Genomic DNA, 144,179 nt, shown 5'->3' on the forward strand with positions numbered 1-144,179 from the left:
AAGCACGGCTGGGAACTTACAAGCAATGGTGCTTTTGAAAACCTTTGGGACACCCGAGTGGATCCACAACGAAAGGGTGAACAAAAATCATGAAATGCGGATTTATTGATTATAAATGCTTCGGAAATATTAATATAACTCTGTTGTACTTGACTATGTTAAGATGATGCAACGCCCGGTTGTACTGCGTTTCTGTCTAAATGTATAGTTTCTAGAGCCATGGCGTCATAATGATGGTATTAAGAGGTGGAATAATTCAGGTAGGACTGTGTAGGACATCACTGAAGGCCTAGGTGGGAAATGCACGCCACTGCTTTCAAGTGTGTTTCGGTGTCATGTCAACCTCCACTTGATCAGTACTACATTTAACGTGATGTGAATACGCTCCAAGGATCTTTATATTAAAGATTTATTCTCCTCGGCTGTCACTCTTTGTGTCTCATCTTTTTTTCAAACGTTGCCTCGGTGGATATTTGTCTTTATTGCGGATGCTTTTGATCCTGCTGTCCACCGTGTCTCTCCTTCTCGCTGTTATCAGCTCTGTGGATGACCTCCACACTAGCAGTGCTGTGCTGTGTTCTGCTGCGCTCAGTGATGAGTTGGGCTCTTTTTATGTACTCGGGGGTACAGCCGGCTACAACGAGCGGAGCAGCCTTGTCTTAATATACGGCCCTGCAACTCAACAATCCAACATGCTCAGCATTTTCAAACATATTCATCATTAAGCAAAAAACAGAAAGTACACACCCTGCATGTGTGTGTTTACATAAAGAGAGAGTTGTGCTTGTCTGAGCAGTGTAGTTGAACTTCTCCTGGGTTTATTGAAAGAAGATAATGTCTGCATAATAAAACACACAGCAGCAGACCTCTTTCCACTTCAAAGTCAACATGATATCGCTAATCTCGCAAAAAAGATATATTTCACTGAATGTGTCTGGAGTTATGCTGTCCCTGATACAGTGATACATATTTCATGTTCAAGTAAAACTTTTATTATTATTATTATTATTATTATTATTATAAATCCATTTTTTAAATAATAATAATAATACCTTATTATCCTATTTATTGTTTTACATATGAAATACCTTTTTATGTTATATGTTTTTGTAATGTATGAAATGTGCTATATAAATAAATAGATAAAATGATATAAGTTTATTTATGTCCCACTTAAAATGAGAAGAAAGAAAAGGGACTGATACAAAAACAAGAATAAAATTGTGCTGATAAACACACAGCAACAATGGACATTATATACCTATAAACATAAACACATACATACTATATACGCACACAGTTTGATTCTCAGATGCAAAAGTGTCTGAGTTCACGGCTGAGGATCCTGAGACTATCTATATGTTAAAAAGGGGAGAGTACAGACACAGGCTGGGGAACGCTTCTTCCTCCATGGCCCCCTTTTACCTGCAGGGTCCTTCAGGGCTCTGTTTTCTAGGGCCTCTTCTCTGCTCTCTATATAAGCTCCCACTGGGTCCCCACACGGCCCTGTCACACAGTTCCGTATGGCAGAAACATGCTGGCGTATATGAAAAGTAGCTCAAAATGTGTCAGAGTCCAAATACGTCCAACTTTTCCACAGCGGTGTTGTAGCTGACGTATACATAACGAACACATAACAAATTATTATACGTATGTCAAACATTGATAGCGTATCACTTACTTATTTAAAACGTATCAGAGCGTCTGGCCAACAAAGCTGGAACAGTGCCACCTGGTTCACGTCATGCTGATGCTGGAGAACGGCTAACATGTTGAACGCTAGCTGTACTGTAGAAACACGTTTAATAAGTTACTCCGTCGTCAGGCATAAGTTTAACATAGGGTAGGAATAGGTTATCCACTCGTTATTACATTACATTACAGTTCATTTAGCTGACGCTTTTGTCCAAAGCGACGTACAAAAAGTGCAAACAATCGTGAGGATACAACTCTGAACAGCAAGAATCTTGTAAGTACAATAGCTTCAAATAGGTACAATGGTATAAGTGAACACTGTCTTCAAATAAGTCAGTTTGAAGTGCAACACACAGAAACAATAGAATACAAATTCAACTATTAGCTATAAATAAGCCAAACCAATATAAGTGCAACATACAAAGAACAGTTAATTAGTTTTCTTCATTCGCCGAGGTGCAGTCGAAACAGGTGAGTTTTCAGTCTATGACAGAAGGTGTGAAGCCTGTCTGCTGTCCTCACATCAATGGGAAGGTCGTTACACCATTTTGGAGCCAGGATAGCAAACAGGCGGGTTTTGTTTGAGGGGAATCTGGGTCCCACTCGTAGTGAGGGAGTGGCGAGCCGATTGGTCGACGCAGAGTGAAGTGAACGCGCTGGGGTGTATGGTTCGACCATGGCCTGGAGGTAGGAAGGGGCTGATCCATTCACAGCCCGGTAGGCCAGCACCAGAGTCTTGAAGCAGATTCGGGCCGCCACTGGTAGGCAGTGAAGGGAGCGGACAAGCCGGGCTGCTGCATTCTGGATGAGCTGTAGAGGTCGAATGGCACATGCAGGCAGTCCAGCGAGGAGGGAGTTGCAGTAGTCAAGGTGTGAGATGACAAGAGCCTGAACAAGAACCTGCGTCGCCTTCTGAGTCAGTAGGGGACGTATCCTCCTGATGTTGTACAGAGTGCATCTGCAGGAGCGGGTTGTTGCAGCGATGTTGGGACCAAAGGACAGTTGGTTGTCCAGCGTCACACCCACTCAATAAATTGGCTGTAGGATTCACCGTCAGCCGACGTAGCCTATATCTAACGTACCTCTAACGTAGTCACGTAGGTATTTACGTAGGTAAGTATTTACCTACGTATTCCGTATTCACGTATGTCTAACAGTCACGTAACTTATGTGTAACGTCTGCATATCTTATGAAGCACACGTCGGGTACGTCCGGTAATTTTGAACATGCTCAAAACATCAGCGTTCAACAACGCACCCCAGCGTAACACAGTGAGCTCTTAACGAATACTACTTACACCTTACCTTATATCAACGTAAACCAGCATGTTTTGTACACGCCATATTGTTGTATACGTTATGCATTTGTTGTGTATCCGTCTGATAGGTTAGACTATTAAAAGTTGGACGTATTTGGACACGCTTCTGTCCTACGGATATGTGTGACAGGGCCTTTACTACGTTACTATAGTCTTTAAAGCACTCCGTGGATTGGCTCCCTGCACCACGTCAGAGCTGCACCACGTCAGAGCTGAGTCGTTCAAAGCACAGCTCAAGGCTTTCTTATTGTCTTTGGTTTTTGAATGCATGTAAATTGGCCTTACAGCCTTTTTATAATGCTTATTTATAAAAAAAGAATTCACTCATTGATTTGATCTTGATCTCTGCCTGGATATGCAATTGCATGTCTAAGTGGAGCATAATACATTATAATACTCATATATATGCAGACATAAATCACATAGATTGTTCAGATACATCTGTTCATGGCATGAAAAGGAGGGTAGGCCACCGTTGAAAAACTCCTCTGCTGATCCCAACAAATATAAAATACTGCCCTGCATTACTTTGTGTGTCGTTGTTATCCATTTCAGATCTGAACACATTCATCCTCGCTGTGTGCAGTCAGGAAGCTTCCAATAGGAAGGGGAACAAATACTATCAGTCTTGATGGACTGGAAGTCACGGTGACGTCTTTCTGCCGTCACCAGATTTTGATAAATCAATCCAGATCAGAACTTGATATAAAACACATTGTGCTGTTCAGTTAGACATCTGTTTCCAGGGACAGTGGATGTTTTAGTGGTTGATTTCCTCACTGCAACTTTCTCATTCTCTTTGATTCATTTTATGGCGTCAAGGGGTTTATTTATCTTTTTTTTATTATGAATGTATTATTTATGATTTAAATTCGGACTGTTCATTTTTCTTCTTCAGCTTTTTAATAATCCGTTTACATTAAAGGTCACACATCAATTAAAGCTTTTCATGGGCACCTCTATTCTGCTCAGAGCCCGCTTTAATCAATTCAGAATCATAAAACAGTTCCTCTTCCCCCATGAGGAGAAAAGCTTTTATTGCCCCCGTCTCCAACACCGCGTGAGAATTATGACTTTCATAGCCGTATGCTCTTTCAATTACTTATCAGCATTAGTGCTCATAAATGTGTCATTAAAGCAGACATACTGGCCTAATACAGTTGTCATTATAGAGGCTGTGTTGCTTTTGTCTCTGGAGTCTGAAACAAATTTGCAGGAGGGTGGAAGTGGTGATCTTTGGATATTATTTGAGATTTGTATGGCACCAGCACCTGTGGGAATGTGATCTACATCCATCATGATGAGCATATTACTCCCCGATTGTCATGGGAAGTATTTACAAAGGGGGCAGCTGGCTTTGGAAGCTTGGAAAGGTTAACGCCGTCTCATTTGCAGATTCAAACATTCCTCCCATAGTGTTTAATATTCCATGTTCTTCTTTATACTTCAGCCAAGAACCCAGGACAGCTGAGACATGTGACGGCAGTGAAGATGTCACATGAATGAGGAAGTATATGATTGAAAAATTAAAAAGTTTCAAAAGAAGTTGGCTGAATGAAGCCTGATAATGGTAAATGTTATGTTTGTCTGTTGTCGTGCTCAGAGAGAAGCTTCCCACGGGACAGCAGCTGATTTATCCGTAACAATAAGCAGAGATGAGTTTACATGAGACGTGGCTTTTAGGGAGAAACCACTGATCGATCCCCCAGCAGTCTGCAGCTCTTCTGTTTCTCCCACTTTATGTATCCTTGATGATGATTTGTTACCTTAATAATGACACTTTCAGGGACATGCATTTACTTCCCTAAAGCTCCATTCATATCTTTACCATACAGTGCTGTGTAAAAACTCATGACTGATATGTGAAAGTTTAGAGAACACAAACCTCTGACTGCACAATAATCTAAATGCGTTATGTTATGTAGAAGGACGTTTTGTTGCCACACTAGCAGCATGGGTTTGCATGACGAGGGTAAACCACTGCTGGTCAGACTGAAATATCTCAACAGTCATAAAAATGGATTGGCATGAAACTTTACACAGACATTAATGGTCCCCAGAGGATGAATTCAGCTGACTTTGGTTGATCTCCTGACTTTTCATCTAGCACCTTCATGAGGTTGACATATTGAAATATCTTGACATCTAAGGAAAGGATTACCGTAAAGTTTGCTACTAATATTCAACCCTAGAAGATACATTATTTGGTGATCAATTAGATGCTTCAACATTCTACATGAAACTAGATTGAAAAAGAAATCATTAGAGTGGAATGTGTGATAAAGAATTCATTCTTTACCGGGGAAACGGGAGTTTAACGTATAACGCAGGGCGCTATCTACCAAAGAACAAATACATTTTATGGAAATCTGTTCAATAGTTTAGTTGAGCTATCAAGGTAAGTATTAGCCAGATTCCAGACTTTTGAATCAATGCCCACATCTCAGACCATTAACATATTGCAACATGCTCTTGAATCTAACGCTGCCCTTTAAGTAACAAATCTTCTAATGAACGGCAGCCACTCTAATGGAAAGAATGTGGACAGTGTTTACGTTCTTCAGGGATAATGATGACTAATGAGAGCCTTCAAGTGTTCAATTACGGGACATCATCCGAAAGGGAGGAAATGCGCACGGTCGGGCTCGTTCATCTGATTAATCAGAGTCCTCTGAAACTCTATAGCAACCAAGCTCGATTCTTTAGACGCAACATGTAAACAGGAGCGATCAATGAGCCTCTCTAAAAGGCTAAAAGAGTGAAGCTTTGGATGAGGGTATAATTAGGAGCCAGCTATCTATCTCCAACCTGATGTGCTCAATAAACACTGCTTACAAGTCAGTGGCAAACGTGCATTGTTCAAAACAACAAGAGGTTTGTGTGAGATAAGATGTTGTTTTACTGAGTTTTCTTGCAAATAAAGAGTCTGAAACCAAGTTATGGGCTCAGAATAGTACTTTTTTAAATAATAAATATTGGAGTTTATTTGTATTATAAAATACATTGGTGGATACTGAATAAAGAAAACTCTAAATTATATATTTATTTGTTAAATCATATTTAAAAACAAAACAAAGAAAGGGCAAAAGGTTTGTGCACAGTGATAGACACATGATCAGTATCAGAATCAGAATCAGAAATCCTTTATTAGTCCCACAACGGGGAAATGTACCTTGTTACAGCAAAAGAACATATGAAGTAAAGTGCCAAGCACACAATAATTAAATAAAATAAAATCTAATATAAGTACCAAGCGGTTGGGTCTGTTAAGATGAATATTGCACATGGCAGTGATAATTGCACAACAGAATAGTCTGTTCAAATTTTTGGCAGATAAAGGCTTTAAAATTAAAAATCAACATCAGCCAGAAATGAACATTTCCTGCGTTATGACAGGAAGGTCAAATGAAGCGAATCATTGACAAAGTGGATGCAAAAAACAAATATGTCTATGTTGTGGAGATTTTTAAAGCGTCCGAAGCGGATAGCAAATTAATGATTGCTCAGCGTCAGTCATGAAGAGAAGCAAAGTCACTTTCCTTTAACACTACACATGTATTTACCCATCTGAAGAGCTGTCATCCTGAACACTATGTCACATTTGTATAGTACAAACAGGCACCAGCAGTACAATCCCAGAGTTGGTAAGAGACACAGATTACAGCAGCCCTGGATGACCCTATTGTGTTTATTTGCTTATTAGTTTATTAACTGGATCACCATTAGCTGACACCTTGGCAACCGCTAATCCTCCTGGAGTCCACCAAAAGGATATAATATAATAACGAGCCTAAAGCACACAGTACCGTCAGATACTTAAGATGTATATTATCAGCACAAATGATATACATTATATTTCAATCATTGCATTTTCAGGACTGTCTCGAACAGCATCATCCAAGCCTGTTAAAGTAGGATATCTTTTCAGTGTGGTTTAAACATGTTACATACAAATGACATGGTTTTACATCTAACTTAAGTTAAAGTAGTTTTTTTTTGCAGTGAATGTGTTCATTTTGAAAAGCATTGTATTTTATGTTTGCATTTGGGCCATCACGATAACAGTAGGCATAATATTTCCACTACAGGAGAGACTTGATGATCTCTCTAACTAGGTGCAATATGTGCATATATACTGTAGGTATATCTTTAGGTACTAGGTTTGTGTACTTAAAATGTCATACTTCAAAAGGTTCCAGGCCTTTAAAATTTTACAACTAATACAAATATTAGTCATTTGATAATAGCCCTTCTGCCCTCATTGTGCATATAGGTGTAGAGTTAAACACACGTCCTTTATAACGTCCTTTAATTTTATTCAGCAAATTTAATTTCAGTGTTAGGTGGGTTCCTTTTACAAGCTTTCAGCGTTTTTTCATCCTACCTTTTTTTTTTTTTTATATTATGGCATGCACAAATAAAGAACTAAAGAAAAAAAGTGGCTGGAGTGACTGAAAGGCATCACAGCTTCTCACCTCAACTACTGTAATGTGTTTATTCACTATAAAATGTGTCTGTATATGTTAATCTAAAATTTTATTTTTGAAGATTGTTCAAACCTTGTGTCTTTATTACGGGTTAGTGCGGACATTAAACATATTTAGTTTGTCTTTGTGTACCTGCTCGTCAGCTTTCTGTGTACGTCCTGACTCCTGACTAATCAGGACTAATGAGACAGGAACAAAAATACTTTTTTATTCTGAAGGGTTCCTCTCGGCCATCAGGGACAGACCTGCTGCTGCTGTCGGTCCTTGTGAAGATAACGCTGATCGTGTCTCTTTTTTAACGATGCTGTTGTTGTGAGCGCAGCTCCACTGTGGTTAGGGTTATGGTTTTGAGGACAGATAAGCCTACTGGTGATTCTGCACAGAGCTGTGTATAGACTCAACAATGCACAAAATAAAGAATATGAAAAATGTCAGTGTAGCTGAGAAAAGTGATTGTGATCGTATTATAGACTCTTAGTATTTAAATTGTAAACATAATAGACAGAATATTCAGAATTTATATAATCTGGTTGAAGTTCATTTACATTTGTTTCATTTGCTTGAAGATCCAATCACTAATGCGTATGTCATGCAACAGAGTCAACAAAAACATATGGAATGGTCAAAATTATCATGTTGACATTTAAGATGTTTTGATTGAGTCAATTTCCTATTTCATCTAACTCACAAAACTGACTGGCCTGTCTGTCAATGCCAACAATAATCTGGAAACCAGACGTAGTGATCTCTATGGTCTATCTCTTATTTCAGTTAACATTATGACCATCCTACCATTAATCCTCTCCACAACATCTGGGACAAATGTGCAAATATAAAAGCTGTTTTCAGCTGGACACTTCTCTCTGCTACACAATTAAATCAAACCTTCAGATGGCTCTGTGAGACCATTTGTAAAACGCTCCTCACATAACAACTAAACATCAAAAACCTACAGCAGTTTAACGCAAATTACAACTGAACAGACTCAAATGTACTTTGACTATTCAGCCCAAACTCTTCTTTGAGTTTATTCTAAGAAAAACCCTCTGCAGAACACAGACAGTGAGTAGAACATTCATTAATTGCCTTTAAATAGAAAAGAGTAATTGACAAACACATGGAAATGTCACTAAAGAGCTGCGCTTATATGGTTATTTATGTCACCTTTTGCTTATTTACAATTTGATATTACTTTTCGAATACTTTAAACCTGATGGAGACACATCTGTGAAATAATAGTAAATTACAGCCTCAACAGAAAGAAATACAGTAAATAACTAAACGCAACAAGGATGAAATGAGAAAATGCCAAATATTAAAGGAATTGCTTCACAGTAAAGACATTAAAGGACTTAATTAAGAACTTAAATTAAAAGTAAATCTGGGTTTATAGCAACATAAAATATTAAATGTTACATATTAGTGACTCCTGATGTATTATCATTCAATTCATCTTTCTCAAAATGTCTCATTCCAGAGGGGAGTGTGAAGGTTATCACTGTATCAATGAAATCTGTCAAAGAGCATCCATCTCTCAGTCTGCAGTCAGACGTCAGGCACATGTGAAGTCATGTTGCTGCTGAATAATGAGAGGCGGCTTATGCAAGTCCTGTTTTATTTTGGTATACTGACGTTTGTCTCTCATTTCAGATACTTCACTTCCTGTCCTTGTGTGTTTCCCGACTGTTTGATTGCCTGCCCCGCCCTGATTGTTTTCACCTGTCCCTCGTTATCACCCTCCTTTCATTGTGCATTTAGCGTAGAAATAAACTGAGAGTAGAATGAACATTGAACAGTTTGCCGTGGTCACTTGACCAGTTTAAAAGAAAATGGCGTTCAGCACTGTGCATCTGTTATGACCCCCAGAGATGCTCTGTACAAAAGACGTCCAACATAAATAAAAGAGTAGAGGAGAAGAAGAAAAGAACATTTAATCTATTTAATCAACACCGAACAAAGTCTGACCAACAGAAGACTAATGGGCCAGCCCAAAAGTAACAAAAAATGGGAAGACACCCAGATCAACCTACAATGGGTTATAGGATGTTGTGCTCATCACCTCTAACCCAACATTAAAACTAAACCTAACAGAAATAAACCGACAACAAAAAAATTAGGGCCCATCAGAAAACAAAGAACTAACAAAGTCATAACAAACACAGACTGCTGCTGAAACCAGAAGGTGAAGAAAATAAGCCCCCCCTCTTTATTGGTTTTCTTTTAATCAGGCCAGATAAGAAACACCTGGGAGAACACAAGACATCATTCCAGTCCGACCCCCACACCCTCCTTACCCACTTCCACTCCATTTGTGTGATCGTGTGGAAGGTCTGCCATATCAAGTGTCATCGATCTGCATTGATCCTGACTTACTGTAACCAGCTGCAACGGCGTTTTGTGTCCGTCATGAAACACCGTGTTTACAAATACATCCGTGCACACATTTACTCATAAACTGCGCAAACTAAGATAGACATTTAATACCGTCATACAGACGGTAACAATTTAAAGGTTACATTGTATTTCAAATCAAATATGTCACTATTTAATCTAGAAGACGGTGGATGTGTTCATTTGATTGTAAATTGTTGTTAACAGGGACTGTTTCAAAAACCAAGCAGCTCATACACATCAAAGTTAAAAACAAGAAGTTGTTAACAGAAGAAATATTTATTCCACCAAACAAGCTTTTCTTCTTCCTGATAGATGCTGATAAGAAACCAAGGTTACGAAAAGTTACGACAGTTTCTGCCAGAGTGAGGGTGGTTTGTCCCGAAGCTTGCTGCTGTATTTATACCCTAAACCCTAAGAGAAGGGAGCCTCATTCAGATGTGAGTGTGACTACAGACAGTTCACTCTGTCACGGAGTGGGAGGGTGCAGGGGCCCGGATTGGAATTGGGCCCATGAGTCAAAAGAAAATAGACAGCATTGGGGCCGGGGGCCATGTTTGACAGCATCATGTACCATAGAGATAGAATAAGTTAACAAATTCCTTGCAATAGAGTGCTTCAGGGATGACGTGTTTTTGTAGGCCAACCCTGAAGTTAGCACCGCACCAGTGTTCCTTTACTTTTTTCAGAATATGTTTGGGATCTTCCGACTATACGTTTATGTGAGATAATCCTCCCAAGAAGAACGGCAGCATCAGTCAGTTAGTGTCCCAACACAACATGTGTTTACATTCAAGTGTCAAGTGGCTGCAGGAATTATAACAGGAGCAAAGGTGACGTTATGATAGAATGAAGTCTGCTTACGGAGGAGGATGTGGAGGTGGTTGGATGTGCTGATAAAACAATACTCTTTGGCAGGATCGATCCCTGTTTGCTTCCCGTTTCCAACCGACACCCATGTTGTTTTTTCTTAACCATCGTCCCCGGACCTTATTACAACCATGACCCACCAAACCTTAGCCAGAGTGCTTTAACATCATAAAACCGTTTCCAACAGATTCCAATGATTCGAACAGTTTTGGAGGGAAAAAACAAATGATGGAAAATATTGTGTTGTTCTGAAGGGCGTGGACAAAGACATCTTTTGTCATTTTATTTGAAAGACTTGTGGGATTTTGTTTGTAAAGAATGAAACAATTATAAATAAAGTTGATAAAGTTCATCTCAGTGGCCACTTGTTGTTTCCAGGGGAGTCTAAAGTAGCAGTAGGTTTTCATCACCAGGGGACACCGACTCAAAAATGATCAAACATTAATTGTGTAGAGAGAAAAAAAAAAGGGAAATTCAAGAAAGTGATAATATCTTATTTTAGGATTATTTAATAGTATGTTTTCTCATCAAAGATAAATAATCCTAACACGCATCATATGCACTAGTGTTGAAGTGGATTGATACAAAGAGCATGAATCCGTAATATAGTCCTGTAAAGAAATTACTTTATTTTTTTGTATTTCAGTGAGCAACAGTGCTGCAGTGAAGAAGAAGATTAAGAGCGGCGATGAGGCTAAATCTATACTTAATGACTAAACCTGTCACACAACAACTGTTCCTCTTCACTGCTCACCCTCCCATGAAAGCAGTGATGAAGTCCTGAGGTGAGCAGTTGATACGGGACACATCTGTTCCATCAATTTCCGTTTCGGGTTCAGAGCCTCACAGCGTCTCCGTGGGCCGTCTGGAGAGATGCAGCTGCAAACAGCAGGTGTCTAGCAATGACCACAACACACACACACACACACACACACACACACACACACACACACACACACACACACACACACACACACACACACACACACACACACACACACACACACACACACACACACACACACACACACACACTGTACAGAGGAATGCTGGTTGAAAGCCAGGACCAATCCACAAAGGAACATATTTGGACAAACAGAGAAAAGGTCAGCAACAGAGGTCCAGGTCAAATGTCAAAGATGTCTGTAGACGGCACATCAGATGATTCTGTTTTACATATTGGCATTGGAGTGTGTATTGCAGACATGTGTCCTCAGAGAAAAGTAGGAAATACACCAAAAAAAAACAGAGGTCAAAAACTCCACAGGCTGACTTTAAAGGACACAAAGAGGAAAACAAATAAAAAGTGTATAATGAAGTTCACAATTGTAGTTTAATTTGTCCCAATTTATGGGAAATTCAACATATTACAAACCTGAGGACAAATCAATATAAAAACAATCAATACTAATCAATGTCTTCTTCTTCTTCTTCTTCTTCTTCTTCTTCTTCTTCTTCTTCTTCTTCTTCTTCTTCTTCTTCTTCTTCTTCTTCTTCTTCTTCTTCTTCTTCTTCTTCTTCTTCTTCTTCTTCTAGCACCTCAGTATAATATCATGAGTGTCAATTACTCAGATGATATAACATTGGATGGTAGAACACAGGAAATATGATACGGTTTGCGGTCTACAGCCCAAATTCACAGGTCCAAAGTGGAGTGATATTAAGAACTGTGCAAAAGTACCACCTCTTCAAGAAAATGTATTGTTTGTAGTGATTACATTGAGATAAACTTCAGCCAGAACACATATAAAACGTCACGGAATACCGGATCAGAAAGTATGAAATCACTGCATTAGCTATCTAGGATACATTTCCTTTCTACCATTTTATTTGAATGTGTTATGCTTTCTATAGTGCCCTCAAAGTAATGACAGTTCATTATAATTGCCCAAACCTAACAAAACCTTAACCATAGAGGTGGCAGATCAGAAAATACTCGTGAATCATTTTTGGATTTTCTTTTAAATTATATTGGCCATTTATTAAAACAAACAGCTTATTTTGTCATTTAGGTTTCAGGAATTGCTGCACTAAGAACAAATCTTATTCTTAAAATAAATGCCTTGGTCAGGCTTCAGACTGCAGCCTCACAATAATGAAGTGAGAACGTGAACATATAATATGTGGAGCCTAATCCCTGTATTAGAGCCACCCCTACTCTTCTCTCGGCTCACAGGAAATTCATTATTGGTGGTCTGGTGGAACAGCCAAAGAAACCGCCTGTCATTGATCGACCTCTGCAAGGTGCCACAATCACATGCGCACACACACACACACACACACACACACACACACACACACACACACACACACACACACACACACACACACATACTGCTTCTCTGCTGTCAACCTGCACTGTTTATGTTTATTCTAACTGTTTATACAAAGAGTCCTGAGTAATGAAACACAACTACAAGGGCATGGCTACTGTACCACAGGACACAAAACAAAACACAACACACACACACACACACACACACACACACACACACACACACACACACACACACACACACACACACACACACACACACACACACACACACATACAGTAAATAACATCTTATTTGTGTGATATACTGTAATGAGCCTGCAAAAGGCTAGATTGACTCGGCCACTGCAGCATTTACATTGCACAAAAGAAAATAGTGTGTTAACATTAGCCTCCATAAGCTGCTTGATCATACCAGGCAAGAAAACCAAGTATTTTATTGAACAAGGTTGTGTTTCATTGCTTATGAATTCAACTTCTCATTTGTGTAATGACAGTTGTATTATTTCTTCTTTCAAAAAAAGTTACATAGACTCACTTTAATCCCTGCAAAATTACTGTTTCAGTTTATTCTTAATGTTTTGTTTTACTGCTGGGTTTAGTTGTGGTCATGGATACGGACATTTTGTAAGAGAAATGTCCTACACGAGTTCTTGTATCAACTTGAAACCATTTAATTTGGAACTTTAGCGTGAACGTTCATTTTTGGGAAACAGAGTTTTACTTCATAGTGGTTCTGATGTCTGTTTTAGCCTCTGATACTTTGATGATAATGGTTTTCCAAATCAAAATCATTTCGCAAAGATGATATATCGTATCATTTGATATATATTATACAGAAAAATCTTTCATAAATCACATCAGATAAAATAATACTAAGTAGCAGGCCTATTCATGAGGTTAGTTTTATGGGCGCTGTCTGTGTGTAAAGATATTGACTCGCATCCTGTCCCCTCTCCTGTGTCAGCGCACAGCTGTGCGCCGCTGCAGCGTGTGTGCGCTCCGCTCCGTCTCTGCCTTTTCAGGGAGGAGCGCACCTTGTTTGGCACCAGTCAAGTCCCAGCTCTCCTCCGCACGTAATGCGGACTTTCTCCTGCACCGGACACCGGACAACATTCACGACTGGAAACTACCAACAAGCAGCAGCTCAGTTCATGGATTCTTGGACATTTTAAAGCGAAACCATTTCTTATTCACGAAGACTAATATCATCTTCAGGCGCATTATTACTCTTTTGCTCGTAGTTTTCAAAAGTGAACAAACCTGAAGAATGTTATTGCACAGTATGTGCATCTCTGGATGCTCGTGGTTGAAATGTATGGCCACATTGCTTCACATGGTTCTGTTCCTGCAGCTGGCGGTGTTGGAGACGGTGAGTCCACGCGCAACAGTCAGGCTACACTAACCTAATTGATCAGCAGGGTTGGCATGATGAGGTTTACGATCGCACTTACAGTATTAGTGTTCAGGTGGAGGTTTGCACGTGTACGAACATATCAGTTTGCTGTGATAAGACATCAAGGTGTAGAGCATCATTACATATGTTGTCCTGTTCAACCACCCAGAAATAACTGATCAGTTAACAAATACTAGGATAAATCAGAGTGAGCTTGTTAATTTGTAGTTAATTTACTTGTCATTTTCTTCTTTCATGTATTGCTTTGTTAATACTTTAAGTTTGTACAATTCTTACATGTTTTAATATGTCCATATTGAGTGATCATAGTGGAATACAAGGGTGAACAGTTCAGGTAGACATTTAATATCATAAGCAGTTTTTATATGATTTCTGTACTATTTTTTATCATTTAGATTGCTATGTGTTTGTGTTGCTGATTTATAACTTATTGCACATTTATGCCAAGATTTAAAAAAAGAATTCTCACAAACACAAACAGTCTAGATGAGAGGCTGCGTTCTGCAGAAATCCACCTGCTGCCCTCGTGCTGTCTGACGTGTCTGAATGGAATCACGATATCACGATAAACTGATGGATGATTAATTTGTCTTGAGTGGTGATTTAATGGTACATTTTCCACTTTAACCCCATTATTGGCTCTTCTGTGTAATGGTTGGATATTCCAGACCTTTGCCATATCAACTTGACTTTTGCTTAAGTCCTAATAAGGAAAGTCATAACATTTGATAAATTAAACAAACATCTCAGAGAATGTTTCATCTATCAACAGGAGCAACAAGTGATAAAAACACACCTCCAAGAAATATTCAATAAATGAAAACATCCGGTGGCGTCTCCTGTGTCTCCATTAACACTGGACACTCACTGGACTCTGCTGCCTTTGGATCCAGACGGACAGCAGCAAAGAGAAAGCATTCATATTTTTTTCTGCATATGCACCGGTTTGAAATTTAAATAATGCAGACAATTTAGGTTAAAGAATATTCTTATTTGAGTTCATTTGATCCTTATTTGAACTTGGATTTAATGCCATCATGGAGACATTTTTTCCTCCCCAATATTATTGTAAACGTAGCTTTTTCTATGCGCTTTGTCCTCACCCAAGCGAGGTGGAGTTTTAGGTCACTGAAAACGGAGCTTTTGTAGATTTTTAAGATTTTCAGAAACTCAGTTTTCAGTGTTGCCGTGTAGATGAGGAAAACTGAGTTTTTAGCTTGATGAGTGATCTCCGTTAACTCCTTTGTGATCTGTCATAAATGAGGTGACATGTTGTGTAACGATGGCATTATTAAATAATTATTTTGAGGAATCATTAATCAACAGGATGAAGAGTCTTCAGCCATGCCAGCAGCTCTGTGAGGATGTAGGTCTACTTAGGACCAGCGGTGCTTTGATCTAGTTGCTAATATTAGCATGCTAACATGCTTACAATGACAATGCTAACATGTTGATGTTTAGCAGGGATAATGTTTACCATATTCAACATCTTATTGTAGTGCGTAAGCATGCTAAAATGTAGGAAGCTTTACTATAGTAGGCGGGCCCTGTCGCACGTTGACTTTTCATACGCTCTTCTTGATCAGTGTTGTTAAGACCTTTGATGAGTGCTAGGCCCATAGGATGAACTTCTAATGGTTGAGTACAAGTTTCTCTTTGTTATGGAGTGGGATCAGAGATAGCAATTTAGCCTATTGTTACCTCTCGTATGTTGGAAAATGCGCACCTACTGTAATCTTTGTCTGTCATAACATTTGGTTGTTGAGTCCTGGGGCAGGCTGTTGAATTAGTGTTGATAATAAGGCCCTTTGGCTGCTGTCCGTGGTGCATCGAAGGCTGGTTTACGGTTGTGTGTGTTAGGGGCGAGGCCAAGATATAAATATTTGCGCTCGGGCCAATCCTTGTTTTACGCTGCTGGCTGAGGCTAATTAAAATGTCATTAGTTTTGTAGAAATTTGGTCATACAAGTTTTGAACAACCTGAAATGTTGACCTGAGGTTGGAGCGAGAGGAAAAATCTGAGGCCTTTAAAAATCATCCCAAGGGGAACATGAATGTCTGCATCACAGTTCATAGTAATCTATCCCACAGTGAGAGATATTTCATTCGAAACCACAAATGTCAACATCATGGTGGCGCTAAATTCAGGTTATCACCGAAGACATAAACATTCATCATTATTTGTACAAGATGCTGTGCCAACTTGTGTGAAAACCTGAAAGCGAAGAAAACTAATAAGCGTATTTCTCAAAATGTCAAACTATTCCTTTAATGTCTGTTTGGATTCAAAATACCTGTTTATCATCAGCGTAAAAATAAAAAGGTAATTTTCCAAATTACTTGACCTGGAGGTAAGATATAGATTGAAAACATTAAACGGCCAATAAGACACAAACACACACACGCACATGCACACACTCTAATGACATCAGAGACCTGGTAATTACCTGTCCTTTCTATCACTGTGAAATTCTAAATTTAAATGATGGCGGCTTCGTAAAGGTTGCTGGAGGCAATCGGCGCCCTGCAATAATGACCCTGTTAAGACAGTGATTGAATTTAAATGACATTGCAGGCACGTAAACTGTTGCCATTTAGGATCGAGGGTTAACAATAATTAAAGTGCACGCTCAAATGGCACTCCAGCTCTCTCTCTCTCTCTCTCTCTCTCACACACACACACACACACACACACACACACACACACACACACACACACACACACACACACACACACACACACAGTTTCACCAGATTCTCTTCACATCATCAGAACTGTTAAATGACACATAGCGTTGCTTCATAAGACAGCAAGTCACTATCTTGCTTGTATAAAGGAGGTTTGTTCCATAAACCTGCAGGGCAGATATGGCTGCGCTGTCTTGTGTCACGGGGAGGCTGTGCTGCCAGATCAAGCTGTTCAGCTACATAGACTAATTTGTTTCTGCTGTAGGTATAAACTATTAAACATTTAGGGGGTTTATGGGCCACCCAGTTTTATTGAATTGTAGTAATATTTACCCTTTTCATAGTAAATTCTGCTCATGTAGAGTTTTGTGTTTAGGGGACACTGTGGATTTATTAGATAACCCTTCAAATAGAAAACGAGAGAATTCAGAGTTCTTATAAAATAAGGAGGATATTTGACAACAAGAGCCTCCGCCATCATTCATGTTGCTCTTACAGTCTCATCCAAGCACATTAAGTGTGCGTTATGTAAGGAACTGATGGTGTTATTTATCAGATACAAGCCTGGAGAGTCGTAACCTCCACAAGTGTTTGCAAGATAATTACCAGTGGAAACTAGACAAAACACAATACTGCTCCACAAAATGATCATGTCAGACCTTTCTCTAACTTCTGCTTACTTGCCCTTTTGTGTGTTACGGTTTAGTTTAATCTTGTATTGTTTTACCTCTTCGGGCCAATTAGTAGTCTAAACCTAACCACACCTGGGACACAGCAGAAGACCCACATTCTTCAGTGTGAAAGCCCTGCACTGTGCAACTTCTGTGAAATACAAGATTAAAAGAAACATCATAAATAATCCAGGCAGCAATTGTCTTTCCTCCAGGATATATTTTTCAAAAAACATTTACCGGTAGTCTAATTTTCAATGAATGAAAAATACATAAACACACTGTAGACACACCCAGATCAACATATAGACAACAATTTGACAGCTGTAGGGTAAAATGTCCTGCAACAGGACAGGAGGTGATTCTGTCCAATAGCAGAGAATGTCTCCTCTCATGTTAATCCTGGACACTGCAGGGCTGTGAGAGGATGATGTCCCGCTCACCTATAATGTCTCCATCTGTCCAAGTGGCTGGTGTTCTACCTGTGACGACTCACACATTTCAAATCAAATACATTAATCATAGAAATCAATAAAACAGGAATTATATAGACAGGGATTATGTCTCATTGACAACGTAATAGATCAATTTTGTGACATGATAGCACATTATTAATTTATCCACAGGGTGGAGATGCTGTTAGAATCCAATTTTTCTTGCCATATGTAAATGTATACCTTGTCTAAGATTATTATGGGCCTTTATGACTCTTTGTCGTCCTCCTTTTTCACGTTCTTCAGAAGGTGTGAAAGGAAGTGCAAGGCTGAGAAGTCTTGACAGGAGATGTCAGGACCTCTAGAGGAAGTTGTTGAACTCCCACGTTAGAGGTGTCAGGGGTGTTGATTATCTTACAGAGGTTCATCACTGGAGGGGAACCACAAAAATCCTCTTTAAGTTTTAAAGTGGGTCGAGAGGTAGAGTGACAATATGTATTAAACAAGGATTAGATCAAACTCACATGAGCAGAAAGAGGAAAGATAGGAAAATTGATACATAAGTAATCACAATGTCACTGCAGACATAAAAAGCACTTTCTGCATTTAAATAGCTTCATGTTTGTGCCAGTGAACAAACTCTGGTGAAAAACTAGGTGAGAAACACGTAACAGCCCACAAAGCAGGCTTTCTGTATGTTTGAATCACTGTTCTTCTTATAAACCAATATTATGCTGCATCAGATATAGATGCTTCTAGCTAAATGTGATAATCAGCTAGTGCAAAAGTTTAATTATGTGCCAGCTACCAGCGTAGTCCTACTGGATTAAATTTAATATTTTATTATTTATGTTGATTTAAATGTGAGGAGCTACAAACATGACTATCGGATGAATTTCATACTAACATTAGCACATAGCCCACATAGTTCAAAAAGGATGAATTTAATGTGGGAAATTAACATTTTAGATTTAGTAGTCAAAGTATTGGTGATGCCTATGAGATTCTCTTTGTTTAAATTGTAAGAAAGTCAGATGAGAGTTAACATTTAAGGCCATTGTACTGGGAAAAGCATACATTGACTGAGCCTTGTCATGAGGTCAGCATTGTTTAACTGATCATATTTAAGGCAAGACACTGAAAGTCCTTCAGAAAACAGTCATATGGGTCATCTCTCCATGCTGCTTGAAGTGCAGAGATTTGATTCACCACACAAATCTGTAATTCTTAAGAGAACTAGCAACTCTCAGTATTCAACATCTCAATTCCATTGTTGAAACTGAATGAATTTATAAAGTTTAGCTTTTGGTAGCTCTGAAACATATATTGCCTATTTTATACAAATTAAAAAGTATTTATGGACGTTTACATTATATTTGTATTATTATGTGGGATTTCTGTTAAAGACTGACCTATATCAATAATTATATTTCAAATTAATTACAGTCATTGCCATCATCAAATCAATAAATCAAATGTATTTATATAGCTCAATATCACAAATTACACATTTGTCTCAGTGTGCTTTACAGACTACAGGATACAACACCCTCTGTCATTAGACCCTCGCATCGCACAAGGAGAAACTTCCTAAAAGAAACCCCATAATTAAAGGGGGAAAAATGGAAGAAACCTCAGGGAGAGAAACTGAGGAGGGATCCCTCTCCCAGGACGGACAGACGTGCAATAGATGTCGTGTGTACAGGATAATCAACATAGTACAAATACAACATTTGACAGAAATTATGTTGTGATCAAAAAAGAGAAAGTTTGGATGAATCCAGGCTTCCCGGTGTCCAGCAGGACCAGGGCAGCCGGCACAGCCACAATTCATGATCCTGACGTAAACTTTAATAATGACAACCTGCCACATGAGAGACACAGAAACTGATGATGCCCCAGATGCTGAGTTAGTGACATAAATGTACATAAATGCATACAGATAGAGAGGGGGAAAGGGGAGAGGGAGGGGAGGAGAGAGGAAGAGAAGGAGGAGAGCAGGGAGGTGTCCCCCGGCAGTCTAAGCCTATAGCAGCATAACTAGGGGCTCTCGGAACTACAAGTAACCCTGCAGTCTGGGAGCGTAATGCTCTAGTTGGTTTATAAGGTACTAATAGATCTCTAAGATATGCTGGAGCCTGACCATTAATTGCTTTGTAAGTCAGGAGAAGGATTTTGAATTCTATTCTGTATTTTACCGGGAGCCAGTGGAGAGCAGCTAATACAGGAATAATATGATCCCGTTTCCTAGTTCTTGTCAATACATGTGCCGCTGCATTTTGGATCAACTGAAGAGTCTTAAGCAACTTTTTGGGACAACCTCATAACAATGAGTTGCAGTAATCCAGCCTTGAAGTAACAAATGCTTGGACTAGTTTTTCTGCATCATTTTGAGACAGGATGTGTCTTATTTTTGCAATGTTACTTAGATGAAAGAAGGCAGTCCTTGAAATTAGTTTTATGTGGGAGTTAAAAGATGACGCCAAGATTCCTGACAGTGGTGCTAGAGGCCAAATTAATGCCATCCAAAGCTTCTATGTCATTAGAAAATGTGTTTCGGAGGCATTTTTGGCCAAGTATAATAACTTCAGTTTTGTCTGTGTTTAACATCAAAAAGTCGCTAGACATCCAAGTTTTTATGTCCTTAAGGCATGCTTGAAATTTAGCCAATTGATTGGTTTCATCTGGTTTAATTGATAGATATAATTGGGTATCATCCGCATAACAATTAAAGTTTATAGAGTGGTTCCTTATAATATTGCCCAAAGGAAGCATATATTAGGTGAATAGAATAGGTCCAAGTACAGAACCCTGTGGAACTCCAAGACTAACTTTGGCTGTCATGGAGAATTTATCGTTAACACGTACAAATTGTGGGATCGCTCAGATAAATAGTACTTGAACCAGCTTAGTGCGGTTCCTCTGATGCCAATATTATGTTCCAGTCTCTGTAGTAGAATGTCATGATCAACAGTGTCGAAAGCAGCAAGACACAACAGGTCTAACAAGACACAAACAGAGACAAGTCCTTTGTCTGATGCCAATAGAAGGTCATTGGTAACTTTCACCAGTGCCGTCTCTGTGCTATGATGAACTCTAATCCAGATTGAAAACCTCAAATAAACTATTATTATGTAAAAAATTACACAACTGTTTTGCAACTGCTTTCTCAAGGATCTTAGCGAGAAAGGGAAGGTTAGATATCGGCCTATAGTTGGCTAAAACCTCTGGATCAAGACTAAGCTTTTTAAGAAGTGGTTTTATTACAGCTACTTTAAAGGATTATGGTACGTAGCCAGATAATAGAGACAGGTTGATCATATTTAATAACAAGGTGTTAATTAAGGGTAAAACTTCTTTACAGTTTAACAGTTTAGTTGGAGGGCAGGAGGTGATTAATTGTATCTCTAATAATTATAATTTTATGGTTAAAGAAACTCATGAAGTCGTCACTACTGAGAGATATAGGAATAGAAGGCTCTGTAGAGCTGTGGCTCTCTGTCAGCCTGGCTACAGTGCTGGAAAGAAACCTGGGGTTGTTCATATTTTCTTCTATTAAGGAAGAGCAATAAGCTGCTCTGGCATTACGAGAGCCTTCTTATACGTTTTAAGATTATCTAACCAGACTAAACGAGATTCTTCCAATTTAGTGGAACGCCATTTACTTTCAAGATTTCTCGACTTTTGTTTTAGTTTGCGGATTTGTAAATTAAGCCATGGAGCTTTCTTTTTCTGTTTTATGATCTTCTTATCATATCATCCTAAATAGTGTACTTTAGTAGTGGTAGTAGTAGTAGTAGTAGTAGTAGTAGTAGTAGTAGTAGTAGTAGTAGTATTTATTCAGTCATCGCACACAATAGAGTATAAATCATATATACAATATACAGTCTAGTATACAATAATACGGAAAAGGGAGAGGCAGAAACATACTGCTTATATATGCCTATCCTACATTCTTATCAATTTAAGCTACCCACCAGAAGATAATAAACTATAAATCATTAATACTTGTAATATATTACAGCTTTATAAACCATTATTTTTAAAACCAAAAGCTAGTTACACATTCTTTCATTTATTTTAGCATTGTTCTATAATGCCCCCCCGCCCCCTTCTACTTTTATACGGTAGATTTAAACAATCTACATCCTGATGATGTTTTCATGTGTACCTCAACTCTGGTGTTCTCTCTTCTTAGACTGAGGCCATCCATCCAGACTGCGCCCTGGTGGTTCAGCACATGAAGGCTCAGGAAGAATGCAACCACATTCTCAAAAAGGAGGCGAACAACCACTCCACCAGGACAGGTCAGTGTTTTAAAAATCCTGTTGCAGAAATAAAGATTTAAACACACATACATAGTGGGGACTCAGTGTCCCATGTGGGGACAAACATATGGTCCCCACAAGGTGTACTACTCTCTCTAGTCCTAACACTTGGTTTTATAGGTAAGATTAGAATCAAGCTTTGACTAAAGTTAGAGTGAGAGTTGGTTTTGGGTATTTAGTGGTTATGTTGAAGGTCAGGGTAACGCTCTAGAGAATTAATATTAGTCAATACACCATCTTTACAAAACCAAGAAACCAAGAAGGTGTGTTTTTGTAATGGTGAATCCCTTTGTAGGCTAATTAAATCTTTTTTTGGTGTCTTTTTATTTTTATATTGTAAATATCTTTGACTTGACGGACTGAAATAAGTATATTTTGTAATATTCTATAACATTTTTGCTTTACTCCGAAATATACCACAATATATACTGACTTTTTGTGAGGTTTTAAAATAATCCAACACAAGTCTTTGAATATATTTGTCAATTTCATCATTGTTTTCTTTTTTTTCTTGGGAAGGCCCCAAAGAAGTTTGGCTTGCATGATGACCGACATCAGTAATGGTATTCTAATTTCAATGTAAATTACTCTGCTATCCTCAAATCAAATCAAATCAAATTTATTTGTATAGCCCAATATCACAAATTATACATTTGTCTCAGTGTGCTTTACAGACTGTACAGGTTACAACATCCTCTGTCCTTAGACCCTCGCATCGCACAAGGAAAAACTTCCTAAAAGAAACCCCAAAATTAAAGGGGAAAAAATGGAAGAAACCTCAGGGAGAGCAACTGAGGAGGGATCCCTCTCCCAGGACGGACAGACGTGCAATAGATGTCGTGTGTACAGGATAAACAACATAGTACAAATACAACATTTGACAGAAATTATGTTGTGTTGGAAAAAAAAAAAGAAATAGAAAGTTTGGATGAATCCAGAAAGTTTGGAGTCCTCTGCTCGTTCTTTTTTCTGGATTTTTTCTGTTTTCAGACCAAAACCATTTCCCACCAAATATCAGCTGGTGTGTTGCTCCATCCTGACATTCGATCTCAGAAAACCGCTCTCTCTGTGGAGGAACTTTCATTTGAGGGCCATCAGAAGCAATTCTGAGTGGGTTGAGTTATGTCATGTTGTGAAATTACAGACATTCAGGACTGCATTTGACATGTTCTAAGGTTTGAGTTTGAAGGCAAATTACAGATTTTTCAGCATCGCACAAATTCAAATGTTCAACGTATCAAATCTAGTTTAGTTGCAGTCAGGAGATGCCGTTAAAATCTGACTAGATTTTCATGTTTAACTTATTATAATAGGCTGAAGATCACTTTTTCTATCCCCCTCCTCTTCCCCTACTTCAGAGGATGTTGAAGGGAGTGAAATGCGTTTGAGCTTCAACAGTAAATGTCAGGAGTTGAAGAAAAAATCAGTGAGCTCCCATGTTTATGCCAAGGGAATTGATTATAACTGTATGGAGGCACCTCATAAAAGCATAAACACCGCCTCCCTGGCAGTTTCCCTCTCAGAGAATCATACCATTGTGATTTCATCCAATATAAGAGAAACAGCTCTCAAAATCATATTTTTTGGTAGATAAAAAAACCTCCAAATTTCATAAAAAGATAATGTAATGACAAAGGATATTTGAACCTCAACACAGAGACTGTACTATGTGACATCAGTACTTAAAATGCATCATTTTACGAGTGTTAAGTCTAAAAACACTTAGAAATGTTTGGGTGGAATTAAAAGTACTGTTAGGTGGGGTTGTATGAGGTACTTATCCATAGTCACCTACAATAGATGGCGGTCGACATGCGCCCAGCTTGGAGAAACAGACAGGAGTACCAGCATGGGAGGCAATGTACTGCTGTCGATGGGGGCAGCAGTAGAATGTATTTAAGCCACCTAAAAGAAAAGCCCACCTAAGCCCCCTGTCAGACAGCCCTGTCCAAAGGGAAACTGAATCCGTTATCTATGCTAACTTCAAAGCCACCAGACTCCATTGACAAAAAGAATAACTTTACCTTGCAGAACACAGCAGTTCCTGGTCTACCGCTGCCTTTATCGGTTAGTTTGTTTGTGTTACTAGGTGACTTCAGTAAATCCAAACTAACCCTTTAAAACACCAAAGTCACACAATACACACAGCCTATATATGGCTTAGCTTCTGTGCCAGTATTTCTGTCTCCTTCTCCAAATTAGGTTCGTGCCGACCGTCATCAACTTTTAAAAAGTTCCCACTTGTTCACATGTCATACATGAACCAAATAAATAGAATACCCCACTATAGAAAATATTTAACTTATATTTAAAGAAAAAGGGGGCGGGCTTTGTCAAAGGCGTTTTAATTACAGTAGAGAAGCTATGGTAAATATAAATAAAAATACATTTTATTGTCAAATAGTTAATAGTTAAGTGCACACAGGAAAACTAAAACGGTAATTTCACTACTGGAATCATTATATGCAAATAAGAATGTGATATCAGCAAGCAACTGCAAAATGTAATTTACTACTTACTACTACTAGTTTAATTACATGTTCACTACTCCCCAACATTGATTTTAATACACTACAAGTACCACATACAACCCTGCTTCAAAACATTTGAACTATCGATTTAAGAAAGGTACAGAAGAGATTGATGGATTTACTATATATCTTCACTTTCTAATACCAGAAGCATTATTTTGCATTATTTGCTTAATGTCAGTGTCCTCTTCATTAGAGCATGGTGAACAATATTTTGTTTCTTACTGTAGGAAAGGAAACAACTTTTGGATGTGGAGACATTAAATCTTGTTTCAGACTTTTTTTTTCCTTTGGTGAGAAAAACATCAAGTTTTTATAATCCATTTATGCTGTAAATAATAGTCATGACTGTAACACAGAACAACTTGAGGTGATGAAGCAGTCGGTGCATCATCACACAGAACAAACCGGTATGTAAAGCTCACTGCAGCACACACAGCAGTCTAATTTATGCCTTCTTGTCGCTGGTGATTTTTTAATCCAAGGCATCAAGCGCATTTGCTTCCTGTTATCAAATTACCGTCCTTCCCTTGGCAGAGTAACCAAAACAATCAAGGGAACTAATCAGTTGAGGAGCTGCCTGGATAAAAGGTGGATTGGTCAACCTTGCCATGCCTCGTTTAATCTGTGCAGCTCAGGTAGGAGATGAGCCAACTGAATCAGAAGACATTCATCCTTTATCCTCCCTTCAATGCCTCAGAGAAAAAAAAACTGGAGCAACCACTGGAACAGCTTGTCCTTCAGATGGACCGTGCTTCATTTCCATCTGAGATGCTGCCTGAGAGCATGTTAGTTACACTCAAAATATGAATTGTCTTTGTTTGTAAGTGTTTTGAGTTATGCGACACGGTCATTCCAGTCAGGTAAGCTCCGCTCTCGCGTATCGACGTCTCTCCACTTTGAAAAGGTTGTTATGAAAGCTAGACACTCGGTGAGACAGTCATCTGCTCACCTGAGGTCTGTGCATGACACAGCTGGTGTCGCTTGGAATTAATTGCATAATTTGTCACCCTTTCCTGTTATCGTCCAAAGCAAAAACGTGATAATAAGCATTTGAAGCGGCAGGAACGATAGCCCTGACTGAACACTGACTGAAGAAAACTGATGCACCGGTTCACTTGTCCTGTCAAATCTTACAACGCTGTTCCCAACTTCTCCCATATGGTCTTCCAAGTGACCTAACCACCCCACCAAACACAAACACACACGCATTCAATCAGTCACTCAAACGTTATGTTATATACACATACATATTATATTATAATAGTAAGTTAGAGGCAGTGTAGGGTTAGATGGTTTGGATGGCTCTGTGGCAGCTTATGGTGTTGGCCTGAGCGTGTCCGCAGAGTGATCGGGAGAAGTGTCAGGTTATAGTGTCCGCGCTGTAAACCTGCATGAATAGGACTGGACGTTGATAGTAAGCAAGTGGCCAAGCAGCTGAAGAATAAGCTACTGATAGTGAAGCATGTAAAAAGAAGCCAATGCAAGTGCGACTTCACATCTCCGCCTCAATCAACTCACTTGATTGATTTTCATGCAGGTTATTGAAGTAAAAAGTGTTTAATAGGTGCTTGACAAACTAGTAGAGGCTGGAACATGCTTCTCTTTCTTAACATGTCTGTTTCAAAGTCACCTCCTGACAGGAAGTTGAAATAACTGTCTTGTTTGGATGGTAGAGATTTGTCAGGTGTGCACGTCGGCTCCTAAATAATAATAATTGTACAATTTGTACCGTATTAGCATTTTTGGAAGATTTAATGTTTACTCTGCTACATTTCAAAAGGAAATGTTCATTTTATTTTTAATATCAATATATAATATTTAAAATATATCTACATTTAGACTGAACAGCACAGGTGTAGCTAACGAGTCGACATTTCTTATGCCCAGCATGCACAATGCCTTGTCCCTGCAGTAGCACACCTGAACGGAATGAAGCCATGATTAATGTTGTTGCTTTTATTTGTCAACAGGATGACCATGAGAAAGTCCTGAACTCTCCAAAATGTAAAAATAACAGACATGTTTTAATGCATTTTAGATGTATCTAATGGTTTAAGAGAATTTACTTAATTTGATTTAATTAAAAAATATATACAACAGATCATAAACAAGGATAACGCAATAAAGATAACTTATTTCCTTTGTAATACGTAACCATCCTGGTTAGTTTAGTTTTTGGTGCTTTTCTTTGGTGTTTTTTTGTATTGCCTCAGTTTGGTTGTATTCCTGTTTTTGAACCCAGCTGTTAAAGCTAACTTTTTTATCAATTCAAAACATCTGCCTGCGGTTTGTTCTGGGTTAGGGTCCTAGGATGCTAACTATATGAAATGTCATTAACTGTCTGCACCTATGTTGTTTCCAGATCAGTGAAATGTCAGACGTGCTTATGCTTCATATAGATAGGGATGTTCTACTTAAATGGTATAATCAGCTAATCAATACACTCCGGCCGGTGCTGCCTATTATGGGCCCACTCACGAAAATCAAAAGACCCCCTACAGATTTATGTCTTCACCCGGGTCTTCCTACACACTTATGAAACAAATGACCTCTATGTTATACAGTAACCATAATTTAATTAATTGGCTTTAATTAACTTCCATCAAAAATGTATACTAATCAAGTAGATTTATTAAAGATGTGTGCTTGATCAAGCGAGTGTGTTATCCTTTTGAACAGTCGGGTGGTAAAAGGCTGACAAGACTGGCTATGTTTGCTCGCTGTCTAGTTGGGTCAGCTAATGAACGATGGCTAGTCGTGCTTCTGAAGCAGCTGTTGCCTGTTTCCTGGTGATATTTTACAAGGATCTAGTATTTACCTAAAGACTCATCTTGATAATGGAATTAAACAATTGAAAAAGAAGTTATTTTTGTGCACATAATTAACTATAATGTTTTCACATGAATTACATTAATAACTTGTGCACAGTAAAATCATTCAACATCTATGTCTAGCAGGAGGCTAGCAGCATAATGAGGTGCCTACAAAAACTTAATTTATTCCTCTATATTTTATATTTTATATTTTATATTTTAGCTTTTAACCATTGTTCTTGTTCCTTCCATTCTCTTGAAGCTGAACTTCAGTATTTAGTTGAGACTGGAGATCGTGGTTGTTTCTTGTCTCTTTGTGGTCATTTGATTGACTTTCCAACAAGAGATGATAACAGCAGCTGCATAAAGACATTCTTGTGCACATGCCATCCCCCTGGATCTGGCCCCACCCCTGTTTGTGCACATAAATTATCAATTTGAGCGCAAAAATAAGTAATTCATGCATTCAAATTAACTTTGTTTTCACCATCACACCTGCAAGAATCAAATTATAGACATGTTGAACTTGTATTAATTTTAGACAACCTGACTCACTATAACGAGGGAAAAGCAACACAAGACTATAGAAACTAAATTTGAGATGTGGATGTTGATTCATTGGTCTAATTCTACAAAGCTATTTCACCTGTTCTGTATGCAATGAAAATCAATTTAAAAAGGTTTATTTAACAAGCATAACTTTGTAAAAGGGCTACTTTGACTTTTGATAGCCGAGCACATTTTTGCTGCTGTTTTTCTAAATGCATGAAAAGATTGAGAAGTCGTTAGTTTGAATATGAGGTCAAACAGGTGCGCTCAGAAACACGATCCACCTGCAAATCCATTCAGAATAATTCATCAGGAAGAGTGGAAGAACCCATCAGATGTGACTAAATGAGGGACTAACAGATGGGTGGAATGAAGAGAGGCGATACGGATCATGAGTGATTGGGAAATAATGAGGCTTCATAATGTTACAAAACACTGCACAATTTATGGTTGTTAGTGCGGTGATATTTGCCTAAAATTGAGAAAAAGGACCAAAACAGGTAAAAACACACTCTCACATTTACTTTGTGCCCTTTCCTCTTTCTTGAGTTATCAACAACTGTCCGCTGGAGAGAGGGGGCAGATGTGTCGTCTACTTGAGGTTAATTACCTTCACACCTCCAGTCCCACAGGAAAAACCATCAGAGCAGAAACCCGGGAAGTCAGCGACAGAGAGGAAATGAGGAAGGAATGTTGGAGTAAACAGTGAGAGGGGATTAACAGTCTTGTCCACTTTCAAAGGACACTTCTAATTAGACACACAGTGAGCAACAGCCAGCCTCATGGATCTAAATGCGAGAAAGAAAGAGGTCACGTGGTCCACATGGCTTTCACACTGTTGACATTTCCACGGATCATTAAATAGCATAACTGTCCTTACCTCTCCGTCTCTTTGTGGTCACTCGCAATTGTCATTTTCTAACTAATTACACAGACCAAATACCGGAGGAGGATAGTAACAAAGAACATTTTGTTGCTGAAAGGATAGGTCTATAAACACAATCAGATAACTTGTCTGCATCTCACAGCACACACAGCACACACTAATTTTGTTTCCCGTAGTTACTTTGGTTGTTCTACTGTTCGCCATTTCTGCTCCTGGGGATAGTAAATGAAAACGCTACATTGATACTCTTTGGTATCTGCGATAGCTTCTGATAGCTACCGTGGAAAAAGTGCTCTCCCGTCCTCTTCCTGTTTGAGTTGCGCAATGGTTGACGCACTTCCTTTGTGCTGTAAATCAACCCTTAATTTTCCCGGTAGATCGTAAACCCGGTAATAGACAGAATTGCATAGTGAAAGCGAAGCTTACAGGAACAAATCTAAATGCAGGTGGTGACATTATTCTGTAGCCATTACATTGTGCAACATTTGGTTCATGCTGATAAGTTAAAGCAAAACAACTTGTCCACTTTAGGACCACTTTAAGATGATTCTCTATTGGATAGTGACAGAGAAACAGTGAGGAAACATGGTGTGATAAAGAAGAGCATGACAGCCAGAATAGTGTCTTAACCACCAGGATGATTTCATTCATTTGTTGATGTTATAAACTAAATATTTGATCAATTAATACAAAAACATCAATTGATAATACAAATAACAATTCACAGCCCTAGTGAATTTACTCCAACACTTAATATAATACCCTCCCTAACTGTGATGAAATAGGCAAGACTCTGAGGGCTATTATGTATTTTAAATGTGCTGGGAAAACAATGACTTTCATTACTAACATGAGGTCGCATTTGCAAGAAAGAAGTTGCTGTTCTCCGGAGAGGCGACTCGATGCATCACATATGATTTAAGCCAGGAAAAGTCTCTAAGAGATGATTCCAAATGTCCTGTCGTGAACATTGTCATTTGAGTTTAAATAATCTGCTGTATTTCAGGGGAAAATATAGTCACTATCACCGCACTCTGTCTCTGGGATTCAGTAACCAGTTGCACACAATTTGCTCAATAAATATCCCAAACAATGGATATTGTGTTTAGTCGTTTCACCCTATTAGATCAAGATTCAATATTCAGTTTTGCTTTGATTATCAGTGTCAGGTGGTAGTGGGGAACTTTGCAGTCTGTGTTTGCGAAGCAGGAAGTACATCAGAAGAGATTCTGGGAGTAGAGATGTCTGCTGTCTAAACAGAAGCTAAAACTAACTTTATGTTTCCATAACCTGTCAGTTAAACTACACAATCACCGTCCTGAATGTCACTTCTTCCCCCTCGTCTTGTCCGTTTCTCCGTCCACCTCTGCTTCTCCCTTATCACATAGCGTTCTTTATTAAAGGGCAGATACTGTCGTATAAATCCCAGTGGGGCCTTTGTAACAATATTACAGCAGCAGCAATGTACATGAAAAACACAAGACACATGTTTTATTGAACCATGAACAACACTGGAAAGCGAAGCGTGTGAAGGAGAGTTGTAGCCAGAGAAGAAATAAAATACTGAGATATGGCCATACAGTTGAAGAGGAAATACATGGCATCGGTTTGGATTGACGTGTGGTCAATCTAATTCTCGTTCTCGCATCATGCCTTCCCCTTGGAAATGAAAAAGCTTGCCTCATATCTTGTTCCTGATGTTTAATATAGCGTAGATCACATAAATGTCAGAGGGGTAAATCCTTATATAACTGCCACCAAACACATCGGCCAGGTTTGAGTTTGTCATTAAACAGACAATAATGCGTGTCTCTTACTAATCTCTACATGTTTTAGGGCCTCAGCACGATTTACTATCCTGTCTCCTAGAAATGTATTTATTTCTTTTTCTTTTTCTTTTTGCTAATTAGTTTTTTAAGGAAAACCTTAAATCTTCCTGGATTATATTCTTTGCCTAATGTTTTTATAGTGTAGGAAGTCCTACATCTATGTTATGTACCGCATGAAGTCACAGACTTGGGGATACAAAGTGCAGGACTTTGACACCGGAGAAAGATTGTTGTTTTAGCTAAATGTTAAGAAAGTACATGTCTCAGGCTTTAAGTCTTAAGTGTTTAGTATTAAACCAAGACCACAATCCTTCCTTATCGGTGCACCTATTTTGAGTGTTATCAGCCAATTAAATGGGCGTGGTTATCTAAACTGCACTTATTTGGTTGAAAAAAGTGAAACTTAAAAACAACAATTTGTAAAAGTGAAGGAGGCGTAACCCCTAACTCTAACTACTTGGTGAGGTTTTAGGAAAAGTTTGTTGTTTGGGTTAAAATAACTATTGAAGACTTCCGGTTATGGCGGCTCACTAGGTGGCGGCTCACTAGGAAGACGCGTCTATCAGTGCTCCGCCAATTTCTGTCTAAAATCCCAATTTTACCCACGTTTTATGTCAACCCATCGTTTCGATTCCACGGAAAAGACGGTTAAATGCCGGCTGCAGCAGGGAAATCAGCTAAAGGACAATCAAAACCACTTCAGTCTAAGCTAAAAAACTTCGGAGCATCCAAGCTACACGTGGAAGCTAAAAATAGTTATGCTAGCGCTAGCATTGCGCCAGCCATGACCTCTGTTGAGACGGGCGAGGCCGGGACGTGGGAAGCAGGCTCGGAGGATATCCTGATTGCCATAGGCTCTCTAAAGTCGGACTTTTCCACAAGACTTGATGGCATGCTAACAGCAATAGAGGGGATGAGAAAGGAGATACGGGAATGCTCAGAACAAATGGCAGAGGCTGAAGTAAGAATCTCATCTACCGAGGACGACGTGAGCTCAAAGCAAGCTAAAGTGAACACGCTTGAAGCTAAAAACACAAAGCTAGAGGATAAAGTTGAAGACTTGAAGGCAAGATCCAGGTTATCTAATTTGAGAGTGGTGGACTTGCCAGAAGATGCTGAAAGAGGGGATGCTTGTGCTTTCCTCGGAAAAATGGATCCCAGACGTGTTAGATTTGGCACCGCTAAATTCAAAGTGTATACTGGAGAGAGCTCACAGAATCAGCCAGAGGAGGGATGCAAATGCCCCACCAAGAACTTTGATCATGAAATTCCTAAACTACAGGGACAGGATGGTTGTAACGAAGGCAGCCAGGGCAAAAAAACAGATCCTATTTAAAGACCAGCAGGTGAGATTTTATCCAGACTTGGCTGCAGGAGTGCACAAGCGGCAGAAGATGTTCGATAATGTCCATCAGAAACTATGGATCCTGGGGATTCGGTATGGCATGCTTATGCCGGCTAGGCTCTTGGTGACCTACAAGGACAAGTAGCACACTTTTGAGAACCCGTCTGCTGTGGAGAACTTCATCGAGCGGATTGCAAGAGAGGAGGGACAGGCTGAGTAACGTAACCTGTGGCTGCGACCGGCTAAAGGGCTAATATGGGCTAACTGTGTGCAGGTATCATGACTTATTTTCTTTAAGTATTTGCGGTCGGGCATCTTGGATATGTCTGGACATATCGAACTGCTTGAACTGAATGACTGACACTGACCAAATGTTCTGTTTATATGTTCTGGAATCTGATACCACACATGGGACACGTAATTACGTTAGCCCTGACCTAGCACTTATTTCTGGGTTGTTTTTATTTTATTTTTTATGTTTACACCATACTTCTCAGTATCTCACCAATGTTGCATAGCGTATTTAAGTTACAAGCTTGAAAGCAATAGCTTTAAATGAGGTTGAGTTAATAAGTACTACTGAAGCCAGCTCTTAGGGGGATTGGTGATTTAAGTTACATTTCTCTCTGATAACTACTTTTATAATCTGGAATGTTACGGCATAACATATGTTGGCTCCTCCTGAGAGCACTGCCCATTAGTTAAGTATGGTGGAACTACTTTTGGTGGGACTTCTTATGATTACATGGTGGTTAGTAATGTAAAACAAAGGTTGGGAATAGAAGTATAGTCGAGCTGAAGCACGTGCTGTATGAGTACAGTGACTCTCAGCTATAAGAGGAAGTATCAACATGAGGAGGCGGGGGGCTGCCCATTAGGGTGGAGGCATTCGGGGAAGGGGTTACAGGTTCACAGGGTTGGATGTGGTTTGGAACATCCGTGTTATGTTTCTTAAATGTATTTTTTATTTTTATGTACATGTGGGTAACCTAATCTGTGTCAAAGGTCATGTTGCAGGGTGTGGAGGTTAAATTTTCTTCCTGGAATTGCAGAGGCCTGCAAAAACTTAAAAAATCAAACAGGTTATGAATAGAGTTAAAAGTCTGCAATCTAAAATAGTTTTTTTGCAAGAGACACATTTACTGCCAAAGGATGATATTAGAATTAGGAGGAGGTGGACTGGATGTGTGTATTCAGCAACATTTTATACTCAGGCTAGGGGTGTTATGACGTTAATTCACAAATCGGTACCATTTCGGGTAACAAATGTAATCAAGGACAAGGCTGGTAGATACTCAATTGTACAGGGTACTCTAGTAACAGAAAACCTGAATCTAGTTAACATATATGCCCCCAATAATGATGATCCAAAGTTTTTCAGGGACCTGTTTTATACGCTTACAACATTTACTAGTAATTACATCATAGCAGGGGATTTTAATTGTGTATTGGATCCAACAAAGGATCGGTCAGGAGGCATAGATAAATCACACACCAAAAGCAGGGAAATATTACTTAATATTATGAAAGATTTCAATTTGAAGGATATCTGGAGAGAATTAAAGCCTGATACATCGGAAACATCAGCATCTATAAGATGGGAAGCTTTTAAAGCATTGATTAGAGACCAAATTATTAACCACACAAGCTCCAAATCCAAAAAAGCTCGTCAGAAAATGACAATGTTGGAATCGAAAATAAAAACCCTGGAGAGTGAGGCCTTTCAGAAACCCTGCCCCAAAGTACAACAGTAACTGCTCGTACTAAGTTCACAGTATAATGAACTCAAATGAATATAATGAATCAGCTTCTAAAGCAGTGGCAAGTCTACTAAGACTCAAACAAACATTTTACGACCAAGGAGAGAAGCCTGGAAAGATATTAGCGTGGCTTATTAAACAATTACAAACTGAAAGATCCATTATGTTAATACAGAATAATAAGGGAGATAATGTAGTCGATCCTATAGAAATAAATGAGGCTTTTAAAAATGTCTATGAAAATGTATACGACTCTGACATAAATACAGATTTGACAAGTCAAAATAACTTCTTAGACACTCTCAATATACCTAGTATCCCAACAGAACTCAGACCTAGTCTGGAAGCTGAATTATCATTTCAAGAGATCTCTGATGCAATTGATAACATGAAATCTGGGAAGGCTGCAGGGCCAGATGGCCCACCTATAGATATCTACAAAAGGTTTAAATATAAAGTACAAACGCCCCTCTTAAATATGTTATTAGAATCTTTTAAAAATGAAATCCTTCCGCCATCACTGAGAGAAGCCTTGATGACATTGTTACCAAAACCAGGGAAACCCTGCAATAGATGTGAAACTCTAAGACCAATAAGCCTTCTCTTATTCTTCTTAGTAAGGGTTTATTAAGGGGCGCAAAGGGTTTCATAATGTCAGGAGGGTACTGAACATTTACATAGCCAAAAGGAAATGTCAGATACTGCTCTCTTATCGTTAGATGCCGAGAAGGCATTCGATAGGGTCGAATGGCCATATCTTTTTGATGTCCTCGAACGCTTTGAGTGTGGTAAAATTTTTTGTAGATGTATTAAATTGTTGTACACTGACCCTGTTGCAGAAATACTTACAAATAATACAAACTCGAAACAAATTAAGATCCACAATTGGTGCCGTCAGGGGTGTCCTCTATCACCACTTTTGTTTATAATGGCAATAGAACCGCTGGCCATAGCTGTTCGGTCTCATCCAAAGATCTCTGGTATAACTATAGGTCAATCAGACCACCGCTTAGCTTTATATGCTGATGACGTCATAGTGTTTCTCAGGGAGTTGGAGAGATCAATTCCAGTATTATTAGAAGTGATAGGAAAATTTGATGAATTTTCCGGTTACAAAATGAATCATTCCAAATCATTCCATAATGTTATTAAATTCCAAAGAGAGAAGTAGTCCGACTGCATCAGTCTCCCAGTTTGTTTGTTTGTTGTTGTAGATAATTTTACATATTTGGGTGTAAAAATAGTGAACATATACCCCAAGTTGCTGTATCTATTCCAAAACATCCCCCTGCCTCCTCCAAACTTATTTTCAAAGTTAAGGAAATTATTTAAAAAAAATGTGTGGAACAACAAACGAGCCCGCTTGCGCTTAACCCTCCTGTATATGCCCTATGATAGAGGGGGCCTTGCGTGTCCTAATCCTCTCTGGTACTACTGGGCAACTCAGTTAAGTACTACTATGTTTTATTTTGCAAACGACAACCTCCCTACCTGGAGAGAGATGGAGTCCCAATTTTAAGAGCTACCTCTTCCCATGTATTTGTACTCAACTAGTCTTAAGAAACAAAAAAACCCACTAACCCTGTTACTAGGAACATGATTAGAGTCTGGCATGAAGTGAGGAAGTACTTGAGCGAGCCCCTTTCTCTCTCATGTTTTAGTCCAATTTGGGGAAATGATGACTTCACTCCAGGCAGAACTGATAGTGGGTTTAAGGTTTGGTCAGATAAGGGTGTACAGAAAATTCAGGATCTATATAGGCTCAATGATGATAAACTGATGTCGTTTGAGGAGCTTACAAGTAAACACAACATTCCACAGAAACATTTTTTCAAATTTTTACAAATTAGAAGCTTTATTGGAGCAAACCAAAAACAATTATTATCTATACCTCCATACTTACCATTAGAGAAAATAATATTAAAGGACTGTAGGGGGAAAAACATAATTTCTGCACTTTATAACTTGCTTATATCTGCGTCCCCCGAGTCCTCCAAAGCGAAACTTAAAAATTGGAGGGAGGATTTGCAAGAAGACCTCACAAACAGTGAATACCCGTCTTAAGCTCTTACAATATAACTGGCTAATGCGTATTTGTATTTGTTATCATTGCAGTTAAGCATGGAGCCCAGGCTTTTTTTGTTAGGGTGTTACCCAAAAGAACACAACATAAGGTTTTTAAATCTATGTCTGCTACAGGCAAAACGCATGATAGCACTTTCAAGGAAAAATGTAAACAGTCCAAGTATTGGTAAATGGCTAAAAGAATTGTCTGCATGTTTCTCATTAGAGAAAATGACATATTCAATTAAAGAACTATTTTAAAAAGTATGGGGTCCGTTCCTTAACTATCTGGAACATGCAGATCTAGAGGGCACCCTGAGTCAGCAACTTGGAGATGATTAATGTTCCTATGCTGGGAGAAGGATTGAAGCCTTTCATATCTGCCTACATGTTTGTATATCTCCTTACATAGCCTACCCACATGTTTGTGTAGTTCATTTAATTGAATTATGTTATTTGTGCGACTGTTAATGTACTTAATTTTGTTATGTCTTGGATGTGGAAGTTTGTGTACTGTCTTATGTAGTGTCTACATATGTTAAAAAACAATAAAAAAAGGGTTAAAAAAATATTACTATTGAAAGTGAAGCTTAACGTTGTGAACACAAAGACAACAACATGTTGTTTCACACGGGACACTAACCATCAATCGCCCCCGGACCTCCACCCCGTCACCTGACTTCCTGTCACTTAGTATTGATTATATGTAAGACATGTGGGATGGCTGTGATGGGTCAGATGGTGAAGTTAACTACAGAACTTGTGTCAAAATGTTTGCAAAGCACGATTGTTGGCTGTTCCAATCAATGCGTCTATTTATAAAGGATCTAGCCTGCGTAGTTTGTCAATATCTTTTTAATTGGTATCCTCTCCATGCAACACAGTACAAATAACAAACTTAGCCTACATTTACATTTATATTGGGTAATCTTGGAATAACGTCATAACAACAGGACGCTTCCGTGTTCTTCCCATTCTGCCAACATGCTGTGAATACAGCATTATACTGCATCACAAATCACAATGTTTCTGTAGATGCATAAATGTTGACACAGCATAAACAGAGAAACCCAAAGATAGTTTCATTTTTCAGCTTGTCAGCTGCCACACTTTAAGGATTGATGTTTCCCACTTCCACATAGCACTTTGAACGCAGCGTAGTATTCACTTGGTGCTTGCTTGTATAAATCGACAGTGGCTGCAGCTGCACAGAGCCCTATAAATGTGCTCACACAGAACCTCTCTCTAAGTATAATAATGCTTGGTAATAACTGACATTAGGTTATTAGTATCACCTTGTCATGGAGTTAGTTAACATGTCATAACCTTTGTTTTCCTTTCTGTACCACCCTGTAAGAGTCTACGCTTTAATCCGCACCTAATGAAGGACATTACTGTTGCCACCTGCAGAGATCCTTTCACTTACTGCGATTCAAACTAGCGCACAACATCCTTTTTTTTAACATTTCACTCTGTATAAGCCTTGATTGCTCTCCAGGCTTTTCATTAGCTGGAGAGCCATTAGGGCGTTTACAATAATGGCCTGATAAGTGCCATTTTCAATTGATGCAGCAGAAGAAAAAATTCATCAGCAGCTCGGTGTTACTGTAAGCTACAAACAATAGCCAAAATGCAAGGGAAAGATTTCTTAAAAACAAGAGTTCAAAGTCACATTTATCCAGCAAGATGTTTGCTCATCACAGCTTTGGCAGGAAAACCTCCAGCAGTAGCCAAAAGCTATGTTTTATTATGAATGAGTGGTGGTGTGTCCCTGCACGCTGCTTTTTTAATTGACACAGCCAAGCAGCTTTGATGTGTGAGGCGTTGTGGTGGCAGAGAGAGACGGGCTCCTCATTACTGCTCTCTCTCTTCCCCCTCTCCACACCTCCCTCTTTCAGAGCGACGGAGGCTGCAGGGAGAGCTCATCTGCCATGTGAGGGGAACAGCAGAGATAAAGCGTGGGCAGAGAGGAGGGATGAGGATGTCAACAAATCAAACGCCCCTTCATTTTTTGCAGACAGGGGGAATCCCCTTGAAAAAATTCCATCAGACATTAGAGTTGCTATACAGATACAATTATTTTTAATTAGGTGTCTGAATCAGTAGTTGACATGAGCAAGTGCTGTAGCGTTAAGAGGTGTACAAGGTCAAACAAGTCACATGCTGACTGAATTTTAAGTATGCTGCATAAAGAGAGAGGGAAGGAAAGGTCAGCCTCACTGTCTATAGTCAAGATTATATCAGAAGCAAGAAAATATTCAGCAGAAATTGTCTTCTTATGTCATTTTGTCTGTAGTTGTTTTTTAATTAAAACTGTTTTTGACCAGTGCAGGAAGATCATTTCCACCCATTTTCCGATACAAATCAAGGTGTTTTAAGGTGGTTCTTGATTGTTTCGGCATCCTCCAGACTTATTCCTTTTGGTTTAAAGGTACTCACATATTCTGCATATTTAGAACATTTGATTGCTTCAATTCGAGAGACTATTTGAAGTAATCGTACTGCAACGGGACAAACAAGTGCGTATGCAGAATTCCAGGATTCATTAATATTTCCTTACCTGCATTTGTTCCTACTCTGCGAACACATGTAGAACTGCCTCAGACCGTGCCTACGCATTAAATCCGCATTAAGGAATAATTACATTACCTCCTCTCTTCTCAAAACCAATAACAGCTACTACCTTGCTCTATTTTGTGTTGTTGTTATATGCTCTGCAGATACAAATTAAATACAGTTTGTTCTCTTTAGCTACTCAGGCTGTCTGACCCAACTGTGAGCTCGTCAGTCAAACTCATAACTAACTGCTGAAGTGATAACTGCATGATGAATGTTGTCTTCTTGTCTCAGGTTGTCCGACAGAATGGGATGAGATTCGTTGCTGGTATTGTGCCGATGTGGGACAGGTGGTCAGCGTCTCGTGTGCCAATGTCTCCCAGCTGTTTGCTAATAACCAAGGTAAATCACTGCAACTCACCTTTCACATAGCTGGGTGACATTTGGAGAGCCACCCAGAGGCATAGGTGATTTAAGAAGCTGCTAACTACTTACTCTCCATGGGGCCCTCCAAATAAATTATTATTGTTGTCTTAATTCATGTGTTTAAATATTTTTTTTTCTGTTTGTGCATTCCCAAAAACAAAAACATCACATTTTGATTATAACAAAAATACAATTGGTTTTATATCAATTATTTTTTATTTTCTGGGCTCTTTGTATCTCTTTTCTATCATTATGTACTTTTATATGCCCCTTTACTGTTTATATTTTTGCTTAGTTCATTTTATGCTTTGAGGAACTCTAACAATTTTTTGTCCATTCACATCCATATTATTTTTGGGGCAGCAGAATCTTCATATGAGCCCTGTTTGAGGCAGTGCAGAGAAATGATTGATAATCCTGCCAACAGCCATGCTGAAATTATTGTTATCTTCCTTCTTGTGCCTCAGCTGTATTTCCTCTATCACTGTTGTCAGTCAATAATCTGTTTTAAGGCCATGTTGACTTTTGTTTTTAAACTGAAAACTGAAACTGGATATAAAAAAGTGTGATTTCTCAGTTGATTTTTAGGAACCAAAGAAAACAGAACAGATTAAAACTTTTCCAGCATGAAGGGTTTGTGCTCAGTTCATCCATCTTTCAGTTTACAGCTCAGCAAAGTGACCGGGTTATATTTAGATATATCTCTTAGGGCCGGTGTAATGTTTTCACTGAGTGGTTTATAGAGACTGGACGTTTTTCTTGGCAGATCACGTGGACTTATCTCCTGTCTCTGAACTTGACTGCAGATAGTGCCGCTCTCTTCACTGTTTAGACGACTTCCACCTCCTTCAGACCCCTGTCTCATTCAGCTGGATGGTCTAAAGATAACTAACACACAATCTCTCATGTATCATCCAATGGCTGACAGACAGATGCAACTGAGTTGATAGAAAAATGTGCTTTGGGACAGAAAAATCTGCAAGTTGTTACAAACAGACCCAGTGAAAATGTAGAGTGTAAAAAGAACCAGGAAAAGCTTAACATGATAAACAGCCTGCCGTATCGGGCAAGTCACAAAACTGATTCTGAACGTATCAGTAAAATGTTTACTGAGAACATATTTAATTAGTTTTAGGCCAAAATATACGATCTCACAATTTAATATCTTCTTGTAGAGACGACAACATTATAGAAGTTTTTATGGTTAGGTTAGGCGCTCAGTAATCTCTATAAACAAAGCTGCGTCCAGTAAGCGATTATTGGAAAAACTATTTAGTATTATATAAATTACATTTCTAGGAAACTGGGTTTATTATTGATATGTACAGATACCATTTCCATGTTGAAACACAGTGGTTGTAGTCCAGACTCTTCCAGTTTGTCAGTCAGTGTTGCTGAATTACTTTTCACACAAGAGTCAGCAGTGGCAGAGAGCATGTGCAGTATGTGGGATGCTGGATTTTAAAAATATGATGCACTTGCATTGATATCCAGCAGCAGTGAGAATGGAAGACAGCACAAAGCAGAAAAGAAAAAAAACACAGTGAAAGTTAAGCGTATACTTCAGGAGGATCAGGAGGCGGAGGTTGCTGTTGATGACCTCATAACTCAGTGCTAGTGGGTTCCTGGACCCCACTGGATTTCCTCCTCCACAGACACCCTGATAAGTCAAATCACGGTAGTGGTGCGGTTCGATATAGTCTATCCAAAGGGAGGCTGCATGCAGAGAAGATAATGAATTGGTAAATCAAAGAGTTAACTGTAAGAGCCAAGAGCATGAGGAAGGAATTGGCGCTGCTTGTTAAGCATGGCGGTTGGAGCACTAGCGCCCTCCCCGGAGCCCAAGCCTTCAACCTTCATTCACATCCAACCATTCACCCACCTAGGCTGCGGCTGCAGGCCTGCAGGCTCTACACACCGCGTTATACTGAGGCTAATACAGCTGGATATCTGTAAACCCACCCACGACTCAAACCCCCACACTCTGCTGTGCTGAAGAGCCGGACAGGCGTATTCACAGCAAGAAGCTGAAATCTGTTATTTGACTCTAAACTTTTCATCCTCCGTCTCGTAAACACGGATTCACACATAAAACCAGATGACCTTGTGTGCGTCATGGCCGCCGCTGAGCTCGGTGAGCTGAGTGAGCTCCGTCATTCTAACTTCAGGCCATGGTGTGAGAACATGGCAGCAAATGTGCCTCATTTATATTCATCATTTACCGCCTTCACCTGACCGGATTACTGTCAGTGCTACCGAGAGCTCTTAGGAAAGTGAAGAAAGTGAATATATCATGCTTTTGGTATACGTTTGTGTGAATCATAGGAATACAAAATATGTACTGATATCTACTCGACTCAGCATGCTACAATTTTAGCACAGCCGCTAGCTAACTAGCTTTCCATTCTAGGTTATTAGCCCAATTTAGCATTATAAAATCCTCTATATCTTATTTTTACACTGGTAACTTTGTTAAATTGTTCAAACTGATAATCTGGGGTAAAATGCAGGTAGTGTTATTGGCTGGACAAAAACTCCAGACGTGTAACTGCGGGTTGTTTCTTAATTAATTCAAGAGACTCAACACAATCAGCATCTTATTTTATTTTTCATATACAGTAACTTTCTATTACGTGAAGCTCAGTGATCCGTGTAGAAACTTTTGGGGACATAAATCTGGCAAAACATGTGTTTGGGTTCGTTCAAGTGTTGTGTTTCTTAACTATTTTTTTCTTAGGCAAAAATTCTCAAAAAATCAATACAAAAAAGCCACCTCTCTGTCATATCTGAATATCTGACTTTGTACAGTATGTCAACACAGACGATCACGATATACAGATTCTGTATTTGACCTAAACTGAGATTATAATAATAACTTGATTAAGGCTCTCCGGTACAGCAGACCAAACATCTATATTAAATCAGAGATCAGTGAATCAGAGAAAAGTTAGTTCATCTAAGTATTTTATTTTGTAGTTTTGCTTGTACAGTGTATTTTATTGTATTAAAACTAGGGCTGTCAAGCGATTAAAAAATGTATCTAATTAATTACATGCTTTGTGAATCTAAATTATTCGCATATATCAATATTTGCTGTGAGAAGCATTTCAAAATATTCAAATGGATTTTGGAAGATGAGTGAATCAATGAGTAGCATTATAAACTTAAAGGTAAACACGTCTTTTATTTCAATACTATTTCTCCAATATATTGTTTGCCACAATTATCTTAGACAACACAGACCAACAGTGCAATTTAAAATCTGGCATAACATCTTTCATTGCACAATAAACAATATGTTTAAAGGTTGTGTCATTTGACGCCATGTGTAAAGCCTCCGTTAACCCCCTGTCCTCTACCACCTGCAGTACATTGCAATACATTTGGTGATGGAGTTGTTAATGTGTCTCAGGTAGACCGACTCATTCTGCGTCTGAACGCCTGATCGAGAGATGACGAGACGTGTCGCTCACCTTAGCATCAGCGGCGGTGCTAGCTAGCTCCGAGCTGCTACGTGCTTTGCGTTGAGGTGATATATATATATTTCAGCTGGAAGTTCTCTAAGAATCTACAAAAATTATTTTCTGCAGGGAATCTCACAGAACGGAGCATCAACAGTTACATCCGGGAGTTTATTAATGTAAACTTTCCATTCACTGAGCCAAGTAACGTTTTCTCATCCGCTTCATTACGTTGACGAGGCTGCTGAGGCCGCGCCGCGTCGGTGCATCTCAGAGCACGATTAATACATGACACAATGGTACAATGATTAATCTGCGTTCATTTTTTTGTCGCGTTATTTTTTCTGTGATTAATTAATCGAAATTAACGCACTAATTTGACAGCCCTAATTAAAACGCGTTATTAATTACACCCACAATATAATAAATATATAAACAGTCAAAGTGGTCATACATATTTGCCGGGACTGTAACACAAATGTATGTACTGCTGACTCTCAGGGTTACACGAATGCAGAAATTTCAGCTCAATTTATCAAACCACATGGTGACAGTAATTAACCTTTTTTTATGCTTTCCACCCACAACTAGTAAAAAAAGGTAGACAAACTAGAAAAAAGTAATTGTCTTTAAACTTTCGACACATTAACACTGAATCCTTACCGGCTTCCAAAGGGCAAGGCTTGTTATTGTTTAGTGTGTACATGAGAGTATTAGTCCTCACATGTGTTTGTCATGTGTCCTCTTCACAGGGGGTTCGTTTCCAGCTGCTCGCATCATTTACTGGCAGATGGAGTTATAATCCTTGCACACTGAATCCTAATAAAGAGCTGTGGCGTTATTTCACGTCTGAGAAACAACTCTGTGCTCGTGTTGTGATTATAGCTCATCTGCAAAGAGAGAAAGGGGGCTGTGCAGGAGTGAAGCGAGTGTTTATATTCTTATTATCATCAGTGTCTCAGTTTATCTAATAGACTTCATCAGGAAAGCTGCATATTCATGCATCTAAATAACAAATGGAACATTAATCAGCCATCATGCTGTATTTGCATGTCATATGTGATGCTGTGGAACAATGTGTCTGTGCTCTCTTGTTGATTAGATATTAAAGGAATACTTCACCCTCAAAATGACCATTTGTATATCACTTACTCAACCTGTGTTACCTTGAATTTGACAAGAATATTCTAATGTATCCAGTCGTATGCTTACTGCTTCCCAAACACATGGATTTTCGCTAAAACCGTACTGTATTTATACAGCTCTCCTCAAAGCGCTTTACAACAAATGCCAACATTCACCCATTCACACACTGAGGCTGCCATGCAAGGTGCCAACCTGCTCATTGGGAGCTCATTAGAACATTTCTGATTTCTAGACGACCGCTCTACGTCCTGAGTCTCACTAGAAAAACACTTTCGTGTAGTCACATAACTTGCACAGGCACGCTTCTCATCCGTGCTCGTCCAGATGAGTAGCGTACCTTCGCAAGCGTGCGATTATGCGGAAGTGTATTAAATAGTAAAGTTTTAGCAAAAATGCATGTGTTTGGGAAGTAGTGGGCATACGACTGGATAAATGATACTTGGATTATGCTGCAGGGGTTGTGTGAGAGTACATGTTTCGCTGTTGTTAAACACAGCCCCCATTTAATTCAATTAATCCAGAATTTTCTCAGATTTGTTATTCCTCGTTCATCATGGAGGCATGCGAGAAAAAAGGAAAGACACAAAGTTGCAGTATACTGTCACGATTACCAAGGCAGGGCTGTCCACATACTTTTAGCTGTGTAGTTGATCTGTCTCTGAAAGTTCTGCTACCATCACAATGAAATTGAGGTGAGTAGAATTGTTTTGTTTGTGGACCTCAAAGCGTTTGACTTTTGCCATAAAGGTTCCAGATACAATGTTTAGTTTTTCAGAATAATCCTCTAAGTGGACAGCTTTTTTTTCTCAAATGTCATTTTTCCATCATCACAAACTAAATTACATTCACTTCATTTTCCTGTCCAGGGAAGAGAGGAACCATGAAGAGTCTTTAATCTCTGTCTTTCTGTTTACATTTACTTGCCAACTGTCTGAAGTCCTTCCAGCGTTGCCAAGTCAAACTTCTCCCTAAAACTAAAACACTTGTTTTAGTCCTTTTATTTACTCTTCCCCTACCCTACTTCTCTCGGGTGACTGATAAGTGCCACGTCTCTCACTTTTCACCGTTTTGGGTTCAAATAGTCCTCATAGTTGTGTTGTTGTGCTCACATTCTCTTCTAGACTTCTCAGCTTGTTGTTGTTGTTGCCGTATACTCTTCTGTCCTTGCCACTGAGAGGTGTATGTGTATTTTTAGGTTACATCTACAGGAACTGCACTGAGGATGGATGGTCCGAGCTCTACCCCTCTTATGAGGAGGCCTGCGAGTTCACAGAGTACGAAGAGACAGAGCCAGAGGTAGATGTCCTAAAGGAAAAAGATTTTCATTAAGATTTTTGAACTGTGTAAATATGTTGAAGATGCCAAAGTATATTTTATATATTTTACAGCATCACTACTGGCAGATATTTGAGGAGTCGCCACATTTTTTTAAATGATGCCCTCTACTCTTAAATAGTAAGGCTAAATGACTGATGTTATGACTGGGGTAAAATAGATGATTTCTCTGTCATTGCTGGAAAACAAAATGTTCTATATTATTCCTGAAAAATCGTTTCTTGCTGTCGAGCAAATATTGACTCTACTCTCAAAGTAGCAAAAGAGGAAGTAGTGATGTGCACAACTGGTGCAGAAAGTCTGGGAAGAGGTTGAGATGGATTATTTAAGTGCCTGTTCATACAGCTTTTTCTCAAGAGAAAAGCTTGAAGATCCATCCATCATAATTGAACAAGTGTGGACCATCTGTCAAACCGTGTAAATCGAATAAAATAAGACTTGAAGCCTTAAAAGATGACTCGGGTTGCAGTTGTTTGAAGCGTAAGTGAAGACTCAAGCATTACACAACCACCGTAGTTGGAAAATGTGAAAGTTGTTCACAAGCACAAGGAGTTTCCAAATGTGACAAGTCATGTCGTCATAGAATTGCTCAACAAAATTGACGAAAGGGTCTGGCACATGTCTTGTCAGCAGCTTTCTTCACTTTCACCTCTGATTAATTGCAAAAACACATCAAAAATCAAGTCGGTCGCACCGATCCTGTAGTTCACAGAAGACATGCAGCTCGCCTCCAAGGTGTTGAACAAAATTACCCAAGTTTAATAAAATGTTCATACTGATGAAAACATGCCACCATGGAGTGCTTTGTAACATACTTTTTAAAAAGCAGTGGCAGTCAGGAGCTCTTATCACATTAATTAGCACTAAGGAAGAGTGTGAAGAGTGAGTGAGTAGTTACCAGTTAATACGTAAATGCTAACATTAGTTTAATTTGTCTTGTTCTATTTTGTGTTTGCATTTCAGACAACATACTTCTCCAACTTCAAACAGGTGTACACCGCCGGCTACGCTACCTCCCTCATCTCTCTTATATCGGCTATTTTTGTCTTCACCGTGTTCAGGTAAGAGTCAAATGTGTCTTCTTCTATTTGTAAGCATGACCACGATCGCCCGCTAACCTTAACAACGTGTTTATTATTGTAACCATGACGACTAAGGTCAACTAACTTTATCAAAGGTACTTGCTAAATTAAACTCAAAACATCATTTCCCAACCTACCAGGTGTTATAGCTTGAAAAAATATTTCTTACAAATACCCCAAATGTGTTTCCCAGAGAGATACCTCCTCTTAAGAAATGAAAAACACTCAGGAAAGTTTTTCTCCGCTCTCTCAGGAAGTTTCACTGCACCAGGAACTACATCCACATCAACCTTTTCTTGTCCTTCATCCTGAGAGCGAGCGCCGTCTTCATCAAAGATGGCGTTCTTTTTTCTGATGAAAATCTGGACCACTGCTTCATGTCTACTGTGAGTGTGAAACCCTACTTCAGCTCCATTAGTGTGTCTATATTTTCCAGTGAAGGACTCATAACCTTTAAAAAAGTTAAACCGGCGGTTCCATTTGTGATGGAAAGATTCTGTGACAGTACAACTAGTTTTGTCCTGTACTCAAAAATCAATTTAAGAAAGATATACATGTAGCAGTCAAATGCAAGTGTCAAAAGTAAAGATGAGGAAAGTTGAAACCTTAAAAGGGAAGTAAGAAAGAAAGTTCAAAAAATAACTTTGAAACTGTCAACTCAATGACTTCTGTCATGTTAATACAGTCGGTTGGTTGGGACTGGGGGAGGATAACCTGCATTGTGTTTCCTTGACATGAAACCCACAAACTCAGAAGAGTTTATTATCATAGAGAGCAGGAAGGACTGGCATTAAAATGCTGGGGGTGACTGAGACGAGCATTAATGACGACTGTTTCTCTTCCTACTGTTCTACTGATAAGGCTTCCTGGATTGACGGTAAGTGTCCCCCTTGTCTGTCTTGAGGGACAAGCGTCGGCACATCACCGTGACTGGTGTCATCATAAAAGTATTTTTAGTGGACATTTTGAAGTTTCACATAAGAAAAGCTAATGCGCTAAATGGTAAATGGAAATGCCTTTGTCAAATAAATTCTGATTAGCAAACATTCCGCTGTCGGCGTCTTCCGCCATAAAAAAAATGAATATATATATTTATATTGTCTTTGTCTGCACCATAAAGCATGGGCAATATTAGTTGTCATGAAAGAATAAACTCTTCCAATAGAAACAAATTCCTGAAGACCTCTCTCCGTCGACTTGTTTAGTTTACAGTTCGCAGCCTTTACTTCTTCTACTCTGTTTACTGGCGGATTACAGCCATGCATAAAGCATATCCTATAGTTTATTCACTCCAACCATTTGATGGTAACTTGACTAATTTGCATTTCTTTTTTCAGAGTTATAAAATGTTTCCTAAAATTCGCTTGACAATTGAATGGTAACACAACTATTGTTTCAAAAATGTCGATGAATTATGAGAAATAAATCTGTCGCCATTGTTGTAACCTGCATGCAGCATTGTAAAGTAAAGCTTGACAGGCGTAGCAGCAGTAACAGGGCTTAACCTTAATAACAGTATAAGTATAACCCACACCCTGAGCTTCAATTGTGTCTGATCAAGCAGAGAATTTCCGCCTTTATAAATGTAACTTGTTAACACATTATCATTACAGACCTCCTTCTGACCCATACATTTATGAGAGGGTCCATTTCCAAAACTACACAAAGACTAGTCTGATCCTTGTTGTTTTTGTCTCACAGGCATCCTGTAAATCAGCCGTGGCCTTCTTTCAGTTCAGTATCCTGGCCAACTACTTCTGGCTGCTGGTGGAGGGCATGTACCTGCAGACACTGCTTGCTCTCACCTTTGTCTTCCAGAAGAAATACTTCTGGTGGTACATACTCATCGGCTGGGGTGGGCGCTTCTTCTCTTTCACCTGTCTCTGCTTACTTTTTACTTCTTCCCTCCTCTCTCTGTCTTGTTAAAGCTCTGTGTTGACTCTTTCCTAATGATAAGGTCACTCTGTTTGTTCCTCGCAGGTCTCCCAACAACAATCATAATGGCGTGGATCCTCACTCGAAACTTCTACGATAACAAGGGGTGAGCTGCTGCAGTAGAATGTGAGAAAGAAATGTCACATAAAAATGAGGAAACTTCAATAGGCAGGTAAAATCAAAGAATAATTGTACAAGTACAGAAGCAGATTTAATAGAATACTCAGAAGTGATGCAAGATGAAAAATAACAGTTAATCTTAGTTTATCTAGCTTCTACTATTTCTAACACGTTCTGGCTGCGGTTAGTGAGTTGTTGTGTGTGTCGTGATGAGATAAACAAAATTGCCCTTCTGTGACTGCCTTGTTTATCTCATTACTGTTGTGTGTCTCAGGTGCTGGGATGACACAGATGTGGCCTTCATCTGGTGGATCATAAAAGCTCCAATAACTGCATCACTACTGGTAAGTGCAGAGCAGTAACAGTGGGAGCTATTGAGGAATTATAAGACTCCTCAATCTTGCATCAGGCCTGTATGACGCTTTGACTTTCAACCGTCTACTGCACACTTATTGTTTGTTCACATTAGATGCAACAATAACAAGTCAGTTAATACATTTCCTACATGGAAGCAAGGAAACTTGGCCAGTGCACAGCTTTTTATCGTTGGCAGTTAACACCACATCTAATCAGTGCACTTCCTTTTTCTCTCCTGCGATATTGTTTTGTTTGTCTAAGTGAGACAGGTTTCTGCTTCATTGAAACTTAAATTTATTAAATTTTTTATTCCCATCTTGAAATGATTGGCGAGAGACCTTTCGCCTGCCTGCGGGCAACCGCACACACTTCTTTACTATTGGTTGAGGCTGCAACTCAGCCGGTCAAAGTTCACCAAAGTTGGACTGCGCGCAATGCAAAAATGCAAAATGGCATTCCACTGGAAGCTGATGTTTTATTCATCCCTTCACTCGCACAGAATAGAAGCGAACGGCCAATATTCGCCAATGTTCATTTTGACCGTGCCCTCATGCTATTACCCCCATGCAGGTTGACTGGCATAGAATTAGTAAATTCAGTAGTTTTAGTTAGTTAGAACATCATCCCTCACTGGCTTCCCACCTGTGTTTTGCCTCTGTGCCATCAACAACAAAACACTTAAAAAACGTTTAAAATAATGTCCCCCCTTTTTCTTTCCAATAACAGAACAGTAAATTCCCCTGTACCGCAGGTTTGATGTGATAATACGACAGCAGACCATCCAATGAAAAATGGCTGTTGTAGCACAAATACTGTGTGGGTTCTTTCGTATTTTTCTTGACAGCTCTTTGTTTGTTTCATGTAGGTGAACTTCATCATCTTCATCAATGTAATCCGTATTCTGGTCCAGAAGCTGAGATCTCCTGGTGTCGGGGGCAACGACACCAGTCACTTCAAGTTAGAAGAGACTAAATATACCTCCACATGATGACATGCACAAACACATAGATACACACACCAATGAACTGCAGACACTGTGAGTAGTCATCATTTGTGTTTGTTTTTTACTATGTGTGCAGGAGGCTTGCCAAATCCACTCTGCTCCTCATCCCTCTGTTTGGGATGCATTACATGGTGTTTGCCTTTCTGCCAGAAAACACAGGAGCAGAGGCCCGGATCTTCATCGAGCTCGGCCTGGGATCCTTTCAGGTAAAACATGCAATACAGATACAAATTCAATTAAGGAGATAAGGATTAAACAGCTCTTGTGATCCAACACGGGTACGTTAAATATATACAATTCACATTTTGCATGACCCAGTGTCCTCAGGACACTACATTTTTTGGATAATATTTTTCTGTTCTGAAGGGATTTGTTGTGGCCCTGCTCTACTGTTTCCTGAATGGCGAGGTAAGTAAATATTTTTGCTACATTTCAGGCTTATTATTATATCATTAATATGATCTTATTAGAATTAGTCATGGAGGCAACGTGCATCCTAAATCATTACCACTGCGCAAGATTAAAACATCTAATTAATTACAAGCTTTGTGATTAATTAATCTAAATTAATCGCATATATCAATTCTTGCTGTGATGGATCATGGATTTTGGAAGATGAGTGAATCAATGAGTAGCATTATAAACTGGTCAACATATCTTTATTTCAATACTATTTCTCCAATATCTTGTAGCCTATGCCACAATTATCTAAGACAACACAGACCAACAGTTTGACATTAAGTGCAATTTAAAATCTGGCCTAACATCTTTCATTGCACAATAAACAATATCTTTAAAGGTTGTGTTATTTGACGCCACGTGTAAAGCCTCCGTTAACCCCCTGTCCTCTACCACCTGCAGTACATTGCAATACATTTGGTGATGGAGTTGTTAATGTGTCTCAGGTAGACCGACTCATTCTGCGTCTGAACGCCTGATCGAGAGATGACGAGACGGGTCGCTCACTTTAGCATCAGCGGCGGTGCTAGCTAGCTCCGAGCTGCTCAGTGCTTTGCGTTGAGGTGATTATATATATATATATATATATATATATATATATATATATATATATATATATATATATATATATATATATATATATATATATATATATTTCAGCTTGAAGTTCTTCGATGGTACGAAAATTATTTTCTGCAGGAATCTCACAGAGCGGAGCATCAACAGTTACATCCGGGAGTTTATTAATGTAAACTTTCCATTCACTGAGCCAAGTAACGTTTTCTCATCCGCTTCATCACGTTGACGAGGCTGCTGAGGCCGCGCCGCGTCGGTGACGTAAAGAGTCTGCGTTATTGTTTCTGTGATTAATTAATCGAAATGAACGCCCTAATTCGACAGCCCTAGTAAATATATATATATATATATTTGTATATTTTTGATTGAGGTTCATTGTGCTCATAAAAATAAACATGACTTTTAACTTGCTTGAGATATTTGCCACCTTTATTTTCTGACGAAGTTAACTAAACAGGTAAAGCAGCAGCAACTGTTGGTGCGAATAAGGAAACTCGGATGTCCCAGGTTTCAGGATGGGCTGCATTAAAGCCACCTTAATGAAGCCCTGCACAGCCACACAGGTGTTTTCACTTTCTGGTTAATTAGAGTTCTGATCAGGTTGAAAGAGAAATGGTCTAATCAGGCAAAAGAAGTGAAAACGTCTGTGCAGGTGTGCAGAGAAATAATTAACTGTCGTAATAAAAAATAAATAAAAAAAGATATTGATTTTATCACTGACAGTTGTAAAATCAGGCTACAAATACAAGGTATGTTTGGAAAAGTATCTCCATTTAATGGGCTGCAAATCTACTAGTATGGTTCCTTTATAGATGTGAGAGGAAAAAGCTACGGACCAAAAATGAACCTTTCAGAAAATAGTATTTGATTATTTTTTGGTATCTGGAGCATTTGTGTTCCATGTTTAAGTTGTGTGTGTGTGTGTGTGTGTGTGTGTGTGTGTGTGTGTGTGTGTGTGTGTGTGTGTGTGTGTGTGTGTGTGTGTGTGTGTGTTCAGGTGCAAGCAGAAATGAAAAAGAGGTTTTGGAAGTGGCAGACTCAGAGTTACATGAGCTACAGTAAACGGCGGCGTACGTTGTTCACTGAAAGCAGCACGGTCACTCAGATCTCCGTCCTGGACAAATCCAGCCCCAAAGATCAGCCGGCTTCAGAGACACACACCCTCACACCAAGCAACGTCTCCACTGTCTGAGGAACATTAGCAGGTGTTCATGACCTGTGTTACAACACCTGCTCGGCCACTGGACCACGTCCTGAGCAAGTGACCAAACCACAGAGCCTGATTGTTGAATGTTTAAGGTACCTCTTACGTTCGGTAAGAATTATTTGCAGAATCCCACATGGGCCGCCACATTCACATGTTAACTTGTTGACTTAAAGGTTCAATGAGTAATTCTGAGCCACCTGCTCCAAACAAACAGGGGGCAGTATTTCACCTCTAAACTGGGTCCATACCATCTCTAATGTTTATATTTTAGTTGTAGTAGTTTGGCATATTTATTGTATTGTAATTTATTCTTTATATTGTGTATTACATTTACTCCTGTGTAATGTTAGTCAGTCTGTCAGTGGGCAACAATACCAAAATTCAACCAAACTGCTGAAACTGTGAGAGCCAAACAACACTGCTGTCTTATAATCTTCACGTGGAGCTGATCCATCTGTGTTTACTGGGCACTAACGTTAACCGACGCTGTAGTCCGTGTAATGTTACGTTAGTTTGTTAATTGGAATAAATCCAAAGTGGCAGAAACTAGAAAACAACCCGCATATTAGTCTCGTCTTCCCGGTGGCGTCACAGCCAGGAGGGCAGCCCGCCGCCGGAGAAGGAGAGAGGTTATGTTAGTTAGTTTTATTCTTATATGCGTTAATACTGCAAAATGTAGATACAAATGTACTTTATATTTCTGTATTTGTTAGCATAGTGATGGCCACTTACTGATTGCTGTGCTAATGCTAATGCTAATCCAGAACCTGTTGTCTCAGAGAAATCATTTTGGGAGACTAGATGAGCTGTTTTCAGGTTGATCGATGCTTTGAATTTATATATTTTTTTGATGTGGTTTGACTTGGTAGACAGTTAGCAGGTACACTCAGTACACATACACATGTACATGTAGATGTGTACAGTATTATTCATGGGAAAAAAATATTACATTGCTCAGCTACTGACCGCTACAGTGCCTTTATCATTCAGTGGACTGAACCCACAGAAGGTTTGCATTCAAAATCTGTGTAACAAAATGATATATTTAGGATTGTGATAATTGACCATGTCTTTGATGTGCAGCATAACAGATGTGCTTCTGTGTCGTGTCAGATAAAGACGTGATGAGAATTGTGCTTAAATTACAACAAAAAAAGCTTTTGTCAAATTTTAAATTGTGCAGCAAGGAAGTGAAGGATGATATTAACTGGACATGCTTTGATGATTTTTGGTAGAAAACTTTTCGTGTTGTGTCTGGACTTTGCTTTTTAGATTACACCCATTAACTGTATTATTTCTCTTTTCTTACTTGAGAGGTGATTTTTTTTTTTTACAGGTTCCAGTTTACTACATGAATTCAAGTTTCTCATTTGTTTTTTTCTTATTTGGGCTGGGGGCGAATATTACAGGACAAGGATGGTGATGATCTATATTTTTCTTTTTGTCAACATCCAATGAAAAGACCAAAACCAAACAATGTGTTAGTCCGTCTCTGTGCCACTCAGTTTCAAGCCTATTGATTCCTAGTAGTAAATCTTTAAAGACGACCCACAAATATGTAGTTTCATTCTTTAAAAACTCTGTAATTTCTTAAAACACGCTGTAGTTTTCAACAAATGTTACTCAAACATGAATAAATAGTGCAATTGTTTGGGACTATTTTCAGTGGTGGATTAATACACATTTTATTAGTTTTTGTCCAACAGCTGTTCTAAACAAATAAATGAGCCACACTGTTGCTCTGCACGACATGTTCTTCATTTACCATGAACACACACACTGTAGTTTATTTTGTCTCAATCCCACACACACCGTCCTGCAGCAACAATTACTGACTAGAGCACCAAATGTGGATAACTCCGCCACAGAAACTAGTCCCCAACATATGCACTATTTCCTCCTGTTTGTGTGATGTTTGTTGAAGAAGTAAAGTGGCCAGCTGTTTTAGGAAATTACTGAGCCTTTAAAAAACTGAAAAAAATAAACTGTTTGTGAAGTGTTAATGATTTACGTCTTGGGAGGAGTAGAAACACACGGGGCTGAGCGTCACAGACAGGGAAGGGAAATTGGAAAGTTTTGAGACAGACTAGCACATTGTTGGTTTTTGGATTTGTTAAACATATAATAACACCAGTCTTTTCCTTTAAGCCAAAAAAACGTGTGAATATTCACCACACACAACAACATTGAGCCAACAAGTTAAAAACATTTATTGTCGATACTTCCATAATGTACAAAAAAAACCTTCTAATGTGCACACCAAAACAAGATAAAATGGTGCACTGTGCAGTGAAAGAGATCAAATGAAAAAAGGAGCTCATGAGCAGACAAAAGCAGGCTCACAGGAGAGTGCTTTAAGTTACATTCAGCTATCAGTACACAAACTGTTGAGCCCCATTTGTATTTATTTTTACCTCTAAATGGGCAACTGGTACAAAAAAGCAATTCAATAAAGATAATCACCATCAAAAAGCTAAAAAGGAAAAACATTTGAAACCAATTTTCTTGTCATGCTATGTGGTACAAATCAATAGGAACATAAAGAGTACAGCATTGTTTGTATGGCACTTTACTTTTCCTCATGTCTGTAAAGATTAACATTCAAAGGAAACCTATGCAATGGGTCCAATTTGATAAATCTTTCACAGTTGAAACTGTCAATATTCATGTTCTAGCTTATTAATTGCCTCCTCCATTTTAAAAACAAGCACGCAGCTCAGATTCCCTTAATGGCCTGAAAGCTGGACCCTCCCTTTGTTATTACATCTGCTGGTCAAAATGAGATCAAAACGATTAAACACGCATGCATCAGCCTATTAGAGAGTACAGAGGCATTACAGGAGGCTTTATAGTTTTAGCAAACACGATCACCATTAAGAAAAATAATTTTAAAAATATGAAAACGATCACAGCGCAAAGTTTTTAAATGACAGTTATTCACTTTGAACTACAGAAAACTCCATTTACAAGAAACAACGTTGGCAGCTTGTTTCTGTCTCGCACATTTAAACTGCACTTATTTAGTCACAAAGGTTGGCTACAGACCTTTCAAACACTTCAACAAACTACTTCATAGTTCAAAACAACAGGTTCAAATGAATATTTATTCTTATAATAATAGCAACATCTTTGTCTGACATCAACATAGTACTGGCAATATAAGGCTCCAACTCCCTTATTAACACTAAAGGAAATAGTTCATAAATAAGTCAACAAAATTGGGCTGATGACCCGGTGAGATTGTCATAATGTCTGTAATGAACTGAACTGAACATTCAACTGAAGCAGAGCAGGTGATTGTCCAGCCCTTCCCCACCACAAGATGAAACAGGACCCCCTTATGGCTGCTGTTGGATCTGCACGGTTTTTATTGCAGGTCACACTGAATACACACACTGCAGAACATTACAGTTTGAGGTCAGCCCTTCTTTTCTCTCGTTGCCTTCGTGTGGTCTGGACTCCCTGAATGAATGAATTTAGTCATTTGCAGGTCAAGAGACGTGTCGACATTTAGAGTAAAACTGGACAAAATCCGGTTGAAACGTGAAAGTAGGGGTGTCGCGATAAGCATGATGTTAATTAAATATTAATACATGTTTATCTCGTGAAAATAATCAAGTGCCTCTGAAAGCATTTCTGCTTCTTTCTTTACGTTATTGTTACCGACTCGCTCTCCACCTCATTGCACTAAATTTTCAGTTTGATTCATTTTCAAAAAAAAGAGACAAAACGCAAAATAATAAGTTCATAAAAAGATGAAATATCAAATTGAGTGACTTCAAACGGCTGCTGAGGAGAAAACTCAACATTAAACATCAGCATAATACTGAGCTGAGTATATGTACCTTTATATTATTATCAGTCATGAATAAAATGTATTCAGAAAAGAAACCAATATCTGTTAATCTGAGAATTCACTGTTGTTTAGTTCCAGTTTGTCTGTAAAGATACTTCTAGAAATGGGGTCGTATTAAGTGGACATTTCGAATACATCCCCTTACACAATGTTTTAAAAAATTGAGAGGAAAATATCACCTGAACCACAAATATCTTGTGGTTCAGGTTCATGAGACTTTTTCCAGTCCAGTAATTTTCCATTTTTCTGCTGCCGAGAAAAATAAAGGATGTGTCGGTAAAATAGCATACTAAAACATTTTTATTCTTTTGTGCATGTGATATAGTGTACTGTACAGTGACAGAGTTAATATTCTGTAGCACTGCTTTATTGAAAACACTAATCGGTCGTATGTTCTGCTCATCTTTAGCATAGACAAGTTAAAGTACTTTGAAGGCCTCCAGGTTTAAAATACGGATTTAGTGTTAAGCATCATAAAAGCACTTTGTTTAACCATTTTCTTTACTTTGCAGTTTCGTTTGGAAATTAAAAAAGACAAATCAAAATACTTGTTTTGTGCTTAAAGGCACTTTTGGAGACACAAAGTAGAGTTGAACGTAGGGATTCAGAGGATAGTTGAGTCAGACCAAAAGAAACGTCTGCAGTGACATCGGCTGCAAAGCTAACTCAGCCTTTGCAAACAGATACAGGCGTGCAAAAACTCAGCGAGGAGTCGATTAATTGGTCTTTGGAATGAGAGGATTACGCACGTGCTAAAAGTCTGAAAGTCACTTCCTTCTCAATGTGCTTGTTTTCAAGCATAAAGAGAGCAAATGCCACCAGAGACGATAACTGCAGAAAGACCTAGATACTGCGCGGTGGTACGAGGGATTAGTCTGAGAAGAAGCCCTCGATAATCAGAATTAAAACTGATTTTTCAAATGGTCTTTTTTTTTTCGATAACAAATCAGGAAATTGAATCCAGAAACAGTGAAGTGCTGTGATGTTTCTGATGGTCAAGTACAATGTTGAAGCGTCCTGCAGGAGGCTGTTGAAGAGGCTCGGCTTTACAAAGTGACAAGAGAATCCGTATTACAGCCAGCGCCTCCACAACAGCCTGATAAACACTGAAAGTTCATTAAGAAAAAGAAACTTTAACACCCAATTTAACACTGAATTCTCACCAAAAAAAAAAAAGAAACACAAAACCACATGGACAATAAATGCAATTTCATGCAAGCAGTTGAACTCATGATACTTTAGCCATGAGATTTCATTGACATTTTCTGTACTAACGGCTGTTTAAAACTACAGACGCACTGATCTTCAAAGCGCTCTTCTTCTCAGGCATCTGGTTTACAGTGCTGAGATTTAAAAGAGAAGTTTGTGTTTGTGGTCGTCATCGGCAAATCTCAGCACTGAGCATACATCCGAAGAAGAGTCATCATAAACCCTGGTATGTTATTTTTCTCTCTTTTTTTTGGCATTTCACATAAATGTAGAAAATAAGTCCTTCTCATAAATACTGCTTTTTCACCTTGTTCGATCCAGATGAAATTTCTCCTTCAACATTCCCATGTCTGGTTGTCTTCAACACCCATTATGTTGTTTTACATCAGTCACAGTTTACACAGGAAACAAAGGCTTGCGCCAGTAGTGGGAAATAATACTTTCTGAATGTATCTAATAGGGTATGACTTGGGGTCTATAATGTTTCAGCTCAATCAATAACACTGGTATTTTAAGGTATTTGCTGTACATAAGGGCAGGTCAGAATAGAAGCATCAAAGGCAGAGATATGATGAAATTTAGGGCAACACGATACTACATTTCCCACAATGCAGCAAACTGCATCTTTTCGTTAGATCCTGCTTGCCTGGTAAATACCCACATCTTTCAAACGACCCACATCTTTCAAACGACATGCCCTCAGTTTATAAAGTAGGTTTTCAGTTAAAAATGATGTCTTTCCAAGCCCAAGCTCATACAACCCTGATGACATCACTGGGGTTATTTTTTCATCTCCTCACATCCTAAATCACAGCCTGATAGATACTCAACCTGACAAACTGATGTGTGAAATCAGCTGAGTGTCCCTTTAAGGTATTTACACTGCCCAGTGTTTTAAATGAAGTCATTTCAAATGGCACAGCAGCTGTAATGTCTGCATCTAAAGAGGAATACAGTGTATAGTTACAGTCTAAAACACATTTTGAGAAAAGGGTGAAACTGGAGGACGAATGTAAAAACGTTCTCTGACAGACTGGAATGATCAGTGGGAGGGGGCTGCAGTAGTAAACTAGCCCCCCTGTGCGATACAGCAGCAAATACTGTAGCACCAGACAAACACTAATACAATATATACAGAGAGATGCTTCTTCTGCATGTCACAGCCCAACAACACACTCGATATACACTAGAATTCCTAATCATGCCCTTTGAACGGGTTAGTTTTCTCCCTGAACGGGGTCAGAGGGCGGGACATGAAGAGATTTGGCACCTGACATTCAGCTGGGGTCACGTTTTGGGCAAAGCAGTTCAGACTAGAGGCTGTTCTGGGTCGCTGGAGTTGAGTTGGGTTTCCATCATGGTTTCGTCTGGGTATGGGTTGGGGTACGGGTTGAGGAACGGGTTGGTGAGGCTGGTCATTGGGAGGATGGTGGGCGTGGCAGGTTTGGCGGCGTCAGGTCCAGAGGCGGCGGCGGCGTTGCCTGGCACTGCGTCCTCGCCGTTAGTTTTCAGGTTGCCGGGGTCTCGGCCTGCAGGCTGGACATGCGGATCTGTGAGCTGCTCTTGCTGAGAATGGACAGCTGCGTGCCCCCGTTCACCCCACTGCTCGCTAGCGAAGGATGCCGGTGCTTCAGGTCCACAGCAAAGTACCTGTTCACCGTCCAGCTGCGCCATTTCCTCTTGATCTCCGATTGCACCTTGAGGGATATACTTCACAAGGTCATTATTAATGGACCTCGCCGGAAAGAGACAAGCTCACTGTCACTCCGTCTCACTCTAGCTCTGTCTGTGCTGTATTTAAAGCTCATTGTTGTAGAGTCTTACAGACTTTCACTGAAAACTGACAATATTTTCTTAATAGGAAATAGTTTGAATCCAAATGTTGTAAATTATGAGCCTTATCCATACTATAAAACAAGTTATAAGCATTTCAAACTTCATCTATTGCTTATGGATATGCTGTAGATCAGTAATGTTGTTATGTCTGTTTAATTAAATTGTGACTTCAGAGAGCTGGTGTAGTGTCGTCAGTGATTGATTAAAGGATGTTTACCTCTCCATTCAGGAAGCAGTAGAGAACGGCCACAACAAAGCCCTGAGGAGACACACAGGGTCCAACCATGAGACAAACACACTAACATATCCAGTGTAAAGAAAACAGCTGTGTGTGAAACAAAACACTAAAGTGTATAAAAACAGCACGATCTGTTTCCAAAATTGTAATTTGTTGTTTTTACTTAATAGTAACTCAGATTTGTCTTTATTATAACAACAGGTCAAAACTTTAAAATGTTGCTTTCAACTTCTTTCAAAGTCTAGTTTCACAGCACTCAGGTTTAAACCCTTAATTTCTGGGATACAGTTCCAGTTTGAGTCTAAATCTTAAGTTTACAGTTGTGATAATATCTTCAGCCTTCCTCCACTGACTGTTACAGTCAGTTAACTCTTTCCACACTTTGTACATAGATTGTCCGTTTCTAAATCCAGATGGAGAAACAGTCACCTGGAAGGATCCGAGGCCGAGCTCAAACACCAGACGCTCTCTCTTGCTGACGTTCTCAGGGGAGAAGGCGAACACAGTGTAGTGGATCCCAAACAGAGGAATCAGTAGCAGAGTGGAGCGGGCCAACCTCCTGCAAAATAACACACAGAATTATGATAAGAAGACTGGATTTCCTCATTATAAATCAGCACACACAGGTATGACAGTATTCTGTCTAAACAGCACTTTTAATCTTAATCATGGAAGTCTAAATGTTGGCCTTGTGTGCATGACAGCTGGTCCCCTCATTAACACATCTACAGGACTGTCTCAGAAAATTAGAATATTGTGATAAAGTTCTTTATTTTCTGTAATGCAATTAAAAAAACAAAAATGTCATACATTCTGGATTCATTACAAATCAACTGAAATATTGCAAGCCTTTTATTATTTTAATATTGCTGATTATGGCATACAGCTTAAGAAAACTCAAATATCCTATCTCTAAATATTAGAATATCATGAAAAAGTATACTAGTAGGGTGTTCAACGAATCACTTGAATCGTCTAATTAACTCGAAACACCTGCAAGGGTTTCCTGAGCCTTGAAAAACACTCAGCTTGGTTCAGTAAACTAAATCACAAGTATGGGGAAGACTGCTGATCTGACTGCTGTCCAGAGGACCATCATTGACACCCTCCATCAGGAGGGTAAGACACAAAAAGAAATGTCTCAAAGAGCAAGCTGTTCACAGAGTGCAGTTTCAAAGCACATCCACAAAACGTCTGTTGGAAGGGGGAAATGTGGCAGGAAACGCTGCACAACCAAGAGAGATGACCGCAGCCTTAACAGCATTGTGAAGAAGAGTCGCTTCCAGAATTTGGGGGAGCTTCAAAGACAGTGGACTGAAGCTGGAGTCCAGGTATCAAAAGCCACTGTTCACAGACGTGTCCGGGAAATGGGCTACAATAGCCGTATTCCCATGGTCAAGCCACTTCTGAACTCAAGACAACGGAAGAAGCGTCTGACTTGGGCTATGGAAAAGAAGCACTGGACAGTTGCAGAGTGGTCCAAAGTCCTCTTTTCAGACGAAAGCAAGTTTTATATTTCATTTGGAAGTCAAGGCGCCAGAGTCTGGAGAAAGGCTGGAGAGGAGCAAAATCCAAGTTGCTTGAAATCCAGTGTGAAGTTCCCACAGTCAGCGATGGTTTGGGGAGCCATGTCAGCTGCTGGTGTTGGTCCACTGTGTTTCATCAAGCCCAGAGTAAATGCAGCTGTGTACCAAGAGATTTTAGAGCACTACATGCTTCCGTCTGCTGAAAAGCTCTATGGAGATGAGGAATTAATTTTCCAGCATGATCTGGCACCTGCCCACAGTGCCAAAACCACCAGTAACTGGTGTACTGACCATGGCATTACTGTCCTCGATTGGCCTGCCAATTCCCCTGACCTGAACCCCATAGAGAATATGTGGGGTATTGTGAAGAAGAAGCTGAAAGATACCAGACCCAACAATGCTAATGAGCTAAAGGCCGCTATTGAAGCATCCTGGGCATCCATAACACCTCAGCAATGCCACAGGCTGATTGCCTCCATGCCACGCCGCATTGATGCAGTAATCCGTGCAAAAGGATTCCCAACCAAGTACTGAGTGCATTAATGGACATTTTCAAATGTTTGATTTTGTTTTGCTGTTATAAATCTTTTTTTTTTACTTGGTCTGAGGAACTATTCTAATTTTTTGAGATAGGATTTTTGAGTTTTCTTAAGCTGTAAGCCATAATCAGCAATATTAAAATAATAAAAGGCTTGCAATATTTCAGTTGATTTGTAATGAATCCAGAATGCATGACATTTTTGTTTTTTTAATTGCATTACAGAAAATAAAGAACTTTATCACAATATTCTAATTTTCTGAGACAGTCCTGTATATGTATTTTCAACAGTGAGATACAGGGAGAAATAACATCCCTAACCCTCGACTGTAAAAGCAGTCCATAAAATGAGCAATGAGTGAAGTAACCACATTGCAGCGTTTACGAGAGTAATCATTACCTAGTGATGGATTACTTTGTCAGAGTGACTTCCCACCGCTGACCATAACACACCAAATCATTTATGACACTTATGGTAGTCCTTTTAAAAAATGCATACAAGTAAAGTCAAGTATATGTATGTAGTACATTTCATATATGACATGTGTGTACTCAATGTGTTTCAAAATCAAAATGAAGATTATTAAATTAATAATTTAAATAATGAATAATGAATTCATTATTACAAGCAGTAGAAGAAGAGTATATCACAAATTAAAGGGGACATATCATGCTCAGGTTCATACTTGTATTTTGGGTTTTTACAAGAACCTGTTTACATGCTTTAATGTTAAAATAAAAACAGTTTTGTCTCATACTGTCTGTCTGAATATATCTGTATTCACCATCTGTCTGAAATGCTGCGTTTTAGCGCCTGTCTCTTTAAGGTCCCCTCCTGAAAAAGAGCCTTTATGTCCCATTTAAATAAATACAAATATTTTGTATATGTGCTGATGAAGTCATTGTATGATTAGCGCAAGTGTATAGCTATTGAAACATATTACTTTAATGTTAAATTAAAAGAAAATATAAAAGGACTTACAGGTAAATACTGGATTCATTTCCACCGATATCTGGGGACTGTAACTTCTGGACGAGAATGACGATGATGCCGATGAAGAGCACAAAGTTGACCTGTAGAAAAAATGTAATGCAAACAAATAAATATATATTTGGTATTGTGAGAATTGTTGTTACTTGTCACTACTTAAACAGAGCGATAATAGCACACCATAATTGAAGCGAGTACAGGTCCCTTGATCACCCACCAGATGGCAGCGTTGTCATTCATGTCCCAACACCTGAGAGAGGAGGGTGATAAAACAACACATTCAGTGCATGATCAGACACACTTCAACTTACAAACACTGAACTCTGCTGTCCATAACCTACCCAACATCATCAAAGTGCAGCTTCAGCACCGCCCAAATGGTCACACACACTGTGGGGGTTCCTGTCGTTACATAAAAAACAACAAAGATACAAACGTTAATACCGAGGCATCCACCGAAACGATGAGTACTCCAGTGTGTGTGATGTGGTTGATGCCTCACCCCAACCAATGATGATGTACCAGTAGAAGTATCGCTTTTCAGGGAAGAAGGTCTCCACCAGTAAAGTGAAGAGGTACAGCCCCTCGATGAAGAGCCAGAAGTAGTTTGAGAGGACACAGTAATGGAAGAATATCATCACTGCTCGACACTCAAGCTTCAAGGAGAGAAGAGACAACATGGGAACATGTCAGAAAAGACACAGTTAAGGTGAGACACTACAGGGAAACACTGTTTTTTATGCACTGGTCATTTTTGAGAGTATACATTTAGGTGTTGACTACACTTTATCTTTTTTGCGTCTGCAGATTTCTTCTAAATTCACCAAAAGTAAACATTACATAATGTCTCATCATTAATGTAATTTATCAACTGCCGATGTTTCATGGTTATATCTATTAGTTAGTGATGCTTACCCTTTCCACCTGTAGTATCTTGCAAAATGTATGGGATGTTATAATACAAATCTTTAAAGACAGTTTTCTTGAATTTAGTTATTTTCCTCATACTCAGCGTTTTACCAGAAATGTCCCCTTCAGTAGTTCTTACATACACCACCTCTTTCAGTTTAACTTCTATCTTTATTTTCAAGGTTTTTACAGCGGGGTTTGTCCATACATCTTTCATAGCCTAATTTATATAACGTATTATTCATAAAAACATGATAATAATGGATTTTTTTTAATGGCTGTTGACAGTATTTTTAAATGTATGGAGCAATGCAAAAAGATATCCAAAGTTCCTTCAGTAACAACTTTAGACTCTAAGATGTCAACTAAATTAAACAATCATTTTGAACCAGGCTTTATCCAATGTTCACATTTTCTTTTCCGGAAATGTGTGCAAAGGACATATTTAATAAGATATATCTGTTAGTTAAAATGGTTACCCTATTCACATGTAGTGTCTACCTGAGCAAGGAAATTCAAACAAACAAAACAAATCCTTGTTATGTTTGTACAAATCAAGCTACCTGTTAACACAAGAACATGAAATATACGTGGAGGGCACGTGAGCAGGCGTGTTACTCACAGTGTGTATGAAGCAGTGCTCACTGTCCTCTTTGGCGTACAGCACGCCGTCTTTGATGAAGACTGAAATAGCTCTCAAGATGAACGACACAAATAGGTTCATGTGGATGAAATTCCTGGTGCAGTGCAGCTTCCTGTGTAGAAAAACAGACATGAATACACTGAATATCATATAATCTTTTATTAAAGCTCTGAATGCAGAGGAACCATATACTGATGTTTGTACTGTTGTCATTCATTGATAAAGGCGCGGTTATTCATTACAGTATTAATTCACACAAGGGACTCGTGGTTGCCGTTACAAAGCAACAGCAGCAGCAGCAATTGTAATGAAATAAGTGATACTAATTGTAGTACTGGCAGTAGTGATCACAGTAGTACTGTTCAACGTGGTCTCATCCCTACTCGTCATATTTTGCTGCTTGGGCATTATTGCGTTATATCTTGGCGCAGAATGTTTGTGCGTGGTTAACGTGGTTAACAGGTGACTCAATGACCTTGCATCACATAACACATGACATAATGTGGCAGTTAGGTGTAGACAACAAAACTACTTGGTTGAACTTAGAAAAAACAGTATGGATTTTGGTCAAAAGAAGCTACATACGTAATGTGACTCAGTGACGTAGCTTCACATAACAACAAAGTCCTGTGTTTGTTTGTTATTAGCGCTGTAGAAGTAGTTGAGGTAATACCGGCAGTATAGTAGTAGTGGTGATCCAATAGTGTATCAGTAGTACTATAGTGGTTTCAGTAGAGCAGCAGAAGTGCATCTTTATAAGTAGTGGTATGAGAAGCATTAACAGTGATAATAGTGGTGGTAACAGTATTACTAGAAGTAGCACATAGTAATGTTACTAGTGCTAAAAGCCTCTGTGTGATCTCAAATTACAGGCCTACCAGTGTATTTCTATATCTGAGCAGGGTCATTTCATATAAATCAATGTGTAATTAAAATTAGAGCTAAACTATGTTCTGTGTAAAAGGTTATTTTATGTTATTAACCTTTTTTTTTCATCTTAAAAGGGATGTCCTCATCCTTGAGTGAAATTATTTGATTGTGTATAAGGGATTTAGATTTCTATAAGGAAGCAAAAACATCAACCACTTCTTCTCCTCTGCGTTTTCCTTTCTGTCTGATAAACCTGTTTCTTCCCAACACCACCCCGACCTGCTGCAGTACCATCCCAGACCACCAAACGTCTCACCTGAACCTGCACAGGATGACCATGGCTGTGGTGAGGGAGACCAAAGAGGTGCTGTAGCCCACCGTGTACAGAGCCCTCACTGACACATAGTACATGTCCTGAGATGGAAACACAAGGTACACAAAAAGAGTTTTTTATTTCAAATGTTTAATTGAAACTGTGGCTATGAGAGAGAGATATACTAACCGGATGGCTGCTGTTGCCCCCTTCCTCAGGCATGCAGGCATCGATGTAATGAGGGAAGGTCTCTGTCCAGCCGTACTCAGTGCAGTTACGACTCACCTTCCCCAGCTCTGTGGACAAAGGACACTTTATTGTGTGATATCAGAAAGAGAAGTGGACCTTCTAACATGAATTATTTCACATCACCAGGCCACAAGACTGTTGAACTCCTGAGCTCTGCCAAATGTCATTACTTACATATGTTTACAGTTCATACAACTGTTTATTACACATATTGATATACTATTATAGTATACCGTTTTGAGTTCCACTGTACAGTATTTAAAAATGTACAGTCTGTTTTATGTTATTCTATTGAATATGTATATATTCTACTTTTTCCTGCATTTTACTTGCACCATTATGTCTCTTGCACTATTTTATTACTTTATTTCATTTTATGTCTTAAGTATACTGTATGTTGCATTGTTGGAGGAGCCTGGGACTTTAGATTTTCATTGCCAGCAATTACCTTACCTGTAGCTTTTGCACATAAATAATACATTTAAATAAAAAGACAATAAAGCCTTTGAATCCTTTGAATATAATATAACATTGCCAATGCAGTAGGAAGCCCTTCATTTGAAATGTGTATAATATAACACAGAGAACGGATTTCTCACACACAAACACACACTGCACTTGTGAAGACAATGATAGACATAATACATTCCCTAGCCCCTGACAATGACCTTAACACACACACACACACACACACACACACACACACACACACACACACACACATGGCCTGCAAAAGCCATAAAGCACGGCCCACTTCTAATCAGAGCTTTCTCTTACAGCTGGACCGCTCGCTCTCACAGCTGGCCTCTCTCAACTGGCCTGCTGCAGCATTTGTTACTTTTGTTTGCTTTGTTGTATCTTACAACACATTACACCATATTTTCACCCATCCACACACTGCTAACACAACTGATGACCATACCTGGTTACACATCCCATTAGTTGCTTTGTCATGCTTATGTTTGTTAGTTAAATAAACCTTGTTTGATGGTTATGACTGTGTGTGGCCTCCCCCCTAACAGCACAGTTTACTTAATCTGATTATACAGCATCACAATTTCCCCATTTAAGCACTTGAGAATTTTAAATTTTACAGTAATATCTGCACACTGCAACAAGACATGCGAGCAGGGATCCTCACAATGTCAACAGAAGTAGTTTCTAAAGATAAATGGGAAGTCCTTAGTAACTCACCAAAGTCTTCTTCACTAATGGCCTGAGAGAAGAGTTCGGGGCAGTTGACTTCGACCACCTCACCGATCCTGGCAGGCTGCCAACACGTCAGGTTGTCCCACATCCACGGACAGCCTGTGGACAAAACAGGTGGACAAACGCAGCAAGAGACATATGTTCATTGGCAAGTTACAGATTCTTTAAATTCTCATATGAGGGCCGACATGTCATCTCCCGTACCGGCAGCCATTATGAACAATGTTCATGTTGGTTGAGACTGGTTATTGTGATACATTTTTTGGGAATCCCAAATTTAGAAATCTGTCTAGACGTGACACAATCATGGAGATTACCTGGGAAAATGACTGCATGTAAGCCTGATTTATGGCTGAGATGTCGGGGACAGTCTTGTGGGTTTGCATTAATGGTGCAGACAGCAATGCCGAAGCTTAAAGAAGGTCTGATTTCCAAATTTAGTTTGTGACATCTTAACCAGCTCTGCTTTGCATCCAATACTTGACGAGGCAAACTAGTGCGTGTAACTCCAACCCAAATAACATGTTGAAAAAGACAGCGCTAGTTAGCAGTGCAGATTTAACACAACCATTCCTCAGTTTGACATAGCAACAATGTGTGCTACTCTTCAGACAGCTGATATAGTTTCATCATGTAACCAGGTTGAAAGATGTACAAGTCACCTGTGGCCTCTCCAGATGTAAATTGTTATAAAGTGTGTAATAGACTTAGCATTTATAGGCTAAATTACATTAGTATTTGAAATATATTAATTTACTTTTGTACTCTTTGGGACTGGAAACTCAAATTTTGAATTTAGTTGGAAAATCCAATAAGTACATGATGTTGTTCCATTTATAATACAAGATAAAAGAAATGCCCATGGATGTATAAAAAGATCTGGATACAGCCTTGCTTTCAATTTTGCCCAGTGGCAAATTACGGTATTGCAGCAAAAAATCCTCCTGCAGCCCAAAAAGTCAGTTATGACTCTTTCTATTATGATTATCATATTTGTGAAACGCTCGTCGGGCCAAGTAGAGCAATTTATAAATCTGTAATGTCATCGCAATATAAAGTCTATTGGCCGAGTGTAAACCCGCGGGAGGGGCCAGCATGAGACACATTACTGCACATATTCTGTACATATATACTGTACTTAATTTTCAACCAATCAGTTCAGTAATGCTTTCCCTGTGTACAAGATTTAACATGCAACTTATCTTAACACAAGAGGAAGAAGAACTATTGCCTTGTACCTCTGTCTTTGGAAGGCATCTCAAAACCAAAAGAGACTAAAGAAGGTTCAACAGGAAGAATTGTCACAAAGCTTTTCACTTGAATTTCCCATCATCCGTTATATAATCAGTGAGAGAGACGCCTGTCACTCACTGTCTCAACCATCAACTTTCATTTTAAGGATCATCATCATGAGATGCTGCCAATTAAAGCCTCAGCCCCCGCCTGACATTGGAGTGACACATAATAATTTATTTGCTTTGCTGAACTTCTCTGTTGTTCCTGCTTTAGTTTCTTTTATGCTACAAATCAAACACAGACACACATGCGGGCAAACTGTGAAGTCTTTTTGCACACAAGCCGGTGAGAGTCAACCACCATTTGTAGAATTATCTTCCACTCATTAGTATGTCGACCCTGAAGATATTCTTGTTAATAATCTCTGTGTTTATTCAATTTTTCATCAGCCAGAGATGAAAACTGTTACAACATCAACAAAATAGTGGTTAAAATGAGGGCAAGAGATTAAATGTTACACAAACATACTCTCAAAAACCTACCATATTCTGGGTCGTTCCCAGGATCGTCCGAGGCCATCATTTCCATGCACTTTTCCAGCTCCCTCTTGATCACACAGTTAGAAGGGACCTCTTGGCTGGAAACCTGGAAAACAACACACACACACACGCACGCACACACACACACACACACACACGCACATGCACACGCACACGCACACACACACACACACGCACATGCACACGCACACGCACACACACACACACACACACGCACATGCACACGCACACACACACACACAGAAAGAGAGAGTCAAGTGGCTGAAGATTACATCAGAGCACAGAGGAAGGACCCAAAGGTAAAATGGAAGAGGCTGCTTCATTAGCTTCACCATGCGGTTCACACCACAGTGTGGGAGAGGTCTTAGCTCTGGGATCTGTTTAAACACTCAGCCAATTAAACAAACCATTTCAGAGCTGTTGGCACTCTCCCCAAGCAACTGACCCAGAGGAGGGGCATTATTCTAATGAAAACAAGGCAGGGAAGCCTTTCAGACGTGCACTTTTCACACCGGACCGTGCCAAGCCTTACTCCCATCTTTTAAGAACGGTAGACAGAAACACAGAGGTGACTGTTTAAACTTGTAGCTCTCCAGCGGCGTCAACACAATCGAGGCCAGGGATCAGCCCGAGTCCCAGAGCTGGGTCTCTCCAGACAAGAAGGTCGCGTCCAGAGACGCCTCCTTCACAGCCTCCTTCACAGCCCCCCTCTGACAGCTGCACAATGCACCCCTGAGGGGAGGGGGATCATGTGCTGTGCGTCAGTCCGGGAGACGCCGCGTTACAGCTTTATGAGATGTAGCAGAGGATGAGTTGAGCGCTCATCCACTGACGTCAACAGCACTCGCTTGGGTTTCATGCATCAAAGATTTACCAGAGTAATAGAGATGAAATTGTTTCCGGGGCATTGTGTGGAAAAAGTGTTGATGCACTCTCTGTATCAACGAATCTGCTGGATGATTTATGTGCTGCACTCTCGAGCAACAGCACCATGCCTGCAGTGGTACAATTGAATTTAATGCACTGGCAGTATAAGCACAGATGGTTGGATTGATGGGATTTCCTGGATCTGTTCTGTGAATGTGGATGTTATTCCATCCTAAATCATTAGTTAGACATTGTAGACAATAGTCCTTCATATTATTTGGAAGAAAACACTTTGATATTGCTATAAAGCTCCACCGATCAACTTCTCTTTATATTAACGGATCGAATGACTGCTGTATGTGCGTGGGGTTTGAAGGCTTTTTAAGACACATAGAATAAAATTAATACCCTTTTGTATTTTGCTGTTGTATAAGTATGAAATACTTAATTAGTATGAATGAAAATAAGTCCTGGAATTACTTTAAGTGCATGAATGTATTGACATGTTAAACAATACAATAGTAATATTTAACAGCAATCCAAGTCTTAATTAGCTCAATCTAAATATTAAGAAGCTGGTAGTTGTTATGACGGTGAAACGGAGGACCCAAATGCAGAACAAGGGCAGGAAGTAATACAAGACATGAGAAGACAAGGGGAAGAGAACATTTCAAAATAAAACAGGAAACGCAAATCCAGCGTCGTGACAGTAGTGCAGCATCACAGTCACCATGGCGATAGTGACACACTTCATGGATGTGCTCGAGTAAATTCAAAATGGAAAACCTTTATTTTGATTGTGGTTCCGTTCTCCCGTCGAACCAAAACAAATATTCTCACGACCCTCTAGATTATTTGGAGTCAACACAACTGTGACAAAACCACAGAGAAGTATCCCCTGACTGTAGTTTCCCTCAGCAAAGATTGAAATGTTGAACATCCAATCAAGACATCACGTTATGGTTAAAAAATATTTCTAAAATTAAAATTGTGGCAACGTCAGAGACTTTACCTGGCCATCAGAAGGTTGTCCTTCCTAGACGTTCTAGCTAAAGTTAGCTTTACGTTCATTCAGCTTTAAACAACAACTAACTCTAAAAATAACAGCTTTGATTTTTGGTTACACACGTGACACAAAACCCAATCTCTTGAGTGAATATCCTGTTTTTGAACCATTCATCCGCCACAACCTCCTCTCTATAAGGACTTTGTCACTCTTTAGCCCACGTCACCTGTCAGACTAATGTTTTCTGGGCCACTCTCCTTGCATTTTAATGTCTTTCAGCTCATTGTTTTGGTTTTCCGGCTCTCAACTGTTTTCAAAATTGCTCTGATGAAACCCTCTGTACACTGCTTGTCCAGCACCAAAAAGGTAGACAGACAAATTTAGAGACTAGCTGGTGAAGAAAGTGAAACATCTACCAGCAGAAGAGCCAGATATTTGTCTAAGCTGTTGGAAACCACAGCGGAGCTAAAGGGAAGTGAATATTGAACTTTTGTCAGGTGGCCAGAAACACAATCTCTTCAATCTCCAAATAGATGATCATGTTGACTCGAATCTGCTGGCTGAGTAAGCAGTCAAATGCTTGCTAACAACCTGTATTGCTGCACCCTATTGGTCAACAAAATAACATTGATTAGTTCTGATATATCATGAATTATGCTGTTTAATTGCATTATTTCATTTTCATTTTCACTCTAAGCTTTTAGCTTGCAGATTTTACAGATTTTATCTACTAGTTCTGAATCCACTGCAGGAAAAGCAGCTTGTTTAGTTCTGCTTACTTCCCTGGATCAGTATGTAAGTATTGTGTAAAGTCCACCTCCAAATTATAGTGCTTTGCAATACAAGAATCCATAGACTACAGATGCCTCTGATAGCAGACGTTTTATGAATTTGTGTGGTTGATACTTTCTCTGGAAGCAAACTGTTATTGAATGTCACGGAGAGCGAGAGATCGAGAGAGCGAGAGAAATTAAGACGACGAGAGATAACGAGAGGAGAACGTGAGGAGAACGAGAGGAGAACGAGAGGAGAACGAGAGGAGAACGAGAGGAGAACGAGATGGGGGGGGTGGGGGGGGTGGAGAACGAGAGGAGAGCGAGAGGAGAACGAGAGGAGAGCGAGAGGAGAACGAGAGGAGAACGAGAGGAGAACGAGAGGAGAACGAGAGGAGAGCGAGAGGAGAAACTAGAGGAGAACGAGAGGAGAACGAGAGGAGAGCGAGAGGAGAACTAGAGGAGAACGAGAGGAGAACGAGAGGAGAGCGAGAGGAGAATGTGAGAGAGAACGAGAGGAGAACGAGAGGAGAGCGAGAGGAGAGCGAGAGGAGAATTAGAGGAGAGCGAGAGGAGAACGAGAGGAGAACGTGAGGAGAACGTGAGGAGAACGAGAGGAGAACGAGAGGAGAATTAGAGGAGAACGAGAGGAGAGCGAGAGGAGAATTAGAGGAGAACGAGAGGAGAGCGAGAGGAGAATTAGAGGAGAACGAGAGGAGAACGAGAGGAGAACGAGAGGAGAGCGAGAGGAGAACGAGAGGAGAATTAGAGGAGAGCGAGAGGAGAACGAGAGGATAGCGAGAGGAGAGCGAGAGGAGAGCGAGAGGAGAATTAGAGGAGAATGAGAGGATGGTATTGAGAACCTTTGCCGCAGATTTAACAGACAGAGGAAAAATTGTTGAATAAACAATGAATAAATAATGAGAATGCATCCTTATCCATCATTCCTGCAACTCACTCATCAATGAATTATTGATGCAGACACTCCATATGGCTGAACGACTGTACACGTGCATGAGAATCAGGCCTCAACACCTGTTCGCTGAATTTATTCACGTGAAGCTCCACCTGTTGCTGAGTCTGTTTGCATGTGGATCGTTTTAGCTATACATGCACAAGTGAGCTTATTCACACAAAGTGAAGGAAGATTAGACATTTTATCCTTTAAAAGGGTACAAAAAAAGAATAATGAAAAATAATTAAAATCAGCTTACCGAGGGCAAGAGGAGGAGGAGGGCGAGGATCAGCGGGCTTGATATTAGCAGCAGACATTTTGTGTTTCTCAGTGAGAGGTTTCTTAACATCGAGCTCTCGCACGGCAGGGGATCAGCTCACCTTGGAATCTGAAAAACACAAGAGTGTGGGGCATTAAGAAACAGGATGTCCACATGTCTACATTATATCTCACCAGGACATACACATTACACTACAGAGTATTTTTCCTATGAGATCTTTGTATATATTTCTATGGTGCAAATCCAAACTGGAGAGCACTCAGATAAGTTTTAACAATGACAAATGTTTGGAAAATCTCCATTAAACTCCTTTTGGATCTGGATCTGCCTCAAAGTAAATATGGGATACGTGTAACCAATGTTCCTCTTTAATCTATTTAGGTTAGTGCAGTTGTTCATGACAGTAAAATGTTCAAACACTATCATCAAAAGATATCATCTTCACAAGCGCAATTTGTCAAATGTAATCACATTGCAACCGCTGTGTCCTCACAGCAGGGGAGAGCAGCAGTTTAAAGTTGCTTTTGATGCAAGCCGTACATTTTCTGCTGCTTTTACTGTGAAGAAGTTATAGGAAATGCAATGTTTAGTGTTGGTGGTGTTATTTTTCAATAAAATATTGGACAACACAACAATATGGAAATATTTGGCATCATAGGGTGGGTGAATCAGTTTTAAATATCGCAGATAGCTGCTGGATGAAGAGCTGCGGGTGACAGCGGGTGAAATGATATAGTGTTTTGGTGAACCAGCAACAAGTCGTAAACAACTCATCTTACCTTGCTGTGCTTCACTGTGTACAAAAACACAGCACCATGCCAGCATAGTCGTATGAGTGTAAGAGACTCTGGACAATCTGAATGTCCTATTTTAATCATAGAAAAATGTTTAGAAATGTTTTTCCCATTAAGTTAGTGCATTAGGGCATGAGAAGAAATGTTGAAAATGTTAACAAAGCATGGCCTATCTCACAGTGTTGGGAAATCCTTTTTAAATTCCTGGATCAACAAACTAATCCCTTGTTGCTTGGCCTTCAGCCAACGTTCCCCATCAAATTCAATAGAAATGTACTGACCCATTTGTTTTAGCAGTTGTCCATTAGTAAGAAAACGCATACTGTGTGTGATCTGAACTAAGATTGTTTAGTTGATTGGCAACTTTACAGATCAATAAAGTCATTTTTCAAGAAAAAAGATCAAACATTGCCTTATTTCCAGCTTGTAAAACATGAACATGTGCTGCTTTTTGCTGTGTGATAGTAAACTGAATACCTTTGTATTTTAGACACTTTTAGGATGATTTGAAAAATGTTTTTTAAAAATCAGATAATGAAATGAATAACTTTTCTCTCTGTGACACATCTACTCTTTGACAAGCATGTGGAAGAATTGTGCTGCTATGAATTCTTTATTGAAATACTGTTTGAAAACACAGAAAATACTCCATTAATGCCTTTTACCTCATTTTCACTTCCAGAAACTGTAGGCAGCTGTTACAAAGATCTCCTATACAAAGATTGACTTTTCAAACTGTATGTGAAAACAAGCATGTCAAATTGCGTGTCTGTAATGAGCTCATGTGCAAGTATCTGTGTGTCCTCATGGATGCAGCCTGACTCTGCAGGCCCAGAGGGTTCGCATGAGTATGGCCAAGTAGCAGGACTGAGCAGTCGGGCCTCGTCGGAGAGTTTGGCAGCTTGACGTTCCTCCTTCACCAAAACGCTGCCAGCAGCAAGCCCCTCCTCCTGCCGTTGTCAGGAGCAACAGCTGAGATAGCTGCTGAGTTTGGATCTGAACTGAACCACGTGGACCTGGAAGATCCTTCTGCTCTACTGTAAATAGATTCCCTTCCATTTCATCACATTGAACCTTCATGTAAACTAAACTCAACTCAAACTTTAGTCTGTATTTCAGTAGAAACAGACATTTCTACATGCAAACTGAGTTCTGCACATACTGAATATTAATGAATTACAGCCCCACACAGACAGTACCTTCATTCATATTTTGCTTGAGTGAGTCCCAGAAACACACACAGACACACACACACACACACACACACACACACACAAACAAAATAAACATCAGAAAAATAACAGAGCAAGACACAACATGAATGGGATTCTGCAACTCTGCCAAGGCCACCATAATGGCTGCTGATGCTCCTCCATAGAAAAGCTTTCATGGTGAGTGATCGAGCACAAACTGCCATTAATTCATTTCTGAGGAAAACAAAACACTCACATGTTGCTTCAAACCACCAAGAAGACACTGATGGTATCTCAACCTGCCACAGTGAGAGTCGTCTCAGCGTGTGTGTGTGTGTGTGTGTGTGTGTGTGTGTGTGTGTGTGTGTGTGTGTGTGTGTGTGTGTGTGTGTGTGTGTGTGTGCGCTTGTGTTTAAAAAAAGAGAAGAAAAACATGGAGAGAGCAAAACTATAAGTGAAGCAGTTTCTATGAAATTGGAACTCAAAGTTTCTCATCTTCAACCTCCTGCTGCTCTATTAGCTAAACTAAAACATCCAAACAATAAAATCATTCATCTTTAAATAATCTCTGTCAGTTAAATAAGCTTTTTTCTCCAGAACTGAAAGCCCACTCACTTACACTTGAACCCTTAATGTACGGTCACATCAGCCTTCCATTGGGCACAATTGCACCACAATGTGCCCCAAAAAAGGATGGGACGCTAGTGTCCAATGTGGGTGATAGAATAAAGACTCAGCAGAGCGATTACAAATGTAAACTGTCCATAGCCAGGTTTCCATCCAAATGTAGTCTATAAATGACCTGAGGTTCATGTACGTCATTATTTATTCGCTAAGTCCATTGCATTTTGTCGCATTTTTCTTTTATCAATTCATCAACATGTCCTCAGCCAATTGTAAATAGCAAACATTTGCATACAAATAAGTGGATGGAAACACACCTTGTGAGAGCAATGGTGTGTCAAAACAGGGTGATGGCACAGCGCTAGTATAATGACTTCCAAACGCAGTGCATCAGTGATTCAACTTGCTGATCACTTGAGTTGAGCAAAGATGAATTTTGAACCGAGAGCCTCGTGGAGACAGCCAAGAGAACGCACTGAAGCAAGACATGCAGTCCTAAGGAGTATAACATTTTCTTTCCACAAAGAATCAATAAAACAGGGAAATTATGACTTAAATGTCAAAGAATAAGTTAATAACAGCACACATGCCTTTTTCTTTCCAACAAGCCCCCCAAAGCCTGCATATCAGTTGGTTTTGGTAATTTAATCAAAGCGAATGAGCACAGCTACAATATCAACACGTCTTCCACTATTAGCTCACATTGTGGCCCTATCTTGTATAGGAGCCTGTATTGAAATCTATTTCTAGACCTACAGTATGTATATTATTTTCATTTACAATGGGCTCACATGGTGCATATTCCTAAAGCTGTTAAGCCAAACAAGCAGAGCTCAGAACAACTTCTGGTAACATAAAGTGAAAAGCACAATGATGAGAACAATGTTAGAGTGAATACAATGCAAATCCCAGATTTTGTGTTTACTGTGAAAATACACACACATATGTAGTCCAAAAATCTGTAACTATGAAAACTACCTCCCAAAGGATTAACAACACTGTGGTCTGCTCCCTTCATAATGTCTTCCATATTACAGTATATCACAGTCTCTTTCATCGGGTACAAAAGGAATCAGACACTCAGGTGTGTGTCATCAAAGTCCCACCCACAGACAGGTGTGGTTACAGCAAACTGGACAGGGTCACACCAATACACTGTGTACAAGAAGTGGACGTAGTCAACGTGACATCACCCATCGGTCTGTGGACCGTTTTGAAGCCTCGAGTTTGCCATTTTGGCCGTCGCCATCTTGTTTTTTTGGAACCAGTAGTGACAGAGGAGGGTGGAGCACAAGTACAACCGAACACACAATAAGACATTTTAAGGCGACAAAATGTTACAATTAATTTTCATGAAGTGAAAGCACACTGTGGAAAGGTTTAAAGTTCTAAGACAAAAACTCAAACTGGACAACACTGTCATGGTGACCTGTCAATCACAAGGTAGCTACACCCTAAACATACCCTGCTTTATCATTTATTTTTACCCTAAAAAAACTCTTACCTGTTTACTGAAGTAATAAATCAAGTTAGAAGTTGGGGTCATTTTCTTCTAGACTTTGATACAATTGGACTTTTCACTGAGAATGTAGGTTTAAGGAACTTCTGCATTGGCTTCACTTTTCAGGTACGTAGGTTGTCGCTTGGTCAAACCTCCAAGACTCAAGATAATATCAAACAGTACAGTAAATAAATAAGTAAGTAAGTAAATAAGAAAAGTCCACACAATAATAATACACATGAGCTTATACATGGATATGTCTGTTTATAGTTATCTACAAATTTGAAAAATCTTCAGGAAGCGTGTGTGTGTGTGTGTGTGTGTGTGTGTGTGTGTGTGTGTATGTGTGTGTGTGTGGCTGCACAGGACTCTCCTCCCCAAGCTGTAATCAGTGACTTAATGAGTCTCAACGGCTTTAATGTTCAACACTGTCAGCTTGAGTGTGTGTGATGTTTGATGCTCTATCTAAAGAGCACACATATAATTAAAGAAACACACATGCACACACACACATGTTCACTCCACACATTCTACACACAGGTCTTTACTTAAGCTTTATGATAGCACTAATAAATACTTGGTGTAAAGTTGCACCCAAGAGGGGGGAAGATAAACGAAACGGAAATGAAAAAGTAAAAAAACAGAGGCTGAGAGAAGAAGAGGAATGTGTGTGGGTGTTTGTGTTAAAAGAAACCATTCCTCTCGGGAGAAGAGGAATTATTTCTCTCAGGAATAAGTGGGGAAAGAGGAGCGAGGCTTTCTTAATGATCACTCACCTATAGCGCTGCCGCACTGACGCGAGAAAAGCTTTGAAAGCCCTGCGATGAGACGCATCATTAGACAGAAAAGGAAAGGAAAGAGATGGAGATATAGAAAGTGAGAGGAAAGAAAGAAAGAAAGAGTGAGCCACCTTGATGAGTGTCTTCGTGTTTGTTTTTGGTGGGCCACTGAGAGCAGTTTTGTCCCTCAGGATGTTCTGGTCAGGCTTTGACAGCTGTTGTGGCCTGGAGCATAGAGGCATGCACTGGCTTATCCCCCTACTCACCAACCACAAGCTCTTCTTCTCTTTCTGCCTCTCATCTACGCATCAACACTGCCTGCTTCTTTCTTCAGAATATTGAAGAAAACAGAAGGAATTCTTCTCCGTGCTGCTTCAAGAATCGTCATTTAATGTGTTAATCCAGCACTGGAGTGTCTAATTCCCAGTGAATATCACAGTAAGTCACTCTTGTCTCGGACTCTATATTTAGCCCAAGGAATTATGGGAGGAATTAATATACACAGACATGACTTAGTCTTCATTATTTTGGGGAGGGGGGGAGAGGGAGGTGAACTTATTACAGAGAGGAAGAGAGAGAGAGCGAGTATGAAAACTGTCCTGGTTTCTCGCTCCCATTATGTTCCATTTTTCTCACAATTCACTGGGGTGCTGCGTAGTCACGAGACTGAGGCCAAGACACGAACAAAAATAAAAGGAATAGTTCAAATAACATCACAAATCCTCCTCAGAGACTCAGACCCAGATCCTGTCTGATTCCCTCCACGATAAACCAAGAATTAAGAATTAAGTACTGGTACTGAACTTGTGTATAAGGGCCTGATAAACACAGTGAATTTGGTAAAACGTGAGGTTGTTGGTCATGTTGACAGGGCGATGATAGTCTGGAAAAATCGTAGGAGTTTATGTATTTTGATTAATTACATTTTAGATAATTATGTGCTAAACTACATACTGTACTATTGTAAATTGTTTTAGTGTGATGAGATCTACAGCAAAGAATATTAGACTTGTATTCCTCAGGTGGACACAAACACTCCAATGGGACATAATGTTGCTGGGCTGAGTGTGGGAGGAGGGTTTGCTTACATGTCAGCCATGTCAACAAATAAGGAGGCGTTGAGTGTTGGTGTGTCTTTTGTTTGACCTTTTTCTGCACATAGTGGCCAAATATTGACCTATTGCAGATTTAATTGAATGTAGGACTTTTACTTTGTGTGGTATTTGTGATTTAAAAAAAGTATTTGAATACTTCCTCCATTGCTGCGGTTCAACCGATGCATGGTGGCAAAAATAAGTAGAGCGTCTTGTATCACATGCAGAGCAGGTGTGACACAGAAAAGGAGCAGAAGCAGGGCGTTGTGACACAGCCACGCAGCCGAAGAAGCCTCAGTCTCAGTCCTGCGACAGCTTCCCAACATGACCCAGTGAGCAGCGAGACAGCGTAGTCTCCTGCAGGGCTGCACCATGCTGCCAAACACCAGTACCAACTGACCGAATGATCGCTTCAGCGCCAAGTGCCTGCTGACAATCCAGACTGCCGTACAAGTCAAAGATCAAGTGTGCTTTTCAGTACTCTCTACAGGAAGTTCAATGCAATATCAGGAATGTAAAAGCATGTCATTTGGTTTCAATATTTAGCCAGAGACACCACGTAAAAAATGTATGCTCTTTTTCTCTGCACACACTTCTGCTACACAAGGCCATGATCCTTGCAATTTCCTCTCTGCAACTGCGTTGACCAGCACTATTGTTGCTCTGAGCGTGAGTTAAACTGTGACCTCCCGTCAACATGTCTGGTCAAGCACACGACAGGAGAGAACACCACAGTTTTAGCTTGGTCTTTATTGACAACTGAAGCTCCAGGGAAAAATACAAGTTACTAGGTTTCTGTTACTTTTATCTAACAGTCATCGGGCCCTATTTTTACAGACATGGGGACTATTGGCAGTAATGCAATTCTGGCACAGTGAGGTGCAAAATGAAAGAGGCTTATTATAAACTGAATCTTTGAGCTTTAATGGCCATTAGACCTTTTTCACTGCACACATTTTGACTTATAATAGCAGGGAAACCTCAGTGTAATTATTAACATCAAGGATGGCTCTGATCCATTCAAATATCCCAGTAAGCCACGCCAGGATATACAATACCCGTTACCATACCATTGCTGTTATACAATTACCCCTGTGCTCTTCCTACGATGACAGAAATGAGCACAAAGATTAAATGACCCACAACACAACGTTACGTTGCACCAAATATATATATACATCATGCCAAATATGCTGTCAGTGGTAGAATATCCTTTTATAACATGAATTTATGTTTCAGGAAACACTTCCATATCCATGCATATCAATAAGCCTCTCTGTGCGACGAGACAGTTGTTGCTTACCGAAGTGTGTCCTCGGTTGATATATTAATATGTTTTCATGCACACAATAATGCAACTAGTGCAAATGTGAGATGTGAATGCATGTAAGAAACTAAACTCAACCGAACAAAATATTGTGATTCTCAACGCTCCGGATGCTCATGTTTCTTACCAATATATCATGCTTAAGATATGAAAATAAGTTTTTTTCAAAATTTCAGGAAACAAATAAGGATGAATTAACCTTTTACACTCTGCTACATCACACTCTGGTCCAACGTTACACATTTTGTGGATAAACATTGTTCAAATTGAAATTCCCCCCAACTAAAGACAAAACGTAAGAAGTCTAATCTAGCTTTCCATAACAGGATCTCCTTGATGTGACTAAATGACACTCGGCTCATGCGTGATGTATTGGGTGTGTTACAGGGTTGCCGTGCTGAGACTGGGCCCGCCGCCTAATGTCCTCTCCTCTCCTCCCTCACTTTCTCCCTCCTCTGCTGCTCAGGCCAGCCAACACAACAAGGCTAATTGGGCCATTTAAATGTCAGCATCACAGAGATCTGAGAGACCGAAAAGCTTGTCCCTGTTACTCGTGTACTTATCCTGCGAATGTTTTGGTCCACTATCTTAGCAGCAACATCTTAATGATGTTTTGTGGATATGTTTGTCAAGAAAATCCAAACAGGATGTTGTGGTTTTCCACATGTGGATCAACCTGCGTGGATATTTAAACAAGCTCGTGCAGATGTTTGCCAGCATTGATCGCTTCACTGTTGTTTTACAAAACCATACTTATAGCACCTGTTTGGCCTTGAATCAGAATTCAGGGCGGATGTGCCTCTCATTCATCACTCTTTATGAATGAGGCTGCAGCTGAGCATTCAGAAATGTAAACAAATAGCTCAACATGAGCCTTGCTTGTTGCCACAAAACATGCAGAAATAGGTAACACACAAGTGCCTTCACACACTTTGTTTTTGACCAGACATGAAGATTAAACATTAAGTAGTGAGAGGCGCTAAGAGGAAGCTCACCTCTGTCAAGCAGAGCAGATAACTGCATAAAGACGGCTCTGATTGAAAGGTTTTTTATTGCTTTTCATTTAATCCTCTAAATAATCCAAATACAAGCAGACAGGAGAAAGCACCAATTGTGATTCAGTGACAGTAGGATGCATTACAAGGTCACTCACAGATGTAACCCAAAGGCCTGGATTTGATAGATTTTCAGGAATGCAAGATCCCAAATATTACAACCTTAAATGCTTTGAATAAAGGGTCATATTGACGTTACTGTTGGGTAATGCCTGCAAAAGCCAATATGTTACAGGCCTGCTGTGTCTGGTTCCAGACACTGCTGTTATATATAATGCATGCATTATTGTTTGAATAACACAGACATAGACATAGAAGGAAATCTCTTACATCATTTGTGTCCTTGCTCTATACTTCATTATCATTCAGTAACCGCCCAAACAGACTTAAGGGTTGAGCCTCTTCATGCATGTGGTCAAATATATACTATATATATACTATATATATATATATATATATATATATATATATATATATATATATATATATATATGTTGTGGATATCTTCAACGAGCTGTTTTCCTCTAATATTCCCTTGCAATGTATTTATATAATCTCATGTTCGATGCTTAACGTTGTCCGTTTGCAGCAATTGTGCAAACTGCGCGTTGTGAGGAATCTCCTCACTGAGCCCAGCCGACACATGCCGCAAGATCCCGGGATTCTCCTCCCAAACACCCTTCGAGACATCCACGTCCGTGCAAAAACCTGATGTTTAATTCGAGATAATACAATTCTAATTCATGCATTTTTGCCAAATCTTACCACTGCATCGATATTCTCCAAATGCAACTCCTGCTCTGTGAATCCTCCTGGCTGATGAAAGACTTCACACTCCGCAGGGGACAAATCAGCGAAGGTACAAGAGTCCCCGGTGGCTCCAGGCAACACAACTTCCACCCGAAAGGCAGTTTGGACAAAATGTTGCGGAGTTCCACCCGGTACATAAAATGCAACGATTTTCTTTTTGCAGGAAATTAAGAAATGAATTCAGATTTCGTCCCAGTGAGCGATAAAGGTTGAATGAACAGTGTAGATATTTAGAGCAATCCGGCTGCCCTGCGAATGGCTGCTCGCTTCGCCCTCCACAGAAGAATGCACCGCGCATTTCAACTAGCCATCGCTCTCTCTCTCTCTCTCTCTCTCTCTCGCTATCTCTCTCGTCTCTCTCTCTTCTCGCTCTCACTCTCTCTACTCTCGTCGCTCACACACACTATCATTCTCTCTCTCTCTTCTCTCTATCTCTCTCTCTCTCCTCTCTCTTCCTCTCTCTCTCTCTCTCTCTCTCTCTCTCTCTCTCTCTCTCTCACACACACACACACAACACATGCACAAATCCTTTTTTTGCATGATAGTTATCAAAAAATGATATAGAAGTGATGTGTTGGAGCATGCGGGATGTGTGTGAGGTCACTGGTAGGTCAAACAGAGATCAGGACCACGGTCAGTGACCATCATCATTTTATTCACTCCCAGAAAAAATAAATATCAAAGTGCAATGCTTCTGGGCTCATGAATAACATCTACAACAATCTAAAATCACTATATTCTGTCATGGCTCCTCAGAGGTATCTGTGAGGGATTCAGCAAAGCTGTAGGGATCCTTAAAATGACCTGGCAAATCAATTATTATAAAAATGAATCACATTAAATACATAGCCTGATGGGAGTGGTTTCTTTCAGAAGGCAAATGTTTATATCTTTTTCATACGTGCTCACTCAAAGGTGGGGTGAAAAGCCTGATGTCATAGAGAGGGGTGAGATGTGATAAATCGTACAATCGTAATTATAACTTACACATTCTGACAGCCTTACCCCATAGCGTTGATGGTGTTGCAAGTGGTTACACATAAAGGCCCTGCCACACAGTGCCGTATGCTGGCGCATATGGAAATGAGCATTTACAACGTATATGAACATATACAGAGCCTATTGATAGCGTATCACGTACTTATACAAAACGTATCAGAGCGAATGGCTAACGTATTCGACGAATGCCCAACAGATGCATAACGCATTCCTAGCGTATTCCTTCGCCATATGGCGGAAATGTTTTCCGGTGTATACGGAATATTGGCAATACGCTGGTGTACGTTGCTGAACGCTGAATGCTAATTTTCATATGCGCCAGCATACGTTTCTGCCATACGGCACTGTGTGACAGGGCCTTGAGAAAAAAGACAGAAGTAGAAGTAGAATTTAAAGACAGAGCTTAAGAGAGTGTAAACTATACATATTTCCACTGCGCTACATGAAGCAGGTATTATTGTCGGTTTCGGAAACTTGGCGTATGTAGCAGACGGACGACACATGTTGACTGAATTGTAGCTCTGCGATTCACTGGACAATCATCGCACAATAACCTGACGCTCCAGATGGTTTGTTTACGCAGAACCACCTGAGAAGGAAAAGGACACGCACTTTCAAAAAAGACTTTCGGGAGAAGAGCGAAAACATCTTTTCCATTGAGAAAAGCCTTCAGTGCTGTCCTTTGCTCTTCTTTCAATAAAGAAAAACTCTCCAGTTCTGATATAACTGATGTTATTACAGCATCTTTGCTAACCTCCTTAGGAGCCGCCATTGTTGTTTTGAAGAAACCCTCTGTGAACAGGCACCTAAACCATGATTGTAGCTGCCAGTAGCTCCTCGCAGGTCGCTGAAGCCTGAACAGACGGATTGTTGTGCCCTAACCCTAACCCCCAGAATCCAGCTGCCGTGCAAGGTAAATTGTACAATGTGAATGCTATTTTAAGTTAATGTTAATTTATAACAGACTGCCTGCTGTCTGACACAGATTGAGAACAGGATTTTATTTGACCGCTCTCGCAGTGTTGCATGAATTGCATCTGCAGGATCGCTGTTATTGCACAGTTTGTAGGAGCCTTCAAGGCCTCAGTATTCTTAAAACAATCAGCCGGTTGAATCATCTGACAGCAACTGAACCCACTTTTTGGCGGGTGAAATGGCAAATCCAACTATTTCTGTAACTTTCCATGAACAAAGAAACTGATGACACCCACTTAAAGCAGTGTTTGGCTAGGTGTGCAGAGGTGTGAAAGTGGGCTGGATTTGAACTTCTATCTCAAGCTCTTTTTATAATTGTTCACAAAACTACTTAGAGTACTATCCATGTGCAAAACCAAGGGAAATAACATGTTGTCCTTTCGGAGAAACTGTCCAAAAGTATGCTCCACATTAGTACAATTCCTCATGTCACAACAATAATAACTGCAAAAGACAGAGAAGGGGGATCAGAGGGACAAAGATCATCAAAACATCAAATGAGGGAGTTTTGGAAGAGTGGTGTTCATCCCTGCATGGTTGTGTGGAGAATCTATTGACAAGTAACACTGGTGAATACCTTACTATAACACTTAATGTTGCTTTTTACTTTAATTGTCACACATTTGTACATCAAAATCAATGCACGATCTAGTCTTCAAAAGGTGGCTTTGTATGCTTTTGGGAATCTAAATATTTTACTACTATCAGTTGTGAGGATACATGAACAGAGGAGGAGGCGGAGGAGGAAGAGGAGGCCTTTAGAAGAGTGGCTCCAAAAATATATTCCCTCTATCTTGTTCGCTTGCTCTCTGTGATTGATGTAAAACGTATCTGCAGATTGAAAAACAAGCATACATGTAAATCCTTTGGGAAAAGAGACTAAACACATTACCATTTACCACCAAATCAACTCAAGCAGCAGCCAATGCATTACACAGGTTACAGATTAGTTACTTCTCTAATGTAGAATCGGCTGTTTGTCTTTGTAAACCTGTGTATTCTCAGTGCTCTGTGTTCTTCTGATAGAAGATAGAAGGAAAGAGGCGACAGAGTTGCAGCAGGGTCATAAAGGTAGGAGGTTGCACTGTCAGAGAAATGGCAGAGTAAGGTCTGTATTTGATGTGCAGCACATTTTCTGCTACTTTGGCTCGAGGAGAAAGATCACAAAGTGCACCAGATTTAACTTCTTTTGTCGATTTCCAATTTTTTAAGAAGATCCTCTCCAGCACCAAAACTCTGACACGTATCTGATTTCTCTTTTTCATCTAACCCTCGTGCTGAAAGTCAGTGTATTTCATTCTACTTGTATTCCCCATCCAGCCCTCCCACACACCGTGTAGTAGAGACTCGGGAACCTCAAGTCTGCCTTCATCTCCCACCCTGAGCTGCAGTGAGAAGAACACATCTTTTGTACTTTCCATTCTCAGGTCACTATATGTCTCATAAATAGCACACACACATGTATGTACACACACACACACACACACACACACACACACACACACACACACACACACACACACACACACACACACACACACACACACACAGGCTGGCCGCTCTGAGGGAATTGTGATCAGGATTTGAGTTGTTCGCTTGACGCAGTGACATCATCACTAATTGATCCTCTTTTGAATTCTGACACATAATATGCTGCTGTATGGGGTTGCCATAGCAACTGGCCCATTTCAATGCAAGGGGATGTGGAGTGCTACTGAAGCTGAGGGGTAATTGGGAATGTCGGGGTGGGAATGGGGGGATGGTGTGTGTGAGGGATGTGCGTGAAGGAAGGGGGGTTGTGAGCTGCCTGAAAGGAAACAAAGAGTTAAGAGAAAGAAAATGGCCTCAATGCATTCAGAGCATTCGGACGAAAACACCTGTCAAGCACAGAAAACTGACAATTAAAAAATACTCAAACACAATTTATCAAAACATGAAGAGCAGAGTTGCAGAAGAAAAAATCTATTTATAATTCATAATCATGCTGACGGTGGAATTAGAGACACTGAGCTATTGAGATTTGGATCAATTACAAGTCTCGCTTCAACTGCAAGCTATTGACCTGGTCCCTCTGCGCCGATCCATAGTTCATAGATATTTCTACAGCAGAGCAGAAAGGAGAAAAAAACACCTTGAGTGGCTGATTAAATGTACGTTCTGAACTTGTGAGCTGCAGACCCAACCCTCTAAGTCAACAGCCACCATTATATCAACAGGGAAATTTAAATCAACATCGTCTCTAGGTCCCGAAGCCTGTAACCCCGCCGTAATGCACAGTGGCAGATTCACACACTATATCATTAGGGAGGTATTTAATAGCTTATCATATTATAACAGCTACCCAAAGGCTGAAAAATGCTAAATAATTCAATTTCCTACAGTAAAAATGCATACAAGCACAAATGCATATCTCAACTCTACTTCCACTCTTTGTCTTCAGCTCAGCTTTTTTCAGCTCAACTTAATTTATTTCCTGCTCGGCGTGTATGTTTTTATTAATCTTGTATGTTGCATTAACTCACGTTTCATGTTTTAATCCCCTTTCTGCATGGCCAAAACTATGACCTCCACAAAAATGTTGACAAAAAAAGGAGAAAGACAGCTTTACAATTTAACTTTGAACAAAATAAAAACTAGAATGGCATTTGGAGAGCACAAACTTGCAATGGCACATTTCAATTAACCTCAGATGGTCCTATTTCCCCGAGTTGGGAAGTTGTTCTTCCGACTTCGGTGTGTTCCTGTGCTTTAAGTCGTAATGTGTTGTATTTAGGGCGTTTAAACAACACGTTGACAGGTGTTGCCGAGATTTTGTTCCGACTTGAGGGGGTGTTCACATTTTCTGAATACTCCGACAATGAGACAATGGATATCTGTCCCAAATTAATAAAAAAAAAAAATTTTTAAATGTCTTACTAAAAAACAGAAATGTCAACCTCCTGGTGGAGCTAGAGCCGCTGCTCTAGCTCCACCAGGAGGTTGACATTTCAGTTTTTTTTCCTCAACCTTTTGGCACCATGGACCGGTTTCATGCAAGACACAGAGTGCAGAACATATGATTTAATTATTACATATATAATGTAAATGTAATTATTCCATTTTATATTATGCACTCTATTTATATTATTACTGCATTATAATATAAAATATAGGGCTGTCGAATTAGCGTGTTCATTTCGATTAATTAATCACAGAAAAAATATCGCAATAAAAAAACGCAGATTAATCTCGCTCTTAGATTCCAGATTTTAAATTGCACTTTATGTCAAACTGATGGTCTGTGTTTAGATTAATTAATTGCAAAGCTTGTAATTACTTTGATTATTTTTTTTAATCACTTGACAGCCCTAATAATATAATATAATACCAAAATAATTTTTTGTTATTCTTTCTGTGCGGCCCGGTACCAAGTGATCCCCGGCCCGGTACTGGTCCCCGACTCCTGAGCTAGAAGAAAGGTCGGGGGATCAACAGTCATTGGGATTCATCTTCTGGGGATCATGAATATCTGTACATATGTCATGGTATCTGATACTTGTTGGGCTGACTGCACCAAAGCAGGGGCCAGCCCTATGAACATAAAAGTCAAGATCAAGTTACACTATTGGTCGGTCAAATGTGTTGGAGTTTCCCCCTGTCAAAATAAATATGTGTGCACAGTCCTCAATTGCACCCTCAGGAGAATTAGCCACAATTTAGCACATTGACCAAACCATACACACGATCCAGCCATATGCTATGTTCTAATGCAGTATTGTTAAATGATGTTTCAGACCAAAATGGTGGGCCGAACGACATTGACATCCCTTACAAGCACACTACAGTTTATAATGGATATGTTGACTGCAGCTAAACAGCAAACTAAAATGTTTTATGTATTCTATGTTCGACTTTAGAAATCCATCCGATTGCCCAACAGCCACATTGTTGATCATTTTAGGCAATTCCACTTCCGGTCATCGCACATTGTTCACATCTGATCTGTGAGGCTGAACATTAACAGTGGATTGGGAGAGTCGTGCAGTCAGGGAGATAAATGCTGGCAGATACGACCACAGTGAATATTTGGGAATGTAAATATAATGAATCTCTCCCTCTCCGCCAGCAGGTCCTCCACATCATTTTGTAGCAATAACAGCGATTGGAATCACCATGGCAACAGAATTTCTACCTGAAAGCAAGGCTGTGGAGAAGCTGGAGGAGGAGGAGGGATGGAGAGTCAGAGGGAGAGAGAATGATAAAAGAGGGCTGGGGCCTCTCATAACACAGCATTATTTATGAAGGTCTGCAAGGGAACATTTACAACACGTCCACTTCACATACTGAAAGAAAAGGATCTGAGGCATTAAAGGCAGCCATTCAGCAAGATTCATTGTCTGTTCGCTGCTTCATTCTGTCTCTGTCTTCCTCTCTTTCAACCAATTTCTTTTTTTTTCCTCATTGTAAAACATCCGAAATGTTTCTTTTTCCTCGGTTGCCCTGCTGTTGATGTCAGTCTTACAAGTGCTGCAGACAAACTGGTCCCAGTAACAAAAGACGTACATTAGCCCTATTCAATCTGAATTTAGTCCTTTCTTAAACTTCCGATGATAATGTGAATAAATGACCTGCCTAATTGGCTATCTCTAAACTAAACTTGCTCATGTCATGCCCCCCTTTGGTAATAGCCCAAATAATAACACGCCATCCCAGAGCAGACTTTACAGCCAGCAAAGCATAAGAACAAGACAATCTTATTTCCCTCCCTATTGTAAACCCCATCAGTTGCCCTTATCTTAACCACACCTGTATTCCAATGCCTAACCACAACCATATCCTTACTCCTGTGCCGTACTCCAAACACAGTTTTCCATCTCACGGGACAAGCAGCTCACATGCATCAAAACCAGACTTGTTTCAAAAGATAAGCAGGAAGCCACTTGTTTTCTTCCACCACCCCTAAGGCTTCTTTACATATGTTATAATTAACATCTACCTATCCTATACAATCTTTAGTTAAATGTCTGTTGCTTGAAGGAAAAGGCTAAATAAATAGGCAACTGTGTGGCTAGTTATCTTAGCAGGGTAGTTACTCTCTCTGACTGATAAATAGACACTAGCTCAGTTGATTAGGCAATGTCCATCTGTTTTGAAGTCTTTGATTCTTGTCTAAGTGTCCATGTTGCATTACTAGTACTGTGCTATGAGGTGTCCTGATACAATAGAACAATAGATTTGTTGGAGAGAACTCCTATTTTCAGTCACGGGAACCTTTGATTTGGTCTTGGCAATTATTTTCCTAAAATAGTTATTACTTACGTTGCCCCAAAGTCGAGTGATATTATTTCATAGGACTTAGGTAAAGGGTGGTGATAGTGGTCTGGTGGTACGCCTTCCAAACCAGAAGGTTGTGAGTTCAATACCAGGGCTTCCACCATTGTACTCCTGAGCAAGGCCCTGTAGTTAGTTCACTGTAAGTCGCTCTGGATAAGAGCGTCCGCTAAATGACCTGTAATGTAATGTAATAATGTAACGAAATCCACGCTGCACAGAAAATGTCTGAAAAGAGTTGAGCATGAGTGATTGGGTTTTAACAAAATGGCCCTTCAGTCTGATTATCAAGCTTTATCTTAGACAGGCCCTCGTTGACAAATCTGTGCTTTAAAGGGTGAATTCAACAAGTCATGGCTGTCTTTAAAAAGCTCCTCGCCCTCTCCTTATATTCTCTCACCACTCTGTGTTCTTGTTTTCTTTGCTGAGTGAGTGATTCACCCTCTTCAGCTACAGTCTCGTCCAGATCAATGGAGATCTCCACATGAGTCCTCACAAACCTCCCCGCTCTTCCTCCTCGCTCTGCGATTGCCATGGAGACTCTGGCGAGCGGCTTTGCTACGCGACGGGACTTGTCAGGGACGCGCATTGCTTCCTTGTGATCCCACCAGCACACATGGATACATACACTGACAGTTCTTCAATTAAGGAGATGAAAGAAATATAATCTTCTTTTCCCCGACTGTCCAGCTCTTTGCCTCCTCTCCATTCACCCAGCTCCTCATTCACATCTTTACAGTTCAATGTTTATTTTCCCGGCTTTGTGAAAGGCCCAATGCAACAGACAGCTTTAGATTTCCCCAGTGTCTAGCGGGTAACAGGTTTTAGACAACTTCGCACAGTGACAGTGAAGTCTAAAGGGAAATAGAGGACCAGGGTGACTGCACACTTAGAGTAAGCTGATCACACTAATAAGTGAACGTGACGAGGCACTGGGGAAATAACACAAGCAAACTCAAGTAAGGTCAGGGAGTAAGAATTAATGCTTTGTTGTGAAGGTTTACTCTGGCAACTATTGTAGCCTCTTTTCATTTTAAAAGGGTAAACAAATGTAACACAATGGAGGTAATTAATAGTGACGTGAAGCAAATCCATCAAATCTCAGCAGATTGTCCCAGAAAGCAAGTCAATAAACACATTGAAACAGCATTCAAGTTCAAAACAAGTCTCATAATCCACAACAACAACAACACATTTGGCAATATCTATACCTCATACTCCTAAATTAGTCTCTCGTTTAAAACATTTTTGATTTAGTTTTACCTATCTTGCATATAAGGATGGATATGTGCGCCTCGTGGGACTACAGACAAACAATATATGGCACCCAGTTAACATACGTTTGTGTACTTTTGGTCTGGGGCTGATTTCATGGTTCAAGGTAAATCTTAATCTAAAACATAAAATTATATTTTAGAGGTGATGGCAGTTCCTCTCTCAACATGTGCATTAAACCAGCTCCATAAAGAAATGATCTTCCAATAGTGGTCTACACAGAATCCTAACCTCAATCCATAGGCAAAGCTTTCATTTAAAGGTTGGAGCTTAAAGAAATCTAGAATAGAGGAAATGTAATATATAATAATATGTTTACATGAAAATTAACAATCAGGGTACGAGCAGGTGCGTTTCATATCCCAACTACTGTAATATGCCCAATATTGCGAGAATGATCAAATAAACGAAACTTGATAGTAAACCAAACACAGATCCCAGCTATTAGCGATTCTCCAGAGAAGAGCCTTGCAGACTCATTATAAGACCTACCCTGTGGCGTCCTATATGAACCGTCTCATATGATATTCTCCCTTTTAGTAACACCAGACACATTTATATTATATGTGATTAAGCAAAGAGATTTCCAGTGAAAGCTTGCTTCAATGTGATCTTGAACCTGTATCTGATAAATGAAGGAATGTAAACGTATTACTGTGATTGTGATTACTTTGGGTAAATAATGGCCAAGTGATGTGAAGACAAGTTTATTAATATTGCATGTTTCATACACAAAGGCAATTCAAAGTGTGGATGAAAATGACTTTCCTCTAGTGACACCTTTAGTTTCTCATTTGTGGTTTTGAGTGAAACTTCTCAACAACTATAGGATCTGTTGTTTTATGAAATTTGGTACAGACATTCATGTTCCCCTCAGGATGAACTTTCAACGGAAGTTCTTCACTTTTCCTCTTGCGCCATCATCACATCCACATTTTACTTTGTCAAATATTTTAATGTATGACCAAATACCTTTACAATGAATGACATTCCCATCAGCCTCAGCTGTACTCCTCACAGAGCTGCTTGCATGACTGTAAACTCTTAGTCTTGTTAACATGTATGTTTCATTTTAGCAAATTCATTTCTCTTTTTCCGATAACAAATCAATCAGCAAAACTTCTTGTGGTAACACTGACACTATACATGTCACTTCATTATAAGTGCGCTCCAATCTTGTGCAATGCCTCTTTTGCCCTTGCTTTGCTGAGCAATTATCGCTTGTAAAAGCGCCAACATGACAGCGTAGTGTGTGTTGCCGCACAAATTTCTTGTGACAGCTAGTTACTCAGAGCGCTGTGACCCAGGCATCCAGCAGACAGAAGAGACCATCTACGCAGAGTTAACTGGTGAACATTCCCCAAACATGCTGATGCGACATGATCCGACCTAACAGAGAAAGCTCTTTTGTGGAGAAAAAGAGACATAAATGGGGAGAAAGAAGGCAAGAAAAAACTCTTTGACAGACATCCTTAGAGACAAGCAGAGCGCAGATTTGAACATTAGCAGTCCAAACAATACGAGGAGCAACTCTCTTGATAAATAAAACATTCAGTATTTCCATTAATGCTGATCTACAGAGGGCTGAACGGGCCATGGTGAGAAACCATGAGTGCACTGCAGCAGAGTGTGTGTGCGTGTGTGTGTGTGTGTGTGTGTGTGTGTGTGTGTGTGTGTGTGTGTGTGTGTGTGTGTGTGTGTGTTTGCCTGCTCTTTTTTCCCATGACAGAGTCATTTTTTAATTCTCAGAGGATGGAGTCTATAAACAATATTTTTTTAACCACTGTCACAAACTCCAAGCTTTTAAAAATGTGCTTTTTTCCTGTCAGAATGCAATTGCGTCAACTGTCACTCAATCAGGGTCATCCGTGGCCGCAGAATATGCAGACTTCACTAGAAATAGACCCACAGAAATAACCAAAGCTTGAGAGATTATTTCAGCCAGCGAGCTGTGGTGGTACATAAACCTCAGAGCATTCCTAAACCTCAGACCCCATTCTACTAAAAACCAATTACTTTTAGAGTAATGTATTCTCCCTCAACTTTTCACAAGTGACAGTATAGTTTTAGTATATAAACACACACACACACACACACACACACACACACACACACACACACACACACACACACACACACACACACACACACACACACACACTCCTGTAAATGGAATCTCCAATCTCTATTCCTGCAAGCATGTCATCAGGTTTTTGTTATTTCCAATCTTTGAGTCTTCTTTGATTCAGCATGGCTTTAGGGACGGCAACGTTGATCTGTTCGTCCCCCGCTTTTGGTTCAGACTAAACTATTGGATGTATTGCTATTACATTTTTTTTGCAGATTTTCATGATTCCCTGACAATGAATTCTACATACTTTGGTGATCTCTGATGTTTAAAATGACCTATGTTAACGCTTTGATGACAAGACAACTCTGGTTTGTCACTTTGAGGTTAAAAAGAGGAACTAAGCGCAGAACACACAGCTGGCATGTTGTAATAACAAAATGCAAGCTTTATTTAACATAAAGCTGAAAACTAAAACAGGTATACAACAAAAATGAGGGAGCAGGCTAAGGTAATACAAAAACTAGGACAAACCACAATGGCACTAGGGAACACCAGGATTAACTCAGAAAAGAACACAGACAGAACGACCACACTGGGAACATTGACGACAAATTGAAAAGGAGCAAAGGGAAACACACAGGTATGTACACACAGAGAAATAATCACAAGAACAGGACACAGCTGGAGGAGGCAGGCAGAGACACAAGAGCGGCACGATGATTAGACACAGGAGGATTAAATCAGGGCGGGGCTAACAAAGCACAAAAGGTGGGAAAACAGACAAAGACTGGAAGTAAAACCAAATATGACATAAGGTAAGTTTTCTTACAAAATAAACACAGGAATCAGAAAAAGCCAAAGCTACAATGATGACATTGTTGCTGTGTGAATTATGATTGTTGTCTCTCAGATGCAATGGCAAAAGAAGTGTGCATTTGTCATGGCGCCGTTGGGTCAAGAACGTCTTTGTCTTCGAAAATGGAGACCAATCAACATTGTTTTACTTTTAACCATGGCGGTGAAAAAATGAGATATGATCAGAAAACAACTGATTTTGTCATTTAGTTTGGAAACTTAGTGGAAATCACTTTTGTGAAATAACCAGTGTTTTCTTTTGTTTGAATCCCATAACTAATGTTAAAAAAAGGTTTTCAGAGCCTTGAAAGTTCATGAACTCTACCGTCAAAGCTGATTAGCTGTGGTAATTGGTTCGTGGTTAAGAGTTAATGGGTTGATTGAGATGCACTTAGCAGAAACAATCTTCAACATGTTGGAACCTCACAGAAAAGCAATGGAGGACGTTATCAAGCCGAGCATGTGTCACTGTGGTGAAGTGCTGGAGGCTGCCACCTCACACACACACACACACACACACACACACACACACACACACACACACACACACACACACACACACACACACACACACACACACACACACACACACAATGTAATGACTCCCTTTATCAGATTGTAATCACTGTTATTGTGCTGTTTCCCCTTGCACAGTCTGTTGCATGGATTTAGACCCTTACGATCAAATGTGTTTGGTCTGTGACTCAAAAACATTTTCAGAGCTGCAAATATGTTCCTGGGTTTAACTTAATCTACAAATCAGACCTGTAAAATAAGGAACATGTGGTCTTCTTCTTACTGTTTCTTTCACCATTTGTCCTGCCGTTGGTAAAGGTTATTGTCTTCACTCGAGGGGCAGAACACTGAAGGATAAGTTCTTTTTGTGAGGCAAAGGTTCTTTTGGGAGGGACGTGGGCTGCACTTTATTTGAAATGTAGATTATACAGCGTGTCTGTAGAGCTTTCATCCTGTCCATGAAAAATGCATGCAGTGATCTCATTATCCTGCGCACCTTGTGGAGCGCTACATAAAATCAATCCGGGGCAGAGGAGGGTGAGAAAACTAAAGATTCTTCTTCTCTCTTCACAATGGGCAAGAAGAGGCCCTACAAGTGGGAGGAGAACTGTAGAGGTGTGTGTGTGTGTGTGTGTGTGTGTGTGTGTGTGTGTGTGTGTGTGTGTGTGTGTGTGTGGGTGTGTGTGTGTGGGTGTGTGTGTGTGAGTGTGTGTGTAAAGCACTACCCCGGTGGTTTGGCTTGATTTAACGCATTAATTGCATGATTTGCTACCCTTCATGCAGCTGCTGGTCTCCATTTGTTACAGCACGCTTAATAATATTTTGTATTAATAATTTGAATCTACAAAGTAACCATTAACGACATTTATCAAATAAAGGTAGGAGAATAAAAATGATATTTCCCTCTGAGATGAATTGGGATTTGGTCACTGATAACAGTGAATAATTCACTTAACTTTACTTTTCTACTTTAGGGAAGGATTGTAATCATGTGTTATGTGTTATTTATTATGTGTTATACTTAATCTTTTAGTTTGGTATATTTAGGCATGTGTAGGAAGAGATTTGAGAGTCCGCTATTAGCCTCAAGCAGCCGGAGAGCAAAGGTTAGGATGTTGGACTTGTTGTTTTGGACTGTGTAACAATTTTGAGTTTTTCCACCAAGCGTTTTAACCATGAAACTCTTTTCTCAACTGCCTACATTGGTTATAAATACTGTAGATGAGGAATCAGGAACAGTTACTATAACCACTAGCCTCATAGGATGGTGCTGGTGAGTCAAACCTCTCCCATGTTAAGGATGCAAGCTTTGTTGACCCAATCTTTCACACCTATTTCCTGCCATGCCCCAGATAGTTCATGATGGCATAACAATGTCACACTCGAGACTCTTGTGACAGTAAGAAGTTGCATGTGAGAAAAATGCTGATGTTTTTCTGGCCAAAGAGGGTTTCTGGCAACGCATCCCATCAAGGAAATGCTTTTCTCGGAAGTCACTGAATGCTTGAATTAATGGACGGAAATTTGGAGCATCAGTACCACAGAACAATAACACTAATTTCTACTCTTTCCATGTTATTTTCTATATTGTGCTTAAATGAATTGAAACCAAAGGCTGCCTGTTGTCTAGGACATCAATGACAATAGATAAAAACATACAAAACTAACAATATTGTCCCTTAAGCACAGGAAGAAGATACAAATAAAAAATATAACCGCTTATCTTCTTCTCCCAGGAGAAGATTCACTTGTCATTTTTATTTCATCATAACAGCTTTTTTTTTAGATGTTGTTTTTTTTCTCCACCGGATGCTTTTATTGCTAAATTGTCAGCAGGTGGGGAGAGATACATGCAGCTGCAATTTAACCAATTACAGTAATGATGGGTGAGGGCTGGGTCTCATCTCCCACTGTAATGGGCTAAACCTCACCAAACTAACTGCATACCAATGGCACACCTGTACAGCTGTGTGTGTGTGTGTGTGTGTGTGTGTGTGTGTGTGTGTGTGTGTGTGTGTGTGTGTGTGTGTGTGTGTGTGTGTGTGTGTGTGTGTGTGTGTGTGTGTGTGGGAACAAGGCAACAGGAGGAGCTGGCAGATGAAAAGCAGTGTTTCCTTTTTGTTAATCTATTTTTTGGTTGTGAAACATCCCTCAATGTTTTGTTTTACATTTTTGGGGAAAAACCATATGATCTAAAGAGGAATCATCTTAGATCAAATTATAGATGACGTGTGTGTGAGCCACTGTGGTTTGGATGATTTAAAAATTTGATGAAGAAAAAAAGACAGAGAGCTACTCCGGGACAGAAGGCTTGTTGAATTGGTTTGCTGATGTCACAATCGTGTGTGTGTGTGTGTGTGTGTGTGTGTGTGTGTGTGTGTGTGTGTGTGTGTGTGTGTGTTCAGGAGGTTTGTACTGTGTAGTGTATTGTTGGGAATCCCTATTTATTCCAGTTGTTGTTGCCATGGGAACCATTGGCCAAAGGCTAAAGTGAGCTATGCCCTTGGCCCCCTAAGAGATTAATGGCCTATTCAGTCTACTACTGTTCGATTTATGTCCCCTTCTTCCTTCACATCAATACAGGCACCGCTGTCTTTACCATCTTCACAGTTAGATTAATGTAGTCTTCAACCTTCACTATCTTACTAGCACTAAGGATCTGGACTCTGCTGCAGTGTGGTGCTGGCAAAGACTGGACGATAAAATATTTTCTCCTGTGGGTTTGCACAGTTACGTATACTGCTTCCAGGAAATAGCCACAGCCTTGCACTTAATTTACAGGTCATTACAGGTTATTTTTAATACTTAAAGGGCCTACGAAATGATATTTCGTCAGTGTTATTGGCCTTGTATATGATAGAGGTTGTATATCTATTGTGAAATGTGCCATATATATATTTTTAATATTGATGTATTCTTAATAAATCACGATCATAACAGCATAAAAATGACTTCCGCTAACAACAATTGATTGCTGCGCCGAGAGCATCCACTTCGGCAATGTTCGGGCAATGATGTCACAAATAGAATACAGCCGCCGCCAGTGTTCGTCTGCGTTGAAGCGTCCAGCAAAGAATGCTGTCAATTATTACGAGAAAGAACGGATAACAATCGATCGGCAAGGATAATTGTGAAGCGATGTGTGGTATGGGGATGTGGGGCCGTCTCCAAATCTAGCTTTCTGTGGCCAAAAGAGGATAAAATGTCGCATTTATGGACAAGACAAGTGCGTCGATGAAACCGACGATTTGTGTGCAGCACTTTGAGTGATCGTGTTTCAAACAAACTATGCTCGCCAAGGAAATGAGATTCAAAAAGAATTTTAATCTGAACGCAGATACTGTGCCTACAATACTGCCGAGACCCCAGCCAGCACAAGCCAGCACGCCGATTCAAACACGTCCGCCGGTGCAGAGTCCTCCAAATCAAATCAAATCAAATCAAATTTATTTGTATAGCCCAATATCACAAATTATACATTTGTCTCAGTGTGCTTTACAGACTGTACAGGTTACAACATCCTCTGTCCTTAGACCCTCGCATCGCACAAGGAAAAACTTCCTAAAAGAAACCCCAAAATTAAAGGGGAAAAAATGGAAGAAACCTCAGGGAGAGCAACTGAGGAGGGATCCCTCTCCCAGGACGGACAGACGTGCAATAGATGTCGTGTGTACAGGATAAACAACATAGTACAAATACAACATTTGACAGAAATTATGTTGTGTTGGAAAAAAAAAAAAAGAAATAGAAAGTTTGGATGAATCCAGGAAAATGTCAATAAGGCTTCCCGGTGTCCAGCAGGACCAGGTCAGCAGGCGCTGTCACGATTCATGATCCTGACGTAAACTTTATCAGTGGCAACCTGCCACATGAGAGACAGACACTCCGGGGATGATACCCCGGATGGTGAGTTAGTAACATACATTTACATAAATGCATACAGATAGAGAGGGAGAAGAAGAGAGGGAGAAGAAGAGAGAGGGAGAGAAGGAAGAGAGCAGGGAGGTGTCCCCCGGCAGTCTAAGCCTATAGCAGCATAACTAGGGGCTGATCCAGGGCAAACCTGAGCCAGCCCTAACTATAAGCTTTATCAAAAAGGAAAGTCTTTAGCCTACTCTTAAATGTGGAGAGTGTGTCTGCCTCCCGAACACAAACTGGAAGCTGGTTCCACTGGAGAGGAGCTTGATAGCTGAAGGCTCTGGCTCCCATTGTACTCTTAGAGACTCTAGGAACCACAAGTAACCCTGCAGTCTGGGAGCGTAATGCTCTAGTTGGTTTATAAGGTACTATGAGATCTTTAAGATATGCTGGAGCCTGACCTTTAATTGATTTGTAAGTCAGGAGAAGGATTTTGAATTCTATTCTGTATTTTACCGGGAGCCAGTGCAGAGCAGCTAATACAGGAGTAATATGATCCCATTTCCTTGTTCTAGTCAATACACGTGCCGCTGCATTTTGGATCAACTGAAGAGTCTTAACCGACTTTTTTGGACAACCTGATAACAATGAGTTGCAGTAATCCAGCCTTGAAGTAACAAATGCATGGACTAGTTTTTCTGCATCATTTTGAGACAGGATGTGTCTTATTTTTGCAATGTTACGTAGATGAAAGAAGGCAGTCCTTGAGATTTGTTTTATGTGGGAGTTAAACGACAGATCTTGATCAAAGATGACGCCAAGATTCCTTACAGTGGTGCTGGAGGCCAAGTTAATGCCATCCAGAGCTTCTATGTCATTAGAAAATGCGTTTCGGAGGCGTTTAGGGCCAAGTATAATAACTTCAGTTTTGTCTGTGTTTAACATCAAAAAGTTGCTAGACATCCAAGTTTTTATGTCCTTAAGGCATGCTTGAAGTTTAGCCAATTGATTGGTTTCATCTGGTTTAATTGATAGATATAATTGGGTATCATCCGCATAACAATGAAAGTTTATAGAGTGGTTCCTTATAATATTGCCCAAAGGAAGCATATATAAGGTGAATAGAATCGGTCCAAGTACAGAACCCTGCGGAACTCCGAGACTGACTTTGGCTGTCATGGAGGATTTATCGTTAACAAGTACAAATTGAGATCGCTCAGATAAATAGGACTTGAACCAGCTTAGTGCGGTTCCTCTTATGCCAACACAATGTTCCAGTCTCTGTAGTAGAATGTCATGATCAACAGTGTCGAAAGCAGCACTGAGGTCTAACAAGACAAGAACAGAGACGAGTCCTTTGTCTGAAGCCAATAGAAGGTCATTGGTAACTTTCACCAGTGCCGTCTCTGTGCTATGATGAACTCTAAATCCAGATTGAAAAACCTCAAATAAACTATTATTATGTAAAAAGTCACACAACTGTTTTGCGACTGCTTTCTCAAGGATTTTAGCGAGAAAGGGAAGGTTAGATATCGGCCTATAGTTGGCTAAAATCTCTGGATCAAGACCAGGCTTTTTAAGAAGTGGTTTTATTACAGCTACTTTAAAGGATTTTGGTACGTAGCCAGATAATAAAGACAGGTTGATCATATTTAATAACGAAGTGTTAATTAAGGGTAAAACTTCTTTAAACAGTTTAGTTGGAATCGGGTCTAAAAGACAGGTTGATGGTTTAGACGATGAGATTGTTGAAGTTAGTTGGTTAAGGTTGATTGGAGTAAAACAGTCTAGATATATTTCAGGAGTTACAGATGTTTTTAAAATTCCAACAGTTGAAGTTAAGTCATTACCAATTGAGGTCAGGAGGAGATTAATTTTGTCTCTAATAATTATAATTTTATCGTTAAAGAAACTCATAAAGTCGTCACTACTGAGAGATATAGGAACAGAAGGCTCTGTAGAGCTGTGGCTCTCTGTCAGCCTGGCTACAGTGCTGAAAAGAAACCTGGGGTTGTTCTTATTTTCTTCTATTAAGGAAGAGTAATAAGCTGCTCTGGCATTACGGAGAGCCTTCTTATACGTTTTAAGATGATCTAACCAGACTAAACGAGATTCTTCCAATTTAGTGGAACGCCATTTACTTTCAAGATTTCTCGACTTTTGTTTTAGTTTGCGGATTTGTAAATTAAGCCATGGAGCTTTCTTTTTCTGTTTTATGATCTTCTTCTTAAGAGGAGCGACAGAGTCGAGTGTTATTCGCAGTGAGGCTGCAGCGCTATCAACAAGATGATTAATTTGGGAGGGACTAAAGTTAGCATTGGAGTCCTCTGTTATATTGATATTGAGTCCTGGTATTGAATCAAGTGCTGATGGAATCACTTCCTTAAATTTAGTCACAGCACTTTCAGATAAACATCGAGCGTAGGATATTTTGCCTACTGGCTTGTAGTCCAGTAACAGGACTTCAAAAGTTATTAAAAAATGGTCTGATAAAAGAGGATTATGTGGACACACTGATAAACTTTCAATTTCAACACCATATCCCAGAACAAGGTCCAGAGTGTGGTTTAAACAGTGAGTTGGTTCATGTACATTTTGACTGAACCCAATTGAATCTAATATTGAGATAAATGCATTATTAAGGCTGTCACTATCAACATCCACATGAATATTAAAGTCACCTACAATAATTACTTTATCTGTTTTAAGGACTAAATTTGATAAAAATTCTGAGAATTCAGATAGAAATTCAGAGTACGGACCAGGAGGGCGGTACACAGTAACAAATAAAATTGGCTTTATTGTTTTCCATGTTGGGTTTGAGAGCGTAAGAACAAGGCTTTCAAAAGAGTTATATTTTAGTTTAGGCTTAGGATTGATCAAGAGGTTTGAGTCAAATATGGCCCCAACTCCACCTCCTCGGCCAGTACCTCGAGGAATGTGAGTATTAATATGACCAGGTGGAGTAGATTCATTTAGACTGACATATTCTTCATGTCTCAGCCAGGTTTCAGTGAGACAAAATAAATCAATCTTATTATCTGATATTAAATCATTTACCAATCCAGCTTTCGTTGATAAAGATCTGATGTTTAAGAGCCCACATTTAATTTTTTGATTTAGTTGCACTTTTGCAGTGGTGGTGTTTATTTTAATTAGGTTTTCATGTATAACTCCTCTTCTGTTAACCATAGACTTGATTAGTTTCAGTGGTCGTGGGGCAGACACAGTCACTATGGGGATTTGAGTGGGTGACTGCCCGGAAAGAAGCACAGAGAAGTGTGTAAGACTACAACTCTTTGTCCTGGTCTCAACTCTGGGTTGTCATGGATTAGGTCCACTAATAGACTGTGTAATATTATTGGATATGAGATCTGCTCCAGCCAAAGTAGGATGGATGCCGTCACTCCTAATCAGACCAGGCCTTCCCCAGAAAGTCCGCCAATTGTCTACGAAGCCCACATCATTATCTGGACACCACCGTGAGAGCCAGCGACGGAATGATGACATGCGGCTAAACATGTCATCATTCAAAAGATTTGGCAGAGGACCAGAGAAAACTACGGAGTCCGACATTGTTTTGGCAAATGTACACACCGACTCCACATTAACTTTAGTACACTCCGATTGACGCAATCTCGTGTCATTACCGCCGACGTGAATAACAATCTTACTGTATTTACGTTTAGCCTTAGCCAGCAGTTTCAAATGTGCTTCTATGTCGCCCGCTCTGGCCCCCGGAATGCACGTGACTGTCGTCGCTGGTGTCTCAAAATGAACGTATCTCAAAATTGAGCTACCGATAACCAGAGTTGGCTTCTCAGCTGGTGTGTCACTGAGTGGGGAGAATCTGTTAGAAACAGCAAGCGGTTGGTGGTGAACCGTGGGCTTCTGATAACACTTCTTTCGGACAGTCACCCAGTCTCCCGGCTGCTCGGGTCCCGCCGGGGGACGGCTAACAGGAGATACCACTGGTCGACCCGCACCGACTATAGGGGGCTTGCTAACAGCTACACTTGCTAACCGCTGACTAGCCATGGTGCGGAGCCGCTCATCTATCCCTCTAAAACTCGCCTCCAACCCTGCGTATAAACTACATTTAATACACGTACCATTATCACTAAAGGAGGCCGAGCAATAGCTAAACATGAAACACACCGAGCAGGAGAGAGCAGAAGAGGGAGATGCCATCGCTAGCTGCCGAGCTGCAGCAGCTAACGTTAGCAGAGCCGAAAGGAGCGTAAAGAATTGAGGATTTAGCGAGAGTCGCTAAGAGAAGGAGGATAAGGAGAGAGTTGTAAGTGCTTAGGAAGTACAAGTATAGGTTTAGATAGATGACAGGTAATTAGCCGATGTGATCAAGAATATAACAACATTAACTGGGTCAAACTGGAGCTGCCGAAGTATGCTACCAACAACACAGAAACATTAACAACCGGAAATGACGCGCTTACCGTAACCATACGCAGCCTCTCAGCCTCAGCTCCACCAAAGAGACGACGAAATGCATTCGCCAAAAGGGAGAGAGCGAAGGTAAGCCGTGCTACGTGTTTACTGTATTTATTGTTTCAAGCATAAAGCTATAATCGGTCTAGGCGTACTGTATGTAACGAGTTTACACCAGGCCCTAGCCGATATCTGTGTGTTATTGTTTGTAGTATTAATAGCTTTAGTTAATTACACTTCATTAGCTTAATTAAGTATAGATTCAATGTTTATAACAGGCTTCCCCATTTTATTCTGTAGTTTGAGTAAAAGCGTGAGTCTATTTAACTTTTAACTATCACCCTATTATTACAGAGGTATTGAAACATTGGTGAATGAAGCAACTGGTGGACTGTATTCTACTTGTGACGTCAGAACACGGCGTCGGGTGTTTCCGGTAGCAGCAATGTAAACATCGGTGGTCGACATACTAAATCGTGATTTATTAAATACTGCGATCATTGTGTCATAAATAACACATCATTTTACCACAAATAGCATTTACTATCATCAGTAGAAATTCCTGTTTATCATTTCGTAGGCCCTTTAAAGGGACTAATAGTTCACCCAAAAATCCAAAATGCATATTTTTCCTCTTACCTGTAGAGATATGTATTAGTCTAGATTGTTTCGGTGTGAGTTGCTGAATGTTGGAGATATCGGCCGTAGAGATATCTGCCTTTTCTCGAATATAATGGAACTAGATGGCACAAGGCTTGAGTTGCTGAAAGCCCCAAAAAATACATTTGAAAAACTCAACAGCAATTTTTATTTCCAGATATCATGACCCGGTCTGTAATCCACAGACCTTGTTGTGAGCAGTTTTATGTAGGAACATTTTTACGCTATCAAACTGATTAACAGTAATGCGCCAGGAAACATTCTGCTGAACCAACAAAGGCAGTGAAAGAGAAGACTGCTTGCTCGGCAACAGGGATGAAAACAATGCAGGATTTTAAATATTGAAAAAATTGGATTTGGAAATGTTTTATGAAGAAGTTCATTTAACACATTTGCTAGAGCTCAAGGACACACACAATGCATGTTGTTGAGAAACACTGAAACTTTTTGGTTGTTTACCAATATCCACATGGCACCCTTAATCTTTGTTTTACATATTAATTTAAATATCATATCCATAAATGTATTAGTCTTATTAGTCTACCAAGATACAACATATATACGTATTCATAGATATTTGTAGACTTACTTTACAAAATAATACAAGCAGAATCAACGCAATTGTCCGTGTGGGTAAAATAAAACGTCATGATTTAATAGCTTTATGTTGCCTAATATTTTATATTTTGGTAAAAGATAATGAAGCATCAATTGCTTTACTCCCACTTGTTACCAGCATATCTTGTTCTGGTGACATAAATGGTGTAAAACACTTGGAAGTTTGATATATTTGGAGATCTGACCCTTTATATACCGGGGAAACATAACACTTCCCGGCACTGCTGCAGTGTTTCACTGCTTCCTTAAAATCAGCACATTATGGAGCATGCATACTGCATGTTGCTTCCTGTACTGTGTTATATTGACTTTGTATATTTGCCGTAATCTCATTGGGATAATGGACTGTGCAGAATACTTTTAGTCTATTTTCAACCCCAGTCTTATTCAATCATTGTGCCCATTAACTCGGTTAGAAGAGATTTGTTTTATATCTTCGTTATGGATCACTATCAACGGCCCTAAACGTACAAAAGGTGTAACGGGATGAACTGATTCAACAAGACACTGATATGAGTGATGTTTGTGTGGAAACTAATGAGGGAGTTCAAATTGAGCTCTAACATAAACATGAAACAGTTGACGTTCTTGAGAGTCAGACGCAGGTGGAGGATAAACTCTGTCCGCTCCTTGCACCAAGGCTCTAAATCTACAATCTTTTCTACTGATGTCACCGAAGCCACTGCATGTGAAAGACGACACTCCTGCCACCTTCTCCACGCAGGCTCTGACTATTGAACTGTCTGGTGGAAATGTCAGGTGACGCTTGTTAACTCGCTGGCATTTTAATAAACAATAGGTCTGAAGAGGATCGTGGCTCGTCATGTTCCATGTCCTGAAAATGAGGTCTACGGTATGCGCCTTTGAATGTAATGAAATAATAATTATAATTGCAGCGAGTAGGAGGTCCTTTAAAACCTCACTAATAGGCTCTGTGAAACCACTGATAATGATATTTGTAATGATGATAATGTGTGTGAGCATACATTGAAGCTGAGGGTGTAATTTGTAGACGAGAGAACATGTAGCATGTACTGATAATGATTAGAGCATTGGATGATTCAGAATTACAATGAGTCTAATTTTAATTTTTGTATGAGAGGATGCTGGCGTTTTGTGTCATCAGGTGGTTGAATCAGTTCATGTTGGATTCCTCTGTGGAACTGAGCTATCTCCTCTCAACCAGGCACCTCTCGGCTGGTGCAATTTTCTGTCGGATTGTTTGACTAATTGAATTGGCCCCGCTGTCCGTCGGTAGTGACAGACAAAGATCAAAGCCCCGAGGCTCAGAACATGGAGGGCAGACTTCAAACTCCAACGTAAACTGACTTCGGTGAGGATGTATAGAAGTGAAAGAAAGCTGTGATGACAGGGACAAGCGGAAATTAAATTAAATTAGGAAGATGCTGCACTGACGAGGCATCTTGTTGATATAGAATAAGGGGGTAAGAGAGTGGCGGTGGTGTAAGAGACATTTATTAACACAAAAACAGAGGGGAGAGGGAGTTGAATCATATAAAATCACAGAAGGTCGGTGGTTCGATCCCCCATTCAGCATGTCAAAGTGTCCTTGGGCAAGATAATGAACCCCAAATTTCTCCCGATGGCCTGGCGTGCAAGTGTGTATGAATGGCGATCTCTACTGACGAGCTAATGTGCACATTGTACGGTAGCCACTATGAATGTGTGTGAAAGGATGAATGACATGTGTTGTAAAGCACTTTGAATGTTCATAAAAGATTGGAAATAAAAGCAAAAAACCTAACAGACTAACAGAAGTTACCAGGAAGTCCAAGTAAGACAGAAATCAGTGTGACATAAGTCTAGAGAGGTTGATCACATGATAAGAGTATAATCAAATCCCCTCTTATGCAAACGACTCAGCGAAAACAGATGAGACGTAATGATGATGAAAGGACATGGAAAAATTAAGCATACATTAAGAAGACAAACATTTATCATTTATAGAGACTTTTGAATTCCAACAATCATTATACTTGATTGGCAAAATAGTTTGAATTTAAACAACTATGAAGATGACCATTTTGCAGGTCTGGATCCATTAGCATGGCATATACACTCCAACAGAAACGTTTTGGTTAAGGTAAAATTGTGACTATTTAAATAAGAGTTGCTCGTATGAACCAACTGAGAATTATTACCTGAATGTGCTCGGTGAACATTTCAGCTTGTTTAGCAGGCCAGTTGCAACTTTATTGTTTTGGTTCACTCTCCTTGCTCTCATGGCATCGTTTTTTGATATATGCAAGAAATAGAGCTAAATGAGAGTGAAATAAATGACCCAAACTAATGATATTGTTGCCCTGTAACTGCTGGATGTTTAAATAAGCAACTGTTTGCTAAAAAGTTCACAATATCAACTTAACGATGATGATGATGATGATGATATGTCAAGGGTGTGTTCACAACTTGGCTGCTGGTGATTGCAGATTAAGTGTAATATTGTGATATATTAGATTAATTACACTTCTTAAGATCTTATAAAATATAAAAAAGGAGGTCCTAAAGCCAAGTATGGTAAATGTAATATATAATGATGTAATTCAGATAATGTTTATTAGAGAACATTGTCAAATTTAGTGCTTGGATAATAATGCCACAATCATCTCAGTCAATCAGTCAATTGCCAAACACCTCACACACACACGCACACGCACACACACACACACACGCACAAACACACCACACGCACACACACACACAAACACACATACACACACACACACACACACCTCTTAAATACATCCCCCTTGAATAGAAGGAGCAGTGGGAGCAGCAGAAGTTGTTACACAGAATAACACCATCTCTCTTTCATTTCACACCCCAGTGAAGACGTAAAAATAATGCTCCATGATCCCATTCCAGATGATGATGTGTTTGTCCAGCCTCGGGCTGCAGTGTGGTCAACTGCTGCCGCTGTTGCTACTGTATGTGTCTCTGTGGGGACAGCTGCAGGGGCGACTGTAACAGCAGCAGAAACAGGTGCTCCACTGAGATGCATCTCAATGAGAGCAGGGGAGGTTGTTTTGCTCACTTTTTCACTGTATACTCACACCGGGAGCTACATATTTACCTCTTCAATACTGTGCACTGCATGTTCTCTGCAACTCAATGAAACATTCAAGACTGAAATCATCACCCGACAGAAATCCTAAAGCCTAGGTGATGAACATGGCTATAGACTGACAAATATTAAAACAAGGTAGAGTTTCAGAGCGAGAAGAAGATGAATTCCTTTTCAAATTGTTAGAGAAATGAGGAAGTCAGTAAGAGAAATGAATAAAGGGAAAGCTAAGAAGGATTTTAATGTCTGCAATATTGTCTGCGTTGTAAGAAAATCCATGAAATGCACTTACACAGCATCTGCGTCTTCCTCTGGCGTTTTACTCCACCATTTCTGTGAATACAGTTGCCAGTCCCAGAATAGCAAAGCTGAGTGCCTTTACTGATGGAGCCGCCAATTTTAGTGGATTTTTAAACTGTTTTTTTTTTTTAAATAGTATAAAATAACATTGGCACACCATTCTTGTAAATGTTTTAAACTATCAGGACCATATTTTGAAAGTATGAGATCAACAATGGGCCCCTGTGGCCCTTCAACTGGTTTACTCCCTTTGCTATCCATTATTTACGTTTACAGTGTCAACCTCTTTATTGACCTTTTAACGTATAAAACACAGACGTCTCCGTGAGTCCAGATTCTTTTGGCAAAATCTTGGTTAAAGCCTGCTTCATAAACAAACCCCTGTTTGTTAAGTTTTATGAAATCGGTTAAAGTTTTTCTCCAATATATTCTTTAATCTTTCACTTTTCCACTAATTGTGTAAAGAACATGTAAACACATTTATCAGAGAAACTTCCTCTTTTTCCCGTGGTAAAACAATCTATTTCATCTCAAGTTTTTCAAAAATACACACTGAAAATGTATCCTAGTTACCTTAACACATTCAATGTTAAATCAGTAATAATTCACCATTAAAAGGCTAAGATAAAAATATATGAAATATCACCATTAAAAGGCTAAAGTAAAGAGATATAAAATATCACTATTAAAAGGCTAAAGTAAAGAGATATAAAATATCACTATTAAAAGGCTAAAGTAAAAACATATGTTTTTAGTTACTTTTGAATATATTGAGCGAGCTTGCCTCCCTAATATCTGCAGCTAAAGTGTTCCATAGCTTTGGTGCATAATTGCAAAATGCTGCATCCCCAGTTTTCTTTTGGATGTTTCTGGGAACATTTAATAAACCAGTAGTGGATGATCGTAATGTTCTTGGGGGCAGATAGTTGATTAGAGAGTTGGCAGTGTAACTTGGTGCGGTTCCGTTTAGGGCTTTGTATACAAGAAGGAGGACCTTAAAATCAATTCTAAAAGTTACTGGAAGCCAGTGTAGAGCGGCTAACACTGGACTGATGTGGTCTCTCCTCTTGGTTCTAGTCAGCAGCCTCGCTGCAGCGTTTTGGATGAGCTGAAGTCTCTCTGTTGTTTTTTTTGGGAGGCCGGTAAAGAGTGCATTACAGTAATCGAGTCGGCTTGAGATGAAAGCATGGATTAGTTTTTTTTTAGTAAATAAAACATTTTTACAACATAATTTGATTATAAGTGTTTGATTAAATCAGCACGATGTCTGATGGACATCTCCGTTCAAGGTTAGCAGCTAAAATCCAGTGTTACCCTTATTTTTTCTTTGCCTTCAATTTCCCAGTTCCAGTTGATATCTGATATTTCCAGAATCTGTTACCAAACATATCCATGAAACCCCAGAGGGCACAGGTCTGTAGCTGTCAATCATTCAGACTCCTTGTAATGAATGTCTCCTGATCTCTGTCAATCTAAAGCATGACGATATGCACCTACAGCTCATTACTTCACCAAGGCTAAACAATCTTTTAAATCTGCCACAGACTCTATCGACTTCATTTTCTATTAAAAACAAGATAATGATTTTAAAACGGACATTAAGAACAGAACAATGCATATATGCAGCTGTAAATAATCATCAAAATACAAAAGAATACATGTGTCTGATTGTTCTGTGCAGGACATCGTGGTAGCTTCATGGTTAAGGTGCATACCCTTTAAACGTTTCTTTGTTGCATGCCATACTCCTCACCATCAACACATATCACAAAGGATCGTCTTAAAAGATAGTGCAACAGTTTGTGAGAAATGATCTGAGATGCCGTCCAAATGTCATTAGATACCATCATACATGTGTTGAATCACAAAAAGAAGGAAACACATTGTTAGTAGTTCTAATACAACATGAATACTTTTCATGAGTCCCGCGTGTGAAAGTTTATCTTTACCCATTGCTACAGTAAATCTGTCCTTTCTAAATATGGAGGTTTAAACTTATTTAAACTAATCTGCTGTTATCTGTACCACAGGGGCTGAAATGAGCTTAAATCTCTTTTCAAGTTTTAAGCTGCGTCCTGTTCACACTTCCCAGCAGCAATAATATCATTTGTACTGCCGGCACAAATCACATGAATGACACACCTTTGAGCGGCACCCTTTCTTCAAATACCTCTTGAACTGAAAGGCAGCGTGATCACTAAACCTTATTTAAGGAGAGAGCAAAATGAACACCTAGACTTCAAGGTTTCCCAGAGTGTTCATAAGCCCAGAATCCCTCAGCAATTCACTCTGAGCTTTTGTTCCCATGACAGCAGCAGGAGGACTCAGTCTGACTCAGTCTATGGACCACGTGTGCCACACAGCACATCAGATGCTCTTAAGGACCAGGGTATATGTGCTTCCCTGTTCATAAAATAAGCACCTTGCATGACAGCCAAATCAGCCATCACTTGTCAGCTATAGCGCGTACAAATTATTGAAGCGATTAACTGAATGTAATTCTGACTCAGCGATGTGATTGCGGTGCCAGCTTAGAGACGAAGAGGGAGAGCGAGAAAATAAACAGGGTGGGAGTCGAAGGGAGGGAAAACAAGAATTCTGGGCAGCAACATCCCAGGAGTCTGGTTGGTAGACAGACACTGATGTTGAAATTCAGATCACACACACGCCTGCAAACCATGTTGCTCACTAGGGAGGGGAAGGATCAGAGACAGAGGGGGAGAAGGAGCAGGGGAGGGGGGTAAGAGAAGGACAGAGATAGACTGAGAGACTGTATGAGGAGGCTGAACCCTTACGTACATGCATATGATGTAATCAGACGACTTTCACTGGAGTCGTCGGACTGAGGAGTCTGAATCTTCCAGCTGGATTCATGTTAATTCAACATGTTTTAATTATATTATATGTGCATGTATCATTTGATATAGCACAGCTCATCTTCAATGTTTGGATTTGAAGCAGTCTCTCCTAAAGCAAAGGGACACTCTGTGGTGATGGTGTCATAAAAGCAAATCATGCAGCTGCGACTTGATGACAGAGGGGTGCTTTTACGAGAGAGGTTACTGTTCATATTCACTGTGAATAAATTCATGACATTTGAATGGATGGTTTGGATTTCTGGGATATATTTGACCACATGATGTGCCACTTCAGATCTGAGGAGGTATTCATATTTTCAATTCAAAGGGGCTTTATTGACATGAAAGTTTCAAAATGATTGATTGAACCAATGGCACACCTGTACAGGTGTGTGTGTTAATTGGAAATGACATAGTTGTTCCTAAGTGCATTTCTGTCTATCTAAAAACAGAAGTGAATAGTGCCGTGTCACAAGTGAGACAAATCTTATAATCTAGTTCATCACATTCAAGTGCAGAGCCGGAGCTCAGCTGAAGTTTGGCTCATGCTTATGTAGTTCACTTACCTCTCACAAGAATTGGAATCCTCATCTCTCAATTTCATGAAATTCAGGCTTTATTTCTCAGGTTCTTTGCCTTTTCAGTGCAAATGTTAGCTGTTTTGTTCCAGTCAAACAAGAATTTAGGTTCTGAAAGGATTTTTTTATGTTGTTTGCTTTGTAAAGATAAAGTGGAGTAATGGCTTTCTGAGAAGAGAATGAAGTCACGCACCCTCTGTGTGTTTTGTAATCCCAATTTCCCTGTGTTTTGTTTTGGTAGCTGGACTGGTCACATGTGTGTCCCACGTGTCCCACTGGCTAGTTAATCTCCGCCTCTCATACAGCGGTTACGGCTACAAGAGGCCGCCTCATCCGACGCTGTTGACGAGGTAGCAGACCATTCCGGCTCAGCCACCTCCATGTTTGCTGGTGACGTCAGAGGTGAGAGCCGAGTGCAGGCGATCCAGGCTCAAATCTGAATGACGCTTCTTAAGTAATAATGCATGTATCCAACCCGTAATTCAGATCCACTTCAACATGTAATGGGTTCTTTCTTGGCCCGTGTTACACCCGTTCACTAAGTTTCATAAAATTCAGGCTAGCAGTTTTTCTGTAATCCTGCTGACAAACAGACGAGCACACTGAACCAAATACATAACCACGGTAATACTATTAATGTTTGTTCCCAGCTTTAGGGAGACAATTGACTGTCTTTAAAAATATCCTCTTTCCTTTTCAAAATCATTGTAAAAGCTCTTCCACATCAAGACGAGGCCAGCTCAGTTATCCTGTGTCACATTTTTATAATGTGACTTGTTGACACAGGGTGAAGGTTAAAGGCAAACAAACACAGACAGGTGAGAGAATAGGGAGGCTGGCAGGACTGACAGTGAGCCGGATGAACAGACAGAGCTGTGTGATTCTGCTGAGCTCACTTGTTTACACTCTGAGAAAAGCAGATGGGTAAATGAGTTTGGCGGTGCAAACACAAACACAGCACATACTGTACATACACACATGAGGAATGATTGGCTCACCTTTAATACATGCACAACATAGCACAGCAGATTATCAATGTAATATTACCAAACCTGCTTTACTGCCAAGTCAAATATTCAAGGCTGTAATTTCCACTTTTTCCGCATTTTTGGGTTAAAAAAAATCAATAAAAGATATGTGATCTTTTTTCTATTGACAGATAACGATGCTTGAACTATTCATCTATCAACGATAATTCATCAAACATCAGGGCTCTTTGTAGTAAAGACAGAAATAAACATAATTATACATAATAGATTGATGTAAATAAAGAAAATAACATTTATATACTTGTTTACCAAGTACTGTACTGCAAATACTATCTCTACTTTGATCCTTTACACAGTTGTTTCTGTTTTTCCCGTCTAATAATGCATTTAATATTCTCACACTTTTTGCATTTTACTATTTTTGTCTATTTTCCTGTCTCCTCCACCGCCATATCCCTCTGTCCATCGCTCATCCTCCACAGCTGTAGCACAGCTACAGGATGTTGATTACATCTAATGAGTTGCCCCCTCCAGCCAGCATTCACACGGTGCAATAACTCAGTAGAAAAGGCAAAGCATGATGGGTAGAGGAAAAGAAATAGAAAAGAAGAGAGAAAAGGGGGGAAGAGAAGGCTTGTACCAAACTGGCATGAGGCAGACCTTGCCAGTCGCTCTACAAACCATGTTGCCCTCATCCCTCACCCGCTCCTCCCTGCTCTTGTTTTGGTTTGTTTGTGCTTGTTCATTCAGGTTAACAAACAGGGGGCTTCACCCAGAGCAACACTGAATGCCCTCCATTGATCTGCAAATGTGAGAAGGGGGCCGAAAGACTTTTAGCTCTTTTGTTTGGAAGAACAACAAAGGTTTGAGCTATTTGTTTACTGCAATGCAATATTTGACTCTTCTTCAGTGCAGGGGCCCAGCATAAAGATGATGTTGCTATAAACAGAGCATAGAGAGGAGGGGAGGTGCACTAATGCATTTAGCAAAGAGAGGCAGAACAGAAGGAGAGCAGAGGAAGAGAAAAATATAGAAAGTAGAAATGACTCAGAGTTGAAGCAATAATTATGAAAAACTGTTTCAGTGGGGGTGGGCCAAGATGATTTAGTTAGAGAGCTGCACAGAGTGAGAACTAATAAGGCTGTTTAAAGTGGAAAGTGGTTGAACTGTAACTGATACTCTATGCTGGGGCTGTCACTTTGTTTTGGCAAAAGAAATGTAAATATTAAATTAGTCATCATCTGTTTGAATCTCAAAATTAAAAGTTCATAATAACAATGGACAGTTTGAATTTAAGAGGAAATTCAGATAATGTTCAGTTCAGCACAAAGATATAGTTATTTACGATATATAATATATTATTTTTAAGTATGCTAATTGATTGCTGTTTTCACTCAAGTCCAGTACAAAACTCATTATATGAACACTTTTTATGAGGTTGTTAACTCAATTTATCTATTCTACAACTCAGTTTATTGCAGTGAAAAGCTAATATTTGGCCAGTTGGATGAATCAGACCCCTGCAACAAAAATATTTGGCCCCTAGATGAAGGCTTAGGTTTTCCCTTACGTCGTTTACATATTTTTCATTTTTCTACTGAAGATTTTTCATTAATCTACTGGAGATGACAATGTAAATGCAAGGCTCATGTAAACACCAATATATATGAGCATGAATGCAGATATACAATCCGGCCGTAGACGTCGTCTCAACTCCAACTTCGTCTCAAGTTGCTAATCGGACTGTAAACATTGACAGGCGTACATAAGGGAAAGTCTTGCTACAGCGGAAACCCTAAAATACTGGCAGTTGCCCCCAGGGGTTTATCGTAGTCGGACCGATAGTCAATAGGTCCCAAGGTTGAATGATTATTCATATAAACTGCCATAACTCTGTTGGACCATTGGGAAAGATGACCCCGAAAAACAAAACATTAAAAACAAAGTTTGTACATTGCTGGTTTACAATCTACATGCGTTGTGTTTGAAGGAATTCCAATGTGTTTGAAGGAATTCAAATGAATGACGCGTTTTTGTTCTTATTAATTCTCGTCTAATTTTTTTTAAATACAATCATATATTTAATTTGGCATAACTATTCATGTTGCATATTTAAAGAAAAATGTGGTCGAAACTGTTTCCACCATTGGACTAATTAACACTGTACATCGGGGTGGGACTGATGAATATAAAGGTGCTGGTTTGTAAGGAGCCCCAGAGCAGAAGAGAGAAGCTGGGTCAGGCGGAAAAAAAAGAAGCCAGCAGGAGCAGAGGACGCCATGTACTAAACACAGAACTCAGATCAGCTGTGAGATCTCACCAGTGGGAACAACTCAATTACATCTGAGCACAAGAACACATGTCAGCACACAAACTGTGGACACCCAGCCTTGATTATTGAAAAATGTAATGCTGAAATTTAAAATACCCTGTGATTGAACACATTGATGTGTTTTACTTTAATGTACGAAATATGCATTTTCAAAATACTGAGTAATTGCTATTATTTGCTTTCATACAAACACACTCTGGTGCACTGCTCCACAAACACACACTATCCCCTGCAGCACCTATAGTTCACTAATCACTATGCAACGGACTAGGTCCACATTTTCCTCACAACTGCCTCACCTCATTTATAATAACTTCACAGCATCATGCTCTCACTCTCTCACTGTGTGCTTCTCTCTCTGACACACACATATACTCTTACAGCACAGCATTTCTCTGCAGCATGATTGCCGTGTTGGTGTTTTTCCTGGTATTTGTGTTTCAGTGTTCTGCTCCGTGTCTGTCATCTTGCAAAGTGTGGCTATTCATAGAGGCAATGAATGCCAACCAGCGAGGAGAGTGACAAAACAAAGCTAAATGACGTGTGAGGCTGCTTTTGATAGCATGTATAAATAAACTGAACACTGCTGCTCACCAGTGAGTCTGTTCAAAACAATTAAAGAATGAGGCGGCCTCCGTGTCCATCAACCCTGTTTTATTGTTTCTTGTCAAATGATGAGGGAAGAGAAAATTAAATGTTATCTAAAGTGTGAAAGAAAGAAGTTAATGTCAATGCATGAATACAATTTATATTGATTATAGAATATCAGTGCGAAAGATTTTCACTCAGACTGAGGCTGCAATCATCTTATTTGCCTCTGGGGGCAGAATAACTTTTTTTTTTTTAACTGAAAGACATCATTATTTTTACCATCAATAAATAGTTCTCTATCGGATGTCAGCAAATGGCAAACAATTCAAGGTAACAAGACAACAAAGATATGTAATTTCCTCAACTCACATCATAATCAAAAAATATTCAAAGTTGAGATCATTTGTCATTTTTGCTTAGAAGCTTGATTACTAAAATATTTTTGAATTCATTTTGGTCATTCAGCCATCATTTCTTCAAAAACTGCCAGAAGCCAAAAAACTGAAACAGGGAAAAATAGGATTTACACATATTTTATAATAATCAATTAACAAAATGTGTATTACAAGTAAGGTTGTGATATACATACAAAGCAAAGAAAAACTCAATGTTCTAATTCCAACTAACTTGTCCTATTTGTGGACTCTTTTCATCTTTATGTTTCGTTGGCTGCAGGCTGATAGAGTGTAGTGTGAGAGACTTGCTTTGGTTCAGTGCCCTCAGAGTACACAAACAAACAAATACTGTGGGGAAATAATGGCCGTATGTCCTTCCAGCCGGTGCTGTAGCCTGACGGGAATGATGGCTTTTACCGTACATTTACCGTACAGTAAATGTGGAGGAGATGAGAAGTGTTGAAGGACTGTGTTTCCTCAGGTTGTCTGACACAGAACCAGAATCACATCTGGTGTATCTTTCTGCAGAAACAGGATTGTTTCTGTGTCATTTGTCTGCAATGAACACTTCCATGATGTGTGTATGCCAGATCTTAATATGACATAATTTCACTAAAACACAGTTAGACACAACATCTAACACTTTCTTTTGCCCCAAGGACGATAATGTGTCGACCACAACAATCACCATCTCACCCGCCCACACACACACACAGTGAGCAGTCACAGCCAGTCTCCCTAGGCTGGCAAAGTAAATGAGGTGGAAATGTATGAAGCCTAAAACATCCCCAGGGAGACATTATGTGAAAGAGACACCATTTCACTAAGGAGAGAAGCCACACAGGGCCAGCAGAGATGAGGAGAAGAAACCAAGCTGAGAGACAAACAGGTGACTTATGAGAAGGGAAAGCTGAACATGTACCACGTATGAGAACATTTGAGGCTGATTGGCACCACAAAAAAATCACAACCCAACTCTCAATGATTTTTTGGACAGAGAATAAAAAAACAATCTCACTGCTTTTTCCCTGAGAGGCTCAGACTTGACTTTAACACTGTTGCCAACCAAAAACATTTATATACTTTCTACCCAGGCAAACTCCGGTTCTAAATAGTGAAGCCCGTGCCATAAACCTGCATTGTTTCAAATGACCAGCGGGGGGGGCGACTCCTCTGATTGCAAGATGAATTCCGATTGCATAGAAGTCTATGTGAAAAAGACCCCTATTTCTTTTTTAATTAATGATGTCGGTAAACATGAGTTTATGGTTCTTCTCCAATACAATGTGATGTTCATTTTGAAAATGATGGTCCCATTTAGAGTAGTTCCAAAAAACAAGATGGCTACGGCCAAAATGTCAAACTTGAGGCTTCAAAACGGTAGTCCACAAACCAACGGGTGGCGTCACACTGTCCATGTCCACTGTGTATATACAGTCTATGTTTCTACCTGGATTAGATTTTTCCAATCCAGGATCTATTACATTTATATACCACTATGGTAAGGGTTAGCCTACTAAAACAGTGACACTTATTTAATGGGGTTTTGGTGGTTTTGTATTTAAAAAAATAAATCTTGTGCTTCAAGCTTCAATAGTTAACCAAGACCACAATCTTTCCCAGCTCTGCAACACTACAAATTACATTCATAGTGGACAATTATGCACCTCGTATAATGCCAGCGTGCAGTGCCAACGCAGGAATTAGAATGCAACATATGTTGCAAGGGGGGAGTATGTATGTTGAGTGGTGGTTGGGTTGGTAGGTATGAATCACATACCGCCATTATCATGCCATTTTTGTTTCAATTGTGAGCCCAATCCCTCCCTTAATCAAGAGTTTTAGTTGCCTACTCTCTACCACTGTGCTACCTAGGGGTGATAGGCTCAGCTGCAGAGACAAAAACAGGATCAACAGAGGATATACGAAAAGCAGGCAGCAAAAGGATCTTAAGAGCTAAAAAGCAAAAAGGCAGTCAACTAAGGAACTCGAGACAAGGGCACAAAAACGGACACTTCAAGAGACGGCTCAAAAACTCACAAACTTGGGCTCCGGCAACAATTCAAGACTCAGCAATGAACAGAAGAAAACAGGCAGCTTATAAAGGCTAGCAAACAAGGAACAGGTGCAACCAATGAAACAATAAAGACAAGCACATGACACACAGAAATGAACGGTGGCGACCCCACATGGTCAAAAGAGGAACTGCAGTCCAAAAACCCTGACAAATTCAATGTTCAGCCATCGGCTCAGCTGTAGCCATGTTGAGAGCCGTGGGGAGACGATCTACTATGAATTTCAAATTGAGAACCTTTAAACATATATCTTAACAGTGACGGTGAAATGAAAAATAAGAGTTATTGTTTGTTACCAAATGCATCTGTATTTAGCTGTATTTGACCAACCAGACACATAAAAGAAACATTTCCAGTCTCACGAGAATCTATAAAACAATAACCACTCCTGGACCTCAGACAGAATTTCAATGCTCAACCCCTCAGCCATCTGAGGATGTATTTCTCTGCTTCCTCTGACAGTAATAAGATTATGTATTCCTGCAGGCTCTGTGAACAACATGCTAACTATCTAACCCCTGAACCCGATTTCCAAGGTGCTCTTTTTTCACTGCCACTCATCCACATGGAGCCTACAGGGGCAGCTGTACCTGCCAAAGCCCCATCTACCCCCCTGCTGCCCGACAGCCGGCACCTCTCACCCCCCAGCAACACCTTCCACCACCTGCTGGCATTCAGCAGCTACAACCAAGATATTTAGTGCAGACAGAGCTGGTAAAGGGAAAAGAGGAGTGTTTGTGTTTTGGTGTGTGTGTGTGTGTGTGTGTGTGTGTGTGTGCGTGTGCGTGTGCGTGTGTGTGTGTGCGTGCGTGCGTGTGCGTGTGTGTGTGTGTGCGTGTGTGTGTGTGTGTGCACTTGTATGCCTCGATGCCACACTGTGAAAATAAATATATTTATCCTCAAAAACAAATAATAAGTGTCTCATAGTAATAACATGTTGGAGTGAGATGAGATGGAGTAAAGCTCTCAGAGAAGGTATCCATGGCAACTTTTAGTGTCAAGCATCACTTCTCAGAAGCTGCGAGCTGCTCAGCTTCACTCGGCTCGACATGAGCATCCTTCCAATACAAGACGACTCTCGAGTCCGGTGGCATTTCAGACCTTCCCCTGACCCGTCCAATTAGTTCCACATGCATCCACAACGAGCCAATAAGATCGCAGAGGGACCTGTGTTAATAGTGTTGTTGTTGTCTGGGGATGGCCTGCTCATACTTGCAGTATTAGATTATAAAACGTTGCATACACACACACACACACACACACACACACACACACACACACACACACACACACACAGTTAATCAGTGCAACAGCTTCTCCAGAATAGTCATGGTAACACAGTTTTGCAGTAGAAATAGGAGGGTTGAAATGTTGCTTTTAAATTCACTTTACAAACTGATTCTCCGTGTTGTTCACATCATCAGGTGCCTATTGAAGCAAAGCTTGTAGAGAGGCAGCTGTGTTTGAATGAAGTATTACGTCAGTAAGAGCACTTCAGAGCACTGACTCCAAACCTCGGAGTCGAGACATCCCCATTTAGAATCCTGCACCTGCCAAACACTGAGACAGAAACCCAGCCAGTATCCTTATCCATAAGTCATATCCAGCATGTTATATACGTCCCAGTGAAAGTAGGAAGAGGAGTTAGCTGGTTTATGTCCTTTTAGACTTCTTTACTGTCTTAACTTTTCATCTTAATATTGGTTATTGCTTTATACACATTATTGAGGAGGCATTTGTTTATTAATAAAGAGGCAGTATTATAATTGAAGAGACATTTTTTCATTGTGAAGGCACTAATGGGATTTGTTTGCCAAAGTACATATTGAAATAAAGACTGCTCTCTGAAGGCAGAGGCCCTTTTCCCTGCACTATAGAGGGTGTGTAACACAAGTGAAGCTGAAATGAGTGCTAGAGAGTTGAGACACTCTGCATCCACACCTCTGAAAGAGTGACAGAGGGAAGAAAAGACAGACACACAAGAGGTGTAGGAGAAAATAGAGAAATGAGAATGAAAAAAAGCAGCATGTCCTGTCGGGTTGCCATGGTGAGCATCACAATAACCCTTTTGAGGAGGAACACGTCTCTTCTCTGACAGCACATTTAGTTTGCTCCTGCGCACGCTGATGTCTTCTTATGTCACCTCCTGTTTGAATACAGAGTTTACAGTGAGGTGCATCACATTTGTACTGTGTGTGTGTGTGTGTGTGTGTGTGTGTGTGCGTGCGTGCGTGTGTGTGTGTGTGTGTTAACCGACATCATGTCTACAGTGGAAATCAAGGCAGGCAGGCAGGCAGGCAGGTCAGCCGGCAGATGGCCAAACAAACAGGCAGACAATTGATGCTGGGGATTGGATTAACATGAGGATGTAATTGCATTTGAGAAACCAGAGAAAGCACATCAGGAAAAATTAAAAGGGGCATCCAAATGATTGTTCAGTTACATAGCAACATGGGCACAGACAAGAAAAGTTTACGTTACATTTCTTCTGAAGGTTATAACTGTAATTAGACCTCATTACGCTAAGAAAACGTATTATGTGTATGCCATGAAAACTTCACATCGACAAATAGAGAAAAAATGGTTGACTCTTAAATAAACAGGAGAAAAACAAGTTTAGATAATCGTCTTAAAACAAAATGTTAAGAAAGATTTCTGACTTTCACTATTTCTTTATTTGTGTTGTCACGTACAGTACATCCTAGATATGTTTTTTTAGATCATTGTTTATTGTTCTTTCATTTTAAAAAGAGTCTTCTGTTTTGTCTTTTGTCTTCTATCTTTCATATTTAATGTTTGTACTCCATACATCTCATAAGACCACAACATCTTTGAGTGTATAGCCTGTTTCAGGGACACACAGATGTTTTGCATCAGAGCTAATTACTGCAATGTCTATATATGGAACTAATTGGTATTGCAGCCTGATTTTGCTGTGTATGTCATTAAACAAAGAGTGCAAATAGAGACCTTAGTATTTGGATGCTCTTCTATTTACTGTTGTGGATTTCAATACATACCACAAAATCACATAGTGTGCACACCTTTAATTTTAACAGATTTATTTGCATTTTCAATCAGAAATTAAGGGGAAAGTTCACAAATTGTCATATTTATATTATCTAACTGCTTCCCCTTGCTTTTAGATTGTGTGCAAAGCTAAGCTAACCACCACCTGGCTGTAACTTTAAGTGACATTGATCTTCTCATCCAACTCCTTACCAAGAAAGTCAATTAGCGTGTTTCCGAAGATGGATAACTTTTCTTGCCACATTGTAGAACGATGTGCTCAATGCAGAAAGATGCAGTGAGCAAAAACAACATCATTGTTCAACAAGAAAGGCCCTCACAGAAGAAAGAAAAAGGGTTGACCGCTCTAATGCCGCTTAAACTGTTATTTCCCAACAGGCGTCACGTAATCATCAGAGTGCAGGTTTACCGGCATTATACCTCCCATATGTTTACTGTCCCGCCTCCCATGTATCTGTGGAGTTGAACATTATGAGTGTATATTTCCTGCCTTTGGTTTCTTCTCCTGTAAAGCTACTGATTCTGCTGTTTCTGTGAAGCCACGGAAATGATGCTGTGGTTTCCCTCTGCCTCCTGCAGTGGAGTACCCTGAGCTGAGTGGTGGAGGCTGGATGGGGGTGGGGGAGGATGGTAGGAGGGAGTGGATTGTGGAGCTTTGCTTTTGAGGAATGAGTCCTCTCAGTCTCTCTCCCTGGAGCAACTCAGGTGGAATAATTACATAGCATGTGCAAAATTGAACTCCACTCATTGTGAAAGGATAGAGATAGTGAGAGATAAAGAGAGAAGAAAAAAAGGAAAGATGGCCGCCAGTTCCTGTGAGCCCTGCACAGCAGTTATCACATTATTTACAGGCGAGGATTTAATGCATCGTTCAGTAATGAGCAGCCAGCCAATGGCCTGTGATCTGAAGCTCACTTATTCACTCGCCGGGCAGAACTCCAGGCGGCTAAAGGCTGGAAGAGTTCCCCAGATGGAAACAAAGCCAGCTGCTATTTTTGACTTTATTATTTTTGCACTAAAGTGATGTATAACATGATGTGTGCTTGTGTTTGTGTGTTCATGCGTTCCACTGGCTGAGGTTTCCGACCTAACTAACAATCATGTGCAGCTTCATTTGACTGATTGGATTAATACCATATTGTTTTTCTTTATGTTCATGACACATTCAAGTCTTCATGAGTGTTGCCTCGTCCTCCTAATCAGCAATGTCCAACCGCCTTCACTAACATTTGTTCATCAACTGCAAAAGCTGACGCTGACACCTTGTGGTCACCCACTGAAAACACACCACCTTCAGTTACGGCACACTGCACTGTTCTAGAGTTAAAGGGTCGCTCCAGTGATTCTATATCTCAAAGATGGTCTCCAAGTGTTGGAGAGTCCTTCTGCATATGTGAAAAAAGTTGTATAACCTCTTGTGTCTCCAGAGGGAGCTGTATGAAGTCTGAGAAATGTCCTCAGGTGATGTCAATATGTTCAGCGTCGCTTGCGGCTCAAGACTACAAGTTTGAAAATAAAAACAATATGAGGGAGTTAAAGGGAGTCAAATTGAGTTTCCCAGACCTCTGTAGCCCCCTCCTCATCTCTGTTGCATGCTCCACACTACATTAGCCGCAATTAGCATAACACACCTAAATATCTAACCAAACTTCCAAGGAAAAAAAGACAATATCTGCTGCATCTATTTTGGATTCTTTTCATAAACGAGCGCACATTCCTAATAGCTGCAACCAAGTACATGCATGCATCAACATGTTCATGCATTTACACACACACACACAAAAACTGAGCGAGAGAGCGAGACAGAGCGAGATCTACAGCTGCTGGGCTCAGCTAAAACTCAACATACAGGTACTTTGGAAATTCTGCAATACAAACTTTAAAGATAACTTTAAGTCTTGTTTAGGTGTTTTGATAGTTATTCTTTGTGTTCTGAGGTGTTCCTGGAGCTGATTCACCAGCATCCATGATTTGGTTTTTATTTTATTTCCTGCTGTGAGCAGCTTCTGCATTTTGGGAGAATAGCGTCCCTCAATAGCACACTAAAAAATATTGTATTTGTTAGTCTGAATACTGACAACACAGCTTGGTCTTATATTGCTTGCACTATTAAAATAAATAAAAGACATAGACAAGATAAGACAAGTGAGACATTCTGGAGTTGATTAGGTGGATTTATTGACATTTCAAAGGCCCCAGGTCTTCAGTTCTGCAGCATAGTCTGGAAGATAAAAAAAGAAAGAAATACTGACAAGCTTGATTCTGTAGACTGCTAATTATTCTCCTGTATGTCAACTGTTCTCATGTAACACACATGTAGGCATGATTAACTTGTCCCTCCTTTTTGGCTTTTGTTTGAGGAAGTCATCTCTTTAAATGTTCATGTGGCAATGATTCATGTTCATGATGCATTATTTAATTTAGATTATTTTATAAAGCCTTGAAAAGTCCTATAAAGTCATGTGTGTGTTTAGCAAGAATGTGTGTGTGTATATATATATATATATATATATATATATATATATATATATATATTAAACATCTCTGAGAAGTCTTAATATTTTGAGAAATAAGTCGTAATAAAGTTGCTATTTATTGAGAATAAAGTTAGAATATTTCAAGAAAAAGGTGTAATATTATGATAATAAAGTCGTAATTTAATGTCAATAAATTCATAATATTTCAAGAAAAGAAAAAGAAAATCTAATCTTGATTATTAGGTGGGATGTGCAACCCCCTAATATGTATTATATTATTATTATATTATTCAACTTAAGTCACTTAGGATGTAAAATGTAACTTTTAGCAGTTTCAAAATGAGGGGAATATATTTAGTTCATCTCTCCAGAAGAGTCGTGGTGACCCAACTCTTTTAAACACTTTTTTTGTTGCTTTTTCTTTAATTTGTCACCCATCTGTACGTGACATGCAACTGTGCGTGCTGTTTCTGTGAAGGAAACTCACGTCACTGATCCACTTGGTGAAGGAAGAGGTGCGAGTGAACACCGTGGGCTTCATGGGGGTGTTGCATCCTCGAGAGGAGACGAAGCTGGTCACACCCTGCACGTACCACCTGCCATCTACACCCCTGCAGTTCAGAGGGCCTCCAGAATCCCCCTGCAGAAGACAAGTGAAGGTGACGGACTGATACAGTGTGAACCTGCAGTTATTAACATGTTGTTATGAAGGGAGCGGTGCATACATGGCAGCCAGAGCGAATGTTACCGCCACCACAGATCATTGTGGGTTTCACAGTGCTGCCCCACCAGCTGCTGCTGCTGCACACGCTGTGGCCGACCACAGGAAGGAGAGCCTGCTGGAGCTTAGAGGCTATGGGACCACCACCTGCAAGAAGAGCATACACAATTAAAAAACCCAGAACATCCTCAGGTGCTGTCACATGGCGCAACTAGAGACAACGCTGCCAGACATAAAAATAAAAGAAATATTAGTTTTACAGCCTTTGACTTTTCCATAGTTCTGCAGTTAAAGTAACTTTGTAACGCTGAGATGACAGGAGAGTCAACACAACATAAAAGATTTCCTTTGGATGTCATCAGGACATATTTGTTCTCATTATTGTACCATTGTTTATTATTTATGGATCATATCCAAAAAGCAAATAAGCATATTTCCCAAAATGTCAACCTATTCCTTTAAAGCGTCCTCCGACACAGTGCAATATGATTCCTCTCTAATATAATCGATATTATGAATGTGATCGATATGATCAATACTAAAATCCAACTGGAAGATGAAAAAGCCTGGACAGTAAAAATATTAATTGTAACCTTTCACAGCTGCTTTGGTGAAAAATATTTTTTTATTTGATTCTAAGTTTATTGTGGGAAATAAATCGAACATATATTTTAATTTCATTCAGTTTGAATATTTCCAGTTAAATTCTCTATTAAAATTAGATAAGTCAAATGTATTATGTAAACTAGTTGCCTTTTTTGAAGAATTCTCTACCTTAAAGTGATGTATGTTGCACGTCATGCCTGTGGCACCACACTATGTTAACATGGTCTTAAATCTGAACACAAATCTGGCATTCTACATTTCTATCTAAATTCAGAATAAGATTATTGTAAAGTGGTAAACATTCATGGTAAATGAGATTAAGCCACTTCTATTAACTACTGCTGAGCTGCATTTCCCATCAGGTTTCTATTGGATCACATCAGAGTATTGAGAATGGATTATAGATCAGAATGAATGTGTTGTGACATTACAGACACTTACTGTAGATCCTTCCCCAGCCAGTGATGTAGCAGGGGTCGTTGTTGGGAGCGATCTCTCCGCTCTCTGGCACACAGGATGGCTGCACCTTGTCGTTCAGGACGACAGGGGAGGCCAGTTTGATCATCGCGATGTCATTACTGATCCGCAAGAAAATCATGTTCAGAGAAACATCTCATGGAAAGAAATAACTTTTAAAAAATCATAATAAATACAATCAGAAACTTACATATTTTATTTGTTCCGCTCCAAAACCAACTAAAATCGTATTCTTAAGTTATGTTTACACTATGAGCGACTAAGTTACAGCAAAGGTGAAATGAAAACATATGATTGGTTGACGCTTCACTGGGTTATTGTCGCGCTTCAGTTTTTTGCTTCCGGCTTCCATTAAAAGTGACTAGTAGCCTGTTGCCTTGTTGCTCATAGTGTGAACATTGCATTATTCTTATTCTGGGCTTTTGGCAGGCTCGGTGCTCCTTCAGCGCATTGCTGCCTCTCAGACTTGCACATATAAAGTAACGTCCGGTTACTGGGCAGATAGCCAATCATAGCTCAGGATAATGGGGTGGCACTGGAGTGGCCAATCAGATTTCACTCCCTTAACACACCCATGTCTCCAAACACAACTTACATTATTTCCTGAAGAGGAAAATATGTTACATTGATATTAATTAATTAGTGTATGTGTATTAGACCATGGCACTAACGTTACCAGTCACCAAAACCGTTTCAGGCCACCTGGAGTCCATCTGCTGCCAAAAATCAATGTAGCTTTAAATTTGAAACACAAGATGAAAACAGTGTGGAGGAGTTTTATACACTTACCCACAAGACAGGCAGTTATCATCCCAACGAGGGTGAACCACGATCTTCTCAACACGGCTAATCTGCTCAAAGCTCTCCTCTTTGGTGAGGTCGTACTCCCCCATCACCACGCGGTAGGTACGAGATCTAAAACACAGATACATATTTATAAGACACTTTAGGTGAAACCTTTATTTTATACCATAAGATGAAACAACAGAGCGAAGGGGAGTAAACTGTGACCCACCCGATGCAGTGACCAGCAGTCATGACCCAGTTGGGAGCGACCAGAGTGCCTCCACAGGTGTGATAGTACCTGGAGCCGCTGAGATACTGCAGAGAGATCTGAGAAATGCAGTCAGGAATAAGTAACTAGTGGTGAAAAGCAACTAAATACATTTACTCAAGTGGAGGAATGTAAGTACATTTACTCAAATACTGTGTTTAAGTACAGTACTTGAGTATTACCAATGTATGCTTTATACTTCTAGTCTGTTACAGTTTATAGGGAAATATGTTACATTTAAATCATTACTTTATTTGACAGCTATAGTCACTAGTTGCTTTTCAAATTAAGATTTAACATGAAAGATATGCTGAGTCTATAGAATAGAATACATTAAACCAGTGGTTGTTTTTATCTCTTGTATTTTGTACGGTGTCCTTGGGTGTCTTGAAAGGCGCCTCCAAATAAAATGTATTATTATTATTATTATTATTATTATTATTATTATTATTATTATTATTATTATTATTATTATTATTATTATTATTATTATTATTATTATTAGTGGTACTTACAAAAATGGATGATAGTACTTTTACTTTGATACTTTAAGTACATTTAGCTGATAATACATATAGTACTTTTACTTTGTATACATGACTTTTACTTGAGTATTTTTACATTGATTTATTAGTACTAAAAGTAAATGATGTGAACACTTATTCCACTGCTGAAGGTAACCGTGTTATCCAAAAAATAAAGTTGTCATGATCCTGGTTTCTTCTAAATGGTCACTCGTCAATGGTCAAACTTGCTAAGTGATACTGAGCCAAATGTACAGAGGTACAACTGTTTTTGTTATTCTGTTTGGTCTGCATTCCTGTTAGAAAATAAGCAACTGTTTTATTGAGGTGTTTTTATCGAGGGGTTAGAGGATGTATGGATATATAATGATATATTCTTTGAAAACTCTTATAGGTGAAATAAGCCGATTGGAATTAATCTGAATAAATTCTAATTAATTGGTGTTTTTAATCACCTGCTGTGCATTGTGTAATATGTTATTCTCTTTCACTAAAGACTCTGTGTAATAATATATCACCATACAGTATATGTAGCAGACCTGCTCATTTATCTGCAACATTGTCCACATTAAAACAATCAGACGTATTTAATTAGATAGCTACTTTAAGAGATGTGATAGAGTACAATGTGTAGCATTTGGCAGATCTCTATTACCTCATGGTATATACATGTCATATTGCCAAATACCCTGATCATTATTAACTCACCTGCCAGGGCCAGCTGTAGGGTCGAGCATCTACCCCGTTCACAACGCGACTCACAGAGGGCTGGTAGGTGGGCGTGCCACAGCCGTGAGCTGGGCCACAGAAAGAAGTGGAGGTTACAAAGGCTGATATACTGAGAGCTTTTGTCCATGATTGAACACTTTTAAAGATACAACTCGCTGCTTGATAAAAGTTAGAGAGGGCTTAAGTCACACATGGGGCTTATTTTGACTCAATTCCCCAAACAGCATCCTGCCACTAACAAATGTGGATTAATGCGCCACTGAAACTAGAGCCAAACAAATGCACTTGTTTCTCTTTTGAGGAACGTTTGCGTAGAAGCAAAGTTAAAAGCAAGTGTATCCCCTTGCTAGTACACATGGTCTTTTAATGGGATATGTTGATAATAGGAAAAATGCAGAATAACTCCAGATCAATCCTTTAACCCTGCCAGAAGGAGATGCCTGTCTTTAAATCAGGTAGATGAGACTCACCGTAGGCAGCAAAAAGCAGGATAAGGATGATTTTCATCATGATTCCTTAGTGTGGACTATCTGAGTGTGTCGTATGGCTTTTATACTCTCAAAATTGAAAGTGATCAGACACAAACACAGTCCAGTCTTTGACCTGGGAATCTTTGTTCCCTGCCACATCTGTTTCACCTGTCCTTACATGACCCCTCCAGAGGCAGAACAAATCAGCACTTTTACAGAAACATGTTTGACTTTTGGTGGTTATTTATACTTCAGTGCACAAGAGGGGTGTGAGAGTACAAAAAACATCCTACAGTGATCAATAACACATTATTATAATTTAATAGAGCATTTGGTGGTGGACCTGAAGAAAATCTGAGAAAAGAATCACACAATGCAGAACAGTCCAAATGTGATTTTATTTAGTTTCTTTCTTTGAAGCAATCTTCAAACGGTATGTGATGTTTTTATAATTACATACAAGTTTCCAGCCCAACTTAAGGTCACTAAATGAAATAAGTGGATGATATCCGAGCTCATGCAGGGCACTGTTTGGATTTTGGTTACATTCTTCAGTACCAAACTCCATCTGGGAAATCAAAGGTTTTACTCCGGAGTTCAGATATGACCTCATGTTTGTTGTTGCTTATTGTTTATTTCATAATTCCTGAACATAGAAATACAATACAGACATACAATAAAATAAAAGTACAGACAGTACTACATATACAGCAGTATAATGCAACATACACAATAATGCAGCAGCAATATTAATGCAAGAACATCATATAAGAGTAAAACACTGCCAGGGAACATTTTACTGCACAATGAACACTATTTATTTGATATAATATCTAACATACTTTTTATTTTAAGTAAAGTTTTGAATGCAGCACTTTTACTTGTAGTAGAGTATGTTCACATTGTGGTATTGGTTATTTTACTGCAGTAAATCTGAATACTTCCTCCACCACTGGTACTGTCTGTAATATATGTTTGTAGTATTTGTTTTCCCCAGAGTCTGTGTCCTTGACACTTTTGTCAGGGAAATCTGTCCAGCAGGCGCAGGTGGAAAGAGGAAAGTCGTGCCAACATCTCCTCCAGGGTGTCAGGAGGAGCCAAAACACACAGCCTGAGGGCAAAGAAAACACTGCATAAACATATATGGACACATGTTTCTATTTCATACCTCCATTGAACTTTCTTTTCAGTTTTTATGTCTGTGAACCACTTTGTAAACGTGTTTCTTTAAAATTGCTATATACATAAAGTTTATCATTATTTGTATGATTAGACCGATCTACTGCACCAACTAGTGATGGCGATACGCGCTTCACAAAAATCTTCCGCGATTACTCGACACACGCTTCGAAGCCTCGACACGAAAGGACACATCACTAGCACCAACCATTCTATGCTTATTATTGCTAAGAGTGCATTTTTCTTTTTCAAAGATGTCCTCTTGTTTTAATAATGCTCTCACATTCCAAAAATGTCTAAGTTTTAAAACATTTCCTTTTTCCAAAAGGCAGTGTCCTGACACTCAACTCATAAACGCACACAGGCAGCTGTGTTTCTTACCTGATGTGGTAATTTGGACTTTCTTGTCCGTTCTCACAGCCGGCTCCCAAACACACACCTTCCTCCTCCAGTAACCTCTGACAGTAAAGCACATCTGCCTCCACTCCTAACATCTGAAATTAATAACCATGTCCCATTCTAATTACTGACAAAAACCTTTTACATGCATAATATGAGATTTTATGAACAAAAGTTTCTTATCACTAGTAAAACGTTCAACTTAAGAAATAAAGAATAAAAGGAAGTTTGTTCTTAAAACATTATAAATCACCTATATGTTCAAATGTATAACTTAAGAGTTTGACTTATAGATAAATAATTTAAAATGGTATATGTTTCTCAACTGATCATAATATAATAATTACATTTAAAACAGAAATAAAATAAAAAAATTATATATATATATATATATATATATATATATATGCGTTTTACTTCTGTTTTCCACACTTTATAGATGTAAACAAATCCATTACAGCATGAGAAAATAATAACATCTTAAATGAATTGTACTACAGCTACAAAGTGTAGTAAACCCTGAGTACTTCAGGTCCAGTGGAGATGGTTTCTCACCTGGGCCTCCTCTACCATCTGAGGTGGTAAATGCAGACGGGGATAGAGAAAGACTCCCCCCATCGCTGGTTGGCAGTTCATCCCTGGAAGAACATTCAGGAACTCACAAGCACGCTGAGCATTGTGGGACAGAGTTGTCAGAGAATGAAGAATCTCCTGCAATAATTAACATTTGTTGATATTAACGGCGGCAAACGGCCAACAGACACATTTATTGACAGCTGGTAAACATATTGGAGCAGCTACAAATACATGTTTCTCCTGGAGTTGGTGAAAACTTAAATAGAGCTAGAAGTTGCGTGACTATTGAGGTTAGATTTGTACGACAACAAATATGCTAAAGTTGCTCCATATCTGCTGGATGTGTAAACAACTGTTTGCTAACACATTCGCCAGATCAACTTCATAAAGTGATGATGCCAGATGTTGTGTAGTAATTACTGCATGTTGCAACGCCCTGTGTTAGAACATGAAAATACATTGGATTAAAAACATTTTACAACTTATTTGGGGACTACACAGTTATAGAGCATGATGGAATTAGTATGCCAGACTTTTAAACTAATTAGTGCATAAGTGCCGTAATATATGGGAAAGTAGTCAAGTCTATTTACCGTTTGTTTATATATATTGCTGACTAATTAACAGACAAATATTTACAACTTAACAGGCCTAAGCACTGTTCCTCCTTGGCTAATAATTTAGTTTAATTATTAATGTGGTGTACTTATGTTACTGTTTACAGTTTCAAACAGTATTCTGTAAAAGACTGGGTTATCTTTTTTGATTTTTCCCCCCTTACCTGTGAGTATGTTTTATAGGAAGGATCTCCAGGTGTGGGTGGATTGACCATGACCTCCAGAGCGAGCTGTGATAAAACTGGAGGGCTGGAAGAGGCATGCATTTCTCTTAAATATTTCATCACTGCTGGCTCCATGTTAATTACCTCGATATACGCTCCTCTCAGACCACACCTAAAAACATTTTTTATTATACATGAAGAAATGTATGATTATTTTATTGTCTTGTTTTGGTACTTTGAGAGGCATGAAGTCCTCAGCACTTGGCATGGCTTATGTGAGGAGGCTCTGTGTGTCCCCATGTTAAGATAAGATTGCAGTAGATGTGACCTGATTACTCGTGACTATAAGGCTAAGTGAATGAAATGTTTCTTGAAGTTTGTGGCATGACTGGGTATGCATAACCATCTTCTCTTGCCAGATTTGCCAGTAAGGACAACTAGGGCTCATCGAGTTGTTCTTTTATTAATTTAGGGGAAGATTGGCCTGAAGCACATAACCACACTAAGGACTTTGACATCACTTTCAAAGTGAACATGTTGTACTGAAGTATAGAACAGGTTCGCCCATTGGTGACCTAAATAGCATAGTGTCAGATTAAGCCACAGGAATTCTAAAGGATGTTTTTTATTCTTAAATTCTTATAATTCGTATATTTCCTTACATGCACCATTTGAGGGCAGCAATAGACTATGTAGTCGAGTGTTGGGGTCACACATTTGGTCGAAGAAAGGAATGTTTGGGTATCTGGTGTTCTTAAGATAACTCAGTTTTGTTGTGGGCTGCCTTGGTTCCTATGTCACATGCAGGTTCATTAGAATACCCCCCCCATCTGTCCATCAGAACAGACTGGGATTTATCAGAACATTTCAGAAGGGGGGCTTAAAGAGAACAGGTACTTAAACAAAGCATGATGAATACAGGTAAAGAGGGTGAATACAGGTATATTCAGACAGACGGTATGAGAAAAAGAAAGTGGTTTTTGAACATTAAAGCATGAAGACATGTTCTGTCGGTGCTACTCACTCTCCCATGCAGGCGCTGGATATAGAATGTAGAGAAACCAACTCCACTGTCTCTGAGTAGTCTTTGCCCATCTCAGACAGGACTCTCTTATAGGAAATAAAGTCCCTGCCCTTTCCATACACGCTGTCCTGGTACACCTAGGAGGTTCAAGAAGACATAAAAAAAGGCAGATTGCATGAAACTGACTTTTAGGTGCCAGTTTCCTCGTGCAGCTTGTAATCACCTCTTCAGTCAACAGGACGAGGCCCTCGGTTGCAGCAAAACTAATCACTGTCTCTATTGATTTCCTGTCCTGCACATGACCTAGAAGGACCCATAATAGTGAGTATCAGAGATTATAGTGGGCAGATCAGTTAATGTATCTACTGTATGTTGTTTACCTGTGGGGTTTCCAGGGTTGCTGATGTAAATGGCTCTGGGACTGCAGCGCCCCTGAGCGGTCTTCAAAGCTCGGTGCAGCTCGTCCAGGTCTACAGCCCAGCCTCGCTCCTCCGTCAACTGGTACGGCACCAGTGTCACCCCAGACATGTCCAGCAGCGTGGGTAGGGTGTGTGGGCAGGGCATCGGGGTCAACACGCCTGTCCGAGTCTCCCCCTGCCCACTGGCCATTAGGTGCAAAACCAGCTGAACACAATCATTAACGATACAATTAAGAAAATGCAGAAATATTTGAAAATGCTTAAATGTATGCTTCTATTTCACATTAAAGAACGTTTAGCATTGATCACTCTCCTTCGTTTGTTTATCCTTAAGATTGACTAGGCCAACTGTACAGGTGTGACCTGACAAACAACATTGTTATCGTCTTGTCATGGCTTGTCAAGTCACACAAAGACACATCTGTTATGGTGTAATGTGTGGCCCTGCATGTGCAGAATGTTTTAGAGTGTTGGGTTTTGTTATTTAGAGATAGATCACCGGTACTTCAATTATCAGGTTTGGTTTAGTTTAGTTTTTAGTGTAGGGGGATGCGTTGGGTGCTGCAGCCCACCACGTGGTTGACTTATTGACTTCCACATCTTCTGTTCTTTTTGGCTGGGATCTCCAACCCCTTTTGTTTGTGTTTTATGAACTTCGAGTACGGTTACTTTTGTCAAAAAAGAAAAAAGCCAGTGAGCTTTTGTTATTAAGCCGTAACACATGTATTGCCATGAAATATTGTTCCAACATTCATTTACTCCTCAGACTGAATTCCCTTGACTTTTACTCCACAGTGATGTTGGCAGGTGTGGTTTTGAGTGAATGGTCTCAACAATTATAGGACAGACATTCCACTCAGGATGAATTGTAATAACTTTGGTAATGCTTAACTTTTCAAAGAGCGTCATCATCAGGTCAAAATTGTAATTGTACCAATACTTTAGCTTATGACTACATTTCTGCAAAATTAATGATATTCCCTTCGCTAATTAGCTAATGTTAGCATGCTAACACACTAAACTAAGTTGGTGAACATAGTAAACATTAGCATGTTAGCATGTTAGCAACTCAGTTCCTAAGCTGATTAATGGACGTTTATTTACAATGGACAATGCAGATGTGTGTTCTGTCCCTAGCAGCTATAAATCTACTTATGATACTGCAAAAAATACTTTGTCATCTTACCGACAAAGCCTTCTGAGAACCACTGGAGAAGATTATGTCTTCTGGGTTTGAATTCACTCCACCGTCTCGCCTCATGATGAACTCAGCCACACTTTTCAGGATATATGGTATGCCAGGGGGGGTTACACTGTATGAGCCTGTCATCGACAAAGTGGATAGATCAGCCATTAGAGCAAAGGTGCCAGTCAAAGGAATTCTATGAACCATTTTGGGACAAATGTTTTTGAATCTGTACAAATGAATAAATATTATTCATTCTAACCCACGCTCCCTCCACTGCAGGCCCCCAGAAGTGTCTGTGCCCTCTGTATGGCATCCAGAGGAAGGCTTTTGTCTTTGAGGAGCTCGGGGTAAATACACGCTGCCAAGACCTGCAAGGAAAAACAGAAACAGTCTCAGTTTGTAGCTGTCAGACTAATCACAGGTAGATAGATACACATGTAACGGACTAGAGTAGCCTGCTAACATCGAATTTATCTAAAAGGTTCGGATTCCCGGCCACACCATACAGTGCAGAATGGCAGATATATTGTTGTGATTTTAATGTTGTTGTGCGCTATCATGGCGATGAACCATTTGCCTGAACTATTGCTTGACACATTGAACATTATTTTAATTATTTATTAACGAGGTGTTTTAAAGTAATGTTGCAATAAAAGTAAATCATTTTATACGTTTCTTGGTGTCATTCTCGCTGTGTTGGTGTGGCCGGGAATCCGAACCTTTTAGGTCAATTTGATGTTAGCAGGCTACTCTAGTCCGTTACACACGCACACACACAGATCAAATATAAAACACAAACCTGCCGAACAAATGACATGGGTGCCATCCCTGCCCTGTGGGGATCTCCTGAACTGACATCAATCACTTGCTGGAAAGGTTTCTTGGCTCCCTGAGAAAAAGAACCCAGTGTTGGTTAGACACAAGCTCAGAGAGGTTTTATTTTTTCAACTCTCCATCCAATTTCTGTCTTTTATTCCACCTTACGTAAGGTCCTGTATCAGCAGTAATTTCCTCAAACACTATGACAAGAAAAATGTAACCAACTATAACTGGACAAAAAATAATGAAATATCCCAACTATGACAGTGGGTTTAATGATCAGCTAGTGGAGGAAAGTCCTCTTTGTCCAGTATATCAAATCTGTTTTGAGGTCTTAGCATTGTCAACCTATGGGGTGGGAAAAAATAACACTTTTGTGCATGTGTTTGCCAACCACAATCCATTGCTCTGGGTTTGGCACCCAGAATGATCCGAGGGCCTTCAGTCGGGTATGGGGCATCCATACATGGGACTGTAGAATCCAGTTCTTTGCTGTGCAGGGCCAAGTGATATGCGGGTGTCGGGCAGCTTTTTGTTCTTCTGAATTTGATAAAATAACCATATCCTCCCTTCCAGTTTACTTGAACTTTTGACTTAGGTAAGTGCAGTTCACACAGCCGGATGAAGAGGTGAGTGGAGCCACGACCGTCTGAGGCAGCACGGGCCAAGAAACTGCAGAAATTAAGCTCCACACAACACTCCCAATGGACCACTTTGGTACTTTAGTATTATTGATTGACTGTTAAAAGACATTTTGTCAGCTAAACCTGTCAATAGACCTGCGTCAAACACAATCATAGGCACTACATAAAAGACTAACGAAAGTCTAGTTTCCATACTTGTCCATACTACTCCGTGCTCAATCCTAAAATTAAACACACTCTTTGAAAATCCAAATAATTAACCATAAATCTAACCTCTATTGTGCTTGTCCAAATATATTTTTCTATGAGAAATACAGGTTTATGTTAGTAAGAAATAACAATCTATCTATATATTTGTTGATACTGCACTATAATAGCAGAGCTAACTACCCTGCAATACAAGAACCAAGCTTTTCTTTTACATGTCATAACTGGGGAGAACATTGTACCAGGGACATGTTTGTTTAAGCCACAGTGTATTATATTATAATGATGTAAAATATGTAATCCTGAAGTGCATATTCATCTCACTCTTTTTTACTTGCATATTTATCTTTTTATACATTTTGTTGTAGCAAACAACAATGCATCGATAAGAACAATCCAATAATCCAACTCGTACAATATAGTGGCAGGTTCAATTCTTTATAAGTAGACCTTTTAAACTGACTCACCCGTGCGATCTCCTCTGTGACGCATGCAGCAAGACCCTGCAGGCTCGTTGTGGCTCTGATGCTCCGCACTGTGGGGTTCACGTCCTGCAGGGAACTCATATCTGTTCGACCGATGAAGTGTCAATGAGAAGCGTAAGAGAAACCAAGCGTGAACACACCTCATGGTTGTCATAAAATCTGTTCGGGGAGTGGTTAAGCACCGAAAATATGAAAGGATGTGTACAAATATTTTACTGAAAATATTGGTTCTGAGCAGGGACGTGCGGTCATCATGAAAAGTAAAAATACAAATAACAATAAAATAAATATAAATGTATATTTGTCCGCTGGTCTGTGCTATAACTGCATTTTGTGTATCATTCCAATAATCTTGATCATTTTTATAGTCAAAATCGCTGAATTTGCGTATTCTCTGTTCCGGGGACGTGCGGTCAGGGGAGGCAGGGGAGGCAGAGCCCTTTCCCAAGCTTTAAAGTTGATACCATTTGTTACACATATTTGGTGTAAGATTTAATCATTATTTAACCAACTGAGCATACAGCCTTTAAAATAAAGTAAAGTTATTGTTTAACAAAAAGGTTAAATACAGGAGCTGATCTGTAACCATATGAAAATGCAACACAATTCAAATCCCAGGCCTTTTGATGTGATGTAGGATAACCAAGAGGAAACTATTGATGTGCGAAGTGATCTTGGTGCGCTACATTACGTAATACTTGAATATGTTTCCAAATAAAAAATCCCCAAAAATAAACCAAAGCACTTTTTCTAAAATAGCACCAAATCCATTCTAATTATAAAACTTGTGTTTGGTACTACACTTTATAACAGTGGAGTTATTGAGTAATTTCTCAATAAAAATATGCTAAATGACATGTTACCAAACATAGTGTTGTAGTATACAGGATACCCATGATGTGTGAAGTGATCAAACTTTGGTAGCACTACACTTTATAACAATGAAGTTATTGAGTATTTTTGCAGTATCTCTTTGTAGATGCTCCCTGTGCACTTGATTCTCAGCCAGCTACACTTGACCAATGGCTGAGTTCCATATATATAGTAAAAACAAATAAAATAAAAGTTCCCACAGTGATTACCATTGACATGTATTATCTTGTGCTTTACAGAATGTATCACTATGTGGCATACCGCCAGCTGGTGAGATTCTGCTGGGGAATGCTTGGTAAGAACCACAGAATGCCATCATGTGCCATTCAAAAGATCTGTGCTACGTTTCCATCTGACAACTACACGTCGTTCAAGTATCAGCACTTTATTAGAGTCGATAACAAAACACAATGTCAGTTCAGTGATTGAATCTGCTTCTATACAGCATAACAGCATCCCTCTTGTTTGGTTCTTCCACCGACTGTTGAGTGGATCTGGGACTTCGAAAGGTTCCTCATCAACATTGTCTTGGCACAAAGCGTTGAGTCTCGGTCAAGAGTTCAGTAACATACTCTACAAAAAATATGTTTTATAATCAAGCATTATATATAATATGTATATATGTATGTGTGTATATATATATATTATGATGCTGATCCTTTGGAACAACCAACATGGATTGGCACTTGCAGTCCAGCTGACCTGACACGTGGTCGCGCCTGCATGGACTTGTGGTGTGTCCGTGAAGGGGGATCCGTCTGCACAGCACTTTCTTTCTGACATGTCTGAAATTTACAAAACACAACTTTACTAATAAATCTTTCAAACCAGCTTGAAATTGTATTGCATGTTTATACATGTCTGCGTAAAGATAATATCTAATAACATTCATAATAAAATATGTGGTTGAATTGATTGAGAGAGCAATGATATCAAATTCAAACAAATATATGAATTATGTACATGCATGTGGTGATTGTATTTTTAACACGTCATGTGCAGGTCTACTGGTACTACAACTGTAATGTACAGATGACGTACAGTCTGTATACTTACTGGTGTACACACAGCATCCTCCCCAGTGTGGATGTCCAATAGATGGTCGCTGATCATACAGGTATCCTCAGTTCTGTCAGTGGCTTCATTCACCAATGTTTCAATACCTCTGTGATAATAGGGTGATAGTTAAAAGTTAAATAGACTCACGCTTTTACTCAAACTACAGAATAAAATGGGGAAGCCTGTTATAAACATTGAATCTATACTTAATTAAGCTAATGAAGTGTAATTAGCTAAAGTTATTAATACTACAAACAATAACACACAGATATCGGCTAGGGCTGGTGTAAACTCGTTACATACAGTAGGCCTAGACCGATTATAGCTTCATGCTTGAAATAATAAATACAGTAAACAAGTAGCACGGCTTACCTTCGCTCTCTCCCTTTTGGCGAATGCATTTCGTCGTCTCTTTGGTGGAGGACTCTGCACCGGCGGACGTGTTTGAGTCGGCGTGCTGGCTTGTGCTGGCTGGGGTCTCGGCAGTATTGTAGGCACAGCATCTGCTGTTCAGTTTTAAATTATTTTTGAATCTCATTTCCTTGGCGAGCATAGTTTGTTTGAAACACGATCTCTCAAAGTGCTGTCCACAAATCGTCGGTTTCATCGATGCACTTGTCTTGTCCATAAACGCAACATTTTATCATCTTTTGGCCACAGAAAGCTAGATTTGGAGACGGCCCCACATCCCCATACCACACATCGTTTCACAATTATCCTTGACGATCGATTGTTGTCCGTTCTTTCTCGTAATAATTGACAGCAGTCTTTGCTGGACGCTTCAACGCAGACAAACACTGGCGGCGGCTGTATTCTACTTGTGACGTCATCGCCCGAACATTGCCGAAGTGGATGCTCCCGGCGTAGCGACCGATTGTTGTTAGCGGAAGTCATTTTTATGCTGTTATGATCGTGATTTATTACGAATACATCAATAATAAAAACAAATATATGGCACATTTCACAATAGAAATGCAACCTCTATCATATACCAAGCCCAATAACACGAAATATCATTTTGTAGGCTCTTTAAGTAAAAGATCCAAATACTTCTTCCCCCTCTGGAGATAATACATCTGAACTCATGTCATTATGTACATGTAACATAATGCAAGCTCTGACAGAATGTGAGTATCTTGACGCACTGCGGGAACACAGTACTACAATAAATACAGTAAGCCGAAATTTCAAATATAAGGGTCTATGATGGATGTATTCTGGGATTGTCCCAGAAACACCAATCAGGGTCTGCTGGAACGGTATGAGTCCTGCAGAATATCGTATGAAATGTAGCGTAAAATGTAGCAGGTATGGACAATGGTCCCCATAAGAGATGTATGAGGTATTCAAAGCTCATTGAAATGTATGTAAATAGAATTGAAACGGGTGTAAATAGCATGTCTGCAGTCAAACAAGGGACTTTAATCAGCAATAAATAGTAACAGACAGTCTTTTCCACATGTTTGTTAATCTGTTTTTAGTTGATGTACATAAAAATATGTCTGTAAAACAAAAACATTTTAATTTTATTTGTGATTTTGCAGAAGAACTAAAAAACTGGTGTTGCATATGTTAAACCTACATAGGAATACATCTGTCACAGTACAGTCAAAGCGTGTGGGTGAAAATTGTGTAGCAAACAATGTAGCAAAGGGTTCTTTAGCAGCTTCAGCTTCTCTGTCCTTCTTAAGATTGACACTTGATTTTAGGATATGTCCTTCTTCACAGAGGGCTATACGTTGGGTCACAATATTTCCCGCATGCCTGCGGACTTGTCAGGGTGAAGATTCGTGTCCACGAGGCGAAGGTGAAAGGAAGCGAGGCGAGGCAGGACCTGCTCAAGGGTGTCAGGGGGAACAAGGATACATAATCTGAAGGAGAGAGAAAGCACATGATGTCACTTTTTGAGAAAATGCATCATACCTGACTAATGTGTCAAACTTCATGTCTCTCACCTCAGATGGTGGTTGCCAGCTGTTTCACCATACTGAGATCCTGCTCCTAAAAACACACCTTCTTCCTCCAATAACATCTGACAGTACAGAACATCTGCCTCCACCTCCAATATCTGAAAGCACATTTTTTCAGAGCTACTACTAGCTGGAAAAATGTATTAAAAGAAAAATTGGTGATTTTATATTTGTAGAATGCTAATTAACTTCATATTTTAAGTATACATTTTAGCTTAAAACAGCAGTCTACCTGCCAGTAAGAACAACAGGCTGTTAGTATACATTCCCACTTTAACTGTTAACATTGCTAAAGATTCATACCAATGTTTATGCATATTTAAGCTAATGTGCTACAAATCGTACAATGTAAACTTTATAAATAATGTAATTCTGGCAAAAGTAAAGATAGAGTTTGCTGTGATGATTATAGAAGTCAAATTAAACTGTACAAGTTGATTTTATATTATATGGAAAATAATGGAAATTTGGACATGACAGGCTGCGTAGAAGCCACTACTACACACTCGAAAATATAATGCATAAATAATATTGTGTCAAATTGCTAAATCCTACATGACCACTTTTAGACACAACTGGCTTTCATGTTTATAAGAACAATATTTGTTTGTTTATTTTATTCTGTCTCTTTTCATTGTTTTGTTTTGTCTTGTTTTGTTTTTTCTTATATCCTCGTTTTTTGTCTATTTCTATGTATTGTATTTCACTACCTCTGTTTCATGTACTGCCCACTGCACCAATAATAAATACAAATTAAATAGCAAAAACATGCAGCATTTGGGTGAAGTCCTCTAAATACCAACTGTCACCACATTGAAGTACACCTTTTTCTATGAACATGCAGGTTCTTATAATATATATTTTTCCCACCTTTGCCTGCTCTAAAAATTTAGATGGTACATCCAGGCGGGGGAAAAGGTAGATTCCGCCCATCGCTGGCTGACTGCTCATCCCTGGTAGATCATTCAGGAATTCCTGAGCCCGCTGAGCATTCTGGGACAAAGTGGTCCGAGTGAAGACAATCTCCTTTGATAAAGAACAAGAGTAAGTAGTTACACAACACAGGACAGAGACCTACACATAAGTCTGCCTGAATCAAGTGAAGCAGGATGAGGACTCGATGTTGGACACTTTAATATTTGTTTGTAAGCTCAAAGAGGCTCTGCAGACGTGTCACCTGTGTGTATGTGTCATAGGAAGAGTCTCCAGGTTTTGGTGGGTTGACCATGAGATCCAGAGCGAGCTGTCCTGTGACTGGAGTACTGATATCAGTACACAGCATAGTATCAACAAGATGCATCACCTCTGGGTCCATGTTGAGCAGCTCCATGTATCCTGCCCTCAGGCCGCACCTGGGGAGCAGATGCAGAATTGGTTACTTGCTGCTTGCTTCTGACTTTTGTGGAGGATGTTTGACTACATTACATTAATCCACCAATACAAATAGTCCCCAACCAATTGCACTATTGTTAAAAAATACATGGCACAGCTGTTTTAGGAATTTCTGATCCTTTAAAAGAAAATGAAATTATAAAGATGTGAGTTTTTTGTTTTGTTTTGTTTTTTTAAATTCAACAGAACGGACTAATGTTTGGTCAGTTTTGCTAGCAATACGAGAAATATAGAATAACGGCAGCGGTATTCTTTGCGACCTTATAGCATATAGCATAGTACAATTCACATGCAGTACGCATCATGTGAATGATGCTGTCAGTAAACACAATACCAATATACTATCAAAATGACAGATATGCACATATAATGCAACAATAAGAGACAGAACTCACTCTCCCATGAGGGCGCTGGATATAGAATGTAGAGAAACCAACTCCACTGTCTCTGAGTACTCTTTGCCCATCTCAGACAGGACTCTCTTGTAGGAAATAAAGTCCCTGCCCTTTCCATACACGCTGTCCTGGTACACCTGGTGTGCAGAGGGAAAGGAAGTTATAGCTAGTGAAAGACTGTGTGAGCAAAAGGCTGCCACTGTGCTGTGTTACTGCCTTAAATCCTAATTTAAAGATACAGTTTGTGATCACCTCATCAACCAGCAGTAGGAGTCTCTCAGCTGCTGCAAACTGAATCACTTCCTCTATTGATTTCCAGTCCTGCACATGACCTAGGAGGACAAACAGCAGCACGCACAATGTGAAGATAGCAAGGAAGTTTAAACAGGTGGCCCTAATGTATCTACTGTATGTTGTTTACCTGTGGGGTTTCCAGGGTTGCTGATGTAAATGGCTTTGGGACTGCAGCGCCCCTGAGCGGTCTTCAAAGCTCGGTGCAGCTCGTCCAGGTCTACAGCCCAGCCTTGCTCCTCCATCAGCTGGTACGGCACCAGTGTCACCCCGGCCTCATCCAGCAGCGTGGGCAGGGTGTATGGGCAGGGCATAGGGGTCAACACGCCTGTCCAAGTCTCCCCCTGCCCACTGGCTAGCAGCTTCACAATCAGCTTAACACAACACATCAATGTAATTCAGTGCTTTCAGGAATAATTCCAGGTAATTACAACTTGTGTCTTATTTTGGGTTGTTTTGGCCAATATTTCTATCAGTTTTGACATTTTAAACACAAAAATGATTACTGAGATCTGGGAATTCATTTATCATCCACATGCATGTGATATTATTTCAGAGAGTGTCTAGTAAATGAATACTTATGATAATAATGATAATGTATTTATACCACCAGGGCCCTTTGAGAACCAGCAGAAATGAAGATGTCTTTGGCGTATGAAGGCACTCCAACGTCGCGTCTCATGATGAACTCAGCGATGCTTTGCTTGACATGAGGCAGGCCGGAGGAGTTAGTATAGGAACCTGTGGATGGATCATGGACATTTGCGAATTAAATATGCCAGTCTGCCGCATATTTAAAAGTCTAGACACATTGTGCAGAAAAGGTGTTTTTCCGGTCCTCACCCACACTTTCTCCATCACAGACCTCCAGGAGCCTCTGAGCCCTCAGCCTGACCTCCAGAGGAAGAGTTTTGTTCATCAGAAGCTCAGGGTGCAGGCACACAGCCAACACCTGAGAAAATAGGCGGGATTTAGGAGAATAAACTAGAGAATATTTAAACTTTGTACCTTGCTGAGAACAAGTTTACAAAATAGATAACTTATAATAACATAGAATATGAAGAGAATAGTCAAAGATCAACTAAACTCAAACTAGAACACTTTATTGTGTCATCAATAAAATCTTACCACAGATCACACACTGTTGTGATATCCTGAAATAATAGAATTAAACATTTTAGAAATTCTGATGGCTTTCAAATCCTGAAAAATAAGAGAAGAATAAAGGAAATTGATAAAAACTAACCTGGCGAACGAATGAGATGGGTTTCATTCCTGCTTTGTGGGGATCACCTGAGCTGACATCAATCACCTCTTTGAAGGGTTTCTGCACGCCCTGCACAAGAACATATTAAAATATAAAAAGTACCAAGTCCAGTCTGGATTGTGGATGCAAAAAAACACCATAACTATTCAAATAATCTCAAATTGTGGGTTATGGGAAATTAGGACATGAACGTGTAGTAAACCTCTTTAAATTTGTTTAAAATTTACATTTTTCTTTTATTAATTTAGTTGTGTTTATTTTAGTTTGTTCATTTGCATCTGTAGATTTCTCTTTAATTTTCCAAAAGCATGCGTTAGATAATACCTCATTTGCATATTCAAGCATTTCAGACAATTTGTAAAACAAAAAATATTTCCAAATATATTATATTATATTATATATATATAATACTATATATATTAAAAAAAAAAGAGGTTAATGTAAGTAATCAACCGGGGAAGTTTCATTGTGGTATTACATTACAGGTCATTTAGCAGACTCTCTTATCCAGAGCAACTTACAGTGAACTAACTACAGGGACAGTCTCCCTGGAGCAGTTCAGGGTGAAGTACATTGCTCTGGTGTTCTGTCTTGGAAGCTGTACCACTAGGCCACCACCTGTCTATTAGTTGACATTTGTACCCTATTCACCAGAGGTGTCTCCCCTTAAAAATGCTCAGACAATATCTGACTATTTCTCCAGTATACACAGTATAGTGAGCGTGGGGCTAAACATACATACAGACACATTATTAGCACTTACCTGTGCGATCTCTTGTGTGATGTGTTCAGCCAGACTCTGCAGGCCAGTGTGGGGTGACACTCTGATCCTCCTCACCCTGGGATTCACATTTTGCAGGGAAGTCATCGTCTTTTTGCTGGAATGGTTTTATTCGGATTTCCAAACTACTCACTTAAAACTACCTTAAATATGAGGAGCTTGCAGCAAAACGTGGGAAATGAACCCGTCTGTTAAACTCTTCTTGCATGCACAAGGGAGATGAATGGTTAACCAGACTGTCCTGTTGGAAACACGTTAGTCTCACACAGCTCCCCTATTAGATGAATAACATTTCGTGCCCATTTCAAGCCTCTAATCTGATATCTAAGCTGGACTTTGTACAAGTGGAACCTCTGTGGGAAAAAATTATTCCTCCCGAAACACAATGAAGGTCAAATGCTGCTCCTCTGATAATTTTGTCAGATGTGTCCCAATACTAAAAGGCTTTGATAAACACAATTATTTTGGCACTCGATCAGCAAACATTGAAGATTTTAAATCAATGTCCACGTGCCACAGAACCCAGAACCCAGAGTTGAGACCAGGACAAAAAGTTGCAGTCTTACACACTTCTCTGTGCTTCTTTCCGGGCAGTCACCCACTCAAATCCCCATAGTGACTGTGTCTGCCCCACGACCACTGAAACTAATCAAGTCTATGGTTAACAGAAGAGGAGTTATACATGAAAACCTAATTAAAATAAACACCACCGCTGCAAAAGTGCAACTAAATCGAAAAATTAAATGTGGGCTCTTAAACATCAGATCTTTATCAACGAAAGCTGGATTGGTAAATGATTTAATATCAGATAATAAGATTGATTTATTTCGTCTCACTGAAATCTGGCTGAGACATGAAGAATATGTCAGTCTAAATGAATCTACTCCACCTGGTCATATTAATACTCACATTCCTCGAGGTACTGGCCGAGGAGGTGGAGTTGCGGCCATATTTGACTCAAACCTCTTGATCAATCCTAAGCCTAAACTAAACTATAACTCTTTTGAAAGCCTTGTTCTTACGCTCTCAAACCCAACATGGAAAACAATAAAGCCAGTTTTATTTGTTACTGTGTACCGCCCTACCTGGTCCGTATTCTGAATTTCTATCTGAATTTCTATCTGAATTCTCAGAATTTTTATCAAGTTTAGTCCTTAAAACAGATAAAGTAATTATTGTAGGTGACTTTAATATTCATGTGGATGTTGATAGTGACAGCCTTAATAATGCATTTATCTCAATATTAGATTCAATTGGGTTCAGTCAGAATGTACATGAACCAACTCACTGTTTAAACCACACTCTGGACCTTGTTCTGGGATATGGTGTTGAAATTGAAAGTTTATCAGTGTGTCCACATAATCCTCTTTTATCAGACCATTTTTTAATAACTTTTGAAGTCCTGTTACTGGACTACAAGCCAGTAGGCAAAATATCCTACGCTCGATGTCTATCTGAAAGTGCTGTGACTAAATTTAAGGAAGTGATTCCATCAGCACTTTCAATACCAGGACTCAATATCAATATAACAGAGGACTCCAATGCTCCAAAATTAATCATCTTGTTGATAGCGCTGCAGCCTCACTGCGAATAACACTCGACTCTGTCGCTCCTCTAAAGAAGATCATAAAACAGAAAAAGAAAGCTCCATAGCTTAATTTACAAATCCGCAAACTAAAACAAAACTCGAGAAATCTTGAAAGTAAATGGCGTTCCACTAAATTGGAAGAATCTCGTTTAGTCTGGTTAGATCATCTTAAAACGTATAAGAAGGCTCTCCGTAATGCCAGAGCAGCTTATTACTCTTCCTTAATAGAAGAAAATAAGAACAACCCCAGGTTTCTTTTCAGCACTGTAGCCAGGCTGACAGAGAGCCACAGCTCTACAGAGCCTTCTGTTCCTATATCTCTCAGTAGTGACGACTTCATGAGTTTCTTTAACCATAAAATTATAATTATTAGAGACAAAATTAATTTCCTCCTGACCTCAATTGGTAATGACTTAACTTCAACTGCCGGAATTTTAAAAAACATCTGTAACTCCTGAAATATATCTAGACTGTTTTACTCCAATCAACCTTAACCAACTAACTTCAACAATCTCATCGTCTAAGCCAGGGGTTCCCAAACTTTATGGAGCGAAGGCACACCAAAAACCAAGCCAAAATCTCAAGGCACACCTGTGTTCATATCTGGGAAAAATCTCCTCTATAACACATAGTGTCACTGTTATCACTCTGTGAACATTTATTTAGTCTAGTCCTTGTAAGAAGCTATTTTCCTTCACACAAGCAAAGA

General features: G+C 39.6%; 5 protein-coding genes across 7 annotated transcripts; 1 reads left to right on the top strand and 4 right to left on the bottom strand.

The window, feature by feature from the left end:
- The first annotated feature begins 14,058 nt into the window (after window positions 1-14,058).
- Window positions 14,059-52,301, top strand: ghrhrb (growth hormone releasing hormone receptor b). The gene is made up of 13 exons (XM_029430410.1): window positions 14,059-14,409; window positions 22,445-22,553; window positions 39,205-39,312; window positions 45,139-45,239; window positions 46,242-46,339; window positions 46,614-46,746; window positions 48,062-48,215; window positions 48,341-48,401; window positions 48,690-48,759; window positions 49,638-49,729; window positions 49,852-49,981; window positions 50,142-50,183; window positions 51,808-52,301. The coding sequence occupies exons 1-13, from the start codon at window positions 14,308-14,310 to the stop codon at window positions 52,000-52,002; spliced, it is 1,395 nt and encodes a 464-aa protein (XP_029286270.1). The 5' UTR covers window positions 14,059-14,307; the 3' UTR covers window positions 52,003-52,301.
- A 6,144-nt stretch (window positions 52,302-58,445) lies between these two features.
- On the bottom strand, window positions 58,446-72,118 carry adcyap1r1b (adenylate cyclase activating polypeptide 1b (pituitary) receptor type I). The gene is given in 14 exon segments (XM_029429248.1): window positions 58,446-58,779; window positions 59,136-59,177; window positions 59,586-59,715; window positions 62,203-62,294; window positions 62,392-62,461; window positions 62,553-62,613; window positions 62,714-62,867; window positions 63,743-63,875; window positions 64,950-65,047; window positions 65,136-65,242; window positions 66,390-66,503; window positions 68,183-68,285; window positions 72,061-72,099; window positions 72,101-72,118. Coding segments are annotated over 14 exon segments (1,350 nt in total). The 3' UTR covers window positions 58,446-58,590.
- A 49,159-nt stretch (window positions 72,119-121,277) lies between these two features.
- Window positions 121,278-126,172, bottom strand: LOC115007019 (proproteinase E-like). The gene is made up of 8 exons (XM_029429658.1): window positions 126,133-126,172; window positions 125,642-125,730; window positions 124,371-124,468; window positions 124,145-124,270; window positions 123,320-123,456; window positions 122,277-122,419; window positions 122,039-122,191; window positions 121,278-121,295 (listed from the first exon to the last, which is right to left on the bottom strand). Exons 1-8 carry the CDS (start codon window positions 126,170-126,172, stop codon window positions 121,278-121,280), a joined length of 804 nt encoding a protein of 267 aa, XP_029285518.1.
- A 980-nt stretch (window positions 126,173-127,152) lies between these two features.
- On the bottom strand, window positions 127,153-133,935 carry LOC115006941 (alanine aminotransferase 2-like). The gene is made up of 11 exons (XM_029429573.1): window positions 133,837-133,935; window positions 132,499-132,588; window positions 131,959-132,067; window positions 131,697-131,833; window positions 130,472-130,715; window positions 130,315-130,394; window positions 130,092-130,228; window positions 129,068-129,239; window positions 128,266-128,421; window positions 127,693-127,805; window positions 127,153-127,243 (listed from the first exon to the last, which is right to left on the bottom strand). The coding sequence occupies exons 1-11, from the start codon at window positions 133,933-133,935 to the stop codon at window positions 127,153-127,155; spliced, it is 1,428 nt and encodes a 475-aa protein (XP_029285433.1).
- Window positions 133,936-137,257: 3,322 nt separating this feature from the next.
- LOC115007249 (alanine aminotransferase 2-like) lies at window positions 137,258-142,488 on the bottom strand. 3 transcript variants are annotated; one of them, XM_029430028.1, is made up of 12 exons: window positions 142,026-142,488; window positions 141,865-141,940; window positions 141,081-141,170; window positions 140,678-140,786; window positions 140,442-140,575; window positions 139,965-140,208; window positions 139,796-139,875; window positions 139,544-139,680; window positions 138,934-139,108; window positions 138,627-138,782; window positions 137,742-137,854; window positions 137,258-137,657 (listed from the first exon to the last, which is right to left on the bottom strand). In XM_029430028.1, the coding sequence occupies exons 1-12, from the start codon at window positions 142,088-142,090 to the stop codon at window positions 137,531-137,533; spliced, it is 1,506 nt and encodes a 501-aa protein (XP_029285888.1). In that variant the 5' UTR covers window positions 142,091-142,488; the 3' UTR covers window positions 137,258-137,530. The 3 variants fall into 3 exon arrangements, with proteins under 3 accessions (XP_029285888.1, XP_029285889.1, XP_029285890.1); XM_029430029.1 differs by having other exon boundaries at window positions 141,865-142,131; XM_029430030.1 differs by lacking the exons at window positions 141,865-141,940; window positions 142,026-142,488 and adding an exon at window positions 140,963-140,988 and having other exon boundaries at window positions 141,081-141,107.
- Between the last annotated feature and the right edge of the window lie 1,691 nt (window positions 142,489-144,179).

The sequence above is a fragment of the Cottoperca gobio genome, chromosome 4 (genome assembly GCF_900634415.1).
Source record: "Cottoperca gobio chromosome 4, fCotGob3.1, whole genome shotgun sequence".
In the NCBI taxonomy this organism is placed as follows: domain Eukaryota; kingdom Metazoa; phylum Chordata; class Actinopteri; order Perciformes; family Bovichtidae; genus Cottoperca; species Cottoperca gobio.

Coding starts and splice junctions, on each gene's coding strand:
- LOC115007249 (XM_029430028.1), bottom strand. CDS start 142,090: ATGCAAGAAGAGTTTAACAGACGGGTTCATTTCCCACGTTTTGCTGCA. Junction 141,941..142,025: donor GCAAGCTCCTCATATTTAAG/GTAGTTTTAAGT, acceptor TGTGAATCCCAG/GGTGAGGAGGATCAGAGTGT. Junction 140,787..141,080: donor CCATCTCATTCGTTCGCCAG/GTTAGTTTTTAT, acceptor CTATTTTCTCAG/GTGTTGGCTGTGTGCCTGCA.
- LOC115007019 (XM_029429658.1), bottom strand. CDS start 126,172: ATGATGAAAATCATCCTTATCCTGCTTTTTGCTGCCTACG. Junction 124,469..125,641: donor CCTACAGCTGGCCCTGGCAG/GTGAGTTAATAA, acceptor TGCATTTCTCAG/ATCTCTCTGCAGTATCTCAG. Junction 123,457..124,144: donor GATAACTGCCTGTCTTGTGG/GTAAGTGTATAA, acceptor CTTGCGGATCAG/TAATGACATCGCGATGATCA.
- LOC115006941 (XM_029429573.1), bottom strand. CDS start 133,935: ATGAGTTCCCTGCAGGACGTGAACCCCACAGTGCGGAGCATCAGAGCC. Junction 131,834..131,958: donor CTGCAGTGGAGGGAGCGTGG/GTTAGAATGAAT, acceptor TGTCGATGACAG/GCTCATACAGTGTAACCCCC. Junction 127,244..127,692: donor AGTCCAAATTACCACATCAG/GTAAGAAACACA, acceptor CTTTGCCCTCAG/GCTGTGTGTTTTGGCTCCTC.
- ghrhrb (XM_029430410.1), top strand. CDS start 14,308: ATGTTATTGCACAGTATGTGCATCTCTGGATGCTCGTGGTTGAAATGT. Junction 46,340..46,613: donor TTTGTCTTCACCGTGTTCAG/GTAAGAGTCAAA, acceptor CCGCTCTCTCAG/GAAGTTTCACTGCACCAGGA. Junction 48,216..48,340: donor GTACATACTCATCGGCTGGG/GTGGGCGCTTCT, acceptor TGTTCCTCGCAG/GTCTCCCAACAACAATCATA.